This window comes from Oryza sativa, chromosome 2, assembly GCF_034140825.1.
Source record: "Oryza sativa Japonica Group chromosome 2, ASM3414082v1".
Taxonomy (NCBI): domain Eukaryota; kingdom Viridiplantae; phylum Streptophyta; class Magnoliopsida; order Poales; family Poaceae; genus Oryza; species Oryza sativa.
Window position 1 is genome coordinate 9,853,751 of NC_089036.1, and position 141,974 is coordinate 9,995,724.

General features: G+C 41.6%; 13 protein-coding genes, 3 long non-coding RNA genes and 2 pseudogenes across 23 annotated transcripts; 9 read left to right on the plus strand and 9 right to left on the minus strand.

The window, feature by feature from the left end:
• Window positions 1-884: 884 nt before the first annotated feature.
• Window positions 885-4,323, minus strand: LOC4328983 (subtilisin-like protease SBT3.8). Its single transcript, XM_015768679.3, has 10 exons — window positions 4,240-4,323; window positions 4,042-4,133; window positions 3,846-3,943; window positions 3,590-3,745; window positions 2,855-3,483; window positions 2,684-2,754; window positions 2,304-2,570; window positions 2,017-2,134; window positions 1,711-1,882; window positions 885-1,604 (listed from the first exon to the last, which is right to left on the minus strand). Exons 1-10 carry the CDS (start codon window positions 4,321-4,323, stop codon window positions 1,057-1,059), a joined length of 2,235 nt encoding a protein of 744 aa, XP_015624165.1. The 3' UTR covers window positions 885-1,056.
• Window positions 4,324-13,279: 8,956 nt separating this feature from the next.
• Window positions 13,280-14,422, plus strand: LOC107279973 (F-box protein At3g56470). The gene has a single exon (XM_015768892.1). The coding sequence runs from the start codon at window positions 13,280-13,282 to the stop codon at window positions 14,420-14,422; it is 1,143 nt and encodes a 380-aa protein (XP_015624378.1).
• Window positions 14,423-23,148: 8,726 nt separating this feature from the next.
• On the plus strand, window positions 23,149-27,330 carry LOC4328985 (uncharacterized). The gene is made up of 6 exons (XM_066307974.1): window positions 23,149-23,308; window positions 23,747-23,798; window positions 24,560-24,649; window positions 24,759-24,864; window positions 25,593-25,721; window positions 25,875-27,330. Exons 1-6 carry the CDS (start codon window positions 23,243-23,245, stop codon window positions 27,073-27,075), a joined length of 1,644 nt encoding a protein of 547 aa, XP_066164071.1. The 5' UTR covers window positions 23,149-23,242; the 3' UTR covers window positions 27,076-27,330.
• A 14,497-nt stretch (window positions 27,331-41,827) lies between these two features.
• Window positions 41,828-43,308, minus strand: LOC136355059 (uncharacterized). The gene has a single exon (XM_066307185.1). It carries the CDS (start codon window positions 43,235-43,237, stop codon window positions 42,128-42,130), a length of 1,110 nt encoding a protein of 369 aa, XP_066163282.1. The 5' UTR covers window positions 43,238-43,308; the 3' UTR covers window positions 41,828-42,127.
• Window positions 43,309-52,628: 9,320 nt separating this feature from the next.
• Window positions 52,629-54,706, plus strand: LOC107275993 (probable indole-3-pyruvate monooxygenase YUCCA10). The gene is made up of 4 exons (XM_015769505.3): window positions 52,629-53,320; window positions 53,605-53,844; window positions 53,957-54,079; window positions 54,201-54,706. Exons 1-4 carry the CDS (start codon window positions 52,709-52,711, stop codon window positions 54,378-54,380), a joined length of 1,155 nt encoding a protein of 384 aa, XP_015624991.1. The 5' UTR covers window positions 52,629-52,708; the 3' UTR covers window positions 54,381-54,706.
• Window positions 54,707-60,696: 5,990 nt separating this feature from the next.
• LOC4328986 (rop guanine nucleotide exchange factor 10) lies at window positions 60,697-63,496 on the plus strand. Its single transcript, XM_015767452.3, has 4 exons — window positions 60,697-61,421; window positions 61,521-61,867; window positions 61,947-62,522; window positions 62,605-63,496. The coding sequence occupies exons 1-4, from the start codon at window positions 61,208-61,210 to the stop codon at window positions 63,007-63,009; spliced, it is 1,542 nt and encodes a 513-aa protein (XP_015622938.1). The 5' UTR covers window positions 60,697-61,207; the 3' UTR covers window positions 63,010-63,496.
• Window positions 63,497-63,732: 236 nt separating this feature from the next.
• On the minus strand, window positions 63,733-68,769 carry LOC4328987 (uncharacterized). The gene is made up of 3 exons (XM_015767453.3): window positions 68,213-68,769; window positions 66,174-66,254; window positions 63,733-64,609 (listed from the first exon to the last, which is right to left on the minus strand). The coding sequence occupies exons 1-3, from the start codon at window positions 68,604-68,606 to the stop codon at window positions 64,173-64,175; spliced, it is 912 nt and encodes a 303-aa protein (XP_015622939.1). The 5' UTR covers window positions 68,607-68,769; the 3' UTR covers window positions 63,733-64,172.
• Window positions 68,770-77,732: 8,963 nt separating this feature from the next.
• LOC4328988 (gamma-secretase subunit APH1-like) lies at window positions 77,733-82,956 on the plus strand. Its single transcript, XM_015767548.3, has 6 exons — window positions 77,733-78,010; window positions 79,483-79,638; window positions 79,783-79,868; window positions 81,188-81,313; window positions 81,552-81,679; window positions 82,640-82,956. The coding sequence occupies exons 1-6, from the start codon at window positions 77,898-77,900 to the stop codon at window positions 82,778-82,780; spliced, it is 750 nt and encodes a 249-aa protein (XP_015623034.1). The 5' UTR covers window positions 77,733-77,897; the 3' UTR covers window positions 82,781-82,956.
• Window positions 82,957-84,625: 1,669 nt separating this feature from the next.
• LOC136355415 (uncharacterized) lies at window positions 84,626-85,783 on the plus strand. Its single transcript, XM_066307978.1, has 2 exons — window positions 84,626-84,762; window positions 84,883-85,783. The coding sequence occupies exon 2, from the start codon at window positions 84,960-84,962 to the stop codon at window positions 85,641-85,643; it is 684 nt and encodes a 227-aa protein (XP_066164075.1). The 5' UTR covers window positions 84,626-84,762; window positions 84,883-84,959; the 3' UTR covers window positions 85,644-85,783.
• Window positions 84,806-86,668, plus strand: LOC107279974 (uncharacterized). Its single transcript, XR_010739663.1, has 3 exons — window positions 84,806-84,942; window positions 85,851-85,966; window positions 86,550-86,668. It is a non-coding gene; the product is annotated as an uncharacterized lncRNA (long non-coding RNA).
• A 1,989-nt stretch (window positions 86,669-88,657) lies between these two features.
• Window positions 88,658-89,768, plus strand: LOC136351224 (D-amino-acid transaminase, chloroplastic-like; annotated as a pseudogene).
• A 2,812-nt stretch (window positions 89,769-92,580) lies between these two features.
• LOC136355413 (uncharacterized) lies at window positions 92,581-94,090 on the minus strand (annotated as a pseudogene).
• A 900-nt stretch (window positions 94,091-94,990) lies between these two features.
• Window positions 94,991-95,316, plus strand: LOC112937948 (uncharacterized). Its single transcript, XR_003240897.2, has 2 exons — window positions 94,991-95,131; window positions 95,237-95,316. It is a non-coding gene; the product is annotated as an uncharacterized lncRNA (long non-coding RNA).
• A 1,839-nt stretch (window positions 95,317-97,155) lies between these two features.
• Window positions 97,156-103,385, minus strand: LOC4328990 (disease resistance protein RGA5-like). 5 transcript variants are annotated; one of them, XM_066307977.1, is made up of 4 exons: window positions 102,486-103,385; window positions 98,166-99,788; window positions 97,851-98,030; window positions 97,177-97,398 (listed from the first exon to the last, which is right to left on the minus strand). In XM_066307977.1, the coding sequence occupies exons 1-4, from the start codon at window positions 103,292-103,294 to the stop codon at window positions 97,359-97,361; spliced, it is 2,652 nt and encodes an 883-aa protein (XP_066164074.1). In that variant the 5' UTR covers window positions 103,295-103,385; the 3' UTR covers window positions 97,177-97,358. The 5 variants fall into 5 exon arrangements, with proteins under 5 accessions (XP_066164073.1, XP_066164074.1, XP_066164072.1 ...); XM_066307976.1 differs by lacking the exon at window positions 97,177-97,398 and adding an exon at window positions 97,156-97,174 and having other exon boundaries at window positions 97,851-99,788; XM_066307975.1 differs by having other exon boundaries at window positions 97,224-97,398; window positions 97,851-99,788.
• A 707-nt stretch (window positions 103,386-104,092) lies between these two features.
• Window positions 104,093-112,527, minus strand: LOC4328991 (uridine kinase-like protein 3). Of its 3 annotated transcripts, none has more exons than XM_026023369.2 (16): window positions 112,263-112,527; window positions 111,667-111,845; window positions 111,445-111,536; window positions 110,413-110,482; window positions 110,204-110,319; window positions 108,601-108,697; window positions 107,532-107,611; window positions 107,202-107,396; window positions 106,969-107,052; window positions 106,830-106,890; window positions 106,106-106,166; window positions 105,594-105,687; window positions 105,450-105,522; window positions 105,050-105,132; window positions 104,391-104,581; window positions 104,093-104,287 (listed from the first exon to the last, which is right to left on the minus strand). In XM_026023369.2, exons 2-16 carry the CDS (start codon window positions 111,827-111,829, stop codon window positions 104,278-104,280), a joined length of 1,470 nt encoding a protein of 489 aa, XP_025879154.1. In that variant the 5' UTR covers window positions 111,830-111,845; window positions 112,263-112,527; the 3' UTR covers window positions 104,093-104,277. The 3 variants fall into 3 exon arrangements, with proteins under 3 accessions (XP_025879154.1, XP_015627173.1, XP_015627174.1); XM_015771687.2 differs by having other exon boundaries at window positions 112,243-112,527; XM_015771688.2 differs by having other exon boundaries at window positions 111,667-111,848; window positions 112,243-112,346.
• Window positions 112,528-125,954: 13,427 nt separating this feature from the next.
• LOC4328992 (D-amino-acid transaminase, chloroplastic) lies at window positions 125,955-130,030 on the minus strand. 2 transcript variants are annotated; one of them, XM_015771712.3, is made up of 5 exons: window positions 129,826-130,030; window positions 128,584-128,639; window positions 127,408-127,586; window positions 126,536-127,209; window positions 125,955-126,386 (listed from the first exon to the last, which is right to left on the minus strand). In XM_015771712.3, exons 1-5 carry the CDS (start codon window positions 129,989-129,991, stop codon window positions 126,292-126,294), a joined length of 1,170 nt encoding a protein of 389 aa, XP_015627198.1. In that variant the 5' UTR covers window positions 129,992-130,030; the 3' UTR covers window positions 125,955-126,291. The 2 variants fall into 2 exon arrangements, with proteins under 2 accessions (XP_015627198.1, XP_066163853.1); XM_066307756.1 differs by lacking the exon at window positions 129,826-130,030 and adding an exon at window positions 129,541-129,732.
• Window positions 130,031-135,234: 5,204 nt separating this feature from the next.
• Window positions 135,235-137,115, minus strand: LOC136355328 (uncharacterized). The gene is made up of 3 exons (XR_010739497.1): window positions 136,978-137,115; window positions 135,954-136,069; window positions 135,235-135,370 (listed from the first exon to the last, which is right to left on the minus strand). It is a non-coding gene; the product is annotated as an uncharacterized lncRNA (long non-coding RNA).
• On the minus strand, window positions 136,137-137,285 carry LOC107280188 (uncharacterized). Its single transcript, XM_026023370.2, has 2 exons — window positions 137,158-137,285; window positions 136,137-137,037 (listed from the first exon to the last, which is right to left on the minus strand). Exon 2 carries the CDS (start codon window positions 136,958-136,960, stop codon window positions 136,277-136,279), a length of 684 nt encoding a protein of 227 aa, XP_025879155.1. The 5' UTR covers window positions 136,961-137,037; window positions 137,158-137,285; the 3' UTR covers window positions 136,137-136,276.
• Window positions 137,286-141,974: the final 4,689 nt, after the last annotated feature.

Here is a 141,974-nt window from a genome sequence, read left to right on the forward strand (position 1 = left end):
ATCAACAAGAAGGCCTTGCTGTAATTCAATCCTCTATTTGCTGAGTGGAGGACGAGAAGCAGGGAGTGATTCCATTGAATGTTTAAAAGATATGTTTTCTATTTGCATATTTCCTGTTATTATGTTGAATCTGAGATGAACTATTGTTTGAATTATGCTGTATCCTGATTGTATCTGTTATTAGTTGAGTCTAATATGGTATATGTTATTAGGTTTGAATCTGAGATGGTATGAGAAATTGGATTGAATTTGGTGGGCTCAAATTTAATTGGACTGTTTAGTGGGCTTTGATATAATAGTTAGTTGATAAAATGGGCCAGTTTTGAAATGGGCCTAGTTCTGAAATGGGCCTATTTAAAAATGGGCCAGTTCTAAAAAAATAATGGGCCGCTGTTAAATAATTAATGGGCCGTTAAAAAAATTAATGGGTCGTTAAAACAGATGGTTGCCACGTCATCAGTGACACGTCATCGTACACGTGTCAAAACAACCACGTCAACTGCCATGTTGGCCGCCACGTGGCAACCATCTGTGACGTTTAATTTCGTCACAAAGGTTGGGCCTGGGCTGGACTACATGAGCCCATAAGCGTTTTATGACGGTTAAAAAACGTCATAGATTGTGCTGATCCGTGACGATTTCGGAGAACGTCGGCATATTTAATCTGTGACACACAATAGATGACGATAAGTATAATCGTCACATACAAATTCCTGTGACGAATTTTCAGTGATCCATGATGAATTTTTTTCGTCATAGATTAAATAGATTCTTGTAGGGGCAGGAGCGGCTAACAAGAGGCGATACCAGTTCGAAAAGCTTTCGAATTATGTGTGTTTCTACAAAAGCTTTAGAACATTTCATCCATGATTCAGGACTACCTGTTCAAACAAGACACCATACTCATATAACCATGGACAAAGAAATACAACAACCAATTTGAACTACAGTCTTACAATTCTAATATTGCACCTGACATGGGTCACATTGACTTTCTCAAACAAAAATGAACAAACTAACTTTGCACTAACATATTTACTATCTCCCCCTAAAAGTTTATGAAGTATCTGCAACAAAGTCCTGGATTATGGTACGAACCGCAATAGGAATTCTCACAGAGTGTGTGATACCATCTTGCCATGTCAAACTTCCAAACGTGTAGCCACCTTGCACTCTCTGTCTTGTGGTGAATGTCACCTTAAATGTCACACTTCTACTACCGCCATTGGTGAATTTGATCACTGAAGGTTCCACAGACATGGTCATACCGACTGGTGCCTCAAGCATTGCATGGTAAGTTGCTTCTGCCACTCCGATGTTGATGATGGTTCGCCAAACCGTGACAGAGTACTTGAGATCTGGTACGACGATGGATGGGAGGTTGAGCTGGTAAAGTTGCCTCATGTATGACTCACATTCATCCTTGGGGTTGATACTGCAGTTGTAGAACTTAGCGTACTCTCTTGGATCTATATCATAGACTAAACCAGGGTCAACCGCTCTATCTGATTCAATGTGGCCACCACCGAAGTCGAATGGGTCAGCCACTTTCCTTGGCACTCCCTCGGCTTGGATTGGTATGCCAAAACGGTCAGTCACCGATGCTGCAATAATCAACAGAGATGTATACCCGTTAGACCTAATTAAGCAGGAAGCGATGAGTTTGTAGAAACAAATCAATCGAGGTGATCAAAAGAAACTTGATCATACCTGTGGTGACGATGGCGGACTTAATCATGGCAGGCGACCAATCTGGGTGAACCATCTTGAGCAGTGCCACCACCGCTGATACGTGCGGGCATGCCATGGATGTCCCAGACATGAACTCGTATGAGTCACCCAAGGCTGCCAGGATGCTGACTCCCGGTGCAGCAATGTCAGGCTGTTTAACAGACAGAAACAAGTTAAGTATTGACATATCGCCACAACCAAATACTAGTGATATAAGACCATGTAGTTCTCATTGTTGTAAATGTATCACTTGTTTAATAATGCATGTCAAGATCAGCATGTCACCTTCAGTATACCGGGAAACAAGGAGCTCGGTCCTCTCGACGAGAATGCAGCCACCCTCGGTGAGAGCACCCCACTTCCGACCACGGTCATAGCCGGAGACACCTCCACCACCGGCATCCTGGAAAATCAGAGAAGTTAAGAAACATCTGAGGATAGGATTATATACAGAACTCTAGCTTCTTTGAGAGCACATATATAATTAACCATATGCTTTCCCGATGGATCATGGAAATGAAATTCGTGATTTTCGGAATTGGACAGTCAATGCTAATTGAGCTCAATCCCACCTTGTGGAGGCCACGTAAGAGCGGATTCTGTTTGCGATCTCGTAGTCGACGAGTACACAGGGCATGCTGCCATTGCAGGCGTCCAGATCTTCAAGAATGTTGACGGTGTACTGAGCGAAGATGAGACCCGCGGCGCCTGCGTTAGCGACATCGCCAATGATTGCAGGCAGCATCAGGCGAGGCGGATTTAACTTCGCCTGCAACGGCGCCGAGCACAGCACAATCTTGCCAGTGACATTGATCAACGCCAGCGTCTCCTTGTCGCAGCTGCAAGCAAAAGTTTTTGATGAAACTGATGGTTAGATCATTCAGCAATGTAATTGATAGAATATTTTTACTATTGACTAATAAAGTGACCGGCTGACCGCTCGTTTAATTACCTGAATCCTCCATCAACGAGCATCTCAAATTTTCCGCTCTTCGCTGGTGCTTTGTAGTAAAGAGATTGCCCCTGTAAGCAAAATCGATTAAATATTCATTTCAACTCATTGTCAAGAGACAAAAAACAATAGGTTGACAATGGGTATCAAAATTCGGATATACGTGCGTACCACCAGCTTCTCTTTGTTCCCGAGCGATATCACGGTTGGGAATGTCCGATCAATCGTGCTGGCAGCCACCGTGATGACCCATGGCAAGGTGCTCCCCACCGTCTGCGGTGTGGGGCCGTCGTTCCCAGCAGAGAACACGACGGGGATCCCTCTCGCCACGGCGTGACGCGACGAGAGGTACTCGACGGGGCCTCCTATCGACAGGGACAGCACATCCACGCCGTCGTTGATGGCGTCGTCGATGGCCGCGAGCACCGCGGCGTTGCTGCAAGAGATCCCACCGCCGGCGGCGCCCCAGCACGCCTTGTAGACTGCTACCCGTGCGCGCGGCGCCCCACCGTGTGCCGACCCAGCGGCCAAGCCGCCCCGCTTGTGGCTCGCGTTCCACACCTGCCCACCAACGATCGTTGAGGCGGTGTGCGTGCCGTGGCCATTTGCGTCCCTCGGTGACAAGTACTCACCCTTCAGCGACTCATCCTGAATGCCACCTGAGTACCACCGGGCACCGATGATCTTTCTGTTGCAACTTGTGGCATTGAACGCCATGCCAGTTTGGCACTTGCCCTTCCACCGGGTCGGTACAGAGCTGTACCCACTGTCATTGAAGCTTTCTGATTCAGGCCATATACCTGTTGCATTCCATCAAAGCTTAAACCAATGGAAATTTGCATATTATTACTGTAATTAATGCTAGTGATGTCGGTCATAATAGTATATCGTACTATAGTTTTAAACCTGAGTCAATGACACCGACTATGACATCTTCACCATAGTTGGCTTTCTTTAGAAGGCCTGATTGTTCGTAATAGTTCAGGCCTAGGAAATCCCAGCTTCGAGTTGTGTGTGCTTGATGGTAAATGTTAGGATTCACGCTGAGGACTTCAGGTAATTCTGCATCAGGGATTCATAATTAGTTCGTTAATGGTCATGCATACAAATCGTAACACTAAAACAACATGCTTATGCCATTGTAGGGTTAATTGTTACTTGCCTGCAATTTCTTCAGCTTGAGATTCTGTGAGCATCGCTGCAAATCCAGAGAACCCATGTTTGTAACTGTACACTATAGACCTCATGGCTTCATCCTTACTGTTGTGTTACATTGACAAGAACCACAAAATTAAACATGAGCAACCAGTTTTATCGCTCAGTAAAGATTCAGAAGAAGATAGGACTTGAACTACTACCTCCCAAGAACAGAAGCAAGCATGTCATGGTGCGATGCCGTGACCACAAACGGATCGTCATGCTTCTTCTCCCCCATGTACACGATGTAGAGCTGAAATTTCGATGTAAAAAGGTTTCAAGAATCAATGTCAGTAACTTTCCTGAGGAAAAAATTAGGCGATATTGCATTTCCTGAATGAGGAAAGCATGCATCTTACTCTACTTGATGCATTGGTGAAAAAGGGGGAAACTAGTAGAAGAACTAGTAGCAAAATAGAAGAGAAAGCTGATCTCGAATCCATGTTGGATTTTGAGTAGTTTGTTCTTGTGGTTTTGTGTTCACGTGATATAGTATGAATGTATAAATAGCAGTCTGGCCCCAACAACCATTTGGCTGCAAGAATTGGTCGAAAGAACATCCTTCTGATGTTTGCGTGCTGATATTAATAAGTACCAAAAAGACTAAATCCAGTCCACATTGTATGGGACTACGTTTAAGTCACAAATTAAAAGACTAAATCAAGTCCAAATTGTATGTGAGAAGCACTGTCCACATTTGTTCACATGCTTAAACATACCTACGGAAAAGGATGTAATGACCCAGTCAACGTTGTGTGGAAATGAAGATATTTTAAATCCTTTGCTCAAACATATATAATAACAGTGCACCAATGATATGATGTAAAGCAGGCATGTGTGGTATGACTTGTTCTTCTTGTGGAGGTTTAAATGATTGGTTTCCGTTTGTATATTTGGCAGAATTTACCATATCTTAACAAAAACCCTTTCGCATGAGCTTGTTATATATGTGGATTTTTCTGGCAAAATTGTATGGAATTACGCATGGCCAGCTTATCGATAAAAATGAATATTATTCCACTCCAAAACTAAATAAAAAGATCGTTTCTACAGACTTAATATTTAAACTTACAAAATATTTATGCATTAACTTTAGAATAGCAAAAACATTATCTTGTGCAAACAAAGGTTGATAGATTTTAGAAATTATATATGTTACATGTTCGAACAATGGATTTAAAATAACTCCTTTACATGTTTATTGTTCTAGTTTTCAAATTCCCAAAGTCAAGCTTCATCTATCATGTGTATAGCTAACACATACATCATCTATTTGGCTAGACCAGAAGTTACTTGGTCAATATCTGAATATCCCACTGTCCTCGGGTAAATAGGAGTATCATTTTATAATTTGTGTGGTTGTGTGGTCAAATATCAAAATCTTATATCACTAACGTGTGTAGAAGTACTAAGATTTGATATGCGAAACTAACGCTGGTAGATTTGTACTATAAAATATACTGTCGTGCAACTATATTTAAATAATATTAGAATGACTAAACATGGGCATATATTGAAGATTTGTATCAATGTACTAAGGACAGGTACTAAAAAGAACATAAGGATATTTGTCAAGTAGAACTCGTTGATGAAAGGAACCTTTTTCACGAAATTTTGGATGGATTGAGCTTAATTTTTTCACTGCCATATCATTTCTTGTTTTCGATAGAATTTGCTTGGTTAATTCATATTGGGTTCACTAAAAAAATGCTTAGATCATATGTTGGCAAAGATTGCGCACACTGGTAGAGAAACCATCTTTCGTCGGTCGGCCGATTTCCACAATAGTCCCGGATGCAATAAAAACCGGGGCTAAAGATGATCTTTAGTCCCGGTTCAAAAGGGTAACGGGCATATTTGATCTTTAGTCCCGGTTTGTGTTACCAACCGGGACTAAAGATCATCTTTAGTCCCGGTTCGAATGCTGTCAGGACCTGTCAGGCCCCCCCGGGATCTTTAGTCTCGGTTGGTAGCACCAACCGGGACTAAAGATCTTAATACCAACCGGGACTAAAGATCCCGGTGTCCCGGTTGGTAATACCAACTGGGACTAAAGATCCCGGTGATCTTTAGCCCCGGTTGGTGCTACCAACCGGGACTAAAGATCTTAACTTTAGTCCCGGTTGGTAATACCAACCGGGGCTAAAGATCCCGGTGATCTTTAGCCCCGGTTGGTGCTACCAACCGGGACTAAAGTCCCACCCCTATATATATGTCTTCTTCCTCCTCCAGCTGCCCGAGCAAGCTTCAAAATTTCTTCAAAAAAGAGGGGAGGTCATGCCAAAATTTCTATTGAATTTATTTTGGTGATTACATACAAATCGGAGGTGCCTAAAAGGTTTGCAACTTCATCCTCCAATGTTTTTTTTTGTCATACTACATTTGCACCTATGTTTTGCACACTTTTTTTGTCTCCAAAATTTAGTTGTAAGTTGATGAGAGAGAAAATGTGTGTGGGGAAGAAAGAATATTACTGACACCGGTAAAGAAATGACGATAGAACAATTTATTACTGACACCGGTCTAACTACGGATCAATTGCTAGGAGTCGCACCAATCGAAAAGGCGGAAGTGAAATACATGTACGAACTCGGTAAACCGCTTGTCAAGCCTGAGCTGCTGCAGTCCCTACCCACACAAATGTACAAGTTCCATCAGCTGTACATGGAGATGAGCGCCACCGGTAGAGAGATGATCGGAGCGAGGATCAGGGACACGGACTTCTTGCAAGGAGATGACATTCTCTGGATCAATTTCAGGGGAATCTACGAACTATACCAGCTGGACGCCCTCGACGTCTGTATTATGAGTTGCTGGATTTTGTAAGTATATCGTTCAGTTAGATTTCTTACTATACGTCTCCTTTAATTAATTAGGTCCTTGTATATAAGTAGACCATAGAAAATAATATACTCCCTTTTATCGTTGTAGAATGGAGATTCAAGGGGCCCGACGGCGGAGGGTTTTCGATACTGGATTCATCGACCCTCGGAAAGTAAACGTCGCAATGCTCGACCAATATCCACAAGAAACAGAGGACAATCTCGTCCATCTCCTGAAGGCGCAGCATTACAAGACGTTCATACTGTTGCCATACAACACAGAGTTAGTTTAATTTTACTGTCTTCCTACATACCAAATTTCATTCCCGTACGAACTTGCTAAGTGTTTCATATGTAATGCATCCCACGCACATTGCAGATTCCACTGGGTGCTTTTACTCATCGACCTGGAGGCCTGCACCGTCAACGTATATGACTCAATGGATAAAAAAGAGTCTACGTTTGACAAGGTTTTCGAACTTATAGACAGGTACCGTCATAAGTTCCTTTGTTAATTAAGAAAATCTTGTTATGTTAATTGCTACTACGAATCATAGCTTTAAACTCCATGTAGGGCTTGGTATCGGTTCCGTCATTTGGTCCGCGGCAAATAGAGAGAAAGACTTAGGCGGAAGTTCAAATTTCCTGTGAGTACACATGCTCTACATTTATATTTCTCCGATTCAAATACATACAAGTGTATATTAATTAGATCTCTCGTTGTTTGTCATTTATTTGTAGTGCGCAAAGCAAAAGCAGGGAACTAACTTGTGCGGCTATTACGTGTGCGAGTATTGCCACTGCCTTGCAGACCAAATCATCACCACAAGAGAGCTCGATGTACGTACAAATAAATTCAAATTTTCATTACGTAGCGATTTCTTGTTTAATTACTAATCAATTTCATACATTCATATAGTTTATTCGCATGAGGGATAACCTGACCACACACAAGGAATTTATCGCGGCGGTTCAAGAACAACTCATGGGATTCATCAACGAAGAAATCCTTGATCCCAAGGGTGAATTCTACTACGACGGAAACACAATTCACCGGTCCTTAGCTTCTGAGCTAGCAGCGAGTACTACTACGTCGAAATCGTAGCTAGCTAGGACATATAATGGATTGTAATTAATACATGACTACATATGTTTCTATATGCATGTGTACACATTTTCTATAATGTAAATATATTTTGTTCATATATATATCTATATACATATGCATTTGCATAACATATATATGTATAAATACATATATATATATATGTATGCATATATATGTATTGAAACATATATATGCATGGTTTATATTTATATATATATATATATATATATATATATATATATATATATATATATATATATATATATATATATATATATATATAAACCATGCAGCAACAGGGGCATGCAAAAAAAAAAAGGTCAGCTCTATCTTTAGTCCCGGTTGGTAACACCAACCGGGACTAAAGATGGCTCAGCCGGCCACGTGGCTGAGCCATCTTTAGTCCCGGTTGGTGTTACCAACCGGGACTAAAGATCGATCTTTACTCCCGGTTATTTCACCCGGGACTAAAGATAGCGATCTTTAGTCCCGGATTGGTACTCCCGGTTTGGAAACCGGGACTAAAGGGGGGTTACGAACCGGGACTACAAAGGGTTTCTCCACCAGTGGCAGTTGTATTCAAAATTAAACTATGATATTGACCTTAATTATTATGCTCAAAATAACTGTGTCTTCCCTAATTTGTTAGAGCCAAACCATATAAATTTACTAGCAAAGTATCCCTGTGTTGAACATTTCCGAAAATTCCTCATACTCGATTTGAAAATTTGAAAGCGAACTCAATTTTCCCCTTTTGAATACTTTCTTCTTGGATCAGTCTTCCTTTTCTCAAAATTCTTTCAAATTGTCTGTAGATCAAAATCCACGAAAAGACGCAAAAGTCCACATATATGTCCTTGTGTTGTGATTGCATATATTAAATGGGATCACTTCTATAGGTTTATAGGATTTAAAGACGAGCACTCCTGTCGGTGAAGTTAATTTCACTGTCATATCATTTCTTGTTTTCGTACTCTTAAGATATTTCGGTTAACCCATCTCGCAAGAGAATTGAAGGGGATTTAGAAATGTGAAATTAATCCCTTTAATTGTCTCAAATCCTTTTTTTGCAAATTAACCGAGAATAAGCTCTAAGGCGGTTCACAGGTACCTTGTCCATCAGAGTGACAGAGTTCTCGATCAGGTCCAGGCTGGAGCACAGCTTGACTAATTACTGCAACTAGGAAGGTGGCCCGCGTGCATACACGGGCACTTAAATTATTGAAAGGTAAGATTATTGTTTGTTCAAAAATTTTATCTCATACATTAAGGGCAAACTAAAGTTCGGATAACAATATTTTATAATAATTTAAGGGTTCTATTTTTCTTAAGATATCTTAAAAAACCATTCACAAACTTTTGAGTAGGAGATAGGTTAAGTACTTACGACTTTTTAATATTTTTTTTCTCAAGTAAATAAGGAACTATTGCTAGTTAATTATTATACGGTCCATCTATATACATATCATGTAGTATGGTCACAAATGAAAAATACGAGAGCAAGATACTCAAAAAAATTCTTGTGATTAAATCGTCTCAAGAAGGCGCATGATATAGTAAGAAAGGGAGGGAAGTGTATGCATGAAAAAAAAAAGAAGAAAGGGAAAAATGAAAAAAGGGAGAGGAAGCGTACGTACCAATCTACGTATACCTATGCCACGGGACGAGAGGTGAGACCTTATAATATTTAGTTTTTTTTTAGATCAATTTAATCTAACGGTTTATAATAACGGTTTATAATATTGGACGTACCGATTTAAGTGAAAAATCAAGTAATGATTTGCTTTTCTTTCCTTAGAATTTCTAATATTTGCTCTAATTTATTAGAACACCACGTGGCAGCTTGAGAACGTTTTAAGAAATTTTAATGTACTTAACACATGTAATTAGAATATTAACCGCTTAATATATATATGTATAGGGCATATTGTAATATTTATTCCAGCTTCGTGCATGTTTATATACATGTAGAGAGAAATTAATTATGTGGCTGGTAAGCAATTAGATGTCTAATTAGTAGCAATTAATTTTGACACCTATTTACAGTTGTTCATAGTAGCTCTTATATATTCATCTTACGACTTTGATTATACATTGATCCCCAATTTACTGATTACATGATTCGCATAAAAAAAATTATGTACTACTTAGGTTTAGGACGGCTGAAATTGATGAATTATCTGATTTATGTGATAGCTATTTGAGGGTATAAACGAATGAATTGACTTCTAAAAAGTTAAAATGCTGTTTAAAAAAGACACAATTTAGAAACTTGGAAAGCGTGCAAACAAAAATCCAACTATAGAATCAGGGAAAAAAAGAGGGTCTTAAACTCCCTTATAACACCGTAGTCTTTGTAAGAGTGCTATTGATATTCGTTAATATTGTGCTCACATTTATAACATAATGATTTCTTTCACTATTACGAACAAATAGTACAAAATCCAAATACGACATAACACACTTCATTATAATTATTCTCTAATCAACTCTCGGTTTCAGCTTAAACAGAGCTAAGTGTTGGCAAAAAACACAACCCACAGTGCTTGATTCTTCTCTCACTGCATCACACCTTTAATTTTCTTTTCATGTTATTAATAAAATTAATCATCTCCATATATGATTTGATATGTAGCAAAGCGGTAGTGTTGCGGTAGTCGTGATCACCTTAGATGCCTCAGACACGATGCTTTGTCACGCGTGCAAAAGGCAAAGGTGCAGACGTGCATTGTGCAGCGGCAAAAAAGAGAACTTCGGATGCTTTATTTATTAGCAAATAATATATCAGATGATTTAAATAATGGGTCCACCGGTTCTAGTGTAAGTGTATATTAGTTAATATAGATTTTAAATTGTTAATTTGATGGGTACATAATATAATGGTGTAGACTTTATTTTGAAACCATACATTATTTGAGAATAATAGTCCAATGTAATAAAAAATAGCTCTAATGATTTAAATAATCGGTTTAAGCGTACATATAAATCAGTTAATATAGATCTTAAATTGTTTATTTGATAGGTACACAATATAATTGTGTAAACTTTATTTTAAAATAGTGTATTATTTGAAAATAATAGTACAAAATAATGAGTATACAGGTTTAAGTGGAAACTATATTACATTATTAATTTAATGGTCACATATAATGGTTTAAATTTTATTTTTAAAAATTGTAATTTAGTTACCAGTGAGTTGTATGATGGTAGATTCTTTGTGTTGTAAAATTATGATTATTTAAAGAAGTATATATTCATTATATAAATGGAAAAAGAAGAAAAAAAGGAAAAAAAAAGAAGAAGGGAAGGAAGCATACATACACGTATATATACCCACGTACCCCTGCACCGGAGAAGGAGGAGAGGTGGGACTCCATAGTATTTGGTTTGTTTTAAGATCAATTTGATCTAACGGTGTATAATATTGGACCCAGCAATTTATGTGAAAATCAAGAGGTAGATGTTTTGCTTTTTTCTTAGAATTTTTAGGATTTTTTCTAATTTATTAGAGCGCCACGTGACAGCTTGAGTGCGTTTGTAGGAAGTTTAATGTACTCTTAGTATATAATAGATTAAGTGGTTGTACTTAATTAATACTTTTAGAAAGAAAGGATATATAGGTACAGTATTAGGATTCCTCTCGTGATCAGGAACCAATGCGAACTACTCCCTCATTTTCTAAATGTTTTACGCATTGACTTTTTTAAACATGTTTAATCGTTCGTTTTATTCAAAATTTTTTGTGAAATATGTAAACTATATGTATACATAAAAGTATATTTAACAATAATTCAAATGATAGAAAAATAATTAATAATTACTTAAATTTTTTAAATAAAACGAACGGTCAAACATATTTAAAAAAGTCAACGGCATCGAATATTTTGGGATGGAGGGTTGTTTTGGAATCTTATAGAGCTCTAAAGCATATATACGAAATCGTGTAGGATAATACTAAGTAAAGCGCCTAGAAAATTAAGCTGTGCCTTACAAAAATCGACGGAAATAATTAGCCGTATATATTGTTCAATCTCGTCGGCTTCTGACGCATGCAAGAATCAATCTAATAGTAGCTAGCAATGGAGATCAACAAGAAGGCGCAGGACTCGCCGTCGCTAATGGAATCTCGCTTAGCTCCACTTCTACTCTTCGGCCATGGCGAGGCCGGCGACAAGTTCTTGTACAGCATACCCAGCCGGCGGCAGCTGACGGCGGCGGCGGCGGCGTTCGTCGACCTCATCGGCCACTACTCCTGGATCACGCCGCGGGGCTGGGTGCTCACGCTGCAGCCGGCCGGCCGGCGCGGCGGCGGCGACGCCCCCGCCGAGGCCTTCCTGCGAGACCCGTTCTCCTCGCGCCGTGTTCCCCTGCCGCCGCCGGACGAGGAGATCAGCGGCCTCGCCGCGAAGGCGCTAGGCGGCGGCGACGACGACGCGGCGTGGTGCGTGCTGTCGCACGACGCCGCGGACCCGCGCTCCGTCGTGGTGGTGGTCCACCCCACCGAGCCGGTGCTGTTCTACTGCCGGCCGGGACCGGGAGACAGCGCCGGCCGGCGGCGGTGGCTGAGGCACGAGTACCAGCCGGAGGCGATCATCGCCCCGGCCAACCACGACGACGACGACGACCTCGACGCCGTCGTCATCGAGTCTATGGGGTGGCTCACGGCGTCGGGCGGCAAGCTCTTCGCGGACCTGGAGTGGTCCGGCAAGATGGCGACGCTGGAGTTCTCGCCGTCGCCGGCGACGCCGACGCTGGCGAGCGCTCCCCTCGCCATGGTGCCGTGCCCGGCGTGGTGCAACCACTGGAACAGCTCGCTGGTGGACTCCCGCGGCGAGCTGTTCGTCGTGCACTTCAGGAACTCGCTGCTGTGCCAGCGCACGGTCCTGCTCGTGCAGGTGCACCTGCTGGACTCGACGCGGCGCGCGTGGGTGAAGGCGGACGGGCTCGGCAGCAACAGGGTGTTCCTGGTTACGAGCCAGTTTGGCGTGTCCATGGCGGCGGATGAGGCTGGGTTGGAGGAGAACTGCATCTACTTCACCAAATCGGATGACAAGGGGTTGTATGTGTATGATGTGGGACAGGGAACAACTGCTTTGTATGATCCTGGAGAGGACATTCCTGATTCCATGGAGCCTATACTTTTGATGCCTGTCAGTTGAATTCGGTGCGGATTCACTGAAATGTTTCAAACTTAATTTTGGTTCCTGCTTCCGATCCACCTGTGGTGAAGCTGCTTCTGATTCTGAATCTGATTGGGATTTTTGGACCAACACGATTGCAACTTTGCAAGTTTGCAAAGCAGGACACGACACGATTGACACACGACGAGTTGCCCAAGAACTTGCCAGTGTTACGGCTTGTACTAATAGCACATTCCAACATATACTCGGATACAATCTGTCGTTGAAATGTCTGGACTCCGCGTCCCTGACGGCCTGATCGATCGACGGAGCGCGCGATCTCGCCACGATGGACGCACGGTCGATGTCGTCTTCGTCGTCGTCGGAGTGGCGGGACTGGTCCTCTCTACCGGAGGACCTACTCCTCCTTATCCTCGAGCGGCTCCGGTGGTCAAGCCACCCAAGCGTCGCCGCGGTGTGCTCGCCATGGTGCTCCGCCGTGCCGCCGTCCTACCCGGCGTGGATCACCCCGCTGCTGCTCAACGCCGCCGACGTCGGCACCACCAACATCCGGTACTACAGCCCCTATTTCCACAAGAACTTCGAAATCGACCGTACGCTGACCGATCCCGGTGCCAAGATCTGCTGCTCCGCCGCAGAACACCTAACGACTCTATGCACGCCGGACGACGTGGTCCTCGACGCCGACATGGTCTCCGGCAGCATCCGCGAGCTCCCGCGTCTGCCGGATAGCAAGTTCAACTTCATCGTCTATGACGACGGTGCGTTGCGGACGACGATGTACGCCATCGACACGGTTGGGTCGCTGCGTATATGTAGAACCGGACTAAATGATGACAGCGAGTGGGATGACTGGGATTTGGTGGATAGCCCCGATGAACAAATGGTTCCGACATTGCCGATCTCCAACCCGGTCTTCCATGGCGGCATGCTCTACCTCCTTGGGAAAGATGGGAGGCTGGCATTGTATGACCCGTGCAATCACGAAAGAGGGTTTGAAATTCATGACAAACCCGAGAGCTTTGGGTTCGAAACCGATGATAGCTACCTCGTCGAGTCTGAACAAGGCGAGTTGATGGCAATCCTCGTTGGCCGACGAGGGACGCCGGTGCATATTGTGAAACTTAACGAGGAGGCGATGAAGTGGGAGGAAGTGGAGAGTTTACAGGGGAGAACGTTGTTTACCGGCACGCTCACGACGATGATGAGAAGTGTCAAGATCAAGTGGATGCAAAACAAGGTTTTTCTTCCAAAGCTTTATGACTGGCCTGAGACTATCCAAGTTAATCTTGTTCTTCGTGATGGTGAATTAGCATTTGTACCAAAGTCGGGTGGTGAAAATACTATTTTGAAAGATGGTGAGGACTATATGGAGAAAATGTGGTGTTATGAACCAGGACAAAGACAGGCAAAGAAGTTTTGGGGTACCAAAAGTGTGGATTATGGCATTTGGGTTAATTTTAGCACTTAGTATTGATTAATCTTCGGTAATGAAGTTTATTGTAGGATGCTTTATATGAATAGAGGGGGTCAAAATTATACTTATTTATGAAGTTTCTTAAGAACTAGAAAGGAAGCCCGCGCAGATGCGCGGTCATCTTATTTATTATTTATAGAAATAATGTTAAATAGAATTAAGTCATATCTCACTATATGCATATAATATATTGTAGATTTCACCTTATAATTAAAAAAATCTTTGTCGTAAAATTGACCGTAGACTTTAATAAATGATAAGAATGTTTCTTATATTCAAACAAAAATCACTTTTGTCCATATGACACGTAAACTCGCCTATTGTCACTATTACTAATTATCATTGTTGCTTGATACCTTTTTAATAAACGGAACTACATTTGTATCACCAAAGTAAGCGTATTACATCATTAATACATAAAACATCAATCTCCACTACATACCTAAATGTTTATGTTAACTCTTATTTCTAAATCTATAAATAAATATTCTAAAAATACTGCTTCTATTAGTTAAAGGGATAACACTGTTAAAAATTAGACATGAATTACCCTCTAATGGGTAGAGCTACCAAGAATTTATCTCTATTGCCTTCAAACATAGGTTTCAGGGCATCCACAATGTGAAGCAAAAGTAGTCCATAAGCAATATTATATTACATTCAACTACCTATTACCATTGTGCAACTAGTCCATGTGGAGAAAATAACAAAAGGTATCCATAAGCATATGGACTACCCATATGGAAGAAATAATACTATCTATCTCTATCTCTCTCTCATCTCCTAATACTACCTTGTATCTATATACATTGTGGAGATTACTACAGTTAAAGTCTCTTTATATGGGTCCCATCTATATGGATCACTTTTACCATATACATTGATGATGCCCTCATAGCGACGTACTTATGCCAATCAAAGCCAGTGTGGAGCATAATTCTTAAGTCCTATTTCACTATCGGCACCATCAAAGCTTATTGCATTAGTACGTAGGAAGTTGAGTACTATTGTCAGTGGTGGCCTCCATTGGGTCTGTCTCAACTCAATTATATGTATGTCCCTCCTATAGTTGTGTTAACTGGCTAACTGCTCGATGCCCTTCAGGAAAGAAAGAGAAGATAGATGTGAAGAAAATAATTCTTTCCATAAAAATATTTTTTTTAACGTTTTGAGTAGAGACTATTTGTTTGTAGTGTTAATCAGTACTGCTTATTCTCTTTTGAAATAAGTGAGGTTGATTATTAAGAAATGTATCGCTAAACATACATATGACCATGACAATCTTTTAAGGAAGCTCGTGTGGTTGCGCGGGTATCTTATTTATTGTTCTATGAAATAGTGCTAAAAGAAGTCATATCTCACATTTCTATGTCGTGAGATAGATCATAGACTTTAGTATGCTTCAATAATAATAATTTCTCTCAGATTAAAAAAAACACTTTGTCCCGATTATATATAAATTCTCCTATTAACGTAACAACTCATTATCACTATTTTAAAAGCTGACTACCTATTAATAGATGAAATTGCATAAATGCGGATAAAATAAGTCTAATATATCATTAATACACTACTTAGCTAAGTGTTCATGTCTCAGATATATATATTTTAGCGTCTAGTTTATTTTCGTCACCTATTTTTCATAACAGGTTCATCAATTTAAATGAAAATCGATGGCGAGATTACACAGTGTCACATGACGGTTCAAGAGTGCTTGTAGAAGCATCACGTAACCATATTTGTGAAGTAATAAATTTTATTTTTTATATAAAAAATCCTTTTTAAAAAGATAGTCTATTTTTCGATGATGGTTCTGATATTTACATATATTTTTCTTTAGGGTTTTATAGCTTTTTTAACGTACATCCTTTTTTTTTCAAATGAACAGTAGGTAAAGGTATTTTTTCCATCGCTAAACGGTACGTACGTCCTTTGTTTTGTTTTTCAAATGAATATAGTACGTAAAGGTATATTTTTTTCGTACTATGTATTTCGGCCCATAGTACGTTTTCCTGGTATGCTGACTTTTTTTAGGTAAGTGTAAACGGATTATGTATACACATAAAGTATTAACCTTTTTTTAATAGATCTAATATCACGGTTTTAAATAACGGGTCCACCAACTTAAATAAAAATCGACGGTGAAATTATAGCATGCCACGTGGCAATCTAGCAGTGCTGGTAGGAGCGCCACATGACGGCTTAAAAGCGTTTATAGGAAGATTAATGGACTTTTAGTATATAATAGATAGATAGATGTTCTATGACTATATAATACATCTCTCATCAAGATTATTGATACTAAAAAAATCACACAAAGTATATCTACGCGAACCAACTCAAGTACTAGTTGATGGCAACATTATTGATGGCAGAACTGAAATAAAATTCAGGTGTTGTTAATTTTGTAAATTCACATGCAGTACTCTACCAGTTGACAATACCATGCCACACCAATTGCAACAGTGTAACATGCGAAGGAAGAAAGATTTTGAGGGTCACAGTTCCTTAGATATTGAGGAATTCGATCAATGAAGAAGGTTTGAATCCCGATTTCGACACTGAACTGAATGAATTTTGAATTTACGAAAACTTGAATTTGGATATGAATTACCAACTTTGTCTTAAAAAAAGTGTATTTCTTATAAATATAACTTGTCTAGGTGCATTACCAGAAATACATTCTTTTTTATTTTGAACTAGGCTATTGAAGTTTGATTTTTTTTTAAAGAGAGAGACAAATTGAAATCCTTAGAGTAAGTTCAATAATATATCCAACTACTACCTCCAAAAACTAAAACATCATCTACAACAAATCTAATAGCTCTAATAGCTCACTTGTATAATAGTTAGTTACACATATATATTGCATAATTAATACCTAATCCACCCATATCTCTAACATAATTTATCGGAGCTTGTGCTGCAGCTGGGTATAAATTTGTAACTTATTTTTTTCTCTCTTCTCTTCTATTCTCCACGCGTAAGCACAAATATGATATGATAACTTATACAACCCGTTTACATTATATTATTATACTCGCTCTTAACGCTATTAATTTTTATTCAAAAGTAATACTCCCTCCATTCCAAATTGATCTACATATAGTTTTTTTAGGTTATTCCCAAATGATCTACATATTTGTGTTCATGTATTAAGTCTATTTGTTATTCGTGCATTGAAGTAAATAGACATTGATGCAAGCATCCATGCACACAAGTATTTATAACCCACATGCAATATCTTGATTTGCTATTGGCTAGGAAATAGTGGGGATGGTGCATGCATCGAGTTTGTTGCTAGAGTAAATATAGTATGAGAGAGTTATTAGCTTTTCTTGGTCTTAGTGTACCTATGAAATATATAGATCAATTTGGAATGGAGGGAGTACTACTTAGCAGATTTTTTTTATTAAACTTGAGTTTTTTATGGTCTCACCACAACTAACCGATGCTTCCTTCTATTGACTATGTTGACTGCCTTTATTCTTAATAGTAAAAAAAAAGTTACCCAAAATGACAGGTGGCGCCTAAAAGATATCTATGCCCCTAGTGGGTTTTAGTTAATTGATGACAAAAGATTAAGGGACTAATGTGTTTATTGAGTGTATAATTGTTGATGAAAAATTCGTGCTCAGCCAATGTTGCCGGAACTGTGTTGGTGCGAACTAAGTCGACAAACACAACAGCTTGAGAGATCTGCTTAGCTCCTGTGCAGGTCCAGAAATTGATGAGATGTGGGCGTGCCAGTCAGTTTGATCCTGCAACTGACAAGATAGATAAGTATGTTAATCACCGAAGAGCCAATCAACTGACAAGCCGATGGAGTTATTCCAGCCGAGGCTGGTCCTAGCCGATGTCGATATTAGCTAATGCCGATGGGGTTTCGAGCAATTGGCTATATGTCTAATTTATATTCTGATACTTGAGTAAATAATGATATATAGACAATCAGCTGATGATAATATAATAAAACAACAATATAATCTAATTGAAACCAATTGGGTAATAATGATATATCAGAATAAACACTGATCTGAAGGTTAAAGCATACATCGGCTGAAGGTCCGATGTCATTAAATCTGAACGATTAGATAAACAATGAAACCTTTTGTTGCAATCGGCTAAATCCAACTTGTATGAAATTCTAATAAGCCAATGCAGCGTCCAAATAACTCATCGGCTGAAACCCCGATGAAACCCTTATTGGCGATCAAAGGCATGTTAATTTCTATGTTTCTAACCACGACTATGGTCGATGCAACTCAAAGTATGCAAAGAAATATAAAGTCTAAACAATCAAGCCTTTGACTGATTTTAAGAGTGGCGGATAACTTAGCTAATCTAATCTGGAAAAGCAATTTAGTTGATACCGGCGAAAACCCTAAAGCAGATCCCAACCAATACGAGTAAATCGAGCTACCAAACTAGATTAGCCAAGATATATGATAGGTAAGCAGGCAACTATATCAACCGAACCAGAGCGATCCAAGAGATCGAAGTGATGCAGCTTTGAAGCACACCAACATAGCCAATACAATTGCCTGAGCTGGCGGAACGTAGGACTTACCCCTTCACCGGAGATCGAAGTCGATGCAGCCTCACGTGAGGTGCCAAGTTCCACCGGTGATAAGTGAAAACCTCGGAAAAGTGGGTGGTGATGCGTCTAGAGTAGTTTTATTGATCGAGAGGTAATTTACAATGACTCGGGGAGTACATATTTGTACACATGGGTAGATACTATTCCTTATTGGACAAGAAAGAAACATTCCTAAATATAATAGGAAAACATAAAGTCCTTATCAGACACTAAACATACTTTTCTAAAGATAAAAGGAACCTAAATGACTCTTTCTAATTAATAGATAAACTATCATATCGCATCCTTCTTGAACTCGGTTTCTTCTAGATAAACTTCCTTTAATTGATTGATTTCCTTAATCGAATCTACCAAGAATCCGACTATTGGTAAAATTGATGATGACCTCGAGGCTTACCAAATTTTGGCGTTAACAATAATCAAGGGATTAGTTCGATGAAGAATCGACAAAGATGATGAAGAAGAATATGCAATACAACAAGGTTTCATTGCGATCCAAGGCTACAAGTGACGGAAGATGGCAAGATGCAGTGAAGGTTGGCAAGACTTGGCTACACAATGGACCATGCAAGGGAGAAGGGCAAGCAGAGGCTTGGCGACGAAGGATGAAGGAGCAAGTGCTTGACCGAATGCCGATGAATCGATCGAGGCCATAGGATGTCAGAAGTTGCCGAGAATCAACCCTTGGTAAAGAAGAAGTGCAAGATGAAATGTCAAAAGATCAAGAGGATATGATTTGTTGATGAACATCAAGCCAAATTCCATATTATCATTATTCAAGGCAAAGAAAGACGATGGCATAAAGGTACTCGCATTAGTATAGCTTTTCTATTTGCTCTTGAGTTGGTAGGAAAGCCGTACCATTAAGGGAAATGTTGCCTTGATGTCTAGGGATGAGTTTGGTGCTCAAAATCTTTGTTGAAGTGGTTCTCACTCTTGGATTTGTGTGTTGGAGTTTTTCGGAGTTTTTTGAAATTGGTTTCGGAAGTTTTCGAATTGGTTTTACCTTTGAAAACCGGTACAGGTATTTTTTCGGAAGTTTCTGAAAGTCATTTTCGGAAATTTCCGAACTGATTTGAGTTTGCAAAAATGGTACTGGTGTTTTTCGGAATTTCCCGAAACTGCTTCAGAAATTTCCGAAATGTTGTATTGGCGAAAAACAGGTACCGGTGTTTTTCGGATTTTTCAAAATATTTTGAAATTTTTCGAAATGCTTTTTTTTGCCCAGTTATTGTGTTTGTGCTGGAATTTTGCACTGCTCGGAAAATTCCGAAGTTACTTTAGCAAACTTCGAAAGAAAAGCCTGAAGTTACTGTAGCAAATTCCGAAGAAATTTTCGAAAGTTGTTTTTGCTCTCTGGTAATCACTTTAGAAATTTCTAAAATATGGAATCTTTCCCCGTAACGGGTGATCTAAGGGTGTTACTATAAGTAACCCCCTCCACCCACAAGCTAGGGTTGCTGGCTCTATTGTTTTTCTTATGCCATTGGCTTGGGTTGATTTGAGATTCACTTTGAGCCTTGCCTTCTCACTTCTTCCTCTGCACTGATCTACAAGCTTGGTTTTCGTGTGTACGTGTGAGTGGTTGATTTGAGTTTGTTTGAATACATGGTGTTGACTTCGTGAAGATTTATTGAGCACTCGATTCATCCCCAGGAAATCTTTGTTGCATTTGTTACTCTTAATGGAAAGGAAAGATATACCCTTAATGGAAAGTGGATAGGGTTTCAAAAGACCCGACTCATTGTGATATCCTCAACGGAGTGTAGAATCCCCTCAAAGATTTGAACTTCGAGCACATCATCTTACAAGAATCCCGGTGATATCTCGGCCACTCATTTAGCTTTGATATTTGGTGCGGCTTGTAGTTTAGTTATTGTATGTGCAATCCCTTCCCTAATTGTGTTGCTCTTCCCTTTTGCTTGTCTTGCTAGTTTGCTTGTAAATCTGAGATTTTTGGAAAATTCCGAAAATATTTAGAAATATCCAAAAGGTGCTTCTACATTTATTTAAAAGTTTTAAACGCCTATTCACCCTACTATAGGCGACATCGAGGTTCTTTCAGCGCCCTTCCAGGACGTTGGTAGGTAGCAGTAGCCTATATTGATTGCCTCACAGGCTCACACAGTTACACGGGAGGAGCAGACGGCCCAGATCTCGAACCAACCCACTCGCTGCCTCCCGTCTGATTAGTCGCCCGCACGTACTGCCCCTGCCTCCGCTACTTTCCTCGAGCTTGTTGTCAGGCTCCAAAGCAAAAGCTAAACAATGGCGCTTGCTACTACTTGGGTTCCATCCCCCCTTTCAAGCTTTCCACACCACCGCCCAAAACCCAAACTGTAACGTCCCACCTCTCCCAGGGCGGGCCTAGTTACATCTGGCAGTTTTTCTTGGATATAGACTGCCATCAGACCAACACAAGTCTTTTCTGCACACTTTGACCACTCTGGGTCCACACCAGCCATGCGCAACTGTGACACACGCGCCCCAGGCCGGGTCCACTTGCATCTGGCAGCTTTTCAAATTGCTCTAGGCCAAGCACGCTTAACCTCAGAGTTCTTTGGAGATCAGCTTCCGGAAAAAGAAGTTGTAACTTGTTGGTATGAGTATTCTATTAATCCTGTTAAGCCCTTGGTCAGGATGTCACACAAACCCTCCTCTCCGCAGGGAGCTTGCACCCGCTGCTCGCTTCCCCCTCCTCCTCCTCCTCCCCTGCGCCCCGCAGGTGAGGTGAGGCCCCGATCCCACGCGAAGAGCGGCCGATTCCTCCTCTTTGCTTGCGCCATTAACTCCTGTCGGTTTTATGGATTGGTTAACATGAGTTCTTGCCTTGTTCTTTTCAAATTTGGGGGCTGATGCCCCTAGCGGATTTGGGGAGCGGGGATGAGGACGTGTGGAAGTGGTGAGTAATCTTACCGAGTATGCTGGAAACCACCTCATTCCGCATGTTTCTGCATTGGGCTCGGTTTCGGGGAACATGGGTTTTATCTCTAGATCCCATTATAATGCATATAATGCATATGCATGTAATTAGTAAATAGTGAAAGTCATAACACAAGTCATAACACACTTTAACAATATATATAATGCACTATGATCATTAACTTTATAACGGAGTATACTATGGATGAGAGCTACTTTTCTCCTCGTGTGGTTGGGCTACTGACCAACCTCCTTTTTCTTACCTTCTCTCGAAGTTCTCCTAGCATGTTTAGGTAAGAAATGTTTTGTTTTGAGTGAAATAAAGAAGCGCTTTAACTAGATTATTTTTAGAGAGAATCTATCGTGTGTCACTGATTTTATTCCCGTTCTATAATATGCCATTGAGTTTGTTAAGTTATACACATGTCATTGTATTTTGCTTAACATTTATAATATACCATCGCCATCCAGTTAGACTCGGTTGGGTACTATATAATTTTGTTCTAACTAGAAAAAATGCCAGTGCATTGCAACGGTGAATGCTTTTTTAATCTTATTATTGTTATACGATTTAGCTAGAATGAAATTCACTGTAGAAATTTGCTTAGATTTTTTTTAAAAAAATCATGAGCTACAATTAGGAGACCGACTTTCATATCAGGTTAGCATGCAAGTTTTTTTTTAAAGAAATTTCTTAATGACTTCTTTTGTATTTCCAAAAGCAAATGAACTAAAAATCCGACTTAAACAAGAATATGTATTTTCAAAAGTGAACGAATTTAAAAAACTGACTCAAATATGAATGACGTACCAAATACTGGCAATAACATCTTTAATTTTTATAATAGTAGAGATAACTAAAATATCTCTGAGATGAAAATTTCCAAAATTTAGCCAAAAATTTCAAAATACTAGCATACTCCCTCCATTCCAGACCCCTCCTAAGTTGATGTATGTTGACAGGGACTTTTAACTATTTGCCACTTTTAGATTTGACAATTAACTATTTGCCACACCTATCTCAATGATATGTGGGTCCACATGTGTCTATGACATGTGGGTCCAGTGACAAATAGTTAATTGCCATATTTAAAAGTGTGGTATATAGTGCAATATCTCGTGTTGACATAGGGGTGTCCATCTCAAACTTTGCGAGTGCATAGTACAAATAAAAAGATAAAAATGGAGTACTCGAGACGAGAGTATCTTCTCCTTCCCCTGGCGTAAACGAAAATCTCCCGTCTCGTCTCCTCCGCTCCTTGCGCTTGCGCCAAGACGAGTCGCGGCAGCCGATGGCGAGCAGAGCAGTGGAGGGGGAAGGGGAGGGGGAGGAGGAGGGGGAGGGGAAGGGTAACCTGGTGAGCATCCACATCCTCTTTCTTACTCATCTCTCTCACTCTCCCACCGGGAGTACTTATATCTGGATTCTTGAATTTGCTTGCGTTAACCCTAGCTTCCCTTCTAGATCTGGAAGAAGCTCTTCTCCTCCTTAATTTCAGAGCATTAACCTCTCTTAGTACAAGTAGTAACAGTTTGTTTGTTCCCCCAATAATTTGGGGGTTTAACTGACCCCCCCTGACTCGAGCGAGGTTGATTGGGTTGCGGAGGATGTGGTAATGATGTGCCTCTGATGCTACCACACAGATTACTCTTTAAGAATTTGAGTTTCATATATGAAGCAAATTAGCGAAACCTAAAAAGCATCCATGTTTGTGATAAAACAAGCAACTAGTAAAATGGGTGTGCTACCTCGAGTTGTTATCACAGAGTATTTGACTAGTTAACTATGTGTTCAGGCTAATGCACCGGAAGACAGTCACAAGCATTGCCAAGGAGAAGAATTAGAAGGTATTTACTCTTTGCTAATTGCATGTTCATTTAAGAATATGGGAAGTTCGGACCTGCATTTTCCCATGGAGATTTTCATTCATGTTTCTTGGCGTCTGGATTGTAAGAAGTGGCAAGTTTTTTCAGCAGATAGCCTTCTTTTTGGACAATACAAGTTTAAACTTCAGAAAGCATTTTCCTTCGTTATCCCATACAGCAAAGAGAAAAAAAACAACTTCCTGATATCGCTTTGGTCACAGCAGCTTGATTAACAACTGATGTGTAAACACTCTGCAGCTTTGTAGATGTTATTACATGTATACAGAAGGACCCTTTCCTACTATTATCCTTCAAAAGTAAATGGAAGTTTGGGACTTTGGGTAGTACATTTTCTGTTTGATAGTATGAAACTGATTACCATTCATTGATTTGCCCTGATCTTTTTTTGTTCCCGCCAATTGAAAGTTAATGGGAGTAGGACATTAGTTATATCTCTAATTCAATCAGGAGTGCTTTCTCATCTATGTACAAGTAGCTAGTTGAATTAAATGTTTAGTACATGATAGTCAATTGTTGATTAACCTTGCATCCATGGATTGCATACCGAGTTTTAACCTCTCTTCATAAAGGTCAATAAAAATTGCCACAGACATTACTCAAGTTTTCCATTACTTGTTTCATTGTCTCATCATATTTATGAACCCTATTTACTACCATTAGTATTCCTATGATCCTATCTGTTCATTTTAGTCCATGATGCTTATTATGAATTTGTCAAGCAGCTGGCCAGTCTTGCAAGATAAATTATCAAGACATCATGGACAAGTGCGGTATTGAAATATCTGAAAAAAGAAGGCGGCGATGGTCAACAAAGGAAAGTTGTTTAGATTTCTACTTTATTATTTTGCTTCATGTAATTGTTGGGTTTATTTATTTGTTCATCGTTATGTCCACTAACAACATGAAATCAACTCTGAATCCAGGAGGATGAGTCACTTATTCAAATGATTAACATATATGGGCATAACAACTGGGAAACTGTTGCACGCGCTATACCTGGTCGAAATGCACAACAATGCAGAGTAAGGTAATTAAGTGAAACTAAATTGTTTGATTGAGACCTTTTATATTTTCTAGCCATGACCTTTTATACTTGAGTTAACAGCTTGGAATAATCTCCACATTAAATACTGTCTTGGTTATTTATGCTTAAGCTTTCATTGCCACCATCCACAATGGCATTTTCTTATTCTCACCCATTTCATTGTCAACCTAGTCTGTTCTGCTCATAAATATCTCGTAGCCTACATGTCTTGATTCATAAGCATGCTTGTCTACTTCTAATTTGTCTTAGAAACATAAAATCCATTTCAACAAATGAAACTGCATACTTGTGTTAGAAAATATGCTTGACATCAAATCTCTTTATGGTGCAAATTTTGTGATAGATAATTAGAAACAACAAAATGGACATGCATCTTGTGTCGATATCCTTTAAGCTAAAAAAAATTGATTCCCTAGTTGTGGCAATAAATGGAATAGGTTTTTTGATGCCTTCTGTGTTATTTCCAACACCCATGTTACAGCTGATCTTTTGTGAACAAGAATAGAAATATTTGTTGCTACTAAAAGCATGTCCTGAAACTTTCTTACTGTACATTTCTTTGCTCTCTGTTATCATATATCGACTAAAAGCCTTTATGGCTTTGAGTAGTGACTAATGAGAATTCCTATAGTACATGGTCAATATGCATTCAGATTTCGTGAATAATATCTGTTTATTAACTAAGTATGGATGGACGTAATGGAAATCAGGTGGAAATTCAATCTAGACCCTGCAATCAGCAAACAGGCGTGGTCACGAGAGGAGGAGCTAAGATTGATTCATGTCCAACAAATTTTTGGAAATAAGTGGTGTAGAATGGCTGAACATTTCACAGGGAGGTAAGATCTCAAATATTTAAACAGATGAAAAATCAGGATCTCCCCTGTCCTCTAATTTTCCCTGCACTTTACCTTTGTTTACTTTATTCAGCATGCATCTAACCACTTCAAAAGGCTTTCTGAACTAAAATTGTTAAAGTCGCGTACAAGCAGGACAAGTGCTGCAATCAAAGAACACTGGAGAGGTCCTATGAAAAGAAAATTAAATTCGTATTTAGCTTCAGGATTGCTCAAAAAATCTCCTGGTCTGCCTGAAAATCTATCAGTTTCGCAGAGTAGTGACTCAAATATTCTTCAGCAGTGTGATGTTTCATCTGATGAGAATAAACTGTTATCAGATTTACGACCAAGCCTAAAATCTAAAGAAGGGGTGAGCTCAAAATGTGATGGTTCATCTTCTGATAATCAACTGTTATCAGATTTACGAGCAAGCCTAAAATCTAAAGGGGCAAGCTCAAAGTGTGATGGTTCATCTGGTGATAATCAACTGTTATCAGATTTACGAGCAAGCCTAAAATCTAAAGGGGCAAGCTCAAAGTGTGATGGTTCATCTGGTGATAATCAACTGTTATCAGATTTACGAGCAAGCTTAAAATCTAAAGGGGCAAGCTCAAAATGTGATGGTTCATCTGATGAGAATAAACTATTATCAGATTTACGAGCATGCTTAAAATCTAAACAAGGGGCAAGCTCAAAATGTGATGGTTCATCTGGTGAGAATCAGTTGTTATCAGATTTACAAGCAAGTTTAATGTCTAAACAAAGAACAAGCTCAAAATATAAACAAGGGGCAAGCTCCAAATATAAACAAGGGGCAAGCTCCAAATCTAAACAAGGGACAAGCTCAAAGTCTAAACAAGGGTTCATAGACCTATGTGAAAATACTGATACATCAGAAGGAGAAAGTTCTGAGTTGATATGTACAGAAAGACCAGATCCTGATTCAGGTGAAGCTTCTCAGAGGATAAGGGATAGATTGAATTGGCGTAAAAGAGCAAGGAAGAAGCTGGTTTTCCTGTCAAGCCCGGTGGAGCTCAAGGTGTCTGCTGTGGCAGAATCTGAAAGGCACTTACAGGAAAGTAAAGAAATGAGTCCAGAAGTTAACATCGTTTCTCCACCAGCTGTACTCCAAGGTTTTTCACCAGAAGTTCCATCAGTATGTGAAAAGATTGTCGAACCACCACTGGCTGATTTCAACCAAGCTAAGAATGTTTGTTCTTTGGAGACCTCCTCAGACCCATGCACACTGGAGCAACATCTGGCGAATGTCTCAGATCTTCTAGACATGTCATACATCGATGGCTTGATGATCATTCCTCCTTCAGGTTGCCCATACGATGGTGATTTCATATGAGACATGAAAGGGGCACAGACAAGTAGACCGCGCTGGTATTGCACTAGCAATCCATTGTAAAAAAAAACAAGAAAACCGCTATGCTGCTGTGCATCTTTTGATGAACTTACATAGTTCCTGTCTAATTATCTTTGCATTAGATCAAGAACCTATCTCGAAAAGAGCTAGCAATGTTGTTCTGTTAGCAATGTTGTCCTGTGCTGCATCTTTTGACCCTCCATAGGTACAATATATGAGCATGTGGTATTGCGACAACATATTGTCTACTAGCCATATTATTGCCTCATACCACTTTTTAAGCTTCGAGGGATTTACCAAACGACCAAGAGAGCAGAACTTAAATTTTGATTTACTCGGTCTGGTTTTATGTTTTAATCTGGCATATATAACTATCGATGCATTTCATTTTTGTAAGAACCTGGTTATTAATTAGAATACATAATACCCAACATGGCTACATTTGCTATCAGGATATATATCCTACTCCAACAGAGGCATACTTGTAGAAATTAACTTTTCTTTTCGAGGGAACGGGCAGGAGCTCTGCCATTTCAATTATAGGAGAAGAGAAAACAAGGTTTTAGCATACATTGTTCCAAAAAACCAAGGGTGACACTAAGTAATGCCACTAAAAGAGAGGAGAGGGGCACAGGTAATTTGAGAGAATGCAAAGCAACTAATATCATCAGGCGTTGTAAAGATATGTAATCAAACTTTGTTTCATCGTAGGCATTGCGCATGGTGATGATGGAATATTTGTTGCATCGATCCATATGCACCATCGAAAACTCGATCATTTCTTTGAAGCCAAATTCCCCATGTTGTGTAGAAATTAAATTCACAAAGTTAAAACAGAGATCAGATATATCACTCACCAAAGGAAGGTAAACAACATAGTATATATTTAATATTCTTCAGTCAAATCTCTCCAATGAGTTCACAGTTTACACTTGTCCATCCACACACAGATGATCTCAAATGCAAACTGGAAATCGATACATATATTTAGAACAGTCTCCTTGAGACAATCAAACACTATACAAAGAGCTTTCAGCTGATACAATGCAAATTACATCTCAAGGCAATATAATAATCATATAATAATGGCATGCATCTAGTACTTCTTCAAATGAATGATGAACAATACACTTAGGCTCTCTTCCTCCTGCCCTTGATCTACTCTTCGTCTAGCTCCAGCTCGCCGCCGTCTTGTGGTCGCAGTAGGAGCCCGAGCATGCTCGACACCGGGCTGTGGCGCGACGGCGCGATGACGCGGAGCACGCCGTCCTCGCCGCGGTGGCACTCCGGGCTCACCGCGTACTCGATGTCGCGGGTGATGTCGAGCGCCCGCAGGTGCTCGCGGCGTATCGCCTCCATGGCGAACAGCCCGGCGCGCCGCGCCTCCCTCTCCATCTCCCGCAGCGCCTCCCGAGCCTTCGCCCTCTCGGCGTCTCGCCCCCGGCACCGCTGCCGCAGGAGGAGGAGCTCGTCCTCCGCGGCGGCCGCGACGGCGGCGAGGTTGGCTCGGCGCCCCTTCGCCTTCTCCGGGACGGCGGCCTCGCGGTGGGCGACGCCGATCACGTCCTGGGACTTGGCGATCAGGCCGGCGTACTTCTTGCGCATCTCGTCCACCCGCTTTTGCGTGGCGAGCACCTCCTCGTTGCTGGGCGGCGGCGGCAATGGTATGGCAGCGAATCGGGCTCGGGCGGCGCGCTTCGGCGGCGGCGGCGGCAATGGCGATTTGTTTTGTTGACGATGAACCGTCTTCGGCCTCTTCGAGCTCGCCGTCGATGAGGATTCAGGGCCCGAATTCCTCTTCTTGGAGGAGGTCGCCGTCGCGGCTGCTTCCGGTGGAGGCTTCAACTTCAAGCCGTCGGCGGCGACGGCCGACGAGGAGGACGTCCTCACCGTTGGAAGGGGAGCCGCCGGCGCCGGCTTGAATAACGACGACGAGGAAGCTTCTCCTCCCTGACCACCACCACCACCGAACAAAACCCCATCAGTTCCGGGAATAATCTTCGTCACCTGAGATGAGAACGGCGTCGGCGGCAGCGGCGACGGCGGCGGCGACCTCGCAAAGACCTCGGCGACCAAGAGCTCGCCGCGGGTGATCCTCCACAGGGAGCCACTCACCTCGCCGATCTCCGACCGGAGACGCCGCGGATGACCTTCTCCTCCTCCTCCCCCCGTCTCGCCGTGGCGCCGCTGGCCCCCTCGCATTTCTTCGTCGTCGTCGCGCTGGTGCCGCCTCGTCCCGCTCCTGCTGCGCGAGCGGCGGCGCGTCGGCATCTCTCTCGTCGGCGGCGGCGGCGGCGGCGGCGTGCGCTTAGGTCATCGGAGCAAAGAGAGCTGAAAGAGAGAGGGGGGCGTGCGCTTAGGAGTAGGGTTTTCTTTTCTTTCCGTTTATATCGACTATCGAGTGGGCATGAGATCCTACTCCTATACCAAATAGGAAACTGACACGTGGGGGCGGAGGAGCGTGCAACGTATACCCACGATATGGACACGGTAATAACGCGACCAGCTCAACCTCTTTACTAGTATATAAATCATTTATGCATATGGTTCTACTATATATAACACTGATGTGGCCGGTTCACACTTATATATAACTAGGGTGGAAAAAAAGCTTGGGCTTGGCTTGAGCTCGCTTAGCTCGGCTCGGCTCGAATGCCAAACGCCAAGCTCAAGCCTCATTTTCAGCTCGTTCCTAATATGAATAGAGCTCGAGCTGGCTCGCGAGCCGCTTGTTTGGCTCGTGAGTCTAGTCTATCGTGTACTTATATGGATGATTTTATTTTCTAATGAAGTTATTATTTGTCAATATACACTTTATCATATAGATTATGATGAATTGAATATATAAAATTATTTTAATTTTACATGTCGATGATTTGTTCTTGCTTTTATTAATGATTATAATTTATATATGAAGAGGTGTTTCAACGGGAAGGCTCGCAAGCCAGCTCGATCTGGCTCAAGCTAGTGGCGGATTTAGAATTTTTTCTGAGCCTAGGCAAGCCTAACGATAGAGGAGTAGTACAATTAAATCTATACAACCACGTACACGATTTAGCATAGATCGAGTTCTAATTTATGATGAAGAGAACCAATGTGCAAAATTATATTTGATGAAATGAAACTAGCTAATTGTTAATGTTGAATACTATACATTTATAAATATAGCTAGTCACTTTGCTAGTTTATATGATGATCCACTGATCTGATATCCATTAGAACTAGTTGATTAAGCACATAATTAGCTACTAGTAGTATTTTACTCAACACTACGCGACTAAACACCTGAATTTATTCCTAAGCATGGTAATTATCAGTAACTAATAAGTAAAATACACTGCGGCTGCATCCAGTGGAGCCCGGGCACCTGACAAGGCTAGTTGGGCCCTGGCTCTGCCAGGGGCTTGAGTCAGGAAACGAGCCAAGCGGAGCTCAGGTTTTAGCTCGTTTTCTTAATCAAGCCAAGCCTAGCTTATTGTGAGCTGGCTTGGCTTAGCTCGTTTCCACTCTAATATAACAGCCAGATGAGAGGTGTAAATCATCAAAATTTTACAGCGTTTTTCATGTGAATTGGTTTGGTTTCAGAAAATGCGAAATGATTCAATCTCTGCATTAATTGAAATATACTACTTTCCAAAGAATGCCTAAAATATTTATGTCACCAGCCAATTTAATTTTTGACATCCGCCAGACCGTGCCATACTGTTATATACTCCCCACGTTTTAAAATATAACTATTTTTTTTAACTGAATGCTGCTATACTTCCGACGCAGGCGTCCAACCGTACGACTCGTGATGCATCACAAGCTAAAAAAATCATCTCGCGTATACGCCGTCACTGTGGTAGTAGAAAAGTCATATCACAGTTGTGTGTATAGCATTTTTCTTTTTAACTACTCCCTCTGTCCTACAATATGAGAATCTAAAACTGAATGGGATATTTTATATTACTACGAATCTAGACAAATAGTTTGTCCAGATTCGTAGTACTAGAAAATGTCCTATCCAGTACTAGTTTCTTATATTTTGGGACGGAGGGAGTAGTACTTCCTCCGTACGCATCCACCAAAAATCTTTTATAATATGGGACGGAGAGAGTACCTAGATATTAATACGACAATATCCTTTGCATGGACATATAAATATAAATATTATTGGAACAAAGTGAGTGTATCTATGTACTATGTGGTAGCATTCTGTATTCATCTTGTCTAAATATATGTACATCACTTCTTGTAAGGCACAGACACTGGCATGCAGTTTTGGTGGTAATGTCTGCTGCATTGCTTATACATTTCCTCCTCGGTGTATAAATTAAGTACAGGTTGTCTCTAGCTAGCTACTGTCTGAAAATGATATCAGTTGCTATGCCGCTTCGTCGAGAACTCGACATCAATGCATCGTTTACTCATGTTGGAAGGCGAGAAACAGACTGTCGACATTTGAGATCTCAACTACGGTATTTATATGATATGGGAATCATCGGTAACAGAGTATATGCGAGATTGAGGTAAAAGAGATAGAGACAAGAATTTTATACAGGTTCGGACCCTTCACAGGAAGGTAACAACTCTACTCCTATTGGCCGAAGCCGGTGTTGCTTTATATTTATCTGAATCACACAAGTATCAGAGATGGCGCTAGATCCCCGTCGTCGGCCTCCGCAGGCACTGGATAGGGCTTGCGTAGGCTTACCTCTGATGTCGATGTCTGGCGGCGTGTGTTGGCTTGTGTGTCTCGTGTCTGTTGTGTCTTGTTGGTCTGTCTCCCCTCCCCCTAGGGGGTGTTGTATTTATACCTATAGATGTCCCCTTGTCTAAGTAGAACTAGGGTGACCAATATGCATAGACGATTTTAATAGTGCATTACCAGGGATGCAACCATTGTCCATATAAAAACCCTTTTAATAGTTCATCTCTCCGCTTGCTGAACAATGATTAAAACCCATAACCGACCTGGGATTTTGAGAACAGCATGCATATAAAGAACATAAATATAGGTTGGATTTTTAAGACAAGGGTACAAATATCACATAATAAACAGAGCATTGTTCCATTGAAACACCTATAAGAGGGGAAACTCTTTTAACCCACCTCTAATATCTCTTGAATAGAGAAAACCCCCAAACTACATCCCCGGCGGTCAGCGGCTGCTCCACCGATACCGGGAAGACAGCGAGTGAACCGTGCCGGCGCTGCCACGCTGCTGGTTATTGTGGCCACCATGAACCAGTGCATGGCCATGGCAGACGTCCCTTGTCATTACCCTCCACCTTCTCCTCCTCCGACGAGTCCGAGCGGTACCGAGGAGTCGGAGCGGTCGTCGTCGGTCACAAAGGGGACGACTGGATCTTGAGGTGGAATTGGAAGATTTACTCGTTCTGGAAGGCGAGAAGCACTTGTTTTCTTGGATCATGACATTAATTCCCTTGTTTTCCTGGCATGTACGCTGGGTCATCAGAAATTTCGGCAGCTCGGGAGGCACAGCAAGACACACTACCACAAAAATGTGCCTCACACTTTCACACACTACTACAAAAATACACACAAGTTCGGTACTATATATGGTAAAAGTGTTAAAATCGGCACCTATAGATATTTCCCACCTCTAGAAACTGAAAACATATAGAACCGACACTTTTTGACAATTGTAGGTGCCGAATCTAATGAAAACCCACCACCAATATATAGGTGCTAGTTTTTTTTAAAAAAGGCACCTATAGTATATTAAAAATAAGATTTGGAGAGAGAGGTCCCTCCAAACATTTTTTAAGAAGAAATAGTGAGCGTGTTGGTGATTGAACACGGAACCTCCAGGTGACACACATAATAATATATTATAGGTGTCGTTCTTTTAAAAAAATATCAGCGCTCGAAAAATCGAGCCAAGTCAAACTCTCGCGCTCTCCCCTCAGCCTTATCTCCTCGCTACACCCACCCATCTGTCTCTCCTCCTTATCTCCTCACCCAACCCATCCGTGCCTCCTCCCTCTCTCTCCATCTCTCTCTTCTCTTCCATGCTTTATCTATCTATCTATCTATCTATCTCTCTCTCTCTCTCTCCATCGCACCCACCCGGTGGCGGCGACCTCCCATTCACTAGATTTGGTGGGAGGGGAGGCAGCGTGCTACTAGGCGGAGGCGGCGCCCTCCCTCGCCAGATCCGGAAAGAGGGAAGGCAGCGGCGCCCTCCTCTCTCTTCTTTCTTGTGTTGTCGATGTTTTTGTGTTATTATATTTTCTTGAATTAAATGTAATTAAAAGTGCGGTAAAATCTGGTTGGGGTGATGGGGGCTAGTTTTTTTTCATTCCTGTTGGGTGCCGGTTACCAAATCCGGTACCTAAAGTGTTTTTTATGTAGCAGTGACATACTGCTGGTTGAGAATAATTTTTTTTTACTGATTTTACATGAATATACATGATTTAAAAAATAAAAATATACCACTACTGTGGAGTGGGAATGTGAACTCGTGACGAGTTCGTACAGTGAGCATGCGCACTCGTAACGTGTTTGTAATGTCTTCACGAGATCGCGCGGGTAAACAGGGAATTCGGACCCTGCATGCCGGGAGTAAGAACCGGGACGCCACAAAGTCGTCGCGACTTCGTAGCTAGCGAAGAAAATGTGAGCAAAAGCGCCGTGCATCAAGTTCGCATGATGGCACGATGGATTGGACTCATGGTGAAATTGCATGATGGAAGTGCAGTGAAGTTCGTACAATGGAAGTCTGAACATGCGTGTACTAGCTATATACCCCCGTGAGATCGCATGAGGGGAGAGTGAACTCGGAGTGAGGGACTACTCACTGATATGTGGGTCCCACAGACCCTCGGGCCCATATGTCAGTGAGCATTACTGCTACTAGCAGTACTGCAGAGGATCTGGATTGGTGAACTCGTGCGCCGCCGCGAGTTCGTACTCTATACTCGGCGATGACGGCATATACTTTTTTTTTTGTCAATTCTTTTCAAACTTTTATATTTCTGTAGAATCGGTGAAAATATTTTTTTTCTGAGGTGCTGTGTCCAATTTCGGTATATCGTAGTATTTGTGTGCACCTTGCTCTCCTCTCTATATTTGTGAAAAACAAAAGAAGACCTCCTGCTTAATTACTTGATGCCTGAGGGAAAAAAAAAAGGAAAACCAGAGATGGACTTCTCTTTTTTTTTTCGCGTTAGTTGGCATAAATTGAAGCAACCAACACCGAATATTTAGTGGTGGAGGTGGTATAAAATATAAATAATGGCTACCTTTATCGGGGGCTGATAAGCTGCTGTTCTTCCTTTTTGAGTATTAAGTCTCTAGTCGAAATGGAGTCCATTTCCATTTCTACTGGAAATATAATCGTCTGTAGTTAGAATTGAAAACAACTGAATTATTCTGTTTGAGTGCCATTCAGAATTTCAAAATTGTAACATCATCAGCAAGAAACCAAGTTGATAAGAAACATTTTTGTCATAATCGCCAGGGCAGGAGAACAAAAATTATAAGGGTCCCTTTTTTGTTTATAGAAAAAAACATGATCTCTTCATCCCAAAATTAATATAGTAACCTAGTACTGATAAGACACATTATAATACTATGAATTTGGCTAACAAATCTAGCTAGATAAGGGTTATTCAGATTCGTAATACTAAAATTTAATATCTCATCCGGTACCAGTTGTTATATTTTAGGACTGATATAGTAGGAAATTTGTATGATTTAAATTCTATATAAAAGTTTCCTACTTGATCAAAGATTGGAACTCCAACAACTAATCCTATGAAGTTGCTATGGAATAGCTCAAGACAAGAAGGTTTAGAGGAAAATTACCTCGAGGTCCAACATCATAGATACTTAATATCGCAGTACTTTATTTTATACTTGTATTCCAATCAATGATTTTTGAGGAAAATTTCTATGTTTTTTCTGTTGCTGTGTTTTCTTAGTCCTTCGTCTCAAAGAGGCCTAAGAAAACCTAATAATGTTGAAAAAATATCCCAAAAAATTGTATAAGTTGTAGCTTGAAGGAGTGTACAGATCTTCAGTAGAAATACACAGGCAGCTATGCCTATGCATATGTGACTTTGTTTGTGCCTGAGAAAACTGTATGCCTAAGTGGCGCACATGCAGGAGGGCACGCATGCACGCAGCGGGGGGAGAGGGGCCTGAGCAGTGAGCACCCCTACTGCAGCCCAGGCCATTAATTGGTTCCCTACGCGTACATGAGGCTTTTCTTTTTAAGAACCAGATAATATATTAAGCGATAGAAGCATAATACATAGTTTAGCGTACAATTGTGAGATCTGAAACAGACATTTAAGCGCTTAGCATGACAGCTTCTTTCCGGGTAAACCCCTCCTGTGAGAGTAGTTTGCTTCCTTTGCAAGTTTATCCGCCATTTTGTTGATTTCTCTCGGAATCCAGCTGATCTGCAACAAGTCAATGGGAAAAGCATTGATGATTTGAACCCAAAATGGTTTTAAGCTCCAATGTCCTGGATCTTCCATGAAATTTCGCTTGGTAACTGCTCTATGAACTACCGAGTTACTTTCTTCAGTTTTTGTTTTTATATGCAATTCATGTGTAATTTTGTAATTGGAAAAAGGTTTTCTCCCAACATTTACTTAAGTTGCTACCGCTTGTGTTTTTTTTTCTAGCACCCCCTAAATTTTAATCCTGCGTTGCTACTGGGCACGTGAGACTTTGATGATTTATGCCTGACAAGTGTATGAGAGAAACTTGTTAATTAGATTATTTACTCTGAAACGTATACTAAATTTAATTATGGATTATTTTTTCTTAAACTCTGAATACATCATGAACTAATTAATCTTGTTCAGCCAACATTTTATTCTTTAGAAGCGAAAAGATATAGGGAGGTGAACAGAACAAAAACAAACGAATGCAACAACTTACAGCAAGCAGCAAGGAGGATGGCTAAATAATGCAATAATCACTGATCAATCACTCAGTCTAACCAAGCGTGTGTCGCATGCTGCAGCTCACGCGACCTAAATCCATCGCCTGACTCAGGCTAATAAACTGGCAAAAGAACCCAGGCCAGGCATTGAGCAGTTGAGCTCAGGGAGCCAACCAAACACACGCTCCAGGCAAAAGAACCCAGCAACTTCACCTCGAGGTAGCAACCAAATATATAACCCCTTAGTTTACCGTCATCCACCGATTCCAATTTAAGGTACGACTAAACAGAGTCAAAATTTCCGAAATCAAATCCAATTCGTTGATTCCTACATAATTCTTGCATCCAAACAGGCTTTATTCATGTCTTTTAGAAACACTAGATTGCTTATCACTGACATAAACTGGGTGTGCACACGCATATATAAGAATACACTCTCTTATTACACCCATCTAAAGTCTAATCTATCGATGGACGCTAAAAAATTCATAATAAACTTATAAATTTCCTACTGAACACTATACATGTAGACCATAAACATGGGTAATAAATCTTCTACAGAACACCATACACATGAAAGCATAAATAAGGATATATATGGCAGACATACGATTTTAATAGTGCATTATTAGGGATGCAACCGTTGTCCATATAAAAACCCGTTTAATAGTTCATCTCTCTACTTGTTAAACAATGATTAAAACCCGTAACCGATGTGGGATTTTGAGAACACCATGCATGGATGTGCACTTATCACTTATCACTGGCGTACAATGGATGTGCATAAGCATATATAGGAGTACACTCTCTTATTACACTTGTCTAAAGTCTAATCGATCAATGGACAGTAAAAAAATCCATAATAAACTTATAAATTTCCTACTGATATATAGACCAGAAATATGCGTAATAAATCTCTACAAAACATCATACACATGAAAGTATAAATAATGATATATAGTAGCGGATGTGCGATTTTAATAGTTCTTCATTATTAGGGACACAACCGTTGTCCACATAAAAACCCATTTAATAGTTCATCTCTCTACTTGCTGAGCAGTGAACAATAACTAAACTCATAACTGATGCTAGATTTTTAAAACACCATGCATATAAAGAACCTAAATATAGGTTGGATTTTTAAGACAAGGGTACAAACATCACAGAATAAACGAAGCATTGTTCCAGTGAAACACCTATAAGAGGGGAAACTCTTTTAACCCACCTCTAAGATCTCTTGAATAGCGAAACCCTCAAACTACATCCCTGGTAGTCAGCGGCTGCTCCACCGGTACCGGAAAGACAGCGAGTGAATCACGTTGGCGCCGCCACACCGCTTGTTATTGTGGCCACCATTAAGTCATGAACCAATGCACGGCCATGGCTGATGTCCCTTGGCATTGCCCCTCCACCTCTTCCTCCTCCGACGAGGGATAGTCTCCGACAGCAGCTCCGGCGAGTCAGAGCAGTTGTCGTCGGTCACAAAGGGGACGACTGGATCTTGAGGTGGAATTGGAAGATTTACTCGTTCTGGAAGGTGAGAAGCACTTGTTTTCTTGGATCATGATATTAATTCCCATGTTTTCCTAGCAAGTACGCTGGGTCATCAGAAATTTTGACAGCAGGAGACACAACAAGACACACACTACCACAAAAATGTGCCTCACACTTTCACACACTACCATAAAAATACACACAAGTTCGATACTATAGATGATGAAAGTGTTAAAATCAGCACCTATAGATATTTTCCCACCTCTGCAAACTAAAAACATATAGAACCGGCACATTTTGACAATTGTAGGTGCCGGATCTAATGAAAAACCACCAACAATATAGGTGCTGGTTTTTTCAAAAAAAACATCTATAATATATTAAAAATGAGATTTGGAGAGAGACATTCATCCAAACATTTTTTAAGAAGAAATAGTGGGCGTATTGGGGATTGAACACGGAACCTCAGGGTGACACATATAATATATTATAGGTGTTGTTTTTCTAAAAAATACCGGCACTCGAAAAATCGAGCCGAGTCGAACCCTCTCGCTCTCCCCTTGGCCTTATCTCCTCACCGCACCCACCCACCTCTCTCTCCTCCTTATCTCCTCACCCAACCTATGCTTATCTCCTCCCTCACTCCCTCCTTCTCCTCCTCCTCCATGCACCTCTCTCTCTCTCTCTCTCTCTCTCTCTCCACCGCACCCGACCGGAGGCGGCGCCCTCCCCTCTACTAGATCTGGCAGAGGGAAGGCAGCGTGCTAGGCGGCAACGACGCCCTCTCCTCTCCGCCAAATTGAGAGGGAGGGGAGGCTGCCCAGCGGCGCCCTCCCCTCCGCCAGATCTGGGGCGCCCTCCTCTCTGCTCCCCTTGCTTGTGTTGTTGATGTTTTTGTGTTGTTTCATTTTCTTGGATTAAATGTAATTAAAAGTGCAATGAAATCTGGTTGGGGTGAAGGGGATCTTGCTTTTTTTTTCATTCCTGTTGGGTGCCGGATACCAAATCCAGCACCTAAAGTGTTTTCTATAGTAGTGATAGACCGCTGAGGTGCAAATAAATTTTTTTAAATTTTTTACTGATTTTAAAAATATACTGTTACTGCGGAGCTGGAATGTGAACTCGTGATGAGTTCGTAAAGTGAGTACGTGCACTCGTAACGTGTTTGTAGTGTCTTCATGAGATCGCGCGGGTGTTCATGGTAGTTATAAACCAATTTCGACTATCAATACTTCCAAAATTAATGGAGAACTAGCAATGCTTCCGATAGGGACTATGAATCTCACCAATGAATTCAGATAGGGATTGTTCAGATTTGTAGTACTAAGATTTGTTTCATCCGGTACTAGTTGTTATATTTTAGGACTGAGCTAGTAGGAAATTTGTATGATTTAAATCCTATATAAAATTTTCCTGCTTGGTCCTTTGAAACAAAGATTGGGACTCCAACAATTCTATGAAATTCCTATATATGAAATAGCTCAATACTAGAAGATCTTAGAGGAAAATTCATATGTTTTTTCTGTTGCGGTGCTTTCTCAATCCTTTGCTTCAAAGGGGCCTAATCAATGTTGAAAAAAATATCCCAAAAGTATGTATAAGTTCTAGCTTGAAGGAGTGTACAGATCTTCAGTAGAAACACAGGCAGCTATATGTGCCTATGCACATCTGTGACTTTGTTTGGTTAGTGACCTGAGTATCGTGCCTGAGAAAATTGTATGCCTAAGTGGCACATGTAGGAGTGGACGCAGCAGATGCGCAAGAGGGGCCAGAGCACCCCCTATACGTACATGAAGCTAACCAGCAATGTTGTAGTGGCATACATGAGTGCCACTTAATATTTAGGTGAGTTCTGAATAATATTCCTTCGATCCATGTCATTCATTGCTCCATTTCTTCTATATAACGTTGAGGTTTAGTATTTAGATATCACTGCTAGAATTCCATGGGTTACCTAGAGGCAAATACACTAGCTAGGGATCATATAAATATAATTCTAGGGAACATATTTCCCTAGAGTTTACCTTCACACTGATTTTGACAATATCAATATATATACAAGCGATTATCAATGCATGTTTATCGGTTGGTAGGACTGCTCTACGAATTACCGAGCTACTTTCTTCAGTTTTTGTTTTTATATGCAATTCATGTGTAATTTGCGATTGGAAAATGTTTTTTTCTCCCAGCATTTACTTAAGTTATTACCACTTGTGTTTTTTTTCTAGCAACCCCTGAATTTTAATCCTGCGTTCGTCACTGGGCACGCGATGATTTATGCCTGACAAGGCATATGCATGAGAGAAACTTGTTAGATTATTTAGTCTGAAACACTAAATTAATTATGGATTATTTGTTAAAAACTAAAATAATCATGTATTATTTTTTCTTAAACTCTGAATAAATCATGAACTAATCTTGTTCAGCCAAGAAACTGCCTATATATGCATACGTGACTTTGTTTGGTTAGCGACCTGTGCAACGTGCCTGAGAAAATTGTATGCCTTAGTGGCACATGCAGCAGTGGACACAGCGCGGGGGGGGGGGGGGGGGGGGGGGGCAAGACTGTATGCCTTAGATAATACCTAGATATCACTGCTAGAATTCCATGGCTTCCCTTAGCTAGACCCAAATACACACTAGCTAGGGATCATAAAAGAACTCTAGGGAACATGTTTCCCAAGAGTTTTCCTTTCACACTGATTTTGACAATATCAATATATATACAAACGATATTTATGCAGTTTATCGGTTACTTTCCTCAGTTTTTCTTTTTTTTTGTTTTCTTTGCAATTCATGTGTAATTTGCGATTGGAAAAATGTTTCCTCCCAACGTTTACTTAAGTTGCTACCACTTGTGTTTTCCTATTAATTACGCCCTAAATTTTAGTACTGCATTCGCATTGGGGACGTGAGACTTTGATGATTTGACGAGGCATATGTACGAGAGAAACTTGTTAGATTATTTAGTCTGAAACACTAAATTAATTATGGATTATTTCTTAAAAACTAAAATAATCGTGTATTATTTTTCAAACTCTGAATAAATCATGAACTAATCTTGTTCAGCCAACATTTTATTCTTTCGAAGCAAAAAGATGTAGGGAGCTGAACAGAACAAAAACAAACGAAGGCAACAACTTACAGCAAGCAGCAACCAGGATGTCTAAATAATGCAATAATCACTGATCAACCACTCAGTCTAACCAAGCGTGTATCGCATGCTTCAGCTCACGCGACCAAAATCCATCTCCTGACTCCTGTTTGGGGAGTTTAAGATTCTGAGAAGCAGCTGATTGGTAGCCAGCTTCTGAGAATCTGGAAAAGCTGGGTTCCCAGCTTCTGGCTTCTAGTCCATTTTCTAAATTCTACAACTACAACTTCTCAGAATCTGGACTAAAAGATGAACTGTTTGGGGGAGCTTCTGATTCTGGGAGAAGCTGCAGCAGCCAGAAGCTCCCCTAAACAGGTCCTCAGGCTAATAAACCGGAGAAAAAACCCAGGCAAGCTAAGACCTTGTTCGGTTTAGAAGGGATCAAAGAGAATAGGAGGGGATTGAGGGAAAATAATTCCACATCACAATAGGTGTGGCATAAATCCCCTCCAATCCCTCTCTCACAGAGATTAACCGAACAAAGCCTAAGGGAGCCTACCAAAATCACATGCTACTGCCAGACGTATGGTAGACCAGCAACTTCACCTTGAGATAGCAAATCAAACAACCCATTAGTTCACTGTCGTTCACTAATTACAACTAATTCCAATTTAACGTACAACTAAACAAAGCCAAAATTTCCAGAATCAAATCCAATTCATTGATTCCTACCTGATTCTTGGATCCAAACATGCTTTATTCGTGTCTTTTAGAGGTACTAGATCACTTATCACTGCCATACAATAGATGTGCACAAGCATATATATATATATATATATATATATATATATATATATATATATATATATATATATATATATATATATATATATATATATATATATATATATATATATATATATATATATATATATATATATATATATATATATATATATATATATATATATATATATATATATATATATATATATATATATATATATATATATATATATATATATATATATATATATATATATATATATATATATATATAAAAGTACACTCTCTTATTATTACACTTGTCTAAAGTCTAATCGATCGATGGACACTAAAAAAATCCATAATAAACTTATAATTTTCCTACTGAACACTATATATATTAGACCATAAATATGTGTAATAAATCTTCTACAAAACATCATACACATGAAAGTATAAATAATGATATGTAGTAGCGGATGCGCGATTTTAATAGTTCATTATTAAAGATACAATCGTCGACCACATAAAAACCCATTTAATAGTTCATTTGTCTACTTGCTGGAGAGTGAACAATAACTAAACTCGTAACTGATGCCGGATTTTGAGATCACCATGCATATAAAGAACCTAAATATAGGTTGGATTTTTAAGGTACAAACATGACAGAAAAAACGGAGCATTGTTCCATTGAAACACCTATAAGAGGGGAACTCTTTTAACCCACCTCTAAGAGCTCCTGAACAGCGAAATCCCCCAAAGTACATCGCCGGCGGTCAGCGGCGGCTCCATCGGTAGCGGGAAGACGGCGAGTGAACCGCGCCGGCGCCGCCACGCCGCTGGTTATTGTGTCCACCATGAACCAGTGCACGGCCATGGCTGAAGTCCCTCGGCATTGCTCTCCACTGCCTCCTCCTCCGACGAGGGACACTCTCCGGCGGCAGCTCCGGCGAGTCGGAGCGGTCGTCGTCGGAGAGAGGGACGACTGGATGTTGAGGTGGAACTGGAACATGATCATTGTGCCACATTTCAACAATTGCCGCCTCCAAATCGAGCAGCCATGCGAGGTTCACCGTGGCTGCATGAGGTCCGATATTAATAGGTATAGGTCGATGGATCGCCGCCGTGAACCTCTCCTTCCAGCTCATCTCCGGCGATTCGTCGTCGGCGCGGACGACTCCGGCGAACCGCCGCGCGTCTACCACGTCCTCGTACATGGGCTTCCAGAGCACGGCGTCGAGCTCGGCGACGAGGCGCCGGAGCGCGGTGCAGGTGCACTCCACCACCATGAGGTCCTCGCCATCCTCGAGCCTCGACAGGATGGCGGCCATGGCGTCGGTGGGGAGCGACAGGAGGGTGCGGCCCAGCGGCACGCCGCTCCTGGCGCACAGGTCGGCGAGGGCGCGCCGGACGAGCCCGTCGGTGAGCGCGCCCCAGAGCGCGCCCAGCGCCGGGTCGCGCCTCAGCGCGCGCGCCGTGGCGTCCAGCCCGCCGGCGAGGAGCCGCGCGGCGGCGAGCGCGTCCACGCAGAAGCAGTACGCGTCCTCCTCCGCCACCCACAGATCCGCGAGCCCGTCGACGCGCACGTAGAAGACGAGGTGGCGCCGCCCGTGGACGCGCAGCTTGAGCGCGACGGCGGCGGCGGCCGCGTCCGGCCGGTGCAGCAGCTGCGGCGCGGCGTACCTGAGCGGGAGCGCGGCGGCCGTCCTCCCCACCTCCGACGGGAGCCTGACGGAGTTTTCTTGGTCGGCGGCGGCGTCGGCGGCGGCCACGAAACCGGCGTCGAGGAAGGCGGCGTGGGCGAGGATGATGAGGCGGCCAAGGAGGCGCTCGGCGGCCCACCGGCCGTCGTCGATAACCTTGTGGAGGGGAGAGATCTTGGCCATGGCGGCGGTCGGCGGAACGAAAATGCGCCGCCGCCTTGAGGGTTGTAGATGTGCGAGGGTTTGTGAATTTCGTCTGGTTAGAAGGCACATTTGGGTCCTTTTGTAGTCAAGAAAATTAATTTTGATAAATCAAATTAGGAGAAAATCAATAATTGGGTGTTATTATGGGTCTACTTAATTTGCATGTGAACTGGTTATTGCCTAGAAAAATTTGGTATGTTCTAACATAGTACATTTTTCCCGCACAGTTTTTCCGCGGAGCGATTTAAAATAGTTAGTTCTGTTTACATGTATATATATATGATACAATTTTTTTTTCTTTTTGGGGCAGGTAAAAAAACGCCCCGACAAATTTTATTAAGACTATGATGATAATTTATATAATACAGCAAATATGGTTGTTATGGAAGTAACCCAATCCTAAACAAGAAAGGGGTTTTACCGGCAAACGACATTGGGGTGACACAATCAAAATGTAATTAACCGTTATGTATCTCTTCGATCATGATGCTTTCAAAACCAGCAATATGTCATGCCCACCGTTCTTCCCCAATACACACCAATGGACCTCCATGGCAGATTTAGTGATTCCCGCGATGATCCTGACGTTTCTCTCCTTCTAAATCAACCAAGTAATCAAGATCGATCACTCCTGCGTGAAAAAAAAAAAAACTTTCCGTTGAGCCTTTTGCATGGCAGCCTGAGGAAAAGTGCCACCAAAGCTTCCATTTTTTATGACATATACGGGTTCTGAACAGAGTGTAACCCTGTGAAATCGCAGCTGGCCATGAAAAAATGATGACAAGTTTCTGGCTCAACACCCCACAAAGAGAACAACAGACTTGTTCATGCGGTCAACCAAGTCGCGCCAAATTTTCAGCTGTCAAGCAAAACTCCCGAAGAGTACAAGATACAATTTTGTTTGACGAAGCATATAGCTAGGCTCTTGTCATGCTATACCAAGCATGCCATGTCATCAATGTTTGACGATACTGATGAGTTGATGTGATAAGAGCCACTTTACATTTCACATAGGATATACAATATTTTTTGTTCCGTCATTTCTCCATTCCGAAAAAACATGTTCCTCATATCGATTGACAAACCTGCACCTATGATGAGTTGATGATAAGTCGTCATACATTTCGTACATTTTTTTCCTGCCATATTCGTCCGTTCCTTAAAAATAGGTTCATATCGATTGACAAACCTGCACCTATGCTTGAGATGGAAGATGAGAAAGCGTAATGGCAATCTTACTCCATCATGCTACTCGTCTTCCACAAACATGCTATTCACTGATATGCCACTCATGGACCGCCTTTAGATGAACCATATTAAGCAAAATCTTATTCATCCCCTCTATTCTATGACAAACCCTAGGCCCAATGATCTGGCGACGCTAATGACCGATCACCATGTATTCCGGCAAGGCATAGAATTCTTGGGTCTGCCACTGCCTCAATGCTTGAAAAATAGTGGATAATTAACCTCCTACCTAACTCGTGCCTACACAGTTGAGAAGAAAGGATATAAAGTGTTAGACTTTAGAGCATGGTCTAAGGTAGTACTACTTTTGTTTTTTTAATGTATAACGTCGTTGACTCTTTTAGATATGTTTTACCGCTCGTCTTTTTTTTTCAATTTTTTTGTGGAAATATGAAACAAATATAAGTCATGCTTGAAGAACCTTTAATAATAAATCAAATCACAACAAAACAAATGAAAATCACATAATATTTTTTAAATAAGACAAATGATCAAACATATCTCAAAAAATCAATGGCATCGTATATTTAAAAAAAACAGATAGAGTACATGTATATCATGAGCTCATGGTTGTTCACTTTACAAGATGTAATCTTTTATCTTGGATGTAAGTTTGAGGATATATTTGAACTTTTATCTCTTGGATGTGGTAGAAAAAAATCCATAAAATAGAATTAAGTTGGGAGTTTGAACCTTGGTAATGAGAGACAAAATCCTCTATATATGGTTGATCTGACCGTTTATTTCGATGGTTAGTTTTGTAGGATGTCCATTTGTCAAATAAGTTTTGTAAAGGGTTCAAAATGTCCAAAACACCAGGCCCAGGCTTACATCCAAAAGAAATTTAAAACAAGAAACTGTATCCATTTATTACTGCCTATAATCGTCCATTCTCCTACTACCACTACAAAACTTGTGTATTGCATGGACTATTATTTTTAGAATAAAATATTTATGTTCTGATCGTATATAAAATGTGGTAGTTAGATTAAAATTAGAAGAGTCCTCGCTACAAGGGTTCTAGCCTTTGACGAGACACTTTCATCAAGAATTAGCGAAATTCCGTCACAACTAGTAGTAGTATTTTGTGACAACCTAGCCTGTGACGAAAGGACACCACCGCAGAAGCTTTGTTTGGGATTACCTTATGTGTGCAAAATGCTGCATCTGTCAAATGGTTGCGACGATTTCTCCGCCCGTCGTCAAGAACTAATGACCTTCCAGATTGTCACCGATCAAACAAAAAACTTCACACACCGGTTGAGACGGTGGTGCCGCGTGGACAAGCTGATGGCATCAATACAACATGGTTTAATTTGCAGTTTGCCACACGCTGACCTGACAAACCGTTCTTCACTAATTTATTTTGTCATAAATAAACAACCGGAGGCCCAGCATATGAGGGAGCCGAGGCCCAAGGAACTTTATGCCATGGCCCATGGCCCAATGTATGGTAGAACGAGGCCCAACTAATGGTGGGTTGTGTCCCAAATTAGGAAAAAGTCCACTTTGACTCCCTTAATTGTACGCCGAATCTAATTCGTACCCCTCAACCAGAAAACCGGATAGAACGACTCCCCAAACTATTGAAACCGGTGCAATTTGACTCCCTCAGCGGTATTGGAGGGCGGTTTTGCTGACGTGGCGCTGACGTGGCGGTGTTGACCTGGTCTTCATCCCACGTGGCGCTTAAGTGGCATTAGAATTTTAAAAAAATTATGGGACCCATCTGTCATTCACACAAAAAAAATATATATTGTGGGACCCACTGACATGTGGGGCCCACATGTCATCCTCTCTCTCCAACCCTTCTTCCTCCTCCCTCCCCCTCTCTCTCCCCCCTTTCTCTCCCCCTTCCCCATCTGCGGCCGAGGAGGCCGGAGACGAGAGGGGCGGCGGCGGGCGGGCGAGGGCATAGACGATGAGAAAGGCGAAGAGGAGGTTGGCGGCGACGCCCACGGAGACGACGAGGAGGCGGTCAGGGACGGGAAGGTTGCGGAGGAGGTCTAGGTTGTCGGGCGCGAAGTCGGAGTCCGGGTCGTCATCGGGGAGGTGGCGGCAAGGAAGTGGCTTGACTCGTAACGAGGACAATGGTGGTGAGGGCGGAGGCGACGGACTCGACGCTGGCGAGGAGGTCGGACGGGGCGGCGGAGATGGAGATGGGCCTGGAGGAGGAGGAGGGGTGGCGGTGGCGGTGGAGGGGGAGGTGTTGCCCGCGTCGCTCACCGCAGTCTCCGCTTCCCCGACATGTCGTCCCCACCGCCGCAGCGGCCGGCAGCTACGGCTGCGCCCCCCTCCCCTTCCCCGGCGTGCGACATCCCCGCCTGCGCCGGCCGCCACTGCCTCCCCCCAGCCGCTCCCTCGTGCCTTCCTCGCCGCCATGGCCTCCTCGCCCCACCGCGCCCCCGCGTCCCAGACATGTCGTCCCCACCGCCGATGCGGCCGGCAGCTATGGCCGCGCCCCCCTCCCCTCCTCCGGTGCGCGACATCCCCGCCCGCGCCAGCCGCGGCCGCCTCCCCCAGCCGCTCCCTCGTGCCTTCCTCGCCGCCGCGGCCTCCTCGCCCCACTGCGCCCCCACGTCCCCGACACCGGCACCGCCGCTCCCGCCCTTCACCGACACTACTGTCCGATGGGGAAGAGAAAAAGGGAGAGAAAAGATAGAGAAGGGAGATAGAGAGGGAGGAGGAAGAAGGGTTGGAGAGAAAGGATGACATGTGGGCCCCCACATGTCAATGGGTCCCACAATATATTGTGTGTGTGTGAATGACATATGGGTCCCACAATTTTTTTTAATTCTAATGCCACTTAAGCGCCACGTGGGACGAAGACCAGGTCAACACCGCCACGTCAGCAAAACCGCCCTCCAATACCGCTGAGGGAGTCAAATTGCACCGGTTTCAATAGTTCGGGGAGTCGTTCTATCCAGTTTTCTGGTTGAGGGGTACGAATTAGATTTGGCGTACAATTAAGGGAGTCAAAGTGGACTTTTTCCCCCAAATTACCGTGCGCCACGAGCCCACAACCCAACATATGGTGGGCCCTATGATCCGTTGGCTTTGGACCAACATAAGGTGTGAAATGACCTTGATGTCACCTAGAGTATGGTGAATAGGCATTTAAAACTTTTAAGAGAATACGAAAGCTAAACTTTACGAATATTCCAGGATATTTTTGGATATTCTGAAATTCCTCGTGAAGCAAGCTAGCAAGGCAAGTAAAAAAGGGATAGCCACACAAATAGCAACAAAACTACTAACGGCTCTAAATAGCAAAGCTAGAAGAGTGAGAGAGATATATCACCAGGATTCTTGTAAGATGGTATGTTCCCGAAGTTCAAATCCTCTAGGGGATTCTACTCTCCGTTGAGGAGCTCACAATAAGTCGGGTCTTTTCTAACCCTATCCTCGTGAGGTTGCACAAATATACTCCTCATTCCACTAAGTGTATCTCTTTTCCTTTCAGAGGTGAGATCTAACCTTCACATCCCTCAGCACACCACAAATAAATCGGTGTCTCGAGATTGACTCCTAGCCATCTAGGTGTCCTCAACCACCATGAGTAATAAATACGACTAAAATTTCTTCAGGATGAATCGAGTGCTTAATAAATCTTCATGAAGTCAACACCAAGCACTCAAACAAACTCAAATCAACCACTGATACACACGAAATCCAAGATTGAAGATTGGTGGAGTAGGTGAGAAGGCAATGCTCAAGATAAGCAATTGGACCAGCAACCTTGAATTGGGGGTGGAGGGGCTATTTATAGCCACTTCCTGAGATATACCCGTTGTAGGCAAAGATTCCATTTTCCGGAAATTCTGAACATCATAAAATTTTAGCACGAACTCAGCCAAAAAAAAGAGGGAAAATTACATTTCAAAAATATTTTTGGAAAAAATCCAAAAATCACTAGAGAACTTTTTCACAAATTTTGCAATTCTTGAAATTTCGGAAACCGTTTTCGGAAAATTCCGAAAATCACATAAGAGCTAAATCAACTTACAAAAATTCAAAATTCTGAAATGCACTTTCGGAAATATCCGAAAAACACTAGAGTGCAATTTGTGGACATATCAATTTAGGAAATTCTGAAAAGTACTTTCATGAGTATTTAAAAATCATCAGAGAGCATTTTTCATGGCACGGCCTTTTCGGAAATTCCAAAAATCACCATAATGTAAAATCCGAGAATGAGAAACACTTCAATGTGATTTTTGAGCACCAAACTCATTCCTATAACTCAAAGCAACATCCCTTTTTATAGTACGGCTTTCCTACCAACTCAAGAGCAAATAGAAAAGCTATACCAATACAAATATCTTCACATCATCTTCTTTCTTTGCCTTGATCAATGCTATTATGGCTTTTGACTTGATGTTCATCAATGAATCACATTATCTTGATCTTCGACATTTGATCTTGTGCTTCTTCTTCACCAAGGATTGATCCTCAACAACGTGTGACATCCCATGGCCTCGATCTGTTCGTTATTGTTCGGCAAAGCATTTGCTCCTTCAACACTACGTCGGATCCTTCGGCACTAGCCGATGCTTGCCCTTCTCCCATGTCCATCGTATAGCCAAGTCTTGCCAACCCTTCACCACATCTTGCCATCTTCTATTACTTGTAGCCTTGGATCACAATGGAATATGTTTATATCACATCTTCTTCTTCATTATCTTCATCGGCTCTTCATTGGACTAACCCTTTCCTTGTACACTCAATAAGTGCATTAGTCTGTTAATCGTTCATCATCAATTTACCAAAACACACTTGGGGCATATACGCTCTTTCAAGGTGGATGTGGCCCACTGGACCGTGCACCACTACCCAGCATATGGTGGGCCCTAGCTCATCAAAGAGGATTGTTGTGTCAATTACAACTTGATAATTATTAATTTTAAATTTCAAATTAATTTAAGAAACTACTAAATTAAGGGTCCAAGATGGTACGACTTTATTAATATTTTATTTTTTGAAAATTTAATAATTATTATGTTTTAGGATATTTAACACTACAACGTTAATGGTAGTAAAAACTAAAAAATCCACGATATTTTCAATAGCTGATTTTATTCTAAATTTGATTGATACACTCATAATAATTAAATCCAACTAATCAATAGATCATTTTAAGACTCAAAATACCTCTCCAAAGAGCTAAACTAGTATAGGAAAATTTGATATACTCAAAATATATGTTATTTAAATAATATTTTATGCTCTACTACACACAATAAAAAAAATTCTTACTTGCAAAATTTTAATTCTATTTTTTAATTCATTAGAATTTATAGAGTTAAGATTTAATTTATTGGTCTACTCATCATGAAAACAGTGGGCACGTGAAAAGTACCCCACATTTCATGAGAAATTGAATTAAATAACAAATTAATGGTTGGCGCAAACCTTCAAAACAATGTAATTCATACGATAACAGAGGTATCTGTAAACAGTCGTTAAGTGCCGCTATCGACCTTCAACTATCAAAATAAATAAAGGGAGAACTAACATTTCTTACACGTATATTATTTATAAATGATGTAGTTCTACTTCTATTGGAGAACTAATACGGATGCAGGAATCATACACTAAAGTGAAAGAGAAATAGCTGGCATGCGAAGAAACACACCTCCGGCGAATCACGTGCGAGCACACAAATTGATGAGCCCATAAGTCAGATCAAACCGACCTAAAGTGGAGCCAAATCACTACGAAATGCCATAGGGGCCCACATGTCATCCCCTTGTGAAAGGCGGTTGAGAGGGGTAGGGCCTAGGGCCAAACCGACCTCACCTCCTCTCATATCCACGATCCACGTGTCACTCCCTCAGCCACTCTCAATAGCGGTTATGCGTGGATCCCAGCCTCCAACCGCCATACAGCCATCATTACAAGGATATAAATAGGGATGAGTTTCTCATGTCACAACATACACTTCAAGCAGCAATTCTCTCATTCCACATATATTGTATTCTCTCAAGTAGTAGGAGAGTTAGGCTTAGAATAGTCTTTGTTCCTATAGTCTTCTTGGAGATTCTGGTATATTTTTAATACTTTACTCTTCTTGTAAGACTATAGTTGCAATCAAGAAATTATCTTCTTTACTTATTAGTGTTCACAGTTCATATACTAGCTTCACCGGTTTATACTTCATTTATATGCTTCACCTGATTAGGCTACGAGATTGCTACTGGGCGAGCGATCGCCCGGGGCGATCAGGCCGATCCCCCCTCCTCCCTCCACGTGGTTTCCTTTTTTGGTACCGCATTACTTTCCTATTTTAGTAAATTTATGCACCTAAAGTTTGTACACCTCAAGTTTACACATCTAAAGTTTAGAGACCCAAAGTTTATAAGTCAAAAATTTATATATCCGATTCAAATTTGAATTTGAATTCAAATATTTTTTATATATAGTATTTCTATACATCTAAAGTTTATACACCTAAAGTTTATAGACACAAAGTTTATAAGTCAAAAGTTTACATACCCGTTTCAAATTTAAATTTGAATTCAAATATTAGTTTATAGACCCAAAGTTTACAAGTCAAAAGTTTACATACCCGTTTCAAATTTGAATTTGAATTCAAATATTAGTTTATAGATCCAAAGTTTATAAGTCAAAAGTTTACATACCCGTTCAAATTTGAATTTGAATTCAAATATTACTTTATAGACCCAAAGTTTATAAGTCAAAAGTTTACATATCCATTTTAAATTTGAATTTGAATTCAAATATTTTTTATATATAGTATTTCTATACATAAATTTTTTCAACTTTTTTTTTATTTTTTTAAATTTTATGGTGTACTGTAGTAGGAAGGGAAGAAGGGAAGGAGGAAGGGGGAGAGAGCGTATAGGGGTATAGGGGAGGGTCGAGCGGAGCGATCACCCACCCATTAGGTGCACCCATTAGGCTAGTCAATTCTATACTACGGTAATGGTCAAATGAGGTTGCACAAGTTCTAACTTAGCCATCCAAAGGGTGAGAGTCCCGGGGGAATTAGTCACATTATTTATTTACATAAGCATGGTGGTTAGGTTAGTTAAATGTCATTGGATGCAGGTATGCCCCACAAAATTGAGGTAGGTGGTAGGTGGTGACAGTCTTGTTTGTCCTTTGTATTCCTCCATGTCTGGATATGTAGGGGTTCATAAAAACGCTATAAACACACTGGAAGACCAATAGGGAGTGGTCTCTCAGTAGTACATGGGTGCCTAGAAATAAGTCCTAGCTTAATCATGAAAGTGTTAAGTGTAAATTAAATATTAGTAATATAAAAGTACATATGAACCTTAGCTCTCTACAGTTCCTCTCCACTGCCTAGTGTGTATTTATTAGAGACGCATCTCTTGTGTGTCACACTACCCACTATCATTTATCAATTAACCCATGTTCAGACTATGTAATATGATTGTAACTTGATTAAAGAATGTATGAACTTTATCTTTGCACCGTCGCCCTCCCAGCGGAAATATAAATATGGTACCCTTGGAATACTCCTAGATGAAATACTATAGTAGTATCCGTGCACTTGCTGATTTATTTGTGACCGTAAGAAATATCAACTGTATGCTACGGCAATAGATTTTTTTAAAACAAAAGGCACGTACATAAGCCGAAAGAAAAAGAATGCGTACTTACGTTGGAGACAGATTAGATGGGTTTGCAAGGCCCATTAGGACATGACATTAAATAATAGAGATTAATAATATACAGTTAACATAAGATGTTTTAGTTATTCAATGGTCAAATATATCTGATGTCGTGGGAACTCGTAGAAAGTGTCTAATTAATATATGTATAAATATTGGTAGATAGAGTAGGTAGGTAGGTAGAAAGATATGCCTCATCATTGGAAATTAATAAATGTATTTGAAGACACCTTGTCCATATCCTTTTCAAATCATAAATGATGTGATATCATCATATCAATATATAAATGCAACAAGATAATAATAAGAACCCAAGCATTAGTACACATTTAATGCATTTAGTGGATTCATTAAACATTACGTCCAAATCCAGAAATGCATTACCTGCTATAATTTCTACCAATATGATCCGTCCCATTTTTCATACTACAAATACACCCATGTTCCTCGTTAGTATGTATCATGGAAACATCACTAACTACAGTTCTCCACTTCAGTTCACTAGTTGCATTGTGTTACGTGATTATGAGCAATTGAGGCAATGGAGGAGGTGGTTGTTCTCATCATCGGTGCGGGGCCGGCAGGCCTAGCGACGGCAGCATGCCTCACATTGCAACATGTCGCCTATGCCATTATTGAGCGTGAGTCATGCACCGCATCGTTATGGCGCCACCGTACCTATGACCGCCTCAAATTGCACCTCGCCAAGGAATTCTGCGAGTTGCCACACATGGCGTATCCCTCTGGCACGCCGACATACGTCCCCAGGGAGAGTTTTGTGGAATACCTAGACAGCTACACTGACCGATTTGGGATCCAACCAAGGTACGATACCTCTGTCGAGTCAGCAACATATGATCAAGGAAAGAAGCATTGGGCTGTGCTAGCACAGGACACTGACACCGGTGTTGTAGCAAGACTCACTGCACGGTTCCTCATCATGGCCACCGGTGAGAAAAGCGCAGCAAGCATTCCACTAGTCCCTGGCCTCGCCGGGTTCGAGGGAGAAGCTATCCACTCATCAGCGTACAAATCCGGGAATGGCTATACTGGGAAGAGTGTGCTTGTTGTTGGTGCCGGGAACTCTGGCATGGAGATCGCCTACGACCTTGCCACACATGGCGCCCACACCTCCATAGTTGTTCGCAGCCCGGTATGTACATCATATTTATTCATCTTGCATTTATGCACTTCATTTTGGGTTCTGATTCTTTGCAAGGTAGACTATCTAAGTAGTGTTGAAATATGGTAGTTCCATTATGCATATATAACTGGGAATTATCGATGTAGTACAAAATTTCTCAACGTTTAACTTTATTTCTATCCAAGAATATTATTATCTATCTCTATGTATATTATCCAAGGCCGACTTGTTCTCACTTTCTAGCTACATATTCCCCCCTAAATAATAATGGTTTCATGGCAACTTGAATGCAGGTACACATAATGACAAAAGAACTAATACGTTTTGGGATGACAATGGTGCAAAATCTAGGCCTATCAGTGACAATTGTGGACCCTCTTCTTGTAATGGCAGCAAAATTAATTTTTTGGGACTTGTCAAAGCATGGAATTATGAGGCCTAAAATGGGCCCTCTCTTACTGAAGTCACAAACTGGCAAATCTGCTGTCATTGATGTCGGCACTGCAAAATTAATCACTAGAGGAGTTATCGACGTAATTGTGCATCTACTCTTAAGATATAAAAGTAAATTGCTTGGTGATAGTGAAGTTTTTAGCCTCAATTGATGTGACGAACCTTAACACCGTTGTTTTATGTATTTATTAGGTGCTCGAAGGAATATTGAAGATAAATGCAAACAATGTTGAATTTCATTGTGGGAGGCAAATTCCATTTGATGCCATTGTGTTTGCCACGGGCTACAAAAGCACAGTTAATACATGGCTAAAGGTACAAAGATTATTGGTAGTTTTTTTTTCAAATCTCTTAGTTTAGACAATAATATTGTTGTAGCATACATCATTTTTTTTTCATTACTGCAAATGGATAATCCTTTTTTTGCTGTTGTCAGAATGGTGAAAGCATGTTTAGAAATGATGGTTTTCCCAAGAAAAAATTTCCAAATCATTGGAGAGGTGAAAATGGGCTCTATTGTGCTGGGTTTGCAAGGAGAGGATTGGTCAGTATTGCCATGGATGCCAAGAATATTGTTGATGACATCAGAGCCACCATGTATCAAGTGTCTTGCTAAATTTGGTTCCTTTTGTTTCCAAAGGATGGTTAAATTAGCTTAAACATGGAGATAAGGAATGACTATGTTTGGACAACTTATGCCTATTAAAATCCAACTTTGTTATGCAAAACTAGTGGAAATAACTCGATTGGCTTATTTAGAAGCTATTGTAGAATCCTTCCATTTATAATAGCTTGCCTCTTTATGGAAAAGGTGAAAGATAAGTGTATCAAACAGGGACCTAAGTACTTTGTTCCTTTATTGATACGGCTTGTGTCTTTGTATGGACAGCTTGTTTGTTACAAATATCATTCTAAACAATGTTTAATTATATGTTCTAAACACTTTATTTAGTTTAGCTGATTAGCACTTTGCATGGTTTGGAGCATCCAGCCATATCTGAATGTGCATATTCAAATTTTCAATTTTTTTGAAAGTTGTCTGACCTGTTGTAGTTTGCTTTTTTTTTACTGATGCATAATCCAAAACTACTAGAAATACAAGGTATAAATCCATTATGATATATATGGTGGAGTAAAGCGGTGGACAAGTAAAAGTTAAAATTATTACAATGGCAGAAGCAGAAAAGAACAAAGGGCTACTGAATTAAAGAAAGGAGAAAAAAGATATTCACGGGGGCTTGAAAGAAAATTCATTTTGTTCTAAGTCTTCTAAAATTAGGTTTACAACCTCTTCTACACTCCTAGAATTCCCTTGGAAAATTCTTGCATTTCTTTGTATCCAGAAGTGCCACCATGTTGTGATCAAAGTTCCCAAGTTGCATCTTGTTTGTCTTGGTGTTCCATTAGTAGAGATGGTGCTAACCCACTTAGTGATAGTTTCTTGTGGTGGAGTCTTTGTGATTCCTCTTAATATAGAGATCGAGCTCCAAACTTGTCTTGTGTATTCGCAGGCTCTGAATAGATGATATGTATTTTCAAAGGCGTTTGTGCACAAAGAGCATATCCAATCGCACGGCCAAAGTCTAATTAGGACATTCTCAGCTGTGAGGGCCTTTTGGTGCATGATTAACCATCCTAGAAAGCGTTGGTTTGGTTGCGCATCCGAAGACCAATTGTACTTGAAGATTGGGTTGATTGTGGATCCTAAGAACTTGGGTGTTGATTGCTGATCCTAAGAACTGTGCTTGCTATGCACTTTTTGTTGAGAAGTTTCTTGATGAGCTCATTGTCCAGACTATATCATCCTCAATGTCTTCAGCAAGCTGGATGCAGGTGAGTAGATTGCCCAATTGAACCAATTCGTGGAGTGTTTCAACATTTGTTATTTGTCTAAAGGAAGTGAGCTAGGAATTGTTGTGGATCTCAACAGAGATTGTTCTGTTCTTCTTTATCGCCAGATTGAAAAGATTTGGCAAGTCTTTGGGACATTGACCTTGAAGCCAATTATCTTTCCAAAAAAATGTTTTTTTACCATTTCCAAGGAAGATCTTTGTGCATGCATGGAAGAGTTTGCGATCTACATCATTGCAGCGAAGCTCCATTGAGGCCCATAGCCTAGAATCGTCTTTCCATTTGATCACGTAGTGCTCTCGAGAATTTTTGGAGATCCAGAATTCCCAGCCCTCCAAGGTCTTTTGGTCGGCAAACCATTTGTCAGTTCAGCAGGCTATTTCATGAGTGGGTATTCTCCGGTTCTGTTCCTTTCCAGAGAAAGGCGCTCCTCAATTGGTCAATTTTTTTATGATCCACTTCAGAATTTGCAAGGAAGTTAGCTAGTAAATTGGCATTGAAGAAAGGACTGATTTCACAAGGGTTTTTCTTCCCACTGAGGTATAGTTGCGCCCTTTCCGTCCTTGAATTCTTGATCCAAATTTTTCCAACGGTGGTACAAAGTCAATCTTGCATAGCTTTCTTGGATGCAAGGGCAAGCCTAGATGAGTTGTTGGGAAAGCATTTACTTTTCCAGGGAAGCTTTGTATGGCACGTTCAATGTTCAAATGTGCACACAAAATGGTGGGGATCTCAGTTTTCTGAATATTGTTTTGTAGCCCTGAGACTTTACCAAAGAGAGCTAGTAGGGTCTTTAGGTTTTCAATCTATGATTGGAGTGCTGGTCTTATGAAGAAAGCTACATCATCCGCGAACATTGAAACCTTGTAGCTGAATAGGTCAATTTTTTTCCCATTTGTTCAGTTCAATCAATTGAAGAAGCCGTGCAAATAGTTTAGAAGAGTCTGGAATCTGAATATTTTCTTTATTATTTTTTCACTAATGCTTCTCATATTTATCATAAAATTAATTATGCCATGTGGTCCAATCAGCTGTTAGTTTTACCACCGACTTGAGATAGATAGATAGATAGATAGATAGATAGATAGATAGATAGATAGATATATGTCAGCCCGAAAACTTTTCCATGTTAATCCCCAAAATAGTGAATAAATCTAGTCATCCATTAAGGGGACCAAGGCCCAAATGGTTCAAATTAATTAAGATAAGAGTCTGTCCTTGTTACAAGTCGATGATTTTCAATTTCGAAACTAGTAAGTTATGAAAATACTATGATTGACACTCAAGATTGAATTCAGCAACTGACTAACAGCAGCCAAAAATGCAGCAACTGGACTGCAAAACTCATGGTCAGCACCACATTACTGTCGAGTGCCAATGGTGAGTTGACACAATCAGTGTTTGCTAGCTAGGAAAGGAATTTTGATCCACCCGTATGATGGCATTTTCATAAGAGGAATTAATTGCATAGAGGGTCAGTTACACGAGGTAAAATAGGCAAACCGCAAGCACTCATCCAGCTTAATTAGGATAGAAAGGGATGACATGGCCTCCTCATGTAGCAGAAAATTAGCTTTAGTTAAAGTTCGTGGGGATCAATTGTATGGGTTTTATCTTTTATGAGATACGCTAATTGAAAATAATGAACTATGTATTATCTAAGTTAAGTGCATGGTCGTACAGGAACAGGGGTGGGACTAGAGTATACGAGGGGAATGCCCAGAAACTTCGGTCAAGAAAACTTTTTTTTAAGCTATAGCTTTCATATTTTTACTATGTGTACACCCATCTCAATATAAACTTAGGCACCTACATAAGCTTAAATTCGGTCAAAGTAAAGTAAACTAAGTAAGTAGTACCCTCTTTATTTTGTTCCAGTCCGTCCCTAATAGAAATACAATTGACTATTGCTTTTCTCCTGTATATCTTTATTTTATTTTCATTGTTACAGCAAGATATACTTAGGACTTTCAACGGACTCGGGCTTGTTCAGTTTTTCAGGAGTATGGTACTCCGTTAGGAAAAAAAACAGGGAAATTATGCTAGGTTAATAGAGGAAACACCGTATAGAGAGACAGGATGGGACATACTCGATTTTTTTTTTGTCTGGAAATATACTCGAATTGGGATTGGGAGTAGCAAAGATGGGGATAACTGGATAAGTTAAGCGGGACTGGTGTAGATTAGGACAGCATAGGGAATAGCCGTGCAAGGGCCATAGAACTTGCCTCCTCCTTCTTCTTCTTCTTCTTTATGTAGTAATAAAGACAGAATTTTAGTCTCATACTTTTTCGTATTAAATAGATAGCGTCCACGGATATTATCTAGATAATTCCTTACATGTCCCTAGGTTTTCGTTATGTGTCTTATATATATGTCCTCAAGTTTATCCTATACATACCGTCGAGTTTTCGTGTCGATTCCTGTTATGCCCATTTCAGCAAAGTTGTCTATTAGAAATAACTATACTGTTGTTTGCTCAAAAAAAAGTGCTAGCTAGATTAAAGAATTTCATTCTCAACATGAGAACTATTTCAGTTTAAAAATCGTATGTAATAAAATTATTTAACTCCAAACAGTTTAATTTTTTTTTAAGTTTTGCATCAAACAGTTTTGTTCCTCTGGTTTTATATAATTATTTTTTCAACTTAAAAAGTAAGTTTTTATAAGAAGCTAGGACTTATAAACTAATGAGAGGCAATATAGTGTTTTTTCTTAACAAAAATATAGTGGTTTACTCAAGGCCAAATGACAGAATGAGTATAGAGAGGATTAAAACGGGGCGTAGGCCGGTGATAAGACAAACTCAAGAGTATGGAAGATATGGAGGGGATTGAAACGGGGGTATGCAGGAGATAAGGGAAAACCCAAAAGCAAGAGCATGAAAGGGAAGGGATAGAGCGAAAACTCAGAGAGACACGAGGAATTGTCTGTATTGCATTATAATTAAAGTGTGAGAGTGTATCTCCTAATAAATTAGATAGAGGCCATAACCAATACGCATATTCCTCATAAAATTTCTAAGCATAAGTTGACTTGTCAATACAAAGTTTTGGCCACTATGTATATATCTGGGTCAACCATTCATAATTGAAAAAATAAAGGTTAATCAAACATGTGGTGCAAGAATTGTCTCCACCTGTCAAAAGTTTGTTCGTATTAAATTTTCTTTTTATATAACATTTTTGTCATTTTTAATCGTCGACATAGTGGTTATCCTATTTGTGAGACTTTGATCTATAAGTTATTTTTCTGGTATGTTCATGTTTTTCTCATATATATTATGAATTTATTTGTCCTTAAGGATTGATGTTTACAGCATATATAATGAGCAATAATATGCATGCATCGTCCGGACTGCCAACCAATCTAGCCACGAAATGCGAAATGTGATCTTGCTAGTATACTAAAAATTCGGCTAAAGGTGGCGCTAGAGTAAAAATAGGTAAAATGTATCTACACTACTCTGCAAATTAGTGGTGGTGGCAATGAATCTATGACCACTATCTCCATTATTAACGTATTGGTTCTTCGTGTTGGTGAAACCCACATACTCAATAAATTTAAACGTTTCCAAAAGAACAATGTCTAAAAAAAATAATGTTCATATTATTTGGTAAGATCTCCAGGGAAAATTCCATATAGCTAAAGGATATGGAATGAGTCAATCTACATGTCCTTCAAATGATGAGCGTGCAATAATATACAGAGCACGATTCTTTTTTTTCAATGAAGCGCATAGGTAATTTACTAGTATCTTGAAATGCAAGTAAATTTGCTCTATTATCCAAGTAAGTCACACAGAAGTTGATGCGATCATACTACTTGGATTTGTCGCGTCAGTTCTTTCTAGATAATAGAATATAACATTCCGACCTTTTCTCAAAAGAACTACAGCCCATTATTACAGTCTAGCACTCAAAATAAGCGTAATCCAAAAATAATAGCGACCAGCATATAAAGATAAAAATAACCAATAAAATATATGGAGAACACATTATTGAAGTCTATTTGAGAATCTCCATCCATAATTGGTAAAAAGCTACATAACCATCGACTCAAGCTTTCTGCATGCAATTTCTAAAAGATCTCCATCTTCATCAGACCTTTGTAACCATGCCCAAAACCGGAGCCAATATGTTGCCCTGAAAATTACCTGCATATATGAAATAGATGGCGATTTATCACAAACAATATCATTCGTGCACAACCACAGAGCCCTACATATTGCAGAAAGCTCCCAGCAATATAAGTTTACTTTTCTTCTTGTCCACCCCTAACAGCCACCCATCAAAAATATGAGAAATGCTAGTAGGAACGTATAAGCCAAAAGAAAACTGAACTGCTCTCCATATGAATTTTGCGTAATGGCAATCGATAAACAGATGGTTAATTGTTTCATTTTTCATATAGAAACAACATCTTAAGCTGCCATTCTAGTTTTTTCTTGCTAATTATCTTTCTTTAACACCACCCTTTTAAGCAAGTACCACATATATTAAGCGGCATCTTAAGCTTCCAAATTATCTTTTGATGATCTTAACGAAAGTCCCATGCGGCCGGTATAATCTCAGAGCGTAAATATATGCTTTGTTTCTATTACCTCGATCTGTTCTAGTGAAATCTCATTAGACATGTTTATTGGGATTAATACACATGAGAAAATGATTAATTAATAAACGATATTAGAACTTGATATGAGAAAGTGGTATTGGTAGATTAATTTGTCATCAAAACACCCTCATATAATTAATTTTTAAAATAGTTTTTACTACTATATAGTTAGAAAATAATAATAATTAGACATAGTAAAAAAAACAAAGGTAGTACTCATAAACGATCTTAAATTAATATCCTGTCCGTGAGTCCGTCCGATCAGGAATTGGACGGCCAGGATTTCTCCACACCATTGCCAAAACATGCAAATAAAAAGAGTGGGCGGCCACGCCCACGCGGGCCCCGGGCGCGGCGGAGTGGGCGGGAGCGTTCTCCTGCCCGTTTCCCGGGCTTTTTTTCCATTTCCCGTCGTCTCCACCTCACCACCTCTCTAAACAAAGCCAAGATCCCCCCACCAACCAACCACCATTGAGGAGATTCCTCTTCTTCTTCTCCTCCTCCTCCCCCTCCTCATCTCCCATCGCAAATCCGGCCGCGAGCGCGCGCGAGCGCGACATGCACCCCACGTTCGCGCGCGGCTTAAATTAGGCAAGAGGCGCGCCACGGTCGCGCCTTCTTTGTCTCTCCCTTGTTTTTTTTTAAATTTTTTTATAAGCTGCGAGGCCGCGTCGTCCGCCATTCTCTTCTTCTTCTTGTTGCACACCGCCGGCCGGCCGTGCGTAGTGCGTGGCATGTCCGTGTTCCCCCTAGCAGCTGATTGATTTGATTTGGTTTTTTTCTTTGCTTGATTACTTCCTTCGATCTTGCCCTGGTTGGTTGGTGGTGGTGGTGGGTTTTGCTATCTCTGCGTGCGTGTTCCGGCCGTGTCGGCGGCGGCGAGCGTGAGGAGGCGCGGCGGCGGAGGCGGCGGTGAGCGAACGGCGGGTGCCACGTGCCCACGCCTTGCGCGCGAAGCTCGAGGCGGTGGGCTGGGTGATGGTGCGGTTCCTCCGGCGCCATAGCCTCGACAAGAACAGCGCGCAGTTCCATCGCCAGCTGAGCCACGACAGCAGCAGCAGCAGCAGCGACACCGCCGACATGCACGAGCCTCACGGCAATGGCAGCGGGGGCACTCCCCCGCTGCCCAACGGGAGAGCCGCCGCCGCAGGCGCGCCGCGCTCCCGCTTCGGCCGCGACGGGCCGCCCTCCGGTACAACCCCCCCTCAAACTCTCTGGTTCATCTCGTTCTTGATGCGCCATCAATCTGTTCGCGAAATTGATCGATTCTTGTGTTGATCTGGGGGGGCAGATTTGGACGTGATGAAGGAGAGGTTCGCGAAGCTCCTGCTGGGCGAGGACATGTCCGGCACCGGCAAGGGCGTGTCGTCGGCGCTGGCGCTGTCGAATGCGATCACGAACCTGGCGGCGTCCGTGTTCGGCGAGCACCGCAAGCTGGAGCCCATGGCGCCGGACACCAAGGAGCGGTGGAAGAAGGAGGTCGGGTGGCTCCTCTCCGTCACCGACCACATCGTCGAGTTCGTCCCCACCCGCCAGACCGCCGAGAACGGCACCACCATGGAGATCATGTCCACCGCCCAGCGCCGCGACCTCCAGATGAACGTCCCCGCCCTCCGCAAGCTCGACGCCATGCTCATCGTATAATTAACCTCCATTCTTGCTCTCAATTCTTGATTTCTTCCGCCATGGCGCTAATTAATGGAGATGGAGATGACAGGGGTACATGGACAACTTCGTGGACCAGAGCGAGTTCTGGTACGAGAAGGGAGGGGACAACAAGAGGGACGACGACAAGTGGTGGATGCCGACGGTGAAGGTGCCGGCGGAGGGGCTATCGGAGGTGACGAGGAAGTGGCTGCAGTACCAGAAGGAGTGCGTGAACCAGGTGCTGAAGGCGGCCATGGCGATCAACGCGCAGGTGCTGGTGGAGATGGAGATCCCGGAGGTGTACATCGAGTCGCTGCCCAAGAAGGGCAAGACCAGCCTCGGCGACGCCATCTACCGGAGCATCACCGACGAGGAGTTCGACCCGATCGAGTTCCTGGAAGGCGTGGACCTGTCCACGGAGCACAAGGTGCTCGACCTCAAGAACCGCATCGAGGCGTCCACCATCATCTGGAAGCGCAAGATGCAGACCAAGCAGGAGGCCAAGTCGTCGTGGGGCTCCATCATCAGCTTCGAGAAGCGCGAGCAGTTCGAGGAGCGCGCCGAGACCATCCTCCACCTCCTCAAGCTCCAGTTCCCCGGCACCCCTCAGTCCCAGCTCGACATCTCCAAGATCCAATACAACCGGGTTAGTAGCACCTTGATTAATTCTTGCCATCAATGGCGATCGATTGGTGATCTTGAATGTCTGATGACGTCATCAATGGCAGGACGTGGGGTACGCGATACTGGAGAGCTACTCGAGGGTGCTGGAGAGCCTGGCGTACAGCGTGATGTCGAGGATAGAGGACGTGCTGGGGGCGGACGCGGCGGCGCAGAACCTGACGGCGACGGAGGCGGCGAGGAGGCTGATGGACGGGGACGCGGCGGCGAGGAAGCTGGACGCCATGGAGGAGCTGGAGAAGCTCAACGAGGCGCCGGCGTCCATGACGCTCTACGACTTCATGGGGTGGCACTTCGACCAGGACGAGCTCATGAGGAAGAAGGAGGAAGGCACCCTCGACGAGGCCGGCGAGGCCAAGCTCAAGAAGGCCCCCAGCCTCGCCCCCAAGAAGTTCTCCTACGTCGACAGCCTCTCCGCCGGCGGCATGAGGAGCCCCTCCGCGCGCCACTGATCACCACCACCGCCGCCATTACACTCTCTCTCACACGCACAAGATGATCGGCACCATCGCCGGAGTCGGACAAGATGACCGGCGCCGCCGCTTTCTTGCACGCTGTACATAACCGAACTCGACGGACACTAGAGATCAACGACGACACTGGAGTAGAGATCAGCTTGATTATTAATCTAATCAGCATCTAATCTCTTCTTACCAATGCCAATTAATGCTGGGAGGTAATTACTATTGATTTCTTTTTTTTTCTTCCTTCTCCATCTTTATTCTAGAGGGGGAAAAGAACAAAGGTGGTTTCATCTGCAATACCTGCAATTCGACGCCATTGCTACTGATCATGTAACTAGTACTGGTTTGTACCAAGCAGTTCTGAGTTCTCTTGAAAAAAGGAGAAGATGAACTCCTTGGGATGTATGTATGTAACTGGGTGGACGGGGAACACACACTGTATTCTTTCATTTGTTTCAAACTAATCTTTTTGTTACACTTGGTTTCCCATCTTGAAATGCCTGGTTCTTATCCAAACTTAGGTCACACTGTAAACTGCAACAGATTATTTTTGTAGGTTTGTGCAAGTAAAAGCATATAAGATTATATCAGAAAGTAGCCAGCCAAAAAAAAAATCTGAAATCTGAAATAAGCCCAGTAGCACATCAGATTTAGCACTATATCGTGCTTTTACTCTTTAACACAATTCATGCACAACTCAAAAGAACAATATACTGGAAAATGAAAAGGATGGAATTTTATAACTTCCAACTGTCTCATGCTTATGACATAATATACAATTCACCTAAGCAACTCTTGCTCGACTCATTTGGCACTTCAGAGATCTCAGGTCACAAGGAAGCAATTGCCTCAAGAGTAAAGACCAACCAAGCCCAACAACATTTTGCCAACTGCTTGCTATTTACTCCTTCCACCAACACGTATGACCCAACAATGGAAAGGCAAAGGATTGACAGGAAAGGGTACAGGGAAAAAAAGGTAACCTCTTGTATGAACTTCAGTGGCTAACTAACCCTCAACATTTGTTTCCTCTAGGGGAAAAGAACAAACAAAATCACTTGTTAGCAGTCAAAACCCACGCCAAGCATTTACAAACATTACCAAACATCAAGGAATAAGTGGAGCACTATGTACATCTGTTTATACATTAGTCAACTCTCTAGATCATTCTCTTGCCTGACTTGAACTGACGCAGTTGGGATAGGCACATTGTGCTCTATATAGTCATCCGAAGCTTCCTCCTCATCATCAGAAGATAGAGTAGACGGCCCCATCCATGACTTGAAACCATCATTAATTCGCCTCTGCATCTCTGGGGTTACTTCTATTGTTGTCTCCAGCATTTCTAGACCCACATTGTGGGGAGTGTAATCACCCTCATCAAGGATCACCGCAGCTTTCCTTCTCAAGAAGAAGGCAGTGCCAGCATATAGGATTACCAAACCCCATGCTGTAATTTCATAGCACCAGAAGAGAGGAACAGAACAACTACTTCCAAGAGCCAGAAGCGTTGATCCAAGAATAATTGCCATGAGACCAAATATGACAGCAAAAACTGCATTTAGTATAGCCAAGCAACGCACACCACCTGCATTTCCATGTTTGGTGTTAATGGCTGCACTTAGGTATAAATTAACATAAAAACATTGGTATGGAACACGTTTAGAACCTTTTGCCAATAACTTTCCACACAACATATGATTTTACAAAAATAAATGGGAGGTTGCACTGTTACCACGCTGTATTAGAAATGTGTAAGTACAAAAACTAGCTAAAACATCAGCCATACACAATTTACTCCACAACTGATGTCATGACAAGGTATTAGATTAAATTAAAAATTTCAGTCCAGTACAATCATGAAATCAGATGCAAAAAAGATCTACAGGACAGCTATCCAAAATACTTGGATGTTGATGGTTATCACAGCAGCCACTAATGTTCAATCTTGTCCACAACAGATAATCATGTCATCACAGGAATACAAGAGACTGCCTAGTGAGAATTTTGTGCATAATTAATGGCAAAATGCATGAACACATAATCACATCCTCATTGTCAAATTTTAGTAGTGATTTCTAGAAGAAAAGAAGTTCCAATTTTGGAAACACATTTTTACCGATGTCCACTAATGATCAGGGTTGGAAATTTCGGACCGAAATTCCTCCAATCAGGGTTTACATTACCGTCGGTAACCGCGCGGTTACCGCCCTTACCGCGGGGGTACGATAATAAAAATACCACGGTAACCTCCTTAAATTCAAATAAATTTAAAAAATAATTTGAATTTTTGATAAATTTTGCACGGTTTCGTACGATTTTTTCACGGTTACTGCAGTTACCGCACGGTAACCGTGCTTACCGCCGGGGCGCAATAACCCCGGCCCCAACGGTTTGGGAAACCCTGCCTCCGATACGATATTACTTCGGCCGAAATTTTTCATTTTTTCTATTTTTTCATGAATTTTGGTAATATATGTTCAAATTCAACTAAATTTTGTTCAAAATTTCAGAAATTTCGGAGAAATTTCAGGATTTAGGTGACCTCCGATCAAAAGGGCTAAACCGATAAAGTGAACCCGGATAATAATGATGTAGAAGACAGATTTTCAGGAGTGCTGTGTCTGTTGCTGGGCAGATGGCAGATGGGAAGACCACAGGGTTGGAGAATGTGAATGTTGGTGAAATCTTTACTATCTATTTATGAGTGGAACACTTATATTTCAAATTAAGGTAATGTTGGTGAAATCTTTAGTCACTATCTATTTATGAGTGGAACACTTATATTTCAAATTAAGGTAAGGAAACATTATGAATGGACTTCATAAAACTTAATGTTCTCTAATATCCTATCGACCTTATGGCTTCCTTGCCTGCATGGTGAAAATTAGATATCAATCTTTAAGATGATTGTAATATTGAAACCATATGTATGTATGGTCCATGACATGTGATGGTAAATCAGAACCAAGTCTTTTGGTTGCACACACTTCCCAGAATTGCACTGTGATCCACACTGTGTTCAGCACTTCAAGGGGAATGCCAAGCAATAGATATGTTCCCAGAAAGCTAACTCATTTAAATATTTCAATAGCCGAAACAAGATACAAAATTATCGAAGATCTCTGGTAAAGATGCAGAAATAAACTCACCTCTTTTAGAAGCACAGAAGTTATTCTCGACGACACAAATCAATGGATGTCTTCTTGGAGCAGCATATGCAACAGATATGCCTGCAAGTAAATACAGATTAATTATTCACAAAAAATATACTACTCTTTTCTGGCAAGAAAAAATGGGTATAGAACAAAGAAAAATAAATTTCATGAGGTAACTCCAGGCAGCTATGGCCAATGCATCCAAGAAAATTTCATGAGGTAATGTGTCAGGGTGGAACCTTGCTCTGTTCTTAACTTCATACCATTTCATCAATCTTACAAAAACAAAATAACCTTGCAACAGGATAACAGAACTCTAGATCATATTTGGATACGTAAATTAAGGCAGACTATCTTATTTCATTAAAAAAAGTGGGAGGACAGGACAGGATCATAAAGGCGAAGAATTCAGGGTGTTTTCAGAATGTAAGTAGCTTTTGGTGCGTCTGACTCGAACAAATTTCAAATGATCATAGTTCATGGTTGGTAATTCCTAACTTCCTGATATCCTATTTCAAGCCTGGTTCTAGTTAAGGGGCTAAGAAATCTGGAAAGTTATAAAAGGCCATGGCTAATACTCAATAACACAAAGAATTGCCCTCCTCTGTAAATTTGCTTTTCAGAATGTTGGAAGAATTTCCATGATTTTTGTCTGCAAAACCTTCTAAACACGTTTTCAAAAATTATTAATCATTATCAGTTACTTAAATGGCTCATTCATTTTCTTGTGGCTGTGGTGGAAGACTGGAAGGTAACCAACCGACAGCTAAAGAGCAGTAGTCGTGTCATACTGGGGCTTCAGTATAAGATTAGATTAGTTTCTTAGAGAAAAAGGCTGCTTAGGGATATTAGAGTTATCTGTTAATTGAATGGTTGGATTATTTGTTAGCTGACTCCTGATACAAAGTTAATCAATAAAGTAAAGGAAGATTCAATCAGTAAGTCCCTTCCTACTCTATTACTCCCCCTTTCCTGAGTCCTCTCCTCACTACCAAGTGCCCCTTGTTCATCTAGTGTTTGACCTCTAGTTACCCTGTTGTGAGTTTTGACTTTGGTCAATAACACATTTCTTAGATAATTAAGTCCTAATATAACCTGAGTTTCTGCTTTGCAAGTGTACTATGACTCTATGAGTCCATAGTGGAGATATATTTTATGTTTTCATGTGTATTCTGAACTTGAATATACCATTAATTAATAATAACGTATGTGTCACACTGAAGGTACTAAACACACAATTACCCTAGAGATGCCATGTGAAAAATCAATATTCTTATAGTACGAACTGAGGAAATGTTCATGTGGCATCAGTTGCAAGAACCTGAGAAATGGCATGCCAGGAAAAGGGAAAAGCAAATCATATCCAATTAGATAATACAGCCTGTTGTTTACATGTAAGATTTACATGATGAAATGGTAAGATATACATGGTGAAATGGTCAATGAACAGCTACAATCAGGATCCAGATTATGCTCTGAATCTTTTGCCACTGGTCACTAGTAAAAAAATGTGATGAATACTTTGCTAGTCATGAAATTATTGGCTCATAAATGTTTTCATAAATTGGGCTTGACTAATTCTCAGCAAAGCCTCCAATATAAAGATACGAAATGGAAAGATCATACACACTAAAGTTTCTACTTCACTCAATGGAACCGCACAAGGATATTAATCTTTCAGAAAAAATAATGAGACAACTAGGCTTCCCATTAGTTATAAGTTTCACATGATTTGTCCAGACAAAAGTCAAATGCAATTTCAGGTGAAAATACGGTCAATTGAAGTCCTATATAACTAGATACACGGTAAACCTCATGATCTCATGCCCGATTTTTTCTTCCGATGCCCATTTTTGGTAAAAATATGACCAGCATCAAAGAACAATAGTACAATGCCCCTGATCACATTTATAATGTAATTCTGTGTATAGAGATAGCTAAGTTAATCAACCGAGTAGAATGCTCCCGATCACATTAATAATGTAATTCCGTGTAGAGATAGCTAAGTTAGTCAACCAAACCAGGGAGCTCACCAGATACAAGGTAGGCAGACGAGACGGCGAAGAGGAGGGCGGACGGGACGAAGACGACCATCCAGTAGAAGTCGGCGGCCTCGGCGGTGGTCATGTAGAAGGCCCCGCCGCGGTACCGGTACGCCTCGGGCTCCTCCTCCCTGCTGCTGGCCGCGGCGGGGAGGGCCTCCAGCATGCGGCGCTCGCGGCAGAAGGGCCGCTCGGCGGGCTCGGCGGGGAACACGATCCCGAGGCTGACCCCGGCCGCGGCGGCCACCGCGGCCGCCACGCACGCCCCCGCGGCCGCCGCCAGCGGGCGGCGGAGCCGCGGCAGCGCGCGCTCCTCGTCCCGCAGCGCCGCGTACGCCCGCCGCGGCATGAACGCCTGCCGCAGCGCGTCGCCCAGCAGCGCCATCGCCCGCAGCGGCAGCGGCGGCGCCTGGAAGAGCGGGTGGGGGGGTAGGTGTCGGTGGCCGGCGGCGGCGGCGGCGGCGGCGGCGGCAACCCTAGACGCGGTGAGGCGGGTAGGTGTGGGAATTGGGAGGCATGGGGGGATTTGGGAGGAAGGCTTTTCGGTTAGTTAGGTTGGCTTGCAGAGGGGGAGAAGAATGGGGTGCGAGTTTCTTTCTTGGTCATGCCAAAGTCCAACTTTGATCACCTCGTACCGGTTGTTTGGCATGGGTTTGGGTCAAGAATTTAATTCCTCGACAATAATTTGGTTTGAAAAAACTTTATTCTGGGTGTGTTTAGTTTACGTCGAAATTAAAAGTTTGATTGAAATTGTAAAGATGTGACGGAAAAGTTAAAAGTTTATGTGTATAGGAAAGTTTTGATGTGATGGAAAAATTGGAAGTTTAAAGAAAAAGTTGAAACTAAACCAGGCCTCTATGTACCGGACTAGGGTGATTCCAACTTATTTCTTCAAACTTCCAACTTTTCCGTCACATCGAACTTTCCTACACACACAAACTTTCAACTTTTCCGTCACATCGTTCCAATTTCTTCAAACTTCCAATTTTGGCGTGGAACTAAACACAACCTAAAGTTGCAACTTAGGAAGGCAAATTTGTGGGATGGCAAAGTTGCAAACGATTGTCTAGTGTCGTTATTTTCATCAACAATATAGATTAGGGTGTGGAAATCCATCAGCATAGGATTAATTAAATATTAGCTTAAAAGACTTAAAATTAGATTGATATGATTATGTCAAAATAAATTTTCTACATAGATTATTTGTAAAAAGAAATTACACCGTTTAACATATCAGGAAGCGTATACATAGAAAACGGTGTCAGCCCTCCTAAGGTCGGCTCATGACTGGGCATCATGCGCTCCCTAGCACGTGACTAAGAGTACGGTAGATCATTCGACATGGAGTGGAAAGTGTAGGAAACAGTGAAGTCCTCACTAGGACTATTTGGCTCTAATTCACCTCCCACTCCCACTTCGCTTCTTCGTCGAACATGATATCTTGTGTTATATGAACTGATGAACATGGTTACCCACAGGGTCATATACCTACTAGGCATTTCTCCTTTCCTGTAATAGCTCTCCCTCCAGAATCGCGATAGACATTATCTTGAGATTGAGCAACTGCTCGGTCGATAAGGGGTGGCACTACGCGCAACATCTTTTTTAGCATTTGCTCATCAGAAAGGATGTCTCTGTTGATGAAAAAAAATACACTGGCCTGAGAGATTTGCTTTACACTAGTGCAGGTCCAAAGATTTGCTTTCAGGTTCAGGGCATGCCAGTTGGTTTGATCCTACAACCAACAAGAAGCAAAGAATCCAAAGTTGGTTTGATGGGCTGGTCAGGGATGAATTGAGCACCAATAGGCTGATGTTGCTATGGAATAGGTGATTGTTGCCCAATGAGTATCTGGCGAATCCGCTCAACAATCGGTTGCTTTGTCTTGAATAGTGCAGCAACTTGCTCTGGAGCGACATGCTGTAGATTATGCCTTGTATGCTGCGGTTGTTGCCTGAATAAAACACTTGGTTGACCATGAGCTGATGCTGATGCACCCGGCTTCCCAAAAGCCGATATTACTGCAGGCTGCTATTCTGGGATTATTCCAGATATATGTTGTCATTTACCACCATTATTAGTACTAATGGTCCTGTATTGTGGAAAAACACCCTTAGGAAGGAAAACTGGCCCCTTAGCTTGATGCTCAGTTATTGTGCCATCAACTACAAATTTGATCATATTAGTTAAAGTATTAACAAGCACTCCCGACTGATTGATCAATGCATAATGAATAGCATAATCAATGCGATCTTGTAAAGTGTGGAACTCTTCAGGATCTCCCTCTGGTTTCTCACCCTTGGGCTCGGCATCTTTAGGAGAACTTGTTCCTTCATCATCGAGTGGGAAAGTGACTTTGTGTCTTTGAATTACTGTACCTTGCCGGGTCAATATGAATGAAAGCAAATACTTATTTTGCAATTGGTTCATCATCTGCTCCAGATTCGCCTTTTGTTCTTCTGTTAGCTTATCCAACGTTACTGGGATGATGTTGTCTGGGTCAATATCATTTGCTTTGATATCAACCATGATGAAAACCTTGTCGAAGTCGGTCCTACCAGGCGTGCCAAAAGCGTGTTGATGCAAAAAAAAACACATTGGCCCTTAAGATTTGATTTACTCTAGTGCAGGTCCAAAGATTTGCTTTCGGGTTCAGGGCGTGCCAGTTGGTTTGATCCTATAACCAACCAGAAACAAAGAATCCAAAGTTAAATCCATAAACGATAGCCGACCGGCTAGATTGTCGATGACGCATCGTCTAAATCGAGCCGATGCAATATGATTTGGATTGGCAATGAAATATATAGTGAATAAAGGACTAATTTTACTGCATCGGCTGTAGATATCAGCAATATATAATCTATACTTTAAAATATGTTTAAACCAAGTGATTGGGATAGATCGGACAGCTACCGAGACAGTATGAATCACTTATGTCTAAAAATACTTCAAGGTAAAGATTATATAAGCTCATGTCATAGCCGATAGGTAAATCTAACATGTATCGGCTATTGCTCCGATACTTCTTTATACTAAGATATCATTGAAGGTTAGATATATTAAACAAGAATCAATTTATCTTTAGTTTAACCTAAGCAGATTGGTCTCAAGCTTAATATATTTTACCTTAGTGATATCTTGATATAAAGGGTAGATTTAACATATCAAGTAAATAGATTAAGAACAAGATAGCTAAGCCAGGTAAGATCGGCTGAAACTCCGATTCTATCTCTATTGATTATCATGAAACAAGCTAGAGATTATGGTTCTAGATATTACTTAATAGATCAAACTTAACTGATGCAGCATTAAGCATGAAGAGAAACATAATATCTAATAAACAAGCAAATGAGAACCTTTTCGAGATGGTAGATATACTATATAATCTAATTCGAGGTTATCTAACCCTATCAACACTCCCTCCGTCCTAAAATAAAATAAACAGTACGGGATGTTGTTTGATGTAGATGACATGGATAGTATTTGGAGCCAACACTAGGCAGCTGCACTATTTACCTTGCTCATCAAGTCTAATAGTAGAGCTAACTCCTAGCTATAAGCAAACGGATCCCCAAACCAAACAGATCATGCACCAGAGAAGACAAGCACGAACAACAACGAATGAGTTCAAATCGAAACCGGTTGTTCCTTGCCTACAGGCTTAGTCCATCAGCGAGAGGTGTCAGATCGATCAGAACACGGCGGCCAACTGGATGGATCTGGATCAGTTTCCCTATGGGTGTGTGTTTAGTTCACGCTAAAATTAGAAGTTTGGTTGAAATTGGAACAATATGACGGAAAAGTTAAAAGTTTATATGTATAGGAAAGTTTTGATGTGATGGAAAAGTTGGAAGTTTGAAGAAAAACTTGGGAACTAAACCAGGCCTATGTATACAAAATAAACTCAAGCATGACTAAGCTTCTTAACCAAAAAAATAAATCAATAGAAAAGTAAAAAAAAGATGTATCACATAAGTAAAGTTTATCTTCCAACAGATTTTATTTCACATAAATATGGGTATAAGAGATGAGAACAACTGCATGCAGATGTCTGAGAAAGTAGGAAGAGCGATGTTTGTTGAGACCAAAGATGATGGGCCCTATGGTTACTGCTCGATTTTGGGATGGATAGGGGCGGTGCGGTTAGCGAGATGGAATAGAGAGCGGCGGCAACGGCTGCCGGTGAAGAGATGAGATATGGATAGGGGCGTGCGATGGTGGCTGGGTAGAAGTAGGAGGGTCCACGCTTGGCGATGAAAAATGGAGGGATCAAGAATGGTGGTGGAAGGTGGAGATAGGGGGTCGGTGCCCTACTCTTAGTGGTGATGGAGGCAGCGTAGTGCAATTTCCAGCGATGGGGCTAGCACCTAGCTCATAGTGGCAGTGGGGGGTGTTGCCCTATTCTTGGCATCGATTGGTGGCAGCGCCCTTCTTCTTCCCAACAAGGGGGAAGGCACCCTTCTTGGTGGTGAGAGGGGTGATGCGAGGGGATGGAGGTGGCACGTCTTCTTGGAGTTGAGGGGGAGAGGGCAACACGTGGTGGTGATGTGGGTGGCGTGTCTTCTTTGCAGTGAGGGGATGGGGAGGGGATGCGGGTGGCTATGTAGGTGGCGCGAGGGAATGAGGAGGGGATAAGGATGACGCGTGGTGCTGATGAGGGATCAATGAATTGCAACAAAGAAAGGTGGACTGGGAGGCTAGGTCTTTGACCGGAGAGGATAAGGCTAGCCCGTGTAGAAGGGATTTTAGGCACCAAATATTTGGCCTATAGCCCGCGTAACAAAGATTTTGGCGCAGCTAAATTTTTTGCGGGACTATCAACAACCCTAGCTTTGTCGATCGACGGGCTGACCGTACTATTTTAACTTACCGACAGATTGTTTGTCTCTAACAAAAAAAAAATACCGACAGATCGTCTGTCACGAAGCTTTGGCAACAAATTGTATGACATTAAATAGCAACCTTTACCGATAGATATCTGACCTGAATTTGGTGTAGCATGATTCGGCAAGTGGCGGGAACGGGAACGATAAGTGTGTATTTTTCGATTCCGATTTGGAAAAAGAATATGAAAAGGGAACGATAATTGTGTATTTTTATCAGTCTCACCTATATGATCTCTCATTTTCTTTAACCTATACATTTAACGTATCTATCTTGGAGGACTTCTCATTTTCCTAGGTCTCTCTTCTCAACATAAACTTGTAGCTAACTTATGGCCTTGCTATTATATACTACTTCCTCTGTCTAAAATAACCGTCCCTTTTGGATGGTGCACTAAAGTGAAATAGCATTTATACCCTTCTGCGATGGAAGGAGGATGTAGCATTGGGATCCCCACGTGCAATAAAAAAATAGCATTGGGATATCCATGTACAGTATAACAAAATAAACAAATAAATGACTACACATGGCCCCTTAATATCACTCCTCCTAGCAACAAAAACGAAACCCTGATAGTTTGAAAAACTAATTGCATCCTAATAAAAGGATTTTTTTTAATGTACCTTAAAATGAGTATGGGCCATCCAATGGACAAGGTGTATTGCTACTATATCAGTATATATTGTTTAGTAGTGTAGTAGAAAGATATTTCTGGGAGAAAACTACATGGCATTCGTGTAAATACTCAGATGATAAATGAAGAGTTTACGGCCGATTGACCGTGCGATCAGGATACGGCCGGAGAGGCGAGGAAGCGACCGTGATGGCTAGGTTCTATGGATCGATCATGAACGAGGACATGATGCATCGCTGGCCTCCGTCCAACCGCCGTCCGTCGCCCTTTGCCGGGATGATCTGGTGCTTTCGATCGGCACGGCACGTTGGGGGTGCCTCCAATCTCCATGACCGTCGAGTCGCCGGCCTTCGTTGTCCCAGCGCCGCACCAAGCCCGCCCCAACTCCGGATCCACCGCAGATGAGGGGGAAGGGCACATCTCCGGTGAGCACTCCCCCGTCAGAACCCTCCATCCCGCTATGCTCAGCCCTCTCTGATGCTCGCGCCGGTGTACGCACTTGTCGCCGCACATCAGAGGGCATCGGCAGAACTCCTATGTCCGGATCCTGACATCCACACCGGCCACTGGCCATCGCCCCCACACCAATCCTGCCTCGATCTACATCGCGCTGGGTTTCTCATTTGCAGTTTCTCTCTACCGAAATAACCCAATAAAATGGTTACCTGTGGGACAGTCAGAATATGATCATTGCTAGAGGATACCGCAAGAACATGATTTTGCCGGTGTATGCTGTGAAAATATATACTGTTTTCTTCTAGAGGACATGACACATTATTTTATAAATTTCATCTGAATTGGAGCGTGATTTTCATGTCTCACGTTCAGGAATGTGTCTGATGTGAGCCTGTCCAGGAGCAGACCATCCATGAGCAGAACTGCCGAATATCATTAAATAATGTTTATATATTTGAAGTTTCTTTGTTTTATTTTTTATTTTTACGAGTAAAACTTGTCCTCATAATAGATTTTACATAGTGTATTTTTTAACAATAATGTATTGAAATATTAACAAATACTATAAAATCATAGCACATAATTATGTCAATCGATGGCTATTCGCTACGATCTTAAGTGTGCTAGCGCAATATCTGTGCGTTATATATGGGGTTATCTGGAGGAACACTGATGAATGAACATTTTCTTTTATCCTTATTTGGTCCTAAAATTAGTAAAATTTCTTATATTTTCAGATAGGGTTATTTAAAAATATTATACCAACTAGGTATTTATTATTATAAAAACAATAGTAAATTTTACTTTAAATCATCCTTTAACTAACGTTTTCAATTTGAATCAGGTATTTTTACCTTTTATAGTACTGTGAACCATATTTAACTATTTTATCCATGTACATCCAAACTTGGCATATGCCGACAAGAAATAGTCTTACATATAGCTGCGAGAGTCCATTGATGAGTAGGAACCGATGTACTTGAGATCGTTCATATACTTGAGAAGAGAATCGGGGTAATCCAAAATGAATTAAAGATAAAATTATCCGTTCCAAAGTGAAAACACGAGTTAGGGTGTGTTTGGTTGGGCTTTTCAACCTGCTTTTGCTTTTGCAAAAGCCAAAAGCTAACCAAAGGGCCCAAAAGCCACAGCTACTTTTGTTCAAAGTCAGCTTTTGGTGTAGTACAAATCAAAAGCACATCTACCCCTGCTTTTCATCTGCTTGCACCTCTAAAGGGTGATACAAAGTGAAAAGTCAGATAATAAAATGTGGCCTAAATTGAAATTAGCTCTAAAAATGTTTTTACACATTCATTTTTTGGAAACCCTTGCAGTGTGATGGTAGTTTGTGGTAGTCACTCTACCCATCAACCATGAGAGTTTAAATCCTAGTGCCCACGAATATGAAACATGTGCAAGTGGACTTTAGTGAAATCAGGGATGTGTCGTTTTTTACTCTATTAATGTATAATTTACTAGGCACATTTATAGGTATGTGAGTGTAGTGTTGTGTGTGCATGTACGTGTGACCTATAATAAAAAAAAAGAACACATTCATTTCATAATTGTCCATACCAATTATTACCTCCGTTTCATGTTATAAGACTTTCTAGCATTGTCCATATTCATATAGATGTTAATGAATCTAGGTACACATATATGTCTAGATTCATTAACATATATATGAATATAGGCAATGCTAGAAAGTCTTATAATATAAAACGGAGGAAGTAATAAGCTGATGATTATTCAGGTAAGCATCCCTGGCCCTACATGCGGTCCCACCAGTCATTCATTTGATCACATACGGTAAGATTATAATAGGTGGCATGCAGAAGATGGCCAAGCCAGTATTCGAGAATGTGGCAGTGGACGTCCTTGGGCTATCAATGGAAAATGATGGACTGAGATGCTTGGGCCTAGCCCAATGGAAAATGATGGACTGAGATGCTTGGGCCGTCGGAACGCTTGGGCCGTCCTCCTGCTAAACTCACGATGCTTAGGACAATTACTTAATTACTCTTCCACCTCACTTAATCAAATGATTAAAATGTCCATAAAAATCAACGGTGGGATTATTCCTACTACACTACTACCATCTCCTACTGGGAGGTACAGTTAAAGGCCTCTAAAAAAGGCATCGAAATTACAGTATCTCATTTCAAAAACAGTTCCTCCACATTCTGGATTATTATGCTACTAGGAGTAGTTGTGTGCCTGTCTTTTATTTTTCCCACAAGCCTAGCTGCACTACTAACTCAGAGCATTACATAGATATATATGAGATGGACCCTACATGATTAAGGAGTAGTTATTTGGGTATAAATTTTAAACCTAAAACGAGCAGTTATTTTGGAACGAAGGAAGTAGTTGCTAATGGAGATTAGCTAGATCCACTAACACTTGAGATACACAGGTAAGGTCTTGAATGAATGATTCGAAATCGTGTCTTCCTTCCTTAGTACCCCACGACTCTTGTCGGCATTCGACTACATATGTCATAGGCCCTCACCATGTCCGATATGCTAGTCTGGAGCTAACTAATCTACCCTTCTCACTCTCTATAATTAATTATGCCAAGTGAACCAATCAACGGCGGCATACCTGTCAACTTAATAAGATATATAGAAGAAAATCCTTTAGATCGGTCGCTCGGGGAAGGAAAAAATCGCCCCCCTCCTCCCGACGCACGCATGCTGCCCCAGCCCACCACGTGTCCCCGTAAACACCTGCCATGTGTCTCCACCATATAGTCCGTTATAACAAATCACACACATATTATGGAAACCCTCTATTAAAGAAATCTGTTTCATTTTTTTTTTGTTCTACCAAAAATATTTCACCTAGTGTACTCGCAATGTTTCATTGTGTATGGATCTAATGTTGGTGAATTGAAACATTATTTTGTAACAAATCACCCACATATTATGGAAACCCTCTATTAAGGGAATTCTTTTCATTTTTTGTTCCACCAAAAACGTTTCACCTAGTGTACTTATAATGTTTCATTATATATGGATCAAAATGTTGTAGTGACTTGAAACATTATTTCACTATTTGCTGAAACATTTGTTTTTATATAAGGTGAACCAGCGCCCGATTTAAACGATTGAAACATTTTCGATCTACTTAGTGAAATAATTCCGATGTACTTGGTAGAATAGAACAACGTGCAACATTTAAAATAATTCAACAATAAGCTAAATTTTTTTCATCGGAATATATCCATGTGTGGTCTTATTTTAAAGATTTAGTTGCAATGAATTTAATGGTGCAATCGAATCATGATTTGGATAAATAATCTAAGAAAAAAATTAGTTTAAAATAGTTTTACACGCATACGTGGTGCTAACGTCATGCTGACATCAGCGTCCAATTTTTACACCTACGGATCAGACGCCCGATCCGTAGCCCCATCCAAATAACTTCCACAAGATAGAGAGATAATACACGGCACACATGAGATTTCGGCACAGAGAATCAATTTACGGGCATACCCACTGGCCTTTTTGGGGTCCACATTTTTGTTCTGCTTCTGCACTTCTGCTCATTCCGAAGCCTTCGCCGCGTCTCGCCGGCGTACGCCGCAGGCGCCCCACCTCCTCCGGCGAGCCAGCTCGGAGCTAGACGCCTGCCCTCCCCACTCTCGCCGGCGGTGGGCGCGCGGGTGGAGCCCCTGCGTTGGCCGGACGGCGGGAGGAGATGACGGTGGCGGCGGGGTTAGGGTACGCGCTGGTCGCGCTGGGCCCCGCCTTCTCCCTCTTCGCCGGCGTCGTCGCCAGGAAGCCCTTCCTCGTCCTCACCCTTCTCACCAGGTCTCTCTCCCCCTCATCCTCAGCCCTCTCTTAGAACTCCCCTGTTTCTGCTTTTGGATCAAATCGTTGGCGTTGTGAACTTGTGATGTGGGTGGCGAAATCGTACATCGGAGTTGTTCGGTTGGCGTAAAAAGATGAGAATTAAGTTGATTTGTGCGTCCCTGCCCCCTCCTTGGTTTGATTGTGCCAGGGTTTCGTGTGGAATTTTACTCTCGTTTTCTGGATGCTGCTTTCTGGTCGTATCAATACGGTGCGACTTTTTACATTAGGGGAAAAAAACTGAATCTGATTAAGGAGTAGATGTGTGTAAAATCGAATCCTAGATTACTCGGCTGTGTACATGATGCTACTCTCCCTAGGTAGTTGGAGACCAAAGCAGAAAAAGAATTACTGAACACCTACTCTTGTTGCAGATAATACTTTTTGATCCTATGTTGGTGTGCAGAGTCCAGTGAATTTAAATCAGTGCTGTTTACTGTTGGACATTGATTAGCTAATTCGTGTGCCGCAGGAAGCTTATATATTTTTTTAAAAAAAAAAGAAACAATGTTTTTGCCTTTTTGGTAGTGTTGGGGAATGATAAATGGCTTTATATAAATTTAGTAAAAGGTTGCCACTGAAGAAAATTCAGTTGCCAGTTCTGCTGTATGGGTATGTTAACTTTATGGATGTACCTATTATCCGGGGATTTTGTGTGTGAAGTGTTTTTTTTTTGTCACAAACTGAATACCTGATCACATGCCTACTTAAACTTTATTTAAACATGGTCATCTATGTCTTTCTGTAATATGCAATCCAGCAACACTATGCAACTTCTATAGAAATGTTCACCTCTGCACCCTGCAATTAAACTCACACTATCCTCAGTATGTCCTTGATTTGGATATGTAAAATACAAAAGGCCCAGTGCTTACTGGTACTAGTACATTTGCTAATTTTAAGTTGTAGACTGCATTACTTTGGGGATTCCCTTATCAAACATGCTGCCAGGAGATCACACATAGACAGGAAGCTGCTTTATTGATGACACCATGGGTAGTAGGATATGATTAGTTCTTTGGGTCCCAAAATATGAGAAATATTTTCAAATAAAAAGATGACTCCATCCACCATATTAGAAATTAGAAGGATTAGATGAATTTTTCCATGCAAAATTAACTCGAAATTAATCACTAGATCCACATCGGCATTGGAGCCTTGCTGTTGTGGCAGGGTTTGAGCATTCCATACATCATAAATCCATAATTGCTACATGATCCATTATTTAGCAGTACTCTTTGTTATGATAGTAACAATATTCACACAACATGCTATCTTAATTCTGCTCTTATAGTACATAACAACAACTAACTACTACACAATATGCACACATATGTGAGGTACTTGTGAAACTGATTCTTGAGGTTCTAAATACAAAATACTGTAATATCTTCATATTTAAATGTTAATTCTGTTAATTTCTGTTTGTGCAGCACTTTATTCTGGCTTATAAGTTTGATAATTCTCTCGGGAATATGGAGGGTATTTCTCCCTATAAGATCAGGAGCTTGGTGGCCGTATGCAATTCTTATCCTTACATCTGTTGCATTTCAAGAAGGCATTCGTCTTGTCTTTTGGAGGCTTTACAAGTAGGTAAACCATAATTGAAAGTTGAACTTCACACCTTTTTATGGCAGTCCCTGTAGTGTATTCACTATGTATAGAGATGATATAATTATGGAACTTGAAGTTGATTTATGTCTTTATGATATGTGATGGTTACTGTTTTTCAGGAAAATGGAAGAGATGCTGGATTCCTTTGCTGATAGAATATCTAAACCGCGCCTCTGTTTGACAGACAAGATGCTAATATCGTTGGGTAAGTTCTTGCATCACTAGATCAATATGTCCTTATTTCAAGATTGGCTTAATATTTCTCCATCCATCGTTTATATAGAAATTATTTCTCTATTTGGCTTGTGTTTGCCTTGAATTTTTATTTAAAATAGGTACCCACTGATATCTTTACCGTCATTTCATTTCTGTGAAGAAATACATATTTCATTTGGATATGGGATGAATGGTACCTCCATTTTTTTAGGTGGTCTACAGTTGCAACTTTTTTCCACAAAAGGAATTAAACTTTAACTTTGTATTATTCACAACTCACAAATATCCCGTAGGTTTCTATTTTCCTGATGTGTCATGGGCTTGGGCCCATTTCAAGGCAGGATGGCCTGTGTGGCTGTATCACGCGATCAATATACTTATTTACTATTCACATGGCAACAAACGACTTCACATCAGTTGCCTTAGAGATAAGATTAGATTTGCTAATCTGTTTCATAGTAGTGAAGTCATCCAATCTTTATAAGGATTGATTCTCTCTCTAATATTCAAGCAAGGAATAATCAAGGTCTTTAGTCTCCTTCCCTTTCTCTCTCTTCTCAACCAAGTCTTAGTGCCTTGGTGGCAGCAATGGCCAACCAATCAAGGGTGTCTCCTACCTTGCTCCTCATACGTTCATACTTATATCCAACCAATGTCTTCAACATGGAGTAATAATTGCAAGCTGACGTTCTAAATTTTTTAGTTAGACTATCAAATTGACATTGACTTTGATACAGATAAACAAAACCGTACTTGTCCTGATTTTCGTTAAAAACTACTGAGTGTAAGTTTTCAACACACTCTTCATGTTCTTGTTACATGGTGCACTTAACATTTTGACATACTCTTCATATTCTTGTTACACAGTGCACCTAACAGTGGACATAATTATAACTGCAAACGATAGGCTTTGCAGTACATATATAGGTCATCTTGGACCATCCAGTTTTAAGTTCTTATTTCATAGATTACATAAAAAAGTGCAATATGTGGTAGGCATTAAGGATTCTTAGTAAAACAATTGCAGTGCTGAGTTGGTAAGGTTGGAAGATTCACTGCAAAACTACCAAGCATTCTTTTAAATGGAGTATAGAACAGAGCCAAGGCACACATATGTGGTTCTTCATCTTGTGATTCGAAACTAGAAAATAATCAAAACACAAACTTGGTCTACGGTATTGGCTCAGCTGAATATTCTAAATGCAAACTGTGCATTCACTTATTGGTTAGTGTGAGCGTTTGTCCTTCATATCACTGTAAGTCAAAAATGATAACTGCTATTGTTTGAACTTTGAAATGTCTTTGCAGCTGGTGGTTTAGGCCATGGAGTGGCTCATGCCGTCTTTTTCTGCCTCAGCCTTTTAACTCCAGCATTCGGCAGAGCTACATTTTATGTTGAAAAGTGCTCAAGGATGCCATTTTTCCTTGTGTCAGGTAAGTCATAGTTTCTCCTTACTCTCTAATACGAATTGGGCTCTAGGAATGAAAAGAAGCCTTCCTTCTAATTGGATTGGTGGTAAACAATTTTATAATACAACTCTTTCTGTTAATGTTGTGCTTTCATTTGTCAACATATTTTTTAATTTCATAAATCAGGGTGATATTTGATGCAAAATTGTATTATGCTGAACTTGTATTGCATAATGATGTTATCTCTGTGTGCTGTTTGCAGCCATTATTTCTCTTGGATTCTTGGTCATCCACACATTCTCAATGATTATTGCTTTTAATGGGTACGACGAGAGAAAGAGAAGTGATCAAGTATTTGTCCCAGTTGTTCATCTGATTGCTTCTGTAATGGTAAGAACTAGGTTTCAATTTTTTATTTGAGCTGAGCATCTCTTATGACAGACCTGACAATGCTTCAACAGATTAATGTATTTTCATAATGTTGTATGCAGCATTCATTGTTTTCTTCATACAAAATATAGGTTCGGCTATACAAAATCATGGAAACATATTAATCTGTTGAAGCTTTGTCAGGTCATTCCTTAGCTCGACCTAACAATGCTTCAGCAGAGTAGATGTCATGTCTTTTGGAATGTGCTAAACTACTGTATGGTATAATATAAAGGAAATGTATTAGCATTTGACTGTTATTGGCATCAAGATAACTTTATAGTAAACTGAAACAGTGAAATGTTGCCCCAAGATGTAGGAAAAATATACAATATCATGTATAAGGTAAATGCATTAATAGGTGTTACTAGCTTTCGAAAGAAGTATAGTTACAAAATCTTTTTACCTACTTCATATTTTTAGAAAACAACTTCATCTTGCATGGAAAGTTGGAGCATTTTTCTATTTCTTCTATCATGAAACTATGACATCAGTATCCATCTATATCACACCATATATTGTTGTAATATCTTTTATATTTCCAACTTATTAATTACTCCCTCCGTTTTTTTAATATATGACAATGTTGACTTTTTGAGATACATTGACCATTCATCTTGTTAAAAAAATATGTAATTATCATTTATTTTATTGTGACTTGATTTATCAGTAAGTGTTCTTTAAGCATGATTTAAATATTTTTATATTTGTACAATTTTTTTTAAAAAAGACGAATGATCAAACGTTGATTAAAAAGTCTATGGCGTTATACATTAAAAAACGGAGGTAGTATATTATTTGAGTAGCATGTGGTATGACATGTGAATGTTTCTTCTTGATCTTCTCATGTAATCAAGTATGGTTTGCACAATGCACTGCTGAATTTGGGCCTGGCCTGATTACACCATTTGTTCATTTCAGACACTAATCAATCTTGCACCTGGGGGCTGCGTAATTGGTACACCACTATTATGCGTCATGGGTGCAGTGACGTTGCAATACTGCTGGCAAATGGTATGGCGGAGATTATCTGAGCAGCAGCATCGGCAGTTTAGCAGCTAGTGCCTGGCAATGCTCCTTACATGTATCTTCTCATGTCCAATTTTAATAATCTTTTGTTTGGGGTACTAGGGCAAGAAGTTGTAAACGTAGCGAATTAGCGATTATACCACTAGTGGGATTCACATCTTATGAAAATTGCATGCAATTCAACGTCATGACTGAGACATTGAAGCCCATCTGTTTGGTTGCTCATGAAATTTTTCATTTTCTTCTGTGCTTTGATGTTGAGTGGTGTTGCAAGTTTAGGTGCTCGGCTTCATCAGAGTTTGCACCAGTCATCATCTGACGTTAAATGCGCTTCTGTCGCTTACTGCTTAATCATCTTTCATTGGCTTCGATTTCTAGTCTAACGCCTTGGAGAAATCCTCAAACCAGTGCATTACGCTTGAACATCTTATGGAGAAAATATGAAGTTGCTCAAATGGCAATGAAGAATCTTTGCTGGTAACCATTTCTACACAGACGTAGTTCTTGTTCACTTAATTGCTGTAATAAACCTTAACAAATTTATTTTGGTAAGGCAACAAACTAACATGATTTTAACCTTATCTAACTCTGCTAGAATTTACCACTCTTAACAAAATTTGAACACCAAAAATTGGTAAGATATCAAACCAAACAATACAAAAGTTGCAGTAGCGTCTTTTTATAGGAGTGTAGATATGTGCCAAAACCGGAATTTAATTTTAAGTATGACAAATAATGCCAATGCACAACAAATTGACTAATACTAAGGCACCGTTTAAATCAGCTTCTCTACTCAGCTTTACTTTATTCTTTTACACGTTTATTGAATTGCTAAGCAATGTGTTTTTAGAACTTTTTATATATAATTTTTAAATAAATAATTGCTAAACTTTTTTTATAGTTAATATGCTAATGACTTATTTCGTTTTATGTTACTCTAATAATTTAATGGTGCGAATATGTGATATTGGTACGGTGATATGAAAGTTTTCAAAAACATGAATAGGGCGATTATATATAAATTTTTAAAGATATAAAACATATAAAGGTTGAGAGAATATTTTCTCGGCTGTTATTCTATAGTACATTGCTACTCCCTCCGGGTTGACAATACTTGTTGTTTTGGACAAGGTTATCATTAAAGAATTAAAATTAGCAAACACCAATCTCTCTATGGCGTTTGGCAGCGAACATTCCAGAGCCTACCGTGTACACCGAGTCACCGAGAAGGCCGCTTACCCTTTTTCTCTCTCTGATGGTGGTGGGTGGAGCCCTATGTTGCCTAGACGGCGAGATGAGATGATGGTGGCGGGTGGCGGTAGGGTTAGCTAGGGTACGCGCTGACCCCTCGCCTTCAACCCTCTTCGTCGGGATTGTAGCAGAAAAGATTTGTTTTTGTCCCGTGAATGTTTTTTTTGATGTATTCTTAAATCCAAGTGTATTTTTTTTATAAAGACAACATCAGTTCCATATTTCCAAAAAAAAAATAGGAGCAATTTGCACAATTTTCACATGCAGCCACACAATTTTAAGCGATAGCGATATAAACACACATCGCTGTTCTCTATTTAACTATCCACCCATCCAGCCTAATCCCACTAACCTCCAAAAAAAAAAAAAAAAAAAAAAAGCCCTCGTCCCCGTCGCCGCTCGGAACGACGGCGTTGCTCGCCCGCTCGTCCCCCTCTCTCCCCCGGCGCTCGCCTCCGCCGCCGCCGCTGGGCGCTGGATCGGGTGGCCACGAGCTCCAGGCCATCGAAGCTTGTGGCCGCCGTTCCAGGCTCATGAAGGTAGGGAGGCGGCAGATGGCGAGGAAGACGGCGCCGGAGACAGAGAGGAGAGGAGTTCGCCGCCGGTCGAGGCTTCTCCTTCCTGACATCAGCCGTCGCCCGCGCCGGCGCGGCGCCAAGCCCTTTCTCCTCCTTCTCTGGTCGCTCGGGGGCCATATGTGTCGCTCCGTCTCCACGCCGCGCCCGTGCTCTCGGCACCTCCGACGACATCCGCCGCCGGCGAATGTAGTATTTGATTAGTACCGCCTCGCCGGTTTATGAACGCAGTTATGAATTTAAAAGGTGGATCAGCTCACACAAGTTCTCCTCGGATATTATAACGTGTTTGCTTTGTCTGTTGTGCAGGTTTGCAGGTGTCTGTCTTCCGCGAGCTTCCGCTTCCCGCTTCTCTGCGCGCCCAGAGAGGTAAGTGTGTGTGTGTGATGGCGGCGTTGGTGGTCGGGAGGGCGCGTGGCGGGTGGGGATTCGGGCACGAGCGGGTCGGCGGTGGGTCGCCGGATGACGCCCGGTGGGACGCGAGGAAGAAGGAGAGAGCGGCGGAGGAGGGCGTGAGGTCGCCGGACCTGAGGAAGAAGGAGGGGTGGGACTTTGGGCAGCGTCGCGTCGGCGGCGGGTCGCCGGACGATGACAGGTGGGACCTCCGGAAGAGGACCCGAGGTTCGCCGGACGATGCCCGGTGGGACCTCCAGAAGAAGAGGAGGGAGGAAGAGGAGAGGAATGGCGGTGGGTCGCCGGAGCCGGAGCTGGGGAAGAAGAATGATGAGGAGGAGAAGAAGAAGGTGGTGGTGGTGGTGGCGAGGGGGGAAGAAGTAGAAGAAGAGGAGGTGAAGAGGGGGAAGAAGTGGTGCGCCGGCATGCGCGTGCCGTGGGTGGAGGAGGGGCCGCACATGCTGTACGCGGGACCCAGTTTCCTCGCCGGCGCTGCACCGGATCCCAGCTCTCTCCCCATCCCCTCCTTCGGTCCTCCCAGAAGGAGGACGAGCAGCAGTGGCGGTGGTGTGGCCGTGCGCGTCGCGCTGATATTCTTGGCGGGCCTCGTGCTACGGTTACGTCAGTTGGAACGTGTACGAGTTAGTAGGCTAGCGTTGCTGTGCCTTAGCCAGTAGTAGCAGCAGCAGCTAAATAAATAATAATAATAATAATAATAATAATAATAATAATAATAATAATAATAATAATAATAATAATAATAATAAATAAAAAATAAAATAAATAAAAAATAAAAATTTTTGTTCTTCCTTGTCTTTTTATAGTTTAACGAGAGCTGAGACAGGGAAAAAAACACTTGTATTATGATCCATCCATTCCTGCAGTTTTGCCGCGTGTCCTGATGCCCCGGCCTTCACGTGGAGCACAGCCGTTGGCCGGGCTCACTCCATCTCCATGGTGCGGGTGGGGGAGGGTGCCGCCGCAAGCTCCAATCGGATCGGTCAGTATATTGTTACATCCACTCTCTTCCTCGTTGGGTTCTGGTCAAATTCGGAACTTGGGTTCCCATGCTGATCACCTTATCGGTTTCCTTCGCCTGCCGTCTCCTACCTTTGGTTGGTTCGAGCTGAAAAGATTTTTCAGTTTTTCTTTTCTGAACTCTTGACTCCCTGAGGTCATTTATTCTATCAGTTCTCAGTCCAAAGGTTGCACGCTTGCACTTGACGTGTAGTTTTAGAATGACGAAGAAATGGATATTATATTTAAATATAAGTGCCATGAATTCTTGTTTAGCCGCGTATTGAAGTTTTGCATCAATTCTGAAGTGTCCCACCTCCAGCGATTACTTTCAGGATGATAAGAAATGGATATTAGTGCTATGAATTCTTGTTTAGCCGTGTATTGAAGTTTTGCATCAATTCTGAAGTGTCCCACTCCCAGCGATTAATTAGTTTCAGGATGATGGAGAAGTGGATATTAGTGTCATTAATTCTTCTTTAGCCGCGTATTGAAGTTATGCATCAATTCTGAAATGTCCCACTCCCAGTGATCGATCTGAAGTTTTTCCTTCTTTCGTTGTTCAGCCTAGTTGCCACGCAGACGAAATGATGGGGAATGTAGATATTTTTCCTGATGCTGCTGCTCAGGGATCAATTGAAACCTTTAGTTTTAACGATGAACCTCCTAGTGCGGAAAGGTATTGTTCTATGTGCTCGTGTTGATAAACTTCCATGGCTGTTTGTTGTAGTGATTGAATCTGATGATGATCCTTAGTGACGGGCTGTTTCAATGTGAGGCCGGTTTCTTTAGTAAAAAAAAAACTGCAATTTGTAGTTCACAAGATTGTAATATTTTGTCATGTCTCCCTGTTTAGTTGGAGAACCAAAGCATGCAAAGCTTACTGAACATTACCTTTTGATCTGGTGTTGCACTGAATTAACTTGGTGCTATCCACTGTGGAACATTATTTAGCATTCCACATTATTTCGCTAATTTCTTTTCAAAAAAACATTATTTGGCTAATTCTGATGCTAAATCCTGGAGAAAACTTGGAAGTGATAGAAAACAATCCTTTAGGCAGTGTTGCCTCCAGTGGATTGTAGAGAATGATAAATTGCTTTATATGAATTAAGTACTAGTAAAAGATCACCACTGAAGAAAAGCTAGCTAATTAACTTACAATATCCTCAATATATCCTTGATTTGGATATGTGTTAAAATATAGAAGGTTACATATATTAATAAGTGATTAGCATTCTTCACTAGGGCAGCTAGAAAAAAAAAACCTATTGATTTGATGTAGCTATTCTTTGAGTTTGATAGAACACATCCATGTAGATAGAGCTACTGTAGGTAAATAAGGGCAAAAATCATGGATTTGGGATCATCTGAATATAAGAGTTCCAATCCTCATCTATTTCAATAATTGATTTTCAGAAATGTAACTCCAGTGTCCAAACTAAAGCAGCAATATCAGGGTGTATGCTCTGGGCTAGGCTTTTGTTAAGTGAGGTTTTTGGGCAGGGCTTTTGTTAAGCAATGTTTTTAAGCTCATGTCACTTATCAAAGCTTTCTTTTAACTGCAAGATCATTTATCAGGCTTCTATTCGTTTGGGAGTAATAGAAAACAATCCTTTTGGGAGTCTTGGCAAGTGGATTGTAGGGAATGATAAATGGCTTTATATAAAATTAGTACTAGTAAAAGATTACCACTGAAGAAATAGTAGAAAACTCAGTTGCAAGTTCTGCTGTCATGTATCGTGACATCGTACCACTGCAAGTACTGTTCTTCTGTATCTTCTCCAATGGGTTTACAAAGCTATGAGTTACTCAAGAGATCTATGTTAACGGGTGTATCTATTATCAGGGTTTGTTGGATTTTGATCCTGAGAGCGTTTTTGTTGTAAACTGAGTCCCTGATCCCATGCCTTCTTGGACTTTATAGAAACATCTCCATCTATGTCCTTCTGGAATATGCAATCCAGTGGAACTAATGCAACTACAATAGAAATGTTCACCACTATGCCCTGCAATTAACTTACAATATCCTCAATATGTTCTTGATTTGGATATGTGATAAAATACAGAAGGCTCAGTGCTTACCTGTACTGGTAAGTGATTGACATTCTTCACTGGGGCATCTAGAAAAAAAAAGGAAAACGTAAGCTATTGTTTGACTCTAACTGCTTGATATGACTTCGATAGAAAAAAAGGAACTTTTTACGAATAGAGAGCAGCTGTAGATTAACAAGGAAACGACTTAGAGAGATATTTGTGATCAAAATTCATGGATTCGGGATCATCTGAATACAAGAGTTCCAATCCTCATCTATTTCAATTATTGATTATCAGAAATGTAACTCCACAATCCAAACTAAACCGATATCAGGGTGTAAGGGCTGGGCTGGGCTTTTGTTAAGTGAGATTTTTAAACTCATAGCTTTCTTTTTAACTGCAAGACCATTTATCAGGCTTCTATTAGTTATCCGCTTTAGGAACTTTTGAAACCTTTTTCATCCTTGCTGCTCGATTCCTGCAAAAGAGTTATATACTGCTTTGTTTTGGAGTACTTGTACCGCTGATTCTATAGGTTGTGAAACAAAATACTGTTATTCCTTCATATTTAAATGCTAATTTTGGTAAATTCTATTTATGCAGCACTTTGTTCTACCCTTACAAGTTTGATAATCCTATGGGGAATATGCAGGGTTTTTTTTTCCATCAATTATGAAAATAGAAGAAGAACAGATACCTGACTATCTATAACAAATTTGTAATTTTTTTCTTAGTGTGTGCAAACTTGTAAGTGAACAAGAAGATATCATTCTGTTTACTTGCTTTCCATGAAATCCTGATTCAGATACCATTGTCATCGGTATTAACTTTTGCACATTACTGGCAGGCAGCTCTATGAGTTATAGCAGCATCTTGACCGCTTCCTGAAATCTGCATTGATGGCTAAAATCAAATTACCTTTTGATCGGTCAACAATTCGGAGCATACTTATTCAAACTGTGAGTGCATCAAAATGCACCCAAAGGATCACTCAGGTACTGGCTATCTGTCGGACCAGGAGACTTCCAGCTATCTTCAGCTGGTTGTGCAAACTCAGCCCTCTATTCTATTGTCATTGAAAGTCCATCCTTGCCAGTACCAGCAGGCTGCAAGGTGATCACATCATCGATACCGATAAGATCTCCACAGTTTGCGGTCATGAAAAGTGTAAACTACCTGCCAAATGCGCTCACCAAGTGGAAGGCGAAGAAAATGATGGATTTACCGGCATATGGTTGAATGATGAGGGTTTTGTCGCAGAGGATTTCAACATGAATGTTGGCTTTGTGACACAAAGCAAGGAGCTCCTCATTCCCGGTTTCGACAAGATCCTTTGGCAAAACGGGTTCTGATGACCCTTGCTGAGCAGCTAGTGGCTGATGGAAGCTCAGTGGAACCAGTTCAAGGAATGTGAGTGTCCAGGAAGGGAAGGCTGCTGAAGAAATGATGCTCATTGGTAGTGGTATTCTTGTCAAATCTGTTGTTCTGTGGGATGATCAGATAATTGGCTCAGGTAAAAATAATTTTACCCCTGAAAGTGTCACGGCACCCTAGCTTCGCGCCGCAACAATGGAGTATTCGAGAGGATTTTGGAAGAAATTGGAAGGGAAAAGGAAGAACTCAGAGAAGCAGAGATAGAACAGAGAAGAATTGAATTAGATGGGGAATTCTGTTTTTACATCGTTCAATTCACATCTCTTCTCTGCGGATCCTTATATAGCAATGTGCCATTGGATCTCTCTCCCTTACATGTGGCCCAGTCAGTCACTATTAGGTCCACTCACTCCCGTGATAGGCCGGATTGGGCCGCCGTTCACGACGCGACTTTCTGAGCCCATCTTGGTGCGCCGAAGAAGCTTCATCGCTTGTCTAATCAGGAACAGAAGGTGACGATGCCGTGACATTCTCCCCCCGTTGAGACGAAGCTTGTCCCCAAGCTTCAGCCAATGGAAAGCGATGACGTAATTCTTGAGCATTCTCCTAGGTGATCACCTGAACATCTGGTCCAGACCAAGCAACCTGAACAAACTCCACCATTTTGGCTCCCTTGCGAATGAAGCGCCGATCCAAAATGCGGAGAGGAGTTGGTGAAGTATCTTGATCAGCAAGGAAAACTGGCAAGTGAGATTGAACTTTTTCAGTAGGAGCCAATGCTTTCTTGAGTTGAGAAACGTGCACCACAGGATGAATTAAGCTGGAAGCGCCAGACGATAAGCCACCAGGCTGACGTGCGCAAGCACCTGAAATAGACCATAGAACCGGAAAGAAAGCTTGCGATTAGTGCGAGTCAACCGATTGCTGGACAAAGGGCAGCAGCTTCATATACACCCAATCTCTCACAGCAAACTCTCTTTCAGAACGCTTAGCATCAGCCTGGGACTTCATGCGGAGTTGAGCCCGCTGCAAATGCTCCCGAATCAAAGACAACATATGGTCACGCTCTGTTAGCCAAGTAGCAAGATCTGAAGTTGGACAAGCAGCAGCGGCCGTCAAACCAAAGTATCGCGGTTTGTGGCCATAAAGAACCTCAAAAGGTGTGGTACCCAATGAAGAGTGAAAGGAGGTATTATACCAGTACTCAGCGAGGGCCAGCCAGCGGCTGCATTTGGAAGGGCAAGCATGCACAAAGCAACGCAAAAACGTCTCCAAACACTGATTGACTCGCTCGGTTTGTCCATCCGTCTGAAGGTGATAACTCATCTTTAATTGGGAACCTTCCAATCGAAAAAGAGTTGTCCACAATGTGCTAGTGAAAATGCGATCCCGATCAGAGATGATAACTTGAGGTAAACCATGCAGTCGATGTATATTTTGCACATAAGATTCAGCCACCTCAAGAGCTGTGAAAGGATGTGCCAAGGCCACAAAGTGTGCATACTTAGAGAACTTGTCAACCACAACTAAGATGCAATTGAATGACGCGGAACGAGGAAGGCCTTCGATGAAATCCAAAGAAACCACTTGCCAATACTGATCAGGGACTGGCAATGGTTGTAAAAACCCCGGATACCGAACATGTTCTGATTTGGCGCGCTGACAGATGTCACAACTTTGCACAAATCGGACCACATCTGCACGCAATCCAGGCCATGCAAAGAGCTGCTTGATGCGTTGATAGGTCACCTGAATACCAGAATGGCCACCAATGGCTGCTGTATGGAGGTTAGCTAAGATCTTCTGCTGAACAGAGCTGTTCTGACCAATCCAAATGCGGTCTTGAAAATATAAAATTCCATTCTTCAAAGTAAACTGAGGAAGTGCAGCATTATTGATACAAAGAGCCTGAACATTACTGCAAGCATCCGGAACCAGTTGATAACCATCAATGATTTCCTGCATCCATTCTGGAATGCACACTGACAAAGCAGACAACGTGACCAGGGAAGAATCAGAAACATGAGACAATGCGTCAGCCGTCCCATTCTCAGTACCCTTCTTGTACACAATGCGATAACACAACCCAAGAAGCTTAGTGACTGCCTTCTGTTGCCAAGGAGTTGACAAACGCTGGTCAGACAGGAATGATAGACTACGGTGGTCAGTACGAATGCAAAACTCTGCATGTTGAAGGTATGGGCGCCAATGCTCTACGGCAAGCATAATAGCTAAGCTCTCCTTTTCGTAAGTAGATAATCCTTGATGGTGAGGACCCAAAGCACGACTCAAAAAGGCAATTGGATGATCATTTTGCAGCAGAACAGCCCTGATTCCTTTATCTGAGGCGTCGGTCTCAACCGTGAAAGGAAGAGCAAAGTTAGGCATTGCCAAAACAGGAGCAGAAATCAGAACTTGTTTGAGAGCTTGAAAGGATTCTTCAGCCACCGAAGTCTAGATGAAAATCTGACCCTTGCACAACATATTAGTAAGCGGCTTACTGAGAATACCGAAATGGCGAACAAATTTCCAATAATATCCCACCAAACCCAAAAAACTACGTAACTCCTTGACAGAGGTAGGTGTAGGCCACATTTGCACTGCTTGAATTTTCTCCTCATTAGTGGCCACTCCATTTGGACTAATGACATGACCCAGATATGATAACCTGCTGTGCAAATGAGCATTTAATTTTCTTAACTTTGAGCTGATGCCTAGTGAGAATCTGAAAAACAACCCTCAAATGATTAACATGTTCCTCCAACATACGGCTATAGATCAGATTATCGTCGACGAAAACCAAAACACAACGCCGCAAGAGTGAGGATAAAATGTTGTTCATCACCCCTTGAAAAGTGGCCGAAGCAATGGTAAGACCAAAGGGAATGACACAGAATTCAAAGTGGCCATGGTGAGTACGGAAGGCAGTCTTATGCTCATCGGCAGAATTCATCCGTATTTGATGATAACCCGATCGAAGATCAAGCTTGGTAAACCACTGTGCACCCGATAACTCATCAAGCAATTCATCAATAGTAGGAAGGGGGATACTTACTCTTGACCGTAATTGCATTCAAATGACGGTAATCCACACAAAACCGCCACGTGCCATCCTTTTTCTTAATGAGCAGCACTGGGGAAGAGAATGGGCTTGCACTAGGCTGAATGATTCCCTTATTCAACATCTCAGTAACTTGTGACTCTATCTCATCTTTTTGGGCAGGGGTATAACGGTAGGGTCGCACACTAACAGGTTGAGCCCCAGGCAGCTAAGGAATGGTATGATCAAATGATCGCGAAGGAGGCAAACCAGATGGTTCATCAAAGATACCAGAGAAGTCCTGAAGCACCTGCTGTACACTGTCCGGAATAAACTCCTGTTCTGGTTTGCTATGTGAGACACATAACTGAACAAGATGAGCCACGGCTTGCTTAGCTTGCAGCTGTTTCATTTGACGACCAAGCAGTAAGTTACACTGAGAAGTCTGAGAATTAATTCCTTGCAACAAAATAAATTGGCCTTTCAGTGAGACAGTAAGCTGTTTGGTGGCCCAGTTCACTGTCATGGGACTATGCGCCGTCAACCAATCCATGCCCAAAATCAAGTCATAACTGTTAAGAGAAAGAACCCTGAGAGTTGTATTAAACACATACCCCTGAGTGCTCCATTGACAATCAGTAATGGCAGAAGTACAGTGCAAGATATTTCCATTAGCCACTTGGACAGAAATTTGCTGTGGTTTCCTCTGAACATTCCTTAAACTGTCAGCAATGGTGGAATTCAGAAAACTCACAGAACTGCCAGAATCTACCAAGATGAGAACCTCCAGCCCCTAAATTTGACCCACCATTCGCATGGTGCCATCAGTTTCAGAACCCAAAACTGCTTGAAGAGATATTGCCATCAATGCACCATCGGCCGACACTATGACTCATCTTCGAGAGTAATATCAGCCTCTTGTAGAATACTGAAAAGCTCTTGAACTGCATGCAGTTGCACTGAAGTAGAGCATTTATGAGTAGGAGACCATTTTTCAGCACAGATATAACAAAGTCCTTGTGCACGCCATTGTACCTTGAGAGCTGAAATCTTGTCTGACGGAGAAGAAGTCGAGCGATGGGGCTCAGTACCCAGACGGTCTTCAGTGCGATTACTCCCAACTGTTCAACCTGGGGGTTGAGGTAGTGGCCAAGCCCCTTTCATTGAAGGCTTATTGTTCAGATGGCCATCAAATTTCTTTGGTTCACGAGTTGATTGTCCACCCGACGACTCCGCCGCTTCTTCCTGTAAAGTAGCAATAGCAAGAGCAGTTTCTAGATCTCGAGGTCGTTGCAGAAGAACAGCATTGTGAATATCCTATCTTAAACCCTCAGTGAACCTATGGATCAGATATCTCATACTCACTGCTGGATCATAAGCTAACAGGTGATTCATCAACTCATCAAATTTCTCATAAAACTCCCACACAGTCCCTATCTGCCTAATTGTATCCATTTGCCTAATCAATTCATCATGTTGATCCCTATCGAATTTGTTAGCTACTGCTACACAGAAATCCTCCCAAACTGGAAACCGAACATGAGCCCTCGATGATCTAAGCCAGGAAGCAGCTCTACCCATGAAATAGATGGTGGAAACCCACACCCATAGCCCTGGATAAGTGTTGTTCACATCAAAGTAATGCTCACATCTCATGCGCCAATCTTGCGGGTCTGATCCGTCAAACTTAGGGAAATCGAGTTTAGGTACTCTGTGATTGTACTGCCGATTCCCCTGATCCAAATCACTCACCCCCCATCAAAATCGAAATTCTCCAAGGATCAAAAGGGAATTCGATTGGAATCAGACGTACCCTTGCCCAGAGAATGGATCAGGGTAGTAACTACACCCGATGCCTTTCCCCGGAAATTTTGATGAAGACGGTGGCCATTGGCCCATTTCTCCGCGCCCTCCGCCACAGCTGCAGGCGAGGTAGCCGTCGGCGTTGGCAGCAATGGGGCCTTCCTTTCCTCGCCCGTCAACGGGACCCGAGGGGAAGACGCCGCCGGTGGAGCTTGCTTCACCTTGTTCAGGAGATCCACCTGCTGACGAAGGTCGCCAACTTCTTCATGCAGATCCTGCACAGCCGCCTCCACTTGTGGTCTCCAAGCACTCACGCCTTGATCCAGCTTGATGATGGCGGCCTGCGTATCACCTTGAGCTCGATGCAGCGACACCAATGACTCCTGAATCTCACCCAGCACCTTGCCAAAATCAATATTTTGCTTCTCCATAGCCTCCACTTGAAGCTGCAAACGAGAGATATAGCATGGCTTCTCCAGGATTAACAAGCTCTGATACCAATTTGTCACGGCACCCTAGCTTCGCGCTGCAACAATGGAGGATTCAATAGGATTTTGGAAGAAATTGGAAGGGAAAAGGAAGAACTCAGAGAAGCAGAGATAGAACAGAGAAGAATTGAATTAGATGGGGAATTCTGTTTTTACATCGTTCAATTCACATCTCTTCTCTGCCGATCCTTATATAGCAATGTGCCATTGGATCTCTCTCCCTTACATGTGGCCCAGTCAGTCACTACTGGGTCCACTCACTCCCATGATAGGCCGGATTGGGCCGCTGTTCACGACGCGACTTTCCGAGCCCATCTTGGTGTGACGAAGAAGCTTCATCGCTTGTCTGATCAGGAACAGAAGGTGACGATGCCGTGACAGAAAGTCAGCTAGTTGTCCTTATTTGGTAGAGTACCATTTTTCACTCTGCAGCAGAAAATTGGATGGCTTTTAGCCCTTCCATGGCTTACTGCAAACTGCATGCTGATTTATTTCCTTGTTCTTAACACAGGCAGAGAAGGCCCAATTGCTCAAACGCTTTTCAACTTCATTCTTGAGGACATGAGATCCGGTCCAACTTCGGTTCGCATACCTGTCTCCTACTGAAATAAATAATAAAACATGTATTATTAGAAACAATTACTAGAATCCTAAAACTAATCACATAAAGTTGTATATTTGCATATTTCAGAAGGTCTTAGTTGGAGCCGTTCTGGAGTTGCAACCTTTGTGCTCTCAGACATCTTAATCCTGAACACAAATCTTTGCTATCCAGATTCTATACCTTAGGCATGGGATGCAAGGATTGGTAGCTGTTGCCCAGTGTAGAGAAGATTTGGATAATGTACAAAGAAACCTGTGAGATTGTTAATTTTGTACAGGTTTATCATGTCTTCAATACCTCATGCTGCAACACAAAGAAAAAAAAAACAGTAGCATGCAAGTCAGATTGCCAGAACCATGAGTTCAAGCCGCTGAAATAAGTCAGTAATTATGGTTACCTGTATTCAGAATGACTAGCTCCAATTCAGCGACATCAATTTGATTCAGAGTTACTGCTGCTTTCTTTGGGCGTTGTGTTTGATTAATCTTATCAGGCTGGAATGGTGCAAATGTTTGCTCCTCCTATCACATATTTTTTATTTTGGCAAATCTTTCTACAGGGCATCGTGACTTCGCAGTTTTAGCTGTAGAACACCACGCAAAGTGACTTTTGGATGAAACACTTTTCAAAAGTTGGATATTTGCTGGTGGACACCGCACCCATTAAAATAATAATTTCCTGGTGAGTAGGAGAGAGAATCGCGTGAAATATTAAAAATGCCCTTGGGCTCACATGTTACCTCTCTTATCTCTTCTCTCTATCCCCTCCTTCCAGCGCCACATTACATCGCTGCCACATCTCGGTGGGAAGATGAGCGTGCGCGACGGCTTAGCATGAGCCCGTCGGTGATGGGTGGCGGAGAGGGTGGCTCGGCCGAAGGCCGAGATGGGTAGAGTGGACCCTCCTGCACCTTCTAGAGGCAGCGGCGTGGCTGAGGGTGGCTAGAGGTGGCAAGTGCCATGGCTGGCGGTGACAGTGGGTCCGGGACGGCGACGACGACGTGGCTATGGTGGATGGTGGCTCGATTAAAGGAGAGGGGAGGGCCTAGTGACTATTGGGAGACAGCTTGGAGCTGTGCGGCGGCGAGGACCCGAGGTGGGCGGCTGTGGCTCTCCGCTCGACTTCCCCTGAAATTTGTTGAGGGAATGGAGTTAGGGAGGTCTTGGGAGCATGATGGCGCGAGGAAAAGGGAAGGGACTCAATGAGGCGTTGGTTTGCTTTTTGCGGGGGGATGCGGCATTGCTCTGGCCGACGCAAAGCAGTGGCGGTGGCATGGCGCAGGTCACCAGTGCCGGCGTGGAGATGGTTGTGGCCTAGTTGATGGATGGCGACACGGCAAGGAGGGTACGTGCCAGGGAGCTCGCCGTGAGGGCGAGGGCAGCGACCTTCATGTGGGTCAAGGGCAGCGTCGCCGGAGCTACGCCGGTCGGATTTGGAGTGGTGCCGCCGCCACCGTTCCCTATCGTTGTCATCCGTATCGCCGGGGGAGTGGGGTGTGGAGGAGGAGCTTCCGGAGGCCACAGCTTGCTCTGACACGATGCAGTGCTAGGAGGGGATAGATAGAGAAGAGGCAAAGGAGAGCTGACATGTGGGTTGAATGACATTTTTGACATTTCTCGTGATTTCTGTCTCCTCACCTAGAAATTATTATTTTAATGGGTCGTGATTTCTGTCTCCTCACCTAGAAATTATTATTTTAATGGGTCGTGATTTCTGTCTCCTCACCTAGAAATTATTATTTTAATGGGTGCGGTGTTCAGCAGCAAATATCCAACTTTTAAAAGTGTCTTCTCTCAAAAGCCACTTCGCGCGTGTCCTACGGGTAAAACCATAAGTCACAGTTACCTGCAGTAAAATTTGCTTTTATTTTCTGATGATGATGAGTGCCCTAACATGGGCCATGGCCATAGTTTGTTAGGAAGGAAGTGGGCTACTCGGCTTCCCATTCCAGCTCGGTTGGCCGGTCACCTCAAATGGACCCAGTCCCTAAAACCATTTTCTTTTATTTGTCCATTGTTCTTGCGTTTCATCAATTACACGGATTGGTATATGCATATTGTACAGTCAATCTCGCAAAAAAGAAAAAAAACAAATATAAGAAGAAAAAAAACACGGTGAGACACTATAATTGGCTTTTTGTTAAATAATCAGCGTATTATTTTGTTTTCATCTAGGTGAATAGTTATATTTATGACACCATATTTTACACTAAGGCCTTGTTTAGATCTCAAAAAAAATTGGCCAAAAACGTCACATCAAAATATTTGGACATATGCATGGGGCATTAAATGTGGGAAAAAAAACCAATTGCACAGTTTGCATGTAAATTGCGAGACGAATCTTTTGAGCCTAATTACGTCATGATTTAACAATGTGATGCTACAGTAAACATTTGCTAATGATGGATTAATTAGGCTTAATAAATCTGTCTCACAGTTTACAAGCGGAATCTATAATTTGTTTTGTTATTAGTCTACGTTTGCTATTCGTCTGGCTTGTTTTCATACGGCGTTCATTGTACCTTTGAATGTCGAGAGTGGGACAGTTGGGGTGGGAAACCGCTGCAGCCCTGGCGTCATCCTCCGAAGACTCCACCTCGGCAGCAACGGCACCATTACAGTTGAATACAAGAGCGATAGACTTGAGGGCTGAAAGATGGTGCAGCCCAACAACCGGACCACCATGGACATCGAGCTGCCACCTTGCATACAACCAGAGTTTCAGCCTTTGGAGCTTTGGCATGGCTCCTGGTTCAAACATCAACCCCACTACCGAATCCCGAATTTCAAAATTGAACTTGCGTAAATTCTGGAAGCCTTGGCCGCTGATGACCCACCTCAAGTTGGAGACGTCAGAATTTGTGTCCAAGGTAAGAGATTGCAGAATGGGTAAACTTGCAAGGATCTCAAGGCCTCCCACTCCACCAACTTCTACACGTAGGCGGGTGAGGTTGACGAGCGATGCAAATTGGCTTGGTATGGTAGGGAACTCATCGTAAAAGACAAGTCTCCGTAGAGGGGGAATGAAACCACAAGAAATCATCAATGAAGCTATGACATCAGGGTTGCTTAATCCCCGCGCAAGACGCAATGATTGGAGGCTGCACTTGACAAGCTTGGAGAGAGAGGAGATGCATGCTGTCCTGTGGCCCTCCTTGCTGTTATCTTCGTTGGAATCTGACCACCAGATTCGAACATCTCTCAGTTTGCTCAGCTCACCTAGCCCATAGATAGATTTTACTGATGCTCTATCTAGATCAATACCCGACAACACCTCCAGAGCTTGCAGATTTCCTATTTCGTCAGGCAGCGGCACTCCAAAAGGGATGAGAAGGTGCACCAGTTTCTGTAGCTGGACAATGCTTGCAGGTAGTTTTTCAATACGAGTATATGCCAGATCAAGTGTTTGTAGATGCTGCAGCTTACCAATCTCTTCTGGGAGCTTGTGGATACCTCCTTTGATTCTCAAGTACTTAAGTTCACAAAAATGTCCAACATGTTTAATATAGTTGTCCCCCAGACGAAGTTTTATAGCCAGCACACGCAGGACTTGACATTTTGCAAATTCTGAAGGGACTACTGGCAAACTTTCATGCTTAAACATATGCAATGATCGGAGATGGGATAGGTCCTTTGATGCTTTAGGCATCTTCGAGCCTTCAGAAAAGCCACTTTGCAGGGATAACCTGCGAAACTTATTTGAAGTATAGTCACTGGGGTCACTATTATTCAGTATGGTAACAAAATTCTCCTCCTCAGCTTGTGACACAATAAAGTCGAGTATGACATCGTGTATTCTGCAGATTTTCACTCTACCATCTGCCCCAATCTTTGACGGTTGTATCATGCTTCTGTTTATAAGCTCATGCAAGTAGCTTTCTCCCGACTGCTCCGTACATGCTCTGCTCTGTCCAAGAATTAATCCTTCAGCTACCCAAAGCCGTATCAAACGTCTAGGATCAATATTAGAATCCTCTGGAAAGACACTTAAATATAACAAGCACGTCTTCAGATATTGAGGAAGATCAAAATAACTGAGAAACAATATCCTCTTCATTTTGTCAACAGGAGAATCTTTCTCAACCATAGAAGAGATAGAGTTCTTTATTTTGGTCCACACTTCCACTGTCGGATTCTTATTGGACAATAACCCAGCTATACTGATAATGGCTAATGGCAAGCCACCACATTTCTTCAAAATTACACTAGCTGCTTCCGTCAAATGTTTGGGGCAATCTTCGCTAGAAAAGACTCTTCTAAAAAATAATTTGCAGGAGTTCTCTTCACTTTGAGGCATGGCTTCGTACATATGCCCCACAAAGTCGCAACAACATGACTTTGCCACATCTCTTATGCGTGTTGTAGTAATTATTCTACTCTTGTTGTCATTGGCAGGCAAGGCTGACTTCAATTGTTTCCATGCATCTGTGCTCCAGATATCATCAATGATGAAAAAGTACCTACGTGGAAATGTTGTGGGAGTTGCATTAGTAAGGTTGCTGCATTGCAACTTCTGGTATTGTATTATTATTATTTCCAATGCAAAAATATATCATATTTTCCCTACGCACAAGTTAATAAGTTTATTAGACTGAAAAGTGCGAAGGCCAAATGTGAGAAAAGAATATCAAAATACGTTCTTTATTACTCTATTTTTTTAACTCGTCATTTGGGACACATTAATCTCATATTCTTTTTATACACATGTTTGATCATTTTTAATAGCATATTCATAAAAATATTAAAAGCAATAACTGCATGAAAGTATTTTTCACGACCAATCTGCTAATGTCATTTTGACACATTTATTTTTAGTACTTTTGTATATATTCCATATATTTGGAAATTGTATTTCCCTAATTCTACAATATGCTATCTTTTTTAGCGAGTGTATAAAAATAGTAGTAATACAAAGGAGAAAGATACACAAAAAAAATTCGAGTTTCCCCCATTTTCTTCATCTTGCTCCGCATCACAGCCACTAGTCCACCCCTTGGTGGAGATATTTAACCATTTGCCACATTTAAATGTGGCAATTAACTTTTTGCCACTGGACCCATATGTCATAGACACATGTGGACCCACATGTCATTGAGATAGGGGTGGCAAATAGTTATTTACCAAATCTAAAAGTGGCAAATAGTTAAAAGCCCCTGCAGGTTGCAGTCTCAGGCACACCACCGTCATGATTTTACGAGGTAGTGCCTAACACGTTGGCCTTGCATGCCCTCAACTCGAATGATATCTCAGCCAACATGCATGGTGGCAGTGACGGACATAGCTTATATAGATGGGGCGGAGAATGGAGATGCTCACTCGATAAGAGCAATCGAGCACAACACATATCGTATTAATAGTTCATTCGTATATCTGTCTCAATTTGTCAGGCGTTTATACCTTGTTATACCTAAATTTGATGACCCATGACTACTATAAGGGGATAAGGAGGTCTTGAGAGTGTGGGGCGACACGAGTCATAGTTGAGTCGGTCGACCCACCCTGCCTAATGGGTGGATCCACCCCTGCATGGTGACCTTTCTCTGTTGGCAATCAAACACCACATTCCACTTTAGGTCATGTTGGGTTAATTCCCACATGAGAGAATTGAAGGAAAATAATTTCACATCACAATAGATAAGAAATAAATCTCTTTCAAATCTCCCTTAATTTTATTGTGAGAGGGATTAACTGAACAGTAAAGATGACAATGGATCTTACGCTAGCTATTATCTCGGTTATGTCGATGTCAACCCAACCCAACCCCGTCCAAGCTCACTAGCCAATCAGGAAAAACTTTTGAGTAAATGGCATTTATGGTACACGAACTTGTATGGCAGGTGCAAATAGGTACAACAATAACTTGCAAATTGTTTATTCCGGTACAACAACTTGGCTAATTCGTGGAAACCTAGGCCAAAACAATGCACACAAGTAAAATTGATCTGATATGATCCCAAAATCCGGCAGACCTATGAAATAGGATCCTAGATTGGGAAGGACGGGGTGGGGGGAAGGGAAGAGGGGGGGGGGGTTTCGCCAGCTTTAGAGGGATGGTCATGTGAGGAGGCGCGATGAGCAGCGGAATGGGTGGGCGGCAAGGCGACGGCAGCTCCACCGAAGCCGCGATGAGCAGCGGAATGGGTGGGCAGCAAGGCAACAACAATGCCACTGAAGGTCTGAAGCCGCGAGGTCAAAGAGGGCGCAGATATAGGGGGAGGGGGCGGGGGACTCGCCAGCATTGTTGACAAGCTCCAACCAGCTCGCGAATTGTTCTAAGTTAATCATGTTCACAATTGTTCTACTAATGAACACAATTGTTCTAAGTTAATCATGTATTTTTTTCTACTAATGTCATTCACGTTACCAGTTAAATAAATATAATTATTATTTCCAACTATCAAAATGAAAAGGTGTAACTTATATAATTCAATCCGAATAAATGTGTATAAAGGAGTATGTTTTATACTTGAAGCTAAAGAAGTACTCCATCCATTGTAATTATAGTAATCTAGTGGAGTATTAGACACAACCTAGTAACCTAGTACAAAGTTACTAGTAGTAGTATGTTGAATGCAAGAGATTGGTGGAAATCAATTAATCGTTCAATTGGGAAATGGCCTTGGGATGACCGACGGTAACAACTTTCTCTTTCAACCTTAGGATCGAGATCCAATGTTCTAAAATAATTAGGGTGATATGGCTAAACGACGGAATAGAAAAATATTATTAATTACACAAAGTGAAGATAAACTATATGTATTGGCTTATATATAGGAATGGAAGAATGGTGGAAATCAATTAATCATTCCGTAGGATTGGGAAGCGGCTTTGGGATGACTAGCAGGAACAACTTTCTATTCCAACTTTAGGGTCGAGATCCAATCTTCTAAAAGATTTGGGGTGATGATGCTAAACCAATGGGCAGAAAGAAATACTATTAGTACTAAATAAGGATGAATATATAGGTTTATAGGATTAAGAGTTGCATTAACTTGCTAAAAAAAATTGATATACTCTCAGTTGGTTAAATCATGCAAATATATACTCCAATGGCTTGGAAAATGTCACAAGATCCATACTACCAAAATGTTCTACAAAATTAATTCATAATATTTTAATCGATGCTGTTGAACAATAAATCATGTATGGATAATTACCTCTTGTCTTCTAAGTTCTTCCTCAACTTCGGTATAAGTTGTTCCATCTCCCAGTCGTTTGACTTTTCATACTCGCGCTCGTTAATCTGAAAGAGTATGTCTCTAAGAAGCTTCTTGATATCAGGAGTCCGAGATACAGAGACCATAGCCCGACAATCAAATGATTCATCAATCTTGTGATACACCTCCATAGCTAGAGTAGTCTTGCCCAACCCTCCCGTTCCAAAGATGGACACCACCTTCAGTTGCTTCTCTTCGCTCTTTATCCAGCCAATTATCTGTTCCCGAGGCTTATCAATGCCCACAAGGTTTTTGGCTTGCTCATACAAGGCTGGTACTCGAGGATCCAAGCGCACATGTTGGGGTGCAACCATGAGCCGATCCGCGATCTTATACCGTTCATGCCTCTCTTTCTCTTCGATAACACGTTCCTTGAGTTGTTTGATCTCATCTCCAATCTGATGGTTCTCCCACAGCTTCTTCATCTTGCGCACGCCCTTTTGCAGGAGATTAGCATTGGCATCACCACTGCTGTGGTTTTGCAAGAAGCGGTCGATGCAATCCTCGATGTCGTAGGATAGCTCACGCACCTTGTTCCTCCACTCCTTGGTCTGCACATCGATCTGGTCGTCGTCCATGTCTCCCAGCCTCTGCAGCACGGCGTTCATGCTTCCCAGCTCGTCTCTGAGCCAGCGGATGCCGCTCTTGACGCCCTTGAGATGGGTGTACTCGTCGGTGAGCAAGGAAGCCAGCTTGGCTATGACGGAGTTCATCGCCCCGGAGGAAGCGCTCACCGCCGCACCAGCCATCTCGAGCACGCGAGCTCCAGATCTGGAACGACGACGCTCACTGCTGCTGCCGCCGTGTGGGTGTGGACTGTGGAAGTGTGGAGTGGGGTTTGGTGGAGGACAGGAGGAGAGTGAAAGGTGGAAGAGATTCTCCGGCCGAAAGGCTCACGCGCTGGCGACGCATTGGACGGAGAAATGGTCATACACTCATAGTACTATTTTTTGTTTTTTTTAATGGCCAATCAATAATAATTGATGACGGAAGTGAGAACGACCATTCCCAAGGTAGGAGTACATCCGTATCAGAATAAGCTTCAAGTATATGCTCAGAATTTGCTTAAATAAGCAAAATGTGCTTCAAGGTAGCATACAACCAATTGTTTGAGAAAGAGAAGCACCGGATCACAGGCCTTGTTTAGTTCCCAAAATTTCAAATTTTGATAAAAACGTCACATCGAATCTTTGATACATGCATGAAGTATTAAATATAGATAAAGAAAACTAATTGCACTATTTGCATAGATAGCTCGAGACGAACCTTTTGAATCTAATTAGTCCATGATTAGCCATAAGTATTACAGTAACCCCACATATATAATGACAGATTAATTAGGCTTCATAAATAAGTCTCGTGGTTTCCAGACGAGTTATGAAATTAGTTTTTTCATTCATGTCCGAAAACCCCTTCCAACATCCGATGTGACACTCAAAAATTTTCTTTTCGCGAACTAAACACACCCACAATTCACAGGGAGAGATAGGGAATGAAATGAGATCACAGCATCTTCCTGACTAAAAAGCTGGAGAAGACATAAGAAAAAACATAAAGGAATTTGCTCCGTTTATGTCATTAGGCAAGATCGGCCTGTAATGTTCAACCGATACACAGTTTCTGGTAATGAATACATCAATATGGGCATCTGAATTTCCAAATGTAAAATTTAAGTTTCTCAAAAATGGAGATGATGCCGCCGCCGCCGCCAGGACTTTGTCTATTTAAATGCTCACAAAAGCCTGCATGAGTTGTGTCAATTGTTATGCCGATAAGCTTGAATCCGCATCAGACAATAGAACACTCTCGTAGGGAACAAAAAATAAAAAACAAGCAATGTCTCACCTGACACGATTTTTCTCATCACAAAAGAATGGTGTTGATGACTGATAATCATCTGTCCCAAAGTACCTATCCCCAAACTCACCCATCCCAGGGATGACGCGGAAATCATCATTCAGACCAAACTCGATTTCTGATGTCACGATCTTCACTCTTGGAAATCTCTTGCTGACCACATGCACTCCTTGGGGAGCCTGGAACAATTCCAACAGTTTTTGTGGTAAGCTCAATGGTTATCAACCGCCACACAATAACAGCGAACGTGATAAGTTCCAACATAGCAAGCATGTACAGCAATGGTCATAAGTTCCAGACTGCACTTCGAGAAGTAACTTGTAGAGAGTTATCCACTGTGCCCTCCATTAACTGTTCAGCAATTTGCCGAACAACAGATACAGAAAGTTGAAAAATGCAGTAGATATGCTTATTAGCTAGCAATTGTGTTCACCAAACCAGTACAAGTGAAGTATTGAAGTAGGCAGAATGCGTAAATAAGATTTAGCTTCCACTAAAGGACAACCTTGTAAGAGGAAAAGGAGACAAAAAATATTATATCTATTATTGTACCAAAACAATCAGATTATGAGCTTCAATAGAGCACATATGCAATCCATGCAAATAAATAAATAATGAATCCAAAGTCAGCACTTCAGTAGACTTACTGATATAAGATTCAGAAAAATAATATTTGTTTCCTGTACACCCTTTTTCAAGAGTAGAGATATAGCTTGAACAGCTGAATTTCCTGGTATGATGAAGAAGATAAGACTATATGAGATGAAACGAATATCCAACAGTAGAGCAGGTGCGCGAAATTTCAGCAAGTCAATAGACAAAACAATGTACATTATATGCATGAGATACATTGAGAACATCACAGATGACACGTGAAATAGTTTGAAAAGGGACAATTTGCCAAACTAATTTTGTTGCAAAAGTACAGAATCCCCACATTTGTTTGCTCTCTTTTACATGAGATAGGTGGAGGCAGAAGTGCTCCAGTGAGCACAAGAACAAAATTCATGTAACAACAGGAAGGATATGTGAGAATCATCAACATACCTGTTCCCAGTATGGGATCCAACAACAGCACATGCCTGTTTGCAATATCTTTCGGTAAATTGTGATAGATTAGCTGCAAGGAATCAAGAGCTTAGTAATTTGACTAACTCCAACAAATAATGCCAAAAGTAGATTAAACCAAACCTGTTTGCCATTGTCTCCTTCCCTGTGAATAAGAATCTTCCCAATTTTTATACCTTTGCAGCATGCCCGCAATGCATTCTCCATACTCTCACCACTGGAGAGAAGTTGCAGAAAATAATTAACATAGTTATGCCTTTCTATTCAAAAATTTATGATGTGCTTTACTAACAAGATACTTGACAAGGAATGAATCCAAGATTATGAGTTGCTCAAGAAAGCATGCTTAGTAGTGACTAGGATAGGGTTTATAGGAATGTAGCCCAAAGGCCAGGCTAAGGACACTGAATTAAAGTTTCCAATATTTTCTGGTACAGCATTTGTAAATAGCCGTGTCGCTCCATTTTATCATTTTGCACGAGTTATCAAGCAAAGAAAAGGAGAAACATAAAGATATCGCTGACAAACATGATAGTAGCATGGTACAAAATAAAAAACTTTCCAACTGAGTTCCAAGTGTGATCTCAATTAGAGTCTCAAGTGAGTGCAAGATCAAAATATCAAGAAGTTACTACCTTCTAATCACTGAGATACCACACAATCTTTTGGAGAACTCTACCCCAGTGTAAACCGATCCTGCACGCATAAATAAGGGCAAAGATATAAATTAATTGCAGGAGAAAACAAATGCATATAACTCCATGATTCTCAAGAGAACAGAACTATGGAGGTAAATAATCTATAACCCCTTCGGATAGAAGTCCTCAAGATTTACCTTGGTTTTGTCTGTATTCAGCTAATATGAAAATGAAAATGAGGACAATTACCCTTGTTTGGGAAAATTTGGAAGAGCAAACAATGAATGGTTACAAAATCTCAATGTGAGAAGTTTTATGCGAGAAGATCAAACAATGAATGGTTCCAAGATTTTAGAAAACATGAACCCAACAAATAGATGCTTGTTGCCATGCGCAATTATCAAATGATGAGTAACAAAAACAAAAGGAAAAAATATGAACCATGATACTGCAACCCATACAAACTTAACGCAGAATGACATGCCACATTATGTTTAATCATAATCATTAGAAACAGGAGAATAAATTACTATGAAATATATAGCTTGAATTCAATGGAAAAATACTAATACAGGACATTATGTTTAATCATGTACTGGTCCAGATTCAGCATCTTAATACAACTAGCAGCGAGCAAGATTCTCTGCATTTGAAGAGATAATTTGTAACACCAGAACAGTACAAGGAAGACAACGAATGGTCACAGTGCAATACTACCTACCAGTTGGAGTTATGACCTGCTTTTCCTTGAATGGAAGATGACCAAGACCATGCTCAACAACCTATATTCCACAGCAAAATTCAAGCTACCATGGGAACTCATACAAAAGAAAACATGTCAATTGCATTTTCATACTGACCAATCGAATCAACCGATCAGCATAGAATATGAAATCATGTGTTGTTGTGGCAGCATCCCGTATTATTGTGTGCATACCTCGTATCTGAAAGAAAGAAGAATTGAAATGCTAATATTTATATACGCTACAAAAATCCAGAAATAATTGCATTAACATTCAATATTATGAGATTATCAAAAAACAATCGGTTTTATAAGAAAAAACTGCAGCACATTTATGGTCACATGAAGTACCTGATAAGTAGTCTGAATGACATACAAATTGGGGTGTACTTTACAGAGATCATGTTGACCAAGCTTAGTACGAATATGCTGAACTATTAAGTCAATTGCAACATCATTATCGCCACCTCGTGGGATGATAATATCAGCATACTTCTTGGTTGGGAGGATGAAGTCTTCAAAAGCAGGCTTAACAAACTTTGAGTACTGTAAAACATAAGTAGAATTAAGTGGTTAATTTCAAAAAAGAATCATCAAGGAGATCTGACCTAACAACTAAGATTTGTAAACATGTTAAATAAAAACAGCTCTAGTGAGTAAAAAGGTATGTGACCATGTAACCTGATCTAGCACAGTTTTGATATCTCTACCCTTCTCAATGGTGTCACGTCGAATCCTCCTTGTTAATCGCACATCAGCATCTGAAAATTCAATAGGATGAAATACAATAAAGGACAACACATTCACAGGGTTCAATGGATAGCTACAAACTATTTTTCTTGTGAATTTACAGGCCCTGTCTATCAACATACGTAAGTTCAAGATAGTGATAAATTCACAAGAGTGATTAGAAGGATGTCTCTCAAGTTCTTTAACTAGGGGGCATGCGAAGTGGTAGCCTTGGTTGTTTCCTTCACAGCAGTTTATGCAATATACATTTGGCGACATTTGTGACTTCAAAAATAACTCTTTTCGTATTTAAAAAACAAATGAACAGTATTTCAAAATATGGAAATAACTAAAAAATTGTGAGTTGATACAAAAGAACTAGTAAATGAACAATGAAATCAGTGTTCTAAAAGTCAGCCCTAGGTGCTGGGTAGCCCCCACAATCAGGTATTAGATGCCTATATGGTGCATAAGGTCACTCTTGGGTATTCCTGTTGCTATTTAGTGTTATAGTGTCTAGATTGTGTGTGATATGCTTGCTAATTTCTTGGATTTTACTAGTACCAAGTGTAACTCACTGTCCAGGAAATAAGTGTACGACAGTAAGAGTGGTCCCTCCGTCCCATTTTAAATGCAGCCATGATTTTCTGTGCTCAATTTTGATCGTCCGTCTTATTTGAATTTTTTTAAAAAAAATCAAAAACATTAGTCACGCATAAAGTACTATTCATGTTTTATCATCTAATAATAATAATAATAATACTAATTACAAAAAAAAATTAAATAAGACGAATGATCAAAGTTAGGCACGGAAACTCATGGTTGCACTTAAAATAGGACGGATGGAGTACTTCCAATTCAAATCAAATAGGAGACAACAAAATTACATTATGCACATGTATAAACACAAATGTGGATAAAATATGGAAATAATCATACTGACCACACGTACAACTGATGATTACTGGTCATGGGCAAGAGCTAGAGATAATAAGACAGTTTGGCATGCAAATATTGATACCTGTGTCAACAAAGATCTTCATGTTCATCAAATCCCGGACACGTGAATCATGGAAAACCAGAATTCCTTCCAAAATAATTACATCTGAAGGATTGACCTGACAGAAGTCAAAATATTAGGGTTTCTCTGAAACATAAAGTAAAACAGATATGGATAAACAAAGAGAAGAATAAACTGTAATCAGTGATCCAATTTTCATGGATAAAATAATACTATTTGAAATTGTGAAACAATAAGGTGCTTAGTGTTTACTAGAAACTGCGCCAATTAAAACTAACTACAATATATTTTAACGAGGTTTATTTAAATATGTGCAACCATAGAGTTACTACATTTCAGATATACCACTACAAGGTGGACTTCGATATGCCACTGCTAAGTAGGAAAATTCTGACATATGCCATTATGAAACAAACTGGACACAATGTCCTTGTCCTCTCCCTTCGTCCGTTCCATATCTACCGTCCCCAACTTCTCCCTCATCAGCCATATCTACCATCCCCAACTTCTGCCTCATCGACAGGAAAGGTTGCTTTGCTGAAGGGATGTACTACTTCAGTGACTAGAACTTTCACCAATAATGGTGTACCCAGCCATGGCCTGTACAATTGGCTTGTCGCCTTGGATAAGTTCTTTTGAGTATTTGTTGTTAGATATATGCAGTAATGTTATGTGACATAGTTACATGCTTCACAGAGCCCGACAAAAACCATGCAGATAAGCTACGAATTTTACTGGAATATACTATCTCCATCCCAAAATATAAGGGATTTTGCCGATGTAATTATTGGATGGGCAAAATCCCTTATAATCACTCCCATGTCTTCACATTTCCCTTATATTTTGGGACGGAGTAAATATCAAATTATTGGATCTTTCGGCATTTCAAAACCATCACTTTTTAATGGAAAACTTCTGGTGGCAGATTGTATTAATAGGCATATATGAGTTCCTAACCAAAGCTTAAGCACCTACAAAAGGGAAATGAAACTTCTGTGTTCTGACTCCCTAGCTATCCAGCAGACCAGCACACAATTTTCAGCTACATTTCTCTTGGACAACTCACAAGATCTGAACGAAGACAAAATGATAGTATGATACTCATGAACAATGAAGGTTAGCTCAGGATTACTGCTATGACAATCCTTGTTCTTATGCTCATTTTTTTATAGAATACTTTTTTTATAGTTGTCGAGAGTTCAGTCATACTACCACTGTAGTGGTGGCTTAGATTCCAAGAGGGAATTCAAGCTGTGAAGCCTCACCAGGATGAGACTGTGCTACTCCAACAATCACAGCAGCTACGGGAGATGGTGAAGTAGATGAGATATCTCTAATTTTACCTACTCGCTAGTGTCATATAATAAAGCAACAACTTTGTACTGGCATATCCCAAAAATTAGTAATTATGTAGCATGTATCTAAATAACCCTTTCTACAAATATAGCTGCTATTTTAAGGAGAGTTCCTACTAACTTATAGATCACTCAGTTCATACAGCAGGCATAGATTAGAATCTTAAGGCTTTATTAGAAACTCAGGACGAGGAAACCTTCAGTTTACCAGGTGAGTAAATTATGATAGCACTGTAAAATAGTAGTACCTTTCTTGCACTTGCAACACTCTTATATGTTTTGAAGTTGTAATTAGGAATGTCCACAGCCTTGCCATGTTTCAAGTTCTCCATACAAGAGAGTAGTAACTCCGTATCAAATGCATCTGAAATAAGGACAGCAGCAGTAGCACCAAAATCAGTGCACAGCTCTAGTCACCAGCATACTTAGGCAAACTTCTTAGGAATATGCATCATACCTGGATGATCAAAGTTATAATCATGAACATGGACCAATTCCTCATCAGACAACCCATAATAAAAAGACTCCTGCAAAGAAAGATTGTAAACAAAATATGGCGGCAATATGATATTTAGCATAAAGGGGGCACATTCTGGTGTCTAGCAATACAGCACGATATACTAATTTGTACAATCTGTAACAAGCATGTTCGTAGAAAAGTTATCTTGTCATATTTGACACAGTATAAGTAATTAATGGAAATAGTATACAATAAACACATAATGCTGGCTTTAAATAGAGCAAATTTTCAGATGCACGATCACAAAAGTAACAAGATAATAAGGTTAACAGTGCCAATACAGAAAAATAAAGTAGGAGCAACTAGAAACTTGCTATGGAAAGCAGGGGGTACTATTCGATCACAATCAGACAGTCATGCCTGCAAGCCTACCACTTACAGCAGAAATGAATTATGTGAAGCAGTTAGCAATATAAGTATTATGATCATGGTTCATTGAAAGAGTGACAAGAAAAATCACTTTTATAACATTAAGAGTTTCGCGATTGAAAAACTAAAAATACCAAAAAAGAAACAGTATATATCAAGTATGATGTTACACAATATATCTAAGGCAGAGCAACAATTTCAGAAAACAGATACTAGGCACTGTGCCTTAACTGTATTAGCAAAGGTAAAGGTTGTACACTTGAAATATCATCTCGTGTGCATGATGCTAAACCATGAAATCAGGGAAAACATAATCCCATTTAGAGGATAAAATGATGTGTACTATATAACTATAGTATCCTAGATCCATGTAATGGATCCAAACATACCAATATCTAGGTTCTATTAACGACGAAAATACAAGGTTATTTTATTTGTGATGCGTGAAATATGGAACAAAGTAACTAAAAAAATGACAGTTCCATGGATGTATTTCACCTTAATACCACATATATTGAACTAAGAAATATACTATTAGTGGCATATGGTATTCAAAAGAAATTCGGATGACACAAATACCACAAGGCAAAAGGGACAAACCTGAGTAACAACAACTACACGCTGATCACGTAGCTGATCGATTATCATTTTGCATACAGTACTTTTGCCTGAAGATGCACCCCCGGCAACACCTGTAATCCAAACCAAATCAGGGAATGAAACATCGGGAGGCAAAAGGGCTACATTATGTACAACAGTCGATATTTACTGATTACTTGCAAAATAAACAGACAAAAACAGCACTGAGCAAGTACTACTAACCAATGACAAATGGCTCCTGGTGCCCATTCTCCACCCCTGAGGTCGTTGGTTGTTCCTCCCCTGTCATGGAGCCATTGATGTTAAGCTCATCCAAACGGAGCGTGGAGTAGTGGACCCCAGCCGCGGCAGCATCAAGAACCTCATCAACTGGTCTTGAACCCATATATTGTTCCAAGAACCTGCTAAAATCACCAGGACATATCAAACATAGCACCCTTGTAAAATCACAGCAGCTACAAAATAGAAAACATAAAGCAGACAACGTTTGCAACCCAAGAAAGAATGTGAAACAACCAAATCAGGACGCTGGCCTCACTCTACACGCCTCTTACTCCCAAAGATGCTGCGACTCTATTTTGGCAACAACGCCATCTTAATCCCCTAACATGATGAATTTGCTTGAAAAGAAATCATGTTCTGCCAACTGCAGGTAAAATTCTCTAAATTCTTTAAGATTTCAGCGGACACCGAAAAAAAAATAAAAACTGATTAGCAACATCACCACCACCACCACCAAATGCAATTAAATCATATCTGACAAGTACAGCAAACTCAAGAACGCATCGTCCAACCAACCGGGGCGCGAAGCCACGCACGGAGATCGCCGCCGCCGCAAGAAGTTGGCCGGGGGAGATCAACCAGAACCGTGCCCAGCCCCGGTGGCGGCAGATACGGGGGACGGACGGGGAGGGGAGCGGGAGGGGGACGAAATGGGAGAGGAGGGAGAGAGAGAGGGGTTGGCGAGTCGGTGGAGGAGAGAGAGAAGAGAGAGGAGAGAGAGAGAGTGGGGGGGAGAGGTGGAGGAAGAAGCCGAGGTCGGCGCCGGGAGACCTAGGCGGAAGAAATTCCGTCCTTTTTGCTGCCTTTTTTGCCCGGTGGAATGCTTTTATTTTATTTTATTTTTATTTTATAAAAAGAATGTTTGCTCTTTTTTTTAAGTAAAAAGGAGAATTGTGATTAAAGAATGTTTTTAGGTTGTGCTATTTTCTAATAATGTTTACTTAATTATTATACTCCCTCCACCCCAAAATATTTGATGCTGTTGACTTTTTACCGTTCGTCTTATTCAAAAAATTTAAGTAATTATTAATTATTTTTCTATTATTTGATTTATTGTTAAATATACTTTTATGTATATATATAGTTTTACACATTTCATAACAGGTTTTAATAAGACGAACGGTCAAACATGTTTAAAAAAATCAACAGCGTCAAATATTTAGGAAAGGAGGGAGTACTTATTTTGGAAAGATTGTAATTAATTGCAAGTTAAACTAGTCCCGTGTCGTTTTAATTTGTAGGGGTGAAATGGTTCTGAATCTGATTCATGAGCTATCGTAATCATAGCGAACTCTGAAGTTAGGTTGTAGTACCATATTTCAGGCAGCCGGTCGATTTTGGGTCCAAAAAACATCAACGCAGCGTCGCAGCCAGTACTTTCTTATGCTTTTCGCACCTTATGTACTATACACGTAGGATGTTTTTTAATTACGAGAAAATCTAAAAACTATTATTGACAAACGCCTCAATCCAAGAAATAACATCAACAAACCCAACTTCTTAGAAATATCATCTTACAAGCGTTTTTGTCCTAAAAATACCATTACCGTTAGATTTTTGTTAACATCTCTACGTTAAATGCTATAAAAGGGTCACTTTACCCATATGAATTGTTAAAACATGGCTAAAACTCATACTTTTTTCATTAGCATACACTAATTTGTAGTTTGCTCTTTACGCTAAATTATTGTACGTTGACCAAAAGAGAGTTTTAATCATCTTTCAACAATTCGTAGGGGTAAAATGGTTTGGTATAGCACTTAACGGAGGGCTACTAACGGAATCCTAACGGCAATAATATTTCTTGAAAAAAACACTTGTACGATGGCATTTCTAGGAAGTTGGGTTTGTCGATATTTCTTGGATTGGGGCGCTTATCCATAGTATTTCTTAAATTTTCTCTTTAATTATTATATATCAATTGGTTTCAAATTATAAAAGTTACAACCAATCCAACTTAAATATATTCATGGTTTTAATTCGAAAGCATCTAAAAGTTCAACAATATATGCGCTGGCGGGTAAATCCATATCGTCGCACACACCATATAGGGCCATAAAAAGTATTGCTCTCGTCACGTGGACCGACAATGATATTCATTATATATGAGTTTGAGAAACGCCTGACCGTATTTCGGTTAGCATCACAAGGCGGTGGGCTAGCCGGCCCAAGTCTCACCACCCCTTTTAATAAAAATGGATACGAAAGCTTTTTCATCACATATCCCGCGTTTTTTTTATTATGTATGGGTTTATTTAGGTTGTAACAATTTTAGTGTCACCTAACTGCTTCAAAATCACAAATCAATTATTTTCCAACAATAATGAGCCAAACATTATTAAAAAAAAAGATATGAACAAGGGACTAAATGAGTCACGTGTGAAGGAAAATCTTGCCAAAAAAAATCTACCGAAATAGAGATATAGACATCAAATTCCACCGATGAACCGAGCAGTACTAGTAGTAGTACAACCTAACAAGATAGGCAAGTGATCTCATCACATCAAAGCAAACCACCGGACGCTATATTGCGTGGTGGAGCACGTAGGGGTGAAATCGGGTCGGGTTCGGTCGGATCTCACTCTTCCCATATCCGAACCCACATTTTATAATCGGAATCGGGTTGGATACGGATAGTATCGAATACGGATACAAGCACGGATAATATCGGGCACAAATATGAGACGAATACATACCAAGACGGATACGACCACTATCGGTTATGAATATCTTTTTGGATATCAAGTCAAAGCAACGATCATCTATACTATATAGACAATAGCTATATATTCAACCAACCCCATATAACCATAATACGACTATATTATTAGGGCTTAAGATGTACGGGCAATACGACAATGAACAATTGATTTTTAACTGGAAAAATTGGAAGTTTGGTTGAAATTAGAACGATGTGATGGAAAAATTGAAAGTTTGAAGAAAAAATTTGGAACTAAACTCGGCCTGACATGTGATGAGCTGCTGACTTCCTGTTCCTGAAGAGATGAGGATCGGCTCTGGCAGCAAAGGCATGTAGCAGCGGTGGCCGCGGCTCAGCGGACGCAGCAGGTGGCGCACTGGTGGCGCTCATAGTCTCGACGTCATTGCTCAACGAGATTAGTGAACAGTAATTAGTATTTTTGGTTATTGGGTTGTTAGGCATGGTTTACTGGTTGATGGTGGTCATTGTACTAGTGGGTCTTTTGGCCACTAGTGCTTTATTGGGCTAGACATGTTATCCGGGTATTATCCAGATATTTAACCGAGTAAAACCCATATTTTTGCCGGATAACCCATATCCGTCGGATACCGTCCTCCCAAACCTGATCTCATATCCGATAAAAAAATACCCGTATTCAAACCCGCTACCCGTAAAAACTTCCGGGTACCCGAATTTTTGACCCAAAATTATCTCGAAATAATACGGTCGGGCGGGCAGGCGGGAAATACCCGCCCCATTTTCACCCCTAGGAGCACGAGAGGAAGGACACACTCACACACAGGAACAACAGATCATCTCATCTCATGTTTGGTGATGTGCTCCCCCTGTTCACCATAAATTAATCTAACATATTTTAGTACCATAAATCTCCATTTCAACGTTCTAATTCGATAGCACGTTCTAATTCTATAAATCTAGATATACCAACCGATATTATATTTTAGTGCTATAAATCTAACATGTTATATATTTATATTTATAGTTAATAGAATATGTCATGTTTTATGCTGAATGGTTTATTTTGGGACGAAGATATTACTAGTTTTTTATTTTGTTTGTTGGTGATCAACCCCAACCCAAGTAACCAGGAAATGGAGAGGGGCCCACGAGATCTGCACGCTGAGTCAGCTCATGCGTGGCGTCCACGAGGACGTACGCGGCAGCTCGATCGCACAGTACCAACGTAAATCCCCAATTTATAATTAGCTTCCTAATCGCCGTGATGCGGCTGTACATATATGTTGATCGATCAATTGCTCCAAGGACATAACCAATACGAAGGTGCTCGAGAGTCGAGACTCGTGTAACATACTCCTATCCATAGCTACCTTTAACCCTTAAATTTGCTTTTAAATATAAATACATTTTTTTATTTCAATCAATTACAACCGCTCCTTTTTATTTTTTCTCCCATACTTTCTTATCTCAAGCAACTACAACCATTCACCATTTAACTTCAACTAGTTTCTTAATCTCTGTGTATATATTGTGGAGTACTATTCTACTGGGGCATATTACTTGTTTTAAAATACAAAGAATTTTTATCTATTTAATTATATATGTAAAATAATTTATATTTTAGGACGAATGTAGAGCGATGATATATTTTGAAATGAAAGGAGTATTTCATTCGTTGCGTGTATACAGCACGTTCTGGGCAGAAGCTGTACGTACCATAGAGTATATTATTGCACTGATTATCTCGAAAGCACGTGCTCTCTTTTTGATAAGAAGCCTCACCATTCTTATCACCTCATCAATTGCAAGTCAAACTCAAATTCTCCCATAAATATCTAAACGCTGTTTGTGCGTTACACGTGTGCAGATAACAGGAGTATTTATTTATCTAACCAAGATGACCATGGCCAAATTTTAAAAGATCATTAAAAATTCACGCTGCTCCAAACCAAAGGATCTTCTTTTACCGACCTTTCCACCCTTGTAGAAATACTCCCTTTCTGGATGATGCGCAGTGAAAAGGAGAGGAGAAGAATACTCCAAGCATGAAAAAGCTTGAAAAGCATGCCATTGGCCGGGGGGCGCCATGATGGTGAGGACCGGAGGTGAAGAGATTTTTTATTCCTGAATCCCACGCAAAACGCGCAGCCTTTGTTTAGGTTTTATATTTACTTCTGGGGACCGAAGAAGTGGATTCCGTGGCCTGTGGATGTATTTTCTGAATAAAAGTGACGGGAGAGAAGGATGGAGAGGGTTTACCCTGGCCTCTCCTTTGGTATGGGTTGTAAAGATTTAGCGTGTCATATCGGTTATTATTTAGGGTGTTTGAGCATTATAAAAAACCAAATTATAGAATTTATCAGTAAACCGCGAGACGAATTTATTAAGCCTCATTAATTCATCATTAGCAAATATTTATTGTAGCACCACATTATCAAATCATGGAGCGATTAGGTTCAAAAGATTCGTCTCACAAATTAGTCGCAATCTGTGTAATTAGTTTTTTAGACTATATTTAATAATTCATACATGTGTTAAATGTTTGATGTGACATGGTGTAAAATTTTTGTGTGGGATCTAAACAGAGCCTTACTTACTGATTTTAAGACCTTGGATCTCAGCGCTGAGATGTGGTCATTTTTTGAAAGGATCAATTTGTCAAAATTGCTGGAAACCTTAGCCATCGGCTCTTTGCAAAGTTCAAAGAGAAAACATGGACAATGGCAGGCACAAAGCGCGCCTACTGGAGATGACTACAAATGTTGTATAGGCCGTCCTTGGCATTTGTTTTCTGTTTTTCTTAGGGGCTTTAATTCGTTCTCTTTACTCCCTCCACGCAAATTGGGCGACCATCTTCCATCCAGTCTCATTCACCCAACCAAACAAACCCTTATTGTACTACCCTCTCTCGGTTCTAGGCCCTAAGATATAGTAATCTAGTATGGGATAAGCTAGTATGGGATAAAACACGTCTTAGTACTACGAATCCCTCCATCACAAAGTATCAACCTAATATGGAATAAGGCTATGTCCACATTTTTGCACTACGATATGTGTCATCTAGTTTTAGATTGCTATATTTTAAAAATGAAATGACTAGTTAGCTTTAGAATCAGGTGTAAAATAACATAAATAATTGTAGCCCGCTGCTAACTACACTATTAATATTGCTCTTACTTTGATCGTGGGACATTTAACTTTTTGCTACCTTTAATATGTGACAATTAAGAATCTGCCACTTGTTGTCTATGACACATAAGCTCTTATGTGTCTATGACATGTGGGTCTAGTGGCAAATTATTTATCACCACTTGTAAGAGTGGTAAATAGTTAATAATTCCTGTGATGGGGTACTACTTCTATTCTAAGAATAAGTTTATTTTTGGCCCCACCTATTTATCTCAAAATAAATTTATTTTTGAGTAATTATTATATCGGAGTTAAAACAAATAGGAAATTAATAAGTGCATAAAAATAGATAAGAAGAGAAATAACTGTATGAGATGAGTAAATGATAAGATAAGCTTAGTATTTTGGGGGTGGGGGGGGGGATACGATGGATCTGGTCCCAAATTCCACAATGAAACAAAGCCAGTGTATCGGTTAGTTCCGGCCTGTATGGTACAGGGCAGCTTGATCGGGTGCACCGCGCCGACGAAGGCAGCGAGCGACCCACGTGGATGGGACGGGAGGCCAACATGCATAAAAGCTGTCGGTCATCGCCGAACTGTCTCCGATTCTTCGTCGATCCGATCCATTGGTTGAGGGGGAATCGTAAACTAGTGGTAATATTCTCGATGACGGCGAGAGCGGAGACGTTCGTTCGTTCGTTGCCTCGTTGGGTAGGCAGCCACTTGCGAAAGTATCTCTACAACTGGAATACGTCCGTCCTAGTTCTAGTTTTCGTGCGATGCATCATGCACATGTACATAAGTATGTCATGTGTCAAGAAAGTGACGGTGCCTGAACTGGAACTGAAACTGTAGGAACAGATTGAAGACAAAGTAGTACTCCCTCCATTGCAGGTTATAAAACATTTTGATTTTGGTCAACATCAAACTGTTTCAAATTTAACTAAGTTTATAGACAAATATAGTAATATTTATAATACTAAATTAGTTTATATATTTTTATAATAAATTTATCTTAGATTAAAATTGTTACTATTTTTTTCTACAAGCTTAATCAACTTAAAACAGTTTAAATTTGATCAAAGTCAAAATGTCTTATAATCTGATACGGAGGGAGTAGTAAAATGCTCTTGTTTTTGGCTTCATCCATCGAGCAAAGGCAGTTCCGATCAGATTGCCAGCGACCGATGGAGTTGGAGTTTTGGACGTCGTCTGTGCGCGGCGGCGCTTGTGGGGGCGCTAAGCCGCTAACTAGCATTGTCGCTGGTCGATTTCCGTCGCTGCTGCCTAACGAGAGAATAAAATCTACCCCTTGAGCGTCGATCGCGCCCACTTGGTCTTGCTGTGCCCGCTACTCTTCCAGAAAGTGAAGACAATTCTTTGTATGGGCACGACCACTATTGGTTTCTTTTTCATTTTCTTTTGGTCAGATGCTTATTAGCAAGTAGTGGCGTACGTATAAAATTAGGGAAAATACTGCAGCCATCCGATCGATCATGTGCAATCATCGTGTCCGCCGCTGGGGAGAAAGACGAGGAGCGGCGCGCGGGTCCTCTCTCTCTCTCCTCTCGCCGTGGACGGACGGCCCCGGCTTTGATGGATGATCGATGATGCATGCGGAGCCGTTCGTACGCTGGGCGGTGGCATGCAGCAGCTAGCGCCGCACCACGACGACACACAAGGAGTAGGTAGGCTAGTGCCACTCGATCGCCTCGTTCTCCGTGCCGGTACCTCTCTTCGTTAAAAAAAAGACAAACCCTGATTTCTGTGTTCAATGTTTGACCGTCTGTCTTATTTAAGAAAATTATGAAAAAAATTAAAACGATAAGTCATGCATAAAATATTAATCATGTTTTATCATCTAACAACAATGAAAATATGAATTATAAAAAAATTTCTTATAAGACGGACAGTCAAAGTTAGACCAAGAAATCCAAGGTTTGTCTTTTTTTTTTAAGACGGAAGGAGTATGACCGTCTGGCTCCCTGCACACACAAGCCCAGACAAGGAAGGATGGATGGATGGCACAGGCGCTGTCGATTTCTGAATCTTTCGTTCGTGTACTCCCTCCGTAAAGAAGAAAAAAAAAGAGAAAAGCTGGATTCTTTTATGGAGGAGAATGTATTTACTACATGTCCCACACTTTCACTATCCACTGAAAAAAAAGTATAATTCTAAATTATAATTGTATCATCGGGATTACTCTTGGCACGTATTCGCTCTATCTCATAATATAAGATATTATTTTAAAAAAATACTATTTCAACCGTTTCATAATGTAAGTCATTCTAGTATTTCCCACATTCATATTGAAGTAAATGAATCTAGACATATATATATCTATTTAGATTTATTAACATCAATATAAATGTATGAAATGCTAGAATGACTTATATTGTGAAACGGAGCAAGTATGATATAAGAGATTATATCTTGTAAAGTAAATAACGATGTATAAAAAATACTGGATGCAACTATTAAATGAAAGGTTGTGTGGGTGGTATAGGTGGCCAAACAGGTAGCCCGGTTCAACATGGCACGGGTTGACAAATGGTATGGCTGATGAAACAGATTGTGTCATGCCGTGCTGGCCACGAGTCTAGGTTAGAACCTAGACACGAACTAATGAGGAGCCAGGCCCTGTAAGCACGTGGTCCAGGAAGGCCCATTAGCCGTATAAGGCTCGGATGATCGTTATAAAAAAGAAAAAAAAATCAAATGAAGTCATGGAAATGGCTAGGGTTAGGGTTTTCCTCGTCATCACCTACGAGGCTGCTCGAAGCAAGCTCTGCGGCGGACGTCCCGGTTGCGCTGCCTAGCCTCCGCTTCCTGCCACATCGTCTTACTCATCGCCGACAATCTCTACGTTTGCCGATCACTGCCAAGAAGCTTCTCGTGCTCCATTCCTATGCCAATGGTCAACACCGCGTCATCACTATTTCTCTATTTCTGGTGCCCGCGGAAACAACTATTTTCCCAAATCAGCAAAACTAGGGCCGTTGGATCAACATTCACATAGATCCTCTGTAGGATTGGTGTCCTTTAAGCCGTTGAGCAATTTGCTGATCGGCTTACTTCCCTTTTATCTCTTTATTTCGTAGAAGGCACACCAATATACACCACTACCACATACGAGATATTTGTAAGTTGGACCCTATAACACAAGCTTAAATCAGGGCTCTATTTTTAGTGGATTTATCGAACTTAACTACTAGGGTTTCTTTGAAGTGTTATATGTATATTCTCTTTTGATATTTTAACGACTTCCTGTAAAATTTTTTAGATCTAATTAGCTAATATTTTTTTCTGGCAATGACACGGAAGAGGAAAAAAAATAGGACATAACTTTTATACGTTTACCCTTAGCGGTTGAAAAGCATGCAGGGTAAACTAAAAGAAAACTACTACCTTCGTCCCAATATGTAAGAACCTCGTATCCACAATTATAATACTATAAAATGTTTTATTCGATTCTGGATTCTCATATTTTAGAATGGAGTGAGTATGAAACAAATCACATAGAACAATTTAAAATTAAGTTTCCATATTTAAGTTTGACTGAGCTTGGAGATTTAGCTGCAATTAATCCACAAAACACTAGCTATGCCAAGGAATTGGGGCAGATCAAGATTCCACTGTCGTCGACAAAACTGAGATATCAGATATATATATATATATTGTCGGATGGAGTACTGTCCAGCTGGAGTAGTAGTTGTGCATGATTGTCGGAGAGAAGGAATCCCAAGCATATTTAACGTCAGCTTAGCCATCGTGATCATCTTCCTACTGCCCATGACACGCTATAGTCATGATGCAGACACGGATTAAAGCTATATTAGCCGTCCCAGAAACTCTCTCATACGCTAGCTCGATAGTGACGATTAGTACATAGTATATGGATGAAACAAAACGACGCAAGAAAACGAAATAAACGCACTTATATATAGTAGTATGTACTCCTGGATGTGGACATGATATCATAATTAATATACATGGATCGATCGATCTCCTGGATGCATGCATGATACACTGTCGGCGAAACTAATAATATGCAGTATTTTATTAGTACTCTTGAATGAACTATGATAATTTTCCCACGTGGCACATGCACAACTGTTGTGTGGGTGAAAACCAAAATGTAATGCACCTAAAAGTGATTATATCTGTAAATATATTAGAAATTCCAACTTAAATGAAAAGTCGTGTAAAACTCCAAACAAATATAAAGTCATTTAAATTCATAAAAAGATCCATAAGATAATGTTAAATACAACCATGTAGAAGTGTTATCCAAACTCTACTTCTGTAAGCGCTTGTAAGATATAAAGATATTTTTTTTAAGAAAAAACTTGTCCTAAAGACTAAAATTTGTTATTTTAATATTGCATAAACTAAATCGGGTAATTGCACATATTTATCCAAATTATTTTTACCTAATTTTCCCTCAGCAAGTTTTCTCTCAAAATCATTTCCCACCATGTACCTTGTTGAGATAATATTGAATACAAACAAAGCCATAAATCTAATATGCTAAACATGCAGCATTAGAGAATGTAGTTGCTAACATTTCCGATTCCTCTGATCTGTGTATTATCAACAAAAAATTTCACTAAAAATTTCGGCAACACCTCCCTCCATGAAAGCTCCATTTTGTAGCAATGGCTCGGACTAGAGGAGGAAGAAGGGATATATAGGGCCTGTTCACTTTGTTGCCAAAAAAAAACCTTACCAAATTGGCGTTGCTAAAATGGCATAGTTACCAAAATTTTGACAGGATTTCTTATATAGTTACCAAAATTTGGTAGCAAACTAAATGTAGCCACTTTTTTGACGACTTTACCAAAATTTGGTAAGGTTGAAAATGGCATCAAAGTGAACAGGCGATAAAGTTGGGGAGCTTTAGTCCCGATTGATAACACCAACCAGGACTAAAAATCACTTATTCCCGTTGGAGCAATAAACCGGGACTAAAAAACCTCTTTAGTCCTAGACTATTGTGAAAATCGGCCGACCGAGCAAAAATCACTTCTTCTGTAGTGTCATGCTATCTGCATGTGAGGATTATTATTTAATTTAAATGACTTTTTGATCGGGATTTACACAAGTTTTCATCTAAGTTGATGTTTCTACAATATATTTGCTCCCTAAAGGTAGTGTTTTATTCACTTGCTAAGCTGAATGACATGTTAAGTCAATCGCGTTAGCTAAAATTATTGAAATATTCGAAAAGATACAATCTTTTTTGTTCTATGGGAGAATAAAGCCAACACCAAATTCATTGTAACCATAGGCATGGCACATCTGGTCCTACTTGTTTTTATTTCTTATTCCTATCAATTTGATAATACCAACCATCTTAAAATTAGAAAAGCGCCATAATAAAGATATGCGAGTTACATGATAACATTTACATCCGAGAGCGACACGAGGACCGCGAGCCCATGTGTTAAGAGTGCGACATGCTTTGATCAGCCTCATCGGTTGTCCACATGTCCTAATAAGTCAAAACAACTTATCAGAGAATAAAAATTAATTTATAGGTAAAACTTTTGTACATGTGTTTTTAATGACTTAAAAGTCAATATAAAAACTATGTTAAAATATCTTAAAATTAACTCTAAAACTAAGTTTGAAAATTTAAATTTTGGCTTTGTCCAACCGATAAATCCCTTTAGCTCTCTCTCCACCATTCCGCAGTGGGCCAATGTAACCTTTTCTATTGATAGAACCAAGTGCGTACTTGGGATATATACTAGATAATACCATTGCTCATTTTGGCATGTCACCCGGCGGCAGCATCCTTTTGTCAAATTTGATCGAGCTACCTATAAAACCGGCGCAACCTTTTGTCCTATCTCGATCCTACAGTAACTAAAAGCTAGCTGGAAATTCTAGACAAAAGATTAACATGTGCCATAGCTGGAAATTAATGGATAGAGATGAGAGCACGGCGAAATCGAAATCGAAATCGAAATCGACAGCGATGGATATATCCCATCCATATCCGTCGCGGCAGTGATTCATCAGAACGATTCGGACGCACGCAATGGTTCGAAAGCGATATCGGCGGTGGTTATACTTCGTGTGCCAAATTTTTTTTAAGTATACGGATACACATATGAAGTATTAAACGGGGACTAATAACAAAACAAATTACATATTCCGCCTGTAAACTGTGAAACGAATTTATTAAGCATAATTAATTCATTATTAGCAAATGTTTACTGTAGTATCACATAGTCAAATCATGGCATAATTAGGTTCAAAAGACTCGTCTCGCAATTTACATGCAAACTGTGCAATTGGTTTTTTTCTCCACATTTAATGCTTCATGTATGTGTCCAAACATTTGTCGCGACAAAATTTTTAGAAGTTTAAAGGGAACTAAGAACTGCCATCGTATGTTGAATGGGAAGACAAACCAAATGTTGTAACTAGCTGCTGCAATTTTCTACCAAAAAGCGAGCATGCATACCAAGCGAAAACTGGAAATTTAACTAAAATTAAAAGTTTGAAGAAAAGAATTGAAAGTTTATACGTGTAGGAAAGTTTTGATATGATGGAAAAGTTGAAAGTTTGAAAAAAGTTAGAAACTAAAGAAGCACTAACTGTCATGTATGTGTCAAACCGTCACCTAGATGAACATGAGATAGGCTGGTTACCTAACATAGAGTCAATTATATGTCTCACCTTGTCGTTTTCTTCTGAGAGAGATGATGAACTGTACAATACGCACATGGCAATTTGTGTAGTAGTTGATGGTTGTGGACAAAATAAAAGCAATGATTCTATGGATTTGGGCCCATTGGAGGTGACCGGCCAACCGAGCTGGAACTGGAAGCCCAGTAGCCCACTTTCTTTCTAGGGAAAAGTACACCGAAGGCCCCTCAAGTTGTCATCAAGTTACAAAATCGTCCCCTAACCGCAAAATCAGATATCCGGTGTCTCTTAACTAATCAAAACCGGTCACAATAGGTCCTTCAATGGTTTTGACCCCGGTTTTGTTCTACGTGGCGGCTGAGCCAGCTTGGGATCCACGTGTGCCCCACATGTCAGGGAGCCACATCATCTCTCTCCCTTCCTCCTCTCTCTCTCTCACTCTTCTCTTCTCTTCTCCTGTTCTCTGGGCAAGTCAGCCGACGGCTAGGGAGGAGGCCGCCGGGACGAGGCGGGAGAGGACGTGGCAGCGGGCGACACGGCGATGGGTGACACGGCGACTGAGTTAGCGTGGGACCCATGTGGGCCTCACATGTCAGCGTGGCCACATCAGCCCCCCTCTCTCTTTTCCCCTCTTCTCTCCCTTCCTCATCTCTCTCTCTCCCTTCTTTGCGAGGCCGGTAGTGAATTGTGGGAGAGGAGGAGGGCGTCGGTGGCCAGCGAAGGGCGACGCGTCGGCGGTGGGGGAAGGAGCTGCGGGCGGCCGGCGGGGGAGGAGCAGTGCGCGGGCGACGGGGGGAGGAGCGACGGACGGCGGAGTGGAGTTGGGCGGCCCCTCCGTCCCTGCCGCCGCCGCCAACACGGCGCTCGCGGCGCTCCCCTTCCCGTCCTGGTCTCCTCCGCCGCCCTCGACTCGCTCCCCTTCCCTTCCCCTGCCGTTTCCATCCCCACCCCCGCCGCCGCCACCGCCCACCTCGCCGTCTCCGCGCCCGACTTCGACGCCGCGGGGGCCCTCTTCGCGTGCCTCGGCGGCCACGTGCACCGCACGGTCGAGGAGGGTGGGGCCTCCGTGCTCGCCTCCGACGAGGCCGATGCCGTGTCGTCGCTCGCCGCCGTGTCGCCCGCCACTGCCTCCTCTCCCGCCTCGTCCCGGTTCCTCCCCAGCCGCTAGCCGGCTTGCCTATAGAATAGGAGAAGAGAAGAGAAGAGAAGAGAGAGAGAGAGGAGGAAGAGAGAGAGAGAGGAGGGAGAGAGAGAGAGATGACGTGGCAGCCTGACATTTGGGGCACGTGCGGGTCCCAAGCTAACTCAGCCGTCACATAGGAAAAAACCGGGGTCAAAACCACTGAATAACCTATTGTGACCGGTTTTGATTAGTTAAAGGACGCCGGATATCTGGTTTTGCGGTTTTGGACGATTTTGTAACTCGAGACAAGTTGAGGGACTTCGGTGTACTTTTTCCTTCTTTCTAACGAACTATGGCCCATGTTAGGGCCGTCCTCTTCATCAGAAAATAAAAATATGTGATAGGAAGAGCAAACATTTGCACCATTCCAGCCTAATAAGATTAATCAAATACAAAGCCATAGCTTACCAAAGAAAGAAGCAGTAGCTCTGAATCAAGTTGATGTTGCTGAATCGGAACTATTCCTTCTGAATAAAGGTAAAACATAATAAACTGACTTAGTTCGGTGGCTTGAGCTCAAGGTTCTGGCAATCTGTGGCTTGCAAGCCATCCTCTGTGAGTCTGTGCTGCAGTATGAGGTACTCAAGACATAATAAAACCTGTACAAATTTAACAGTTTCACAGGTTTCTTTGTACAATATCCACATCTTCTCTACATTGATCAACAGCTACCAAAATCCTTGCCCCCCTTGCTTGGTGTAGCATCTGGATAGCAAAGCTTTAAATTCAGGATTAAGATGTCTGAGAGCACAAGGTTGCAACTGAAGAACACACCTTCTGAATTATGCAAATATAGAGTGTAGCTTTACGTGACTAGTCTCAGAATTCTAGTAATCGTTCCTTGTTCCTAATAATACATGTTCTGTTATTTATCACATATCTGTAGAAAGATCGGTGAGATGTCAGCAGTTTCAATAGGAGACAGGGATGCGGACTGAAGGTGGACCGGATCTCATGTCCTCAAGAATGAGGTTGAAAAGCATCTGAGCAATTGGGCCTTCTTTGCCTGTGTTAGAACAAGGAAAGAAATTAGCATGAAGTTTACAGGAAGCCATTGAAGGGCTAAAAGCCATCCACTTTCTGTTGCAGAGTGCAAAATGATACTCTTCCAAACAACGACAGCTAGGTGAATTTCAGGGGTGAAATTCTGTTTACCTGAGCCAATTATCTGATCATCCCACTGAACAACAGGTTTGACAAGAATACCACTACCAATGAGCATCATCTCATCAGCCGCCTTCCCTTCCTGGACACTCACATTCCTTGAACTGATCCCGCTGAGCCTTCCATCTGCCACTAGCTGCTTGGCAAGGGTCAGAACCCGTTTTGCCGTGCACCCGCTAAGGATCTTGTCGAAACGGGGCATGAGGAGCTCCTTGCTTTGTGTCACGAAGCCAACATTCATGTTGGAACCCTCTGCTACGAAACCCTCATCATCCAACCATATGCCGGTGAATCCACCATTTTCTTCGCCTTCCACTTTAGTGAGTGCATTTGGCAGGTAGTTTACACTTTTCATGACCGCAAACTGTTGAGATTTTATCGGTATCGATGATGTGATCACCTTGCATCCTGCTGGTACTGGTAACGATGGACTTTCAATGACAATAGCATACAGGGCTGAGTTTGCACAACCAGCTGAAGATAGCTGGAAGTCTCCTGGTCCAACAGATAGCCAGTACCTGAGTGATCCTTGGGTGCATTTTGATGCACTCACAGTTTGAATAAGTATGCTCCGAATTGTTGACCGATCAAAAGGCAGCGTGATTTTGGCCATTGATGCAGACTTCAGGAAGCGGTCAAGATGCTGCTCTAACTCATAGAGGTGCCTGACAGTAATATGACAAAGTTAATACTGATAATATGGTGTTTGGATCAGAACTGAATGGAAATTTAGTAAAAAGAATGATCCCTTCTTGTTCACTTACAATTTTCCACACACTAAAAAAACAAAACAAATTTCCTATTGATAGTCAAGTATCTGTTTTTTTGGGGGTTGGCATAATTGATTGAAGCAAAGATCTCACCCATTCATAATAGCTGCAGTATCAAAAACACCATGTCCTCTGTGGACCATGTGATCATCGATTGGTATCACCATTGCAGAAGGATTTGTGGTAATTCCACCAAAAATACTAGAGTACATGGCCATGTAATTTTGATTTCTGGTTCCAGATGCATGGAATTCATCAAGCCTTTCTGCAACCTATAAGAGAAAAAGTTTTTGACTTTACATATCTGTTGTCATAGCACTTTTCAAGACAAGATCCTACTCTGCTTGATAATTTCATGAATCGTGAGCACCTCTTAGACAGATAGTAAACCACATACTGTTATGAATACCCCTTCTCTCTGAAAACTAGTAATACTTGTAATTAATACTTCAAAGAGATAGGAAACACAGTAATCAGCATGACTGGAACTATATCCAAAGATGGAACTTGTTAAAGGGCTCAATTCAGATTATCAGTGTTTTGGTGCATAATTTAAGTTATTCAGAGTCCTATCAAATCCGATTGTGTTAAACTGCAAGATCAAAGTTACTAAACAAATACTCAAAGGTTGTCACCAGTTACCACCCTCATGTCAACTACTAGGACATGGCTTCAACTAGGACTTGTTGGACATTCTTACCTGTAGCAATATAAATGATGCTAGAAAATATACAGAGTTAACTTCTTTTTAGGGAAAACAGTAGTCCTACTTTGGTACATGATTATTAAAAAGATACAAATATATTTACAACAAAAAAGAAGATTACTCCAAATTTTTTTATCCGATTCTCCATATAAGGGTGATATGTTGTTTTTGCTCTTGAATAAAAAGTCAGCAATGTAATCCACAAATGTATTTGCACACTACTGTGGACTGTTAAACCGTAGTCAACTTAAAAAAAGCCTAGAGGAAACAGTGTTTTGAAACGTTGGGCTGCTCTAATCATACTGTGGTTGCAGCAAAATGGTTCTAAAAAATCTTAATACATACTAGTATGGATGTAAATTGAGTGGATGATAACAATGTACTATATGAGGTAGATAATCAGGTATCAGTCAAGTGAAGATTAATTAAGACAAGAGGAATGGTAATCAGAACAAGACGATCTCTCTAAAACAAAAGGAGAATCCAACTTCTTCTTGCAAATATTGTGCGAAGATGGTATTGAAAGTGGTGCCAACAAACACAGAAAAGACAAGGAAGTCCACCTCAGCAAAAGACAAGAGAGGGACATCATTTCCAGTGACAATGGTCTCGGCTGGTGCTGCAGTGAAAAGAATACCGTTTAGTTGCATGAAAAACATTATTGAAAACAAAAGGCATCATAGTCTCCTAGAAGCACACTATATGAAGAACAAAGCAATGATATCAGAGCTAAACCGAGGAATCATTAAGGTGAGAAAAACAACCATGCAAGGCTCATTTAAGGTTTTGAAAATCATATTTTAACAAAAAAATGTACAGGTATTTTCCTATCAAAAAAATTCTATCAACAAATGCCAAGAATTGCTTTCAAAACTAGCTAAAACAAAAAAGAAAGAAAGAAAAAAGCACCCTGGCAGCAACCTTAAAGTCAACATCAAAGGGCATACCTCATATTTAATCATAAAGATACGATCTTTCATATTCACATCAGCCCATTTTGCATATATCCAACTATTTCAAGCACATCCAGACCACTAAGAAAGCGACAGGGAACCATGACAAACTGTTACAATCTTGTGAACTACAAATTGCAGTTTTTTACTAACGAAACTGTCCTCGCATTGCATCAGCCCAACTCTAAGGATCATCATCAGATCGGGTCACTAAACCAACCACGGAATTTCATCAGCATGAGAACTCAGAACGCAACCAAAATACCTTTCCAGCCTTGGAAGTTCACTGTTATTACTAAAAAATTCAAAAGCAGTTGCTCACAGAAGACCTATACCAGGGAAAAAAAATATCCACATTCCCCCACCACTCCATATAGAGTTCAGTTCATCAACCTATGAACACACATGCAAGTTTGACAGAACTATGAACAAGCATGCAGATTTGACAGAGCTATGAACAACTATGAACAGACATGCAAATTTGAAGAGCAGACTGCATGACAGAACTACTGCATGATCTCCTGGAATCACTAGGATACTTTTCGAACTTATGCAAAATCTTAGTACCCCAATCCGAACTGGGACCCGCACCAACAAGAATGCAGAATGCAAGTACCGCACTTATATCCATTCCTCCATTATCCTGAACCTGAAGCTGCAAACTGAGGAGCTGGAACAAGCGGGAGTGCAACCTTTAGCCTCAGAATTCAGAACTGATAGAAGGATTTAGAACAAAAAAAAGTTTCCATCTCTTTGGCTCCAACCTAAGGTAGGAGATGGCAGGCGCAAGAACCCGATCAGCACTAGAACCCAACCCGCGAATTCGAGCAGAACCCAAGGAGGAAGACTAACCAGCGGTCCGATTGGAGCTCGTGGCTGCGGTGGCCACCGCCGCCCTCCTCCACCCGCACCATGGAGATGGGGTGAGCCCAGCAGCCTTCTTGTACGCGAGGAGGGAAGGGCGGGGCGACGGGGAGACGCCGGCGGTAGCAGGTGGGGTGGAGAGAGAGGCCATCATCAGGACACACGGGCAAAACTGCAGGAATGGACAGACTCTAGTCTCAGGTTTCAGATGCTGCCGGCATTATACTGGTAATGTTTTTTTTTTCCTGCAGATTGATGTGTCAACTCTCATCAATGAAAGCATCAACCCTATAAAAAAAACAAAGAAGAAGCATCAACCCCATCACTAGAGAATGCATGAAAATTCATTGAAGAATAACAACAAAAAATAGTTATTTTATTTAGTACTAGTTACTACTCCCTCCATTTTATGTTATAAGATGTTTTGACTTTGGTAAAAGTTAAACTGTTTCAAGTTTGACTAAGGCCATGTTTCTTTCAGCTTGAGATTATTATAATCCAGATTATTGGGAGTAGCTTATTATAATCTGATAAGGTCATTTAGGTGAGCTTTTTCTAGATTATTGGGTGAAAAATTACCCACCATGCCACCCCATTCCCTCTTTAGACTTACAAACCCAATAATTTAGGCTCTAATAATCTAGGAAAGAAACAACTAACCGCTTATTCTACTACAGATTATAACAATCTAGCTTATAGTAATCTGACTCAATAATCTAGATTATAATAATCCCAAGCTAAAAGAAACAGGGCCTAAGTTTATAGTCAAACTGTTTCAAGATCGAAAGCCGATACAGCCCCGCGTCAGGTGCTGAGTACGGCCGGATGATAAGTAAAAACCTCGGTAAGGAGGGTGGTGATGCGCCAATAGTAGTTGTATTGATTTGTGAGATAGTTTACAATGACCTCGAGTGTGCATATTTATACCTATGGGTAGATACTAGTCCTGGTTGGACATGAAAGAAACTTTCCTAAAGATAAAATGACACTCTCCTAAAGATAGAAGGAAAGAAAACTAATAGACTATTCTTAATTAATAGATAAACTGCCATGCCACATTCTCCTTGAACTCGGTCTCTTCTAGATAAACTTCCTTTAATTGATTAATTTCCTTAACCGAATATAGCAAGAATCTGACTATTGGCGACTTGATGATTCCTATTGGCCGATTCCAGGACTCTAAAGCCGATACTGACTCTAGGCCGATGATGACTTCGGGATTTACCAAATTTCGCTGTTAACACACGGTCAATATGTTGCTGCTACTCCGAGCAGTCCACGGGGGCCGAGCTTAGGTGCAAGAGGCGGCTGTGCCATTAGCTCGAGGCTTGGCCCGTCAGAGGTATGACCCCGAGCTTGGGTCCCGAGCAATTGCAGGGATGAACTTGAGCTCACCCTCGCCAGAGGATGGGCCAGGTTCTTGTTTCACTTCTCTTTTGTTAGGGCTGACGATGGTTGTGCCGATCACCCGGTCTGATGGTGTGTCATAGGGCGCCCCATGCAGTTGGTTGAGGGGTCTTGGGTCCCATTTCATTGACAGATTGTATTTTTAGAATTGGCATTCATCGATGGTAAAACTTAGAACCACACATATATATATAAATGGCATTTCTTGGATTTTTAATTTTTTATTACTTTATTAAGTTAATACACATAATAATGGCGTGTGGCAATGCACGGTTAGAGCCTAGTTTTTTAAATTTATTTTGGTTATCTAGATTATTCATGCCACATATACGTAATAAAACCACCTTCAAACTAGAGCGAGGATGTAACTTAGACTGTTTTTTTAAGTTAAAAGGATGTAAATTGCCAGATTTAAAAGTCGAAGGATGAAAACTAGACCAACGCAAGAGGACGTGGAGTGAATTTTTTTATTTTAACATTTTTATTAAAATATTTTTAAAAATAATTTTTTGTTTTAAAATTTACAAATTTGATGCCTCATGCCCTTGTAATGGGCCCTTCCAGACGGCGTTAAAGTTTCTGAATGTAAATTCTCCAATATAGCTCATTAGCTTTATGATTTTATAACTTAAACGTACATAATATAAACTTGGATAAAATCAAAATTTATATAAAAATTGTAGAGCTCGAAGAGATCTACAACTTTGTAGTTAACAACATTTTCATTTAAGATCATTTAGACATCCAAATATTCATTAGAAACTCTAAAACCTATTTTAACAAAATCTTAGATCTTCATTTTAAATGAGATAAGATGGAGACAAACTTTATATAAAAGTTGACGATGATGAGATCTACAACTTTGTAGTTTACTACTTTTCTATTTAAAATTATTTGGAGTAACGAATAAGCATTACAAGTTTTTTGAGCAATTATAACCAGGTTTGAATACAAATAAAAATTTTACATTTAGGCCACATAACGCCCTTTGGAAGGGTGTTTTTTTAAAACGTTGTCCTAGAGGGCAAGAAGCATCTAGATTTGTAAATTTTTGAAATAAAAAAATATTTGTAAATATTTTAATAAAAGAATGTAAAAATAAAAAAAAAATTCGAGTAGACATCCCTTTAAATAGATGGAAGGAAAAAAATGGCAGCCTTCCAGCAGCAGTAACAACAAGCCAACAGCAGGGAAAAAGTCTAATTTTACTATCTCAATATAGATTCAATGCAATTTGTATCCCTCAACCGTAAAATTGTACCCTTTAACTATTAAAACTGGTGCAAAATGATCAAGGAAAATGAAAAAAATACTACGTGCTCAATTTGAATTTTCCCAGTATGATTTTTTTGGATTTTAATAATTTATAGAATTTCATTTTAAAAGTTTTTTTTATTTAGGGTGAATTTCCGGGCGCTAGTCACACATAGTCAATTTGTTCCCTCGCTATGCGCAGGTCTTGATCAAGCAATGAGGATCTGAAACCTCCATTCGAGACTAAAGTTTAGCTTGAGAACTAGGTCGGTAGTTTTATATATGCTATTTTTAAAATACGTAAAATGGTTCATGTATTGTTGTATTAAGAGAAGAGTACGGATAAAAAAACTTGCCGCCCCATGGAAGACAAGTACCCAACGAAAACCTTTAAAACGCGATGTCTCGCAAACATTGTGTGACAGAGCGAACAACCACGGCACTATACCTTAGTCTCGGCTAGCATCCGTTGGCGCACTTCCTCCGCGATGTCCACGATTAGGGCTATCCAGCTCCTCTCGCGTTCGTATACTGTTCCTTCCAAATTCCCCAAGCGATTAAGATCACAAGCGTGTCGAAACCCTGTGGATTCTGTGTCTTTACTTTGCATCTAGCCTCCATCCACCATTGATCAAAATCTGGCCGGTTCGAAGGGAAACACAATTGCAGGTTGAGGCAGTTGAAAAATCCTCCACCAAACCTGTCAAGATTCCGGGCATTGGGAGAGAACGTGGTCGATGGACTCCAGCACTTGATCACAGAAGATGCAAAATCCATGATCCCACGCTGTACCAGCCTCCGGAAGTTAAAGAAATCAACTTTGACTTGATTACAGAAGTGGAGGGGGTACTAGCACCTCCTCCATTTTTCTGAAAAACAAATTACCGTCACATATTGCAAGGAGTGAAATCAAGTTCAAGTTCCATATTTATACCATCTCTATCCATAACGAATACACTACAGGAACTACCATAAAAATGGTGTTAACTTCAACTTTTAACATGTTTTATACCTACTTGATATAAACCTCCAAAAGACAAGACGGATGCCTCATTGAAATGCAATAGATTATAGATGTAAAGATAACGATTGCATATGGCCACCAATCTCCGGATCTTGTAGGACAAAATATGTATAGCCTCCATATTCTTGAGGGGACTATCAAACTTATAAGTCAGAAGAAAGTGCCGCACAAATAGAATTTACCAAAGTTAGCATTTAAATATGAAGGCGTAACAATATTTTGTTTCAGAACCAAAAGAATCAGTGCCACAAGTACCCCACAGATGTGTGCATATTATGTTCAATAGCAACCAAGTTTACACAGTATGTTGTGTGAATATTGCTACTATAGTACAGAAGAGTACTGCAGTACTAAATAATGATTAAGGTAGAAATTATCGGGTATGGAGAGTTTGACCCTTGCTGCAACAGTACAAATAACTCCCCAAAGCAAAAGCAGTATATATATAATTCAAAATTAATAAGTTGGCAGGAGTTGAGAAGCGAGGATGAAAAAGGTTTTGAAAGTTTCTAAAATGGACAACGAATAGAAGCCTGATAATTGATCTTGCAGTTAAAAGAAAGCTCTGATGAGTGACATGAGCTTAAAAACATCACTTAACAAAAGCCCTGCCCAAAAACCTCACTTAACAAAAGCCTAGCCCGGACCATACACCCTGATATTGCTGCTTTAGTTTGGACAATAGAGTTACATTTCTTTTCGCCGGGCCGGCAAAGATGCCGGCCGAAGTATATTAAGATAGAGCAAAGAATGTACATTATTGGTTACAAGCAGGGCCATCCCTTTTAAGAGAGGCAAAAAAGTCGTCGCTCAAAGGAGATGGGGAGCAAACACACAAAAAACCTCTCCCAACAGAGCTACAACAAGCCTTCTCACGGAGGAGGGATCAAACCTGCCGCCAGCCACGTTTCCCATTCATCCTTGATCGTCACGAACAGACAGGCCGGCGAGGATTGAAATAGATGAGGATTGGAACTCTTATATTCAGATGATATCCCAAATCCATGATTTTTCCCCTACTTTACCTACAGTAGCTCTATCTGTGGAAAAGTTTTCTTTTCTATCTACATATGGATGTGTTCTATCAAAGTCATACCAAGCAGTTATAGTCAAAGAATAGCTACATCAAATCAATAGGTTTTCTTTTTTCTAGCTGCTCCAGTGAAGAATGCTAATCACTTATCAATATAGGTAAGCACTGCACCTTCTATATTTTAACACATATCCATATTAAGGATATATTGAGGATATTGCAAGTTAATTAGCTAGCTTTTCTTCAGTGGTGATCTTTTACTAGTACTTAATTCATATAAAGCAATTTATCATTCTCTACAATCCACTGGAGGCAACACTGCCTAAAGGATTGTTTTCTATCACTTCCAAGTTTTCTCCAGGATTTAGCATCAGAATTAGCCAAATAATGTTTTTTTGAAAAGAAATTAGCGAAATAATGTGGAATGCTAAATAATGTTCCACAGTGGATAGCACCAAGTTAATTCAGTGCAACACCAGATCAAAAGGTAATGTTCAGTAAGCTTTGCATGCTTTGGTTCTCCAACTAAACAGGGAGACATGACAAAATATTACAATCTTGTGAACTACAAATTGCAGTTTTTTTTTTACTAAAGAAACCGGCCTCACATTGAAACAGCCCGTCACTAAGGATCATCATCAGATTCAATCACTACAACAAACAGCCATGGAAGTTTATCAACACGAGCACATAGAACAATACCTTTCCGCACTAGGAGGTTCATCGTTAAAACTAAAGGTTTCAATTGATCCCTGAGCAGCAGCATCAGGAAAAATATCTACATTCCCCATCATTTCGTCTGCGTGGCAACTAGGCTGAACAACGAAAGAAGGAAAAACTTCAGATCGATCACTGGGAGTGGGACATTTCAGAATTGATGCATAACTTCAATACGCGGCTAAAGAAGAATTAATGACACTAATATCCACTTCTCCATCATCCTGAAACTAATTAATCGCTGGGAGTGGGACACTTCAGAATTGATGCAAAACTTCAATACACGGCTAAACAAGAATTCATAGCACTAATATCCATTTCTTATCATCCTGAAAGTAATCGCTGGAGGTGGGACACTTCAGAATTGATGCAAAACTTCAATACGCGGCTAAACAAGAATTCATGGCACTTATATTTAAATATAATATCCATTTCTTCGTCATTCTAAAACTACACGTCAAGTGCAAGCGTGCAACCTTTGGACTGAGAACTGATAGAATAAATGACCTCAGGGAGTCAAGAGTTCAGAAAAGAAAAACTGAAAAATCTTTTCAGCTCGAACCAACCAAAGGTAGGAGACGGCAGGCGAAGGAAACCGATAAGGTGATCAGCATGGGAACCCAAGTTCCGAATTTGACCAGAACCCAACGAGGAAGAGAGTGGATGTAACAATATACTGACCGATCCGATTGGAGCTTGCGGCGGCACCCTCCCCCACCCGCACCATGGAGATGGAGTGAGCCCGGCCAACGGCTGTGCTCCACGTGAAGGCCGGGGCATCAGGACACGCGGCAAAACTGCAGGAATGGATGGATCATAATACAAGTGTTTTTTTCCCTGTCTCAGCTCTCGTTAAACTATAAAAAGACAAGGAAGAACAAAAATTTTTATTTTTTATTTATTTTATTTTTTATTTATTATTATTATTATTATTATTATTATTATTATTATTATTATTATTATTATTATTATTATTATTATTATTTATTTAGCTGCTGCTGCTACTACTGGCTAAGGCACAGCAACGCTAGCCTACTAACTCGTACACGTTCCAACTGACGTAACCGTAGCACGAGGCCCGCCAAGAATATCAGCGCGACGCGCACGGCCACACCACCGCCACTGCTGCTCGTCCTCCTTCTGGGAGGACCGAAGGAGGGGATGGGGAGAGAGCTGGGATCCGGTGCAGCGCCGGCGAGGAAACTGGGTCCCGCGTACAGCATGTGCGGCCCCTCCTCCACCCACGGCACGCGCATGCCGGCGCACCACTTCTTCCCCCTCTTCACCTCCTCTTCTTCTACTTCTTCCCCCCTCGCCACCACCACCACCACCTTCTTCTTCTCCTCCTCATCATTCTTCTTCCCCAGCTCCGGCTCCGGCGACCCACCGCCATTCCTCTCCTCTTCCTCCCTCCTCTTCTTCTGGAGGTCCCACCGGGCATCGTCCGGCGAACCTCGGGTCCTCTTCCGGAGGTCCCACCTGTCATCGTCCGGCGACCCGCCGCCGACGCGACGCTGCCCAAAGTCCCACCCCTCCTTCTTCCTCAGGTCCGGCGACCTCACGCCCTCCTCCGCCGCTCTCTCCTTCTTCCTCGCGTCCCACCGGGCGTCATCCGGCGACCCACCGCCGACCCGCTCGTGCCCGAATCCCCACCCGCCACGCGCCCTCCCGACCACCAACGCCGCCATCACACACACACACTTACCTCTCTGGGCGCGCAGAGAAGCGGGAAGCGGAAGCTCGCGGAAGACAGACACCTGCAAACCTGCACAACAGACAAAGCAAACACGTTATAATATCCGAGGAGAACTTGTGTGAGCTGATCCACCTTTTAAATTCATAACTGCGTTCATAAACCGGCGAGGCGGTACTAATCAAATACTACATTCGCCGGCGGCGGATGTCGTCGGAGGTGCCGAGAGCACGGGCGCGGCGTGGAGACGGAGCGACACATATGGCCCCCGAGCGACCAGAGAAGGAGGAGAAAGGGCTTGGCGCCGCGCCGGCGCGGGCGACGGCTGATGTCAGGAAGGAGAAGCCTCGACCGGCGGCGAACTCCTCTCCTCTCTGTCTCCGGCGCCGTCTTCCTCGCCATCTGCCGCCTCCCTACCTTCATCACCGTGGAACGGCGGCCACAACGAAACAGAATCCACCTTTTATACTGATGTACGCCTCCGATCGACCAGGCACGGACCACCGTCGAGGTGGTGCTAATACGGTGAGGCGGCGGCGGAACTGGAACTAGGCGAAGGCAGCTCAGGCGGACGGGATGGCGAAGTGATGGATCGACGAACGCGCGGGTACGGCGCCTCGCCGAAGAAGGGCGCGAGAGAGAGTGGGAGGAAGAGGATTCGAGAGATGAGGAAGAGAGAGTGAGAGGAAAGAGGAAGAGGAAGAGGAAGAGGAAGGAAGAAGACGATGGAGCTGACAGGTGGGCCCGCGCCAGGATAAGGTCGCTGACGGGTGGGCCCAGCAGGAAGGGGATCGTGGAGCGGAGATGAGCGCGAGTGGGCCGCGGGAAGGAGGCGGACTGGGCCAGCGGCTGTGGCCTGCGAGTAAGGGAAGGAAAGGAAAAAGTACACCGCAGGTCCCTCAACTTGTCATCGAGTTACAAAATCGTCCTCGAACCGTAAAACCGGATACAACGCATCCCTCAACTTACAAAATCAGTACAAAATAGGTTGCTCGGTGGTTTTGACTCCGGTTTTATCCGACGTGACAGCTCACTCAACATGGGACCCACGTGGGTCCCACATGTTAGCCTCTTCTTCCCCTCCCATCCCCTCTCTACCTCTCTTCCTCTCCCTCATCTTCTTTTCTCTCAGGCTCAGCAGCGCAACTGGCAGGTGGGGACTGGGGAAGGGGGAGGCGAGAGTCCGGCGGCAGTGACAAGGCGACGATGCAGCGGCGGCGACGACGCAGGAGCAGGAGGGCCTCCCCCCACACCACCGTCGCCGTCGACGGTGTAGGCACCAGATCCCGCCGCCACAGGCGGCGGTCCATGGCGGCGAGACGGATTGAGGACGTCGTGTGCCGGTCCCGCGCCGTTGGCAGCGGCGTGGGGGGAGGCCCTCCTGCTCCCGCATCGTCATCGCCGCCGCCTCGTCGCCCGTCTCCACCGCCGCCTTGTCATCGCCTCTTCGTCGCCGCCGGGTCGTCACCGCCGCCGGACTCCCACCTCCCCCATCCGCCGGCTGCACTGCTGAGACATGAGAAAAAATAAGAGGAGAGAGGAAGAGAGGTGGAGGGAAAGAAGAGGCTGACACGTGGGTCCCACGCTGAGTCAGCTGCCACATCGGATGAAACCGGAGTCAAAACCACCAAGAGGCCTAGTTTGCACTGGTTTTGTAAGTTAAGGGATGCGTTGTATCTGGTTTTGCGGTTCAAGGACGATTTTGTAAATCGTTGACAAGTTGAGGGACCTTTGGTGTACTTTTTCCTATAGGAAAAGGCAGTGTGGGCCAGAAGGGAAAGGAAGGGATGGGGGCCCAAACAAATAGTGGCCTTTGATATTTTCCAGGAATTTGATTGAAAGGACAATGGACTAGCAAAATGCCTGGTTGCAACAGGACGTCTCACGAAAATAAGAAGCGCATGAAGCGTGGTCTGGCACAAACAAGTGTAACGTGTTATCTCGTGTCGCATGGGAACCAGGAGTGCACACTTTGTTTCAATTGGCAGGTTGAATTAAATCAAGCTTTGCAGCAGCTAAAGGCTGAAGCCACAACTAATTAATGGAAATTTAGAAATTTCTGATGTCAAATGTGCAAGAAGCAAACAATACCGGCTAGTGATCTTCATAAGTACTCCCAAGAGCAAATTTAATAGTATATCCCACTACTAGCTTCAATACATTTATAGCCAATCAAAATACCCATTAGACACGGCTCCATAGCGGGGCTGTGACGTACCAGCCCGCGTGTCACTTTCGAACCTCGTGCAAGTGAGATTGGGCTACGGTGCCCAACGCCCTGCAGGAGCGCAGATTGGGCAAGACTAGCGGGACGCGCGCGGGGGATTTGGTGAGAGGACGGTAACGCGCGCACGAGGCTGCGGCAGGAGCACACGCTCCGCATGAGCCCATTCGCCCTGACAGGCGGCGGCATGGGCCTGCCAGGCCAATGCGTATCGTGTCGGGCCATGTCGGCCTGCTACAGGAGTCATGCCGTGCCATGCCAGCCCATGGGCTGCAGCCTCGGCCCAGGCACGGCACAGCCACCCGTTCCAAGCGGGAAAAAGTCCATTTTGCCTCCCTTAAAAGTCGGCCGAATCTAATTCGTGCCCCTCAACCACAAAACAGGATAGAACGACTCCCCAAAATATTGAAACCGGTATATTTGACTCCCTTCGTGGTTTTGGAGGGTGGTTTCGCTGACGTGACACTTACATGGCAGTGTTGACTGGTTCTTCTTCACACGTGGCGTTGACGTGGCGCCTATGTAATATTAGAATTAAAAATAGATGTGTGGGACCCACATGTCATTCACACACCAAAAAATACAAGGACCCACTGACTGTGGGGCCCACATGGTCCTCATCTCCCCAACGTTTCTTCCCCCTTCCCCTCTCTCCAACGGTGGCGACGTCGATGGCGATCCATGCCATGTCACAGCTGGATGGCGGTGCCGACGACCCCTCCCCGTCCCCCACCCCGGGCGCGAGGATGTCGCCATCGCGGATCTTCGCGGGGCCGCCGATGGCGCGCAGGGTGGCCGACGGCTCCTCCACCATGGCGAGGGGCGCACGGGGTGGACGACGGCGAGGGGTGCGCGCCGCGCGGGGTGGCCTCTCTCTCCCTCTCCCGCTCACTTCTCTCCCTCTCCCGCTCACTTCTCTCCCTCTCCCTCTCCCTCTCCCGTCGCTGGCGGCCGCGGAGTCGTCGCCATTGCGGATCTTTGCGGGGCCACCGACGGTGCGTGGGGTGGCCGACGGCTCCTCCACCACGACGAGGGGCGCGTGGGGTGGACGACGGCGAGGGGCGCGCAGGGTGGCCTCTCTCTCCCTCTCCCTCTCGCTTCTCTCCCTCCCTCTCTCTCTCCCGTCGCCGGCGGCCGCGAGGTCGTCGTCGTCGCGGATCTTCGCGGAGCCGCCGACGGCGCACGGGGTGGACGACGGCGAGGGGCGTGCGGGGTGGCCTCTCTCTCCCTCTCCCGCTCGCTTCTCTCCCTCCCTCTCTCTCTCTCCCGTCGCCGGCGGCCGCAAGGTCGTCGCCGTCGCGGATCTTCAAGCTGCTCCGCAAGCGCGCCCACGACTACAACTCCGACGACTCCGACGACGAGAAGCGCCTCTCGGCGGAGGATGAGGAGGAGGAGGAGGAGGGGGCCTCCAGCTCTGGTGACGACGAGGCCGCCGGCGCCGTCGTGGCGTCTGAAGGGGAAGAGAAAAGGAGGAGAGAAAAGAGAGAGAAGGGAGAGAGAGGGAGGAGAAAGGATGACATGTGGGCCCCACATGTCAGTGGGTCCCATTATGTTTTTTTTAATGACATATGGGTCTCACAGATATTTTTTTAATTCTAATCCCACGTAAGCGCCACGTGGGACGAAGACCGGGTCAACACCGCCACATCAGCGTCACGTCAGCAAAACCACCCCCCAAAACCGGTGAGGGAGTCAAATTGCACTGGTTTCAATAGTTCGGGGGGTCGTTCTATCCGGTTTTCTGGTTGAGGGGTACGAATTAGATTCGGCCTACAATTAAGGGAGTCTAAGTGGACTTTTTCCTTCCAAGCGAGGTCGGCTACTGTAGCAGTGTGCTCGGGCCGGCCCATTACAGCCTAGCCCATTTGGCTAGCTATAGGCGGACGTGCACACTCGAAAGGAGTCAGATGACGAACCAACGGGGGGCTGAGCGATCACCCGCACCCCCCCTCCCCCTATACGTCCCTTTCTCCCCTTTCCTCCTCCCTACTACAGTACACCACAAAATTATTTAAAAAAAACAAAAGTTAGACAAATTTATGTAAAGAAATATTATATATATAAAAAATTTGAATTCAAATTCAAATTTGAATCGGATATGTAAACTTTTGACTTATAAACTTTGGATCTATAAACTTTAGATGTATAGAAATACTATATATAGAAAATATTTGAATTCAAATTCAAATTTAAATCAGATATAATTCAAATTCAAATTTGAAACGGGTATATAAACTTTTGACTTATAAACTTTAGGTCTATAAACTTTAATTTTAGATCTATAAACTTTAGGTCTATAAACTTTAGATGTATAGAAATACTATATATAAAAAATATTTGAATTCAAATTCAAATTTGAATTCAAATTCAAATTTAAATCAGATATAATTTAAATTCAAATTTGAAACGGGTATATAAACTTTTGACTTGTAAACTTTAGATCTATAAACTTTAGGTCTATAAACTTTAAACTTTAGATGTATAGAAATACTATATATAAAAAATATTTGAATTCAAATTCAAATTTAAATCAGATATATAAACTTTTGGTCTCTAAACTTTAGATGTGTAAACTTGAGGTGTATAAACTTTAGGTGCATAAATTTACTAAAATAGGAAAGTAATGCGGTGCCAAAAAAGGAAACCAGGTGGAGGGAGAGAGGGGGGAGGGGGGAGGGGGAACTGATCGCTGGTACATCGCCAGGGCGATCGATCGCCAAACAGGATTTCCGAACCAAGGGTAGGTAGAAACAGAAATTGCGTACCCGTACATAGACATCGTATC

Bases quoted from the DNA above. Each gene is read 5' to 3' on its own strand.
- LOC4328983 (XM_015768679.3), bottom strand. From the start codon at position 4,323: ATGGATTCGAGATCAGCTTTCTCTTCTATTTTGCTACTAGTTCTTCTA. The intron at 4,134-4,239 runs GTAAGATGCATG...TCGAAATTTCAG, and splicing joins TCACCAATGCATCAAGTAGA to CTCTACATCGTGTACATGGG. The intron at 2,755-2,854 runs GTACGCACGTAT...TTTTGCTTACAG, and splicing joins GGAACAAAGAGAAGCTGGTG to GGGCAATCTCTTTACTACAA.
- LOC107279973 (XM_015768892.1), top strand. From the start codon at position 13,280: ATGGACGCACGGTCGATGTCGTCTTCGTCGTCGTCGGAGTGGCGGGAC.
- LOC4328985 (XM_066307974.1), top strand. From the start codon at position 23,243: ATGGCGAGCAGAGCAGTGGAGGGGGAAGGGGAGGGGGAGGAGGAGGGG. The intron at 23,309-23,746 runs GTGAGCATCCAC...CTATGTGTTCAG, and splicing joins GGGAGGGGAAGGGTAACCTG to GCTAATGCACCGGAAGACAG. The intron at 23,799-24,559 runs GTATTTACTCTT...TTTGTCAAGCAG, and splicing joins CCAAGGAGAAGAATTAGAAG to CTGGCCAGTCTTGCAAGATA.
- LOC136355059 (XM_066307185.1), bottom strand. From the start codon at position 43,237: ATGGCCAAGATCTCTCCCCTCCACAAGGTTATCGACGACGGCCGGTGG.
- LOC107275993 (XM_015769505.3), top strand. From the start codon at position 52,709: ATGGAGGAGGTGGTTGTTCTCATCATCGGTGCGGGGCCGGCAGGCCTA. The intron at 53,321-53,604 runs GTATGTACATCA...ACTTGAATGCAG, and splicing joins CCATAGTTGTTCGCAGCCCG to GTACACATAATGACAAAAGA. The intron at 54,080-54,200 runs GTACAAAGATTA...TGCTGTTGTCAG, and splicing joins CAGTTAATACATGGCTAAAG to AATGGTGAAAGCATGTTTAG.
- LOC4328986 (XM_015767452.3), top strand. From the start codon at position 61,208: ATGGTGCGGTTCCTCCGGCGCCATAGCCTCGACAAGAACAGCGCGCAG. The intron at 61,868-61,946 runs GTATAATTAACC...TGGAGATGACAG, and splicing joins AGCTCGACGCCATGCTCATC to GGGTACATGGACAACTTCGT. The intron at 62,523-62,604 runs GTTAGTAGCACC...CATCAATGGCAG, and splicing joins CCAAGATCCAATACAACCGG to GACGTGGGGTACGCGATACT.
- LOC4328987 (XM_015767453.3), bottom strand. From the start codon at position 68,606: ATGGCGCTGCTGGGCGACGCGCTGCGGCAGGCGTTCATGCCGCGGCGG. The intron at 66,255-68,212 runs GTGAGCTCCCTG...ATTTACTTGCAG, and splicing joins GTCTGCCTACCTTGTATCTG to GCATATCTGTTGCATATGCT. The intron at 64,610-66,173 runs GTGAGTTTATTT...ATGGAAATGCAG, and splicing joins CTTCTGTGCTTCTAAAAGAG to GTGGTGTGCGTTGCTTGGCT.
- LOC4328988 (XM_015767548.3), top strand. From the start codon at position 77,898: ATGACGGTGGCGGCGGGGTTAGGGTACGCGCTGGTCGCGCTGGGCCCC. The intron at 79,639-79,782 runs GTAGGTAAACCA...ACTGTTTTTCAG, and splicing joins GTCTTTTGGAGGCTTTACAA to GAAAATGGAAGAGATGCTGG. The intron at 81,314-81,551 runs GTAAGTCATAGT...TGCTGTTTGCAG, and splicing joins GCCATTTTTCCTTGTGTCAG to CCATTATTTCTCTTGGATTC.
- LOC136355415 (XM_066307978.1), top strand. From the start codon at position 84,960: ATGGCGGCGTTGGTGGTCGGGAGGGCGCGTGGCGGGTGGGGATTCGGG.
- LOC4328990 (XM_015769709.3), bottom strand. From the start codon at position 103,294: ATGGCTGGTGCGGCGGTGAGCGCTTCCTCCGGGGCGATGAACTCCGTC. The intron at 99,789-102,485 runs GTAATTATCCAT...ATTTCCACGTAG, and splicing joins AAGAACTTAGAAGACAAGAG to GTACTTTTTCATCATTGATG.
- LOC4328991 (XM_026023369.2), bottom strand. From the start codon at position 111,829: ATGGGTTCAAGACCAGTTGATGAGGTTCTTGATGCTGCCGCGGCTGGG. The intron at 107,053-107,201 runs GTACTTCATGTG...TCTTTCTTTCAG, and splicing joins TCATTCAGACTACTTATCAG to ATACGAGGTATGCACACAAT. The intron at 104,582-105,049 runs GTAAGTCTACTG...GAATTGTTCCAG, and splicing joins TTTTTCTGAATCTTATATCA to GCTCCCCAAGGAGTGCATGT.
- LOC4328992 (XM_015771712.3), bottom strand. From the start codon at position 129,991: ATGATGGCCTCTCTCTCCACCCCACCTGCTACCGCCGGCGTCTCCCCG. The intron at 128,640-129,825 runs GTTAGTCTTCCT...TTTTCACTGCAG, and splicing joins GAGCTCCAATCGGACCGCTG to CACCAGCCGAGACCATTGTC. The intron at 127,587-128,583 runs GTGGACTTCCTT...TTTCTCTTATAG, and splicing joins CTCTCTTGTCTTTTGCTGAG to GTTGCAGAAAGGCTTGATGA.
- LOC107280188 (XM_026023370.2), bottom strand. From the start codon at position 136,960: ATGGCGGCGTTGGTGGTCGGGAGGGCGCGTGGCGGGTGGGGATTCGGG.